This window comes from Phaseolus vulgaris, chromosome 7 (genome assembly GCF_000499845.2).
Source record: "Phaseolus vulgaris cultivar G19833 chromosome 7, P. vulgaris v2.0, whole genome shotgun sequence".
In the NCBI taxonomy this organism is placed as follows: Eukaryota; Viridiplantae; Streptophyta; class Magnoliopsida; order Fabales; family Fabaceae; genus Phaseolus; species Phaseolus vulgaris.
The window spans coordinates 3942935-4057873 of record NC_023753.2 but is presented as its reverse complement, the minus strand read 5'-3'; the positions used below and the strand labels follow the sequence as shown (position 1 = coordinate 4057873).

General features: G+C 32.3%; 13 protein-coding genes and 3 pseudogenes across 18 annotated transcripts; 11 read left to right on the top strand and 5 right to left on the bottom strand.

Moving 5' to 3' along the window:
• Window positions 1-8148: 8148 nt before the first annotated feature.
• LOC137827523 (cysteine-rich receptor-like protein kinase 10) lies at window positions 8149-11388 on the bottom strand. Of its 2 annotated transcripts, XM_068633696.1 has the most exons (7): window positions 10497-11388; window positions 10105-10224; window positions 9820-9956; window positions 9509-9719; window positions 9181-9418; window positions 8765-8915; window positions 8149-8637 (listed from the first exon to the last, which is right to left on the bottom strand). In XM_068633696.1, exons 1-7 carry the CDS (start codon window positions 11296-11298, stop codon window positions 8287-8289), a joined length of 2010 nt encoding a protein of 669 aa, XP_068489797.1. In that variant the 5' UTR covers window positions 11299-11388; the 3' UTR covers window positions 8149-8286. The 2 variants fall into 2 exon arrangements, with proteins under 2 accessions (XP_068489797.1, XP_068489796.1); XM_068633695.1 differs by having other exon boundaries at window positions 9181-9719.
• A 2750-nt stretch (window positions 11389-14138) lies between these two features.
• Window positions 14139-17382, top strand: LOC137827529 (cysteine-rich receptor-like protein kinase 26). Its single transcript, XM_068633708.1, has 7 exons — window positions 14139-15035; window positions 15126-15248; window positions 15548-15684; window positions 15780-15990; window positions 16061-16298; window positions 16565-16715; window positions 16825-17382. Exons 1-7 carry the CDS (start codon window positions 14213-14215, stop codon window positions 17158-17160), a joined length of 2019 nt encoding a protein of 672 aa, XP_068489809.1. The 5' UTR covers window positions 14139-14212; the 3' UTR covers window positions 17161-17382.
• Window positions 17383-20165: 2783 nt separating this feature from the next.
• On the top strand, window positions 20166-21073 carry LOC137827540 (antimicrobial ginkbilobin-2-like protein). Its single transcript, XM_068633727.1, has one exon. The coding sequence runs from the start codon at window positions 20208-20210 to the stop codon at window positions 20988-20990; it is 783 nt and encodes a 260-aa protein (XP_068489828.1). The 5' UTR covers window positions 20166-20207; the 3' UTR covers window positions 20991-21073.
• A 2691-nt stretch (window positions 21074-23764) lies between these two features.
• LOC137827527 (cysteine-rich receptor-like protein kinase 29) lies at window positions 23765-59403 on the top strand. 4 transcript variants are annotated; one of them, XM_068633704.1, is made up of 7 exons: window positions 23765-24689; window positions 43922-44041; window positions 44197-44348; window positions 57761-57971; window positions 58063-58300; window positions 58570-58720; window positions 58841-59403. In XM_068633704.1, the coding sequence occupies exons 1-7, from the start codon at window positions 23882-23884 to the stop codon at window positions 59189-59191; spliced, it is 2031 nt and encodes a 676-aa protein (XP_068489805.1). In that variant the 5' UTR covers window positions 23765-23881; the 3' UTR covers window positions 59192-59403. The 4 variants fall into 4 exon arrangements, with proteins under 4 accessions (XP_068489805.1, XP_068489804.1, XP_068489806.1 ...); XM_068633703.1 differs by lacking the exons at window positions 57761-57971; window positions 58063-58300; window positions 58570-58720; window positions 58841-59403 and adding exons at window positions 44446-44656; window positions 44749-44986; window positions 45257-45407; window positions 45528-46052 and having other exon boundaries at window positions 23790-24689; XM_068633705.1 differs by lacking the exons at window positions 23765-24689; window positions 57761-57971; window positions 58063-58300; window positions 58570-58720; window positions 58841-59403 and adding exons at window positions 42725-43692; window positions 44446-44656; window positions 44749-44986; window positions 45257-45407; window positions 45528-46052.
• On the top strand, window positions 31179-31284 carry LOC137830779 (small nucleolar RNA R71; annotated as a pseudogene).
• Window positions 47772-49177, top strand: LOC137830609 (amino acid transporter AVT1I-like; annotated as a pseudogene).
• On the bottom strand, window positions 51208-54473 carry LOC137827522 (cysteine-rich receptor-like protein kinase 29). 2 transcript variants are annotated; one of them, XM_068633694.1, is made up of 7 exons: window positions 53546-54473; window positions 53185-53301; window positions 52905-53044; window positions 52597-52807; window positions 52269-52506; window positions 51853-52003; window positions 51208-51761 (listed from the first exon to the last, which is right to left on the bottom strand). In XM_068633694.1, exons 1-7 carry the CDS (start codon window positions 54393-54395, stop codon window positions 51411-51413), a joined length of 2058 nt encoding a protein of 685 aa, XP_068489795.1. In that variant the 5' UTR covers window positions 54396-54473; the 3' UTR covers window positions 51208-51410. The 2 variants fall into 2 exon arrangements, with proteins under 2 accessions (XP_068489795.1, XP_068489794.1); XM_068633693.1 differs by having other exon boundaries at window positions 52269-52807; window positions 53546-54454.
• Window positions 59404-62767: 3364 nt separating the features above from the next.
• Window positions 62768-66171, top strand: LOC137827766 (cysteine-rich receptor-like protein kinase 26). The gene is made up of 7 exons (XM_068634072.1): window positions 62768-63690; window positions 63825-63944; window positions 64238-64380; window positions 64489-64699; window positions 64893-65130; window positions 65358-65508; window positions 65632-66171. Exons 1-7 carry the CDS (start codon window positions 62892-62894, stop codon window positions 65980-65982), a joined length of 2013 nt encoding a protein of 670 aa, XP_068490173.1. The 5' UTR covers window positions 62768-62891; the 3' UTR covers window positions 65983-66171.
• A 2093-nt stretch (window positions 66172-68264) lies between these two features.
• On the top strand, window positions 68265-71610 carry LOC137827767 (cysteine-rich receptor-like protein kinase 29). The gene is made up of 7 exons (XM_068634075.1): window positions 68265-69123; window positions 69438-69557; window positions 69802-69947; window positions 70048-70258; window positions 70378-70615; window positions 70742-70892; window positions 71028-71610. The coding sequence occupies exons 1-7, from the start codon at window positions 68340-68342 to the stop codon at window positions 71376-71378; spliced, it is 2001 nt and encodes a 666-aa protein (XP_068490176.1). The 5' UTR covers window positions 68265-68339; the 3' UTR covers window positions 71379-71610.
• A 5920-nt stretch (window positions 71611-77530) lies between these two features.
• Window positions 77531-82180, top strand: LOC137827765 (cysteine-rich receptor-like protein kinase 29). The gene is made up of 7 exons (XM_068634071.1): window positions 77531-78459; window positions 80034-80156; window positions 80448-80599; window positions 80688-80898; window positions 81021-81258; window positions 81381-81531; window positions 81624-82180. Exons 1-7 carry the CDS (start codon window positions 77634-77636, stop codon window positions 81972-81974), a joined length of 2052 nt encoding a protein of 683 aa, XP_068490172.1. The 5' UTR covers window positions 77531-77633; the 3' UTR covers window positions 81975-82180.
• Window positions 82181-86152: 3972 nt separating this feature from the next.
• LOC137827768 (cysteine-rich receptor-like protein kinase 29) lies at window positions 86153-91343 on the top strand. Its single transcript, XM_068634076.1, has 7 exons — window positions 86153-87081; window positions 89175-89297; window positions 89721-89860; window positions 89949-90159; window positions 90280-90517; window positions 90639-90789; window positions 90882-91343. Exons 1-7 carry the CDS (start codon window positions 86277-86279, stop codon window positions 91230-91232), a joined length of 2019 nt encoding a protein of 672 aa, XP_068490177.1. The 5' UTR covers window positions 86153-86276; the 3' UTR covers window positions 91233-91343.
• A 1162-nt stretch (window positions 91344-92505) lies between these two features.
• On the bottom strand, window positions 92506-94764 carry LOC137828599 (uncharacterized). Its single transcript, XM_068635241.1, has 5 exons — window positions 94580-94764; window positions 94391-94495; window positions 93425-93495; window positions 93227-93289; window positions 92506-93113 (listed from the first exon to the last, which is right to left on the bottom strand). Exons 1-5 carry the CDS (start codon window positions 94644-94646, stop codon window positions 92796-92798), a joined length of 624 nt encoding a protein of 207 aa, XP_068491342.1. The 5' UTR covers window positions 94647-94764; the 3' UTR covers window positions 92506-92795.
• A 943-nt stretch (window positions 94765-95707) lies between these two features.
• LOC137827725 (probable xyloglucan endotransglucosylase/hydrolase protein 10) lies at window positions 95708-97340 on the bottom strand. Its single transcript, XM_068634014.1, has 4 exons — window positions 97104-97340; window positions 96913-97013; window positions 96643-96836; window positions 95708-96271 (listed from the first exon to the last, which is right to left on the bottom strand). The coding sequence occupies exons 1-4, from the start codon at window positions 97291-97293 to the stop codon at window positions 95869-95871; spliced, it is 888 nt and encodes a 295-aa protein (XP_068490115.1). The 5' UTR covers window positions 97294-97340; the 3' UTR covers window positions 95708-95868.
• A 2068-nt stretch (window positions 97341-99408) lies between these two features.
• Window positions 99409-103602, top strand: LOC137827724 (uncharacterized). Its single transcript, XM_068634013.1, has 2 exons — window positions 99409-99813; window positions 101701-103602. The coding sequence occupies exon 2, from the start codon at window positions 101759-101761 to the stop codon at window positions 103376-103378; it is 1620 nt and encodes a 539-aa protein (XP_068490114.1). The 5' UTR covers window positions 99409-99813; window positions 101701-101758; the 3' UTR covers window positions 103379-103602.
• A 1630-nt stretch (window positions 103603-105232) lies between these two features.
• LOC137828518 (UDP-glycosyltransferase 90A1-like) lies at window positions 105233-110903 on the top strand (annotated as a pseudogene).
• A 2907-nt stretch (window positions 110904-113810) lies between these two features.
• Window positions 113811-114621, bottom strand: LOC137827983 (agamous-like MADS-box protein AGL62). Its single transcript, XM_068634368.1, has one exon. It carries the CDS (start codon window positions 114619-114621, stop codon window positions 113950-113952), a length of 672 nt encoding a protein of 223 aa, XP_068490469.1. The 3' UTR covers window positions 113811-113949.
• Window positions 114622-114939: the final 318 nt, after the last annotated feature.

Here is a 114939-nt window from a genome sequence, read left to right as displayed (position 1 = left end):
TCCTCAAGGTTGGAAAAATAATCAAAATCAGAATTTTGGATGGAAGCAAGACTATAATTCATCCAACAAGCAAGGGCCTTTCCAACAACAACATCAATCGAATTCTCCATCTATTCCTGACAGGATGAATAAAGTGGAAGATGTTTTGTCAAAGATTGTGAGTACACAGGAAAATAGTATGGCTATGATTAGGAGCATGGAAACTCAGATAGGACAGCTAGCTAAACAAATGTCACAACTCACACAAACTGTAGAAGGGAAAATTGGCCAATTCTCAGCTAACACTACCATCAACCCCAAGGAGCAGTGCAATAACATCACTACTGAAGGTGATGAGAAAACTAGAGAAGAAAATGGTGAGATGGTGAAGGTTGAAAAAGAAAAGGAAAAAAATAAGGAAGAGGGAGAAAATTGTGAAATTGTAGAAATCGCAAAAGAAATATCCCAGAGGAACATAAAAAAAGAAAAGGAAGGATTATTTTCTGACAATTTGCTTCCAAAAAATTATTTTGCAGGATGGCCAGAGAAAAAGACATATTTTGATGAAGTTAGAAGGAAGATATGTTGTTTTAAAAATAAATATGGAGAGAAGGAAGCAGGGAGCAGTTTCTCAAAAACTTTGCCAAAGAAATTCAGGGATCCAGGGAGTTTTACTATTTCTGTGTCAATTGGTAATTTATTTGTGTATAATGCTTTATTGGACTTAGGGTCAAGTGTAAATTTGATGCCATTATCCATGTTAAGACATATAGGTAACTTGGAGGTTAAACCCACCAAGATGCAGTTACAGTTGCCTGACAGAACAGTGAAGTATCCCTATGGTGTGGTTGAAGATGTCCTTATGCAAATAGACAAATTCATATTTCCGGTGGATTTTGTTATCCTGGACATGAAAGAAGATGAGGATGTCCCTTTGATTCTCGGCAGACCTTTAATGAAAACTGCTAAAGTCATAGTTGATGTTGACAAGGGAGAAATTCTTGTAAGGTCTCATGATGAAGAGGTAAAATTTAATCTTTTTAATGATGTAACCAAGTGTACTACAGATGAGACTGGGAAACAAGAGGAAATTCCAAGAAATAGTGAAAAGATGAAGAGTTCAAAGTCAAAGGAGAAAGTTATACGTCATGAAAAGTTAGAGGCAAAAGGAGACAATCAAGGAAAGCTAGTGGAAGGAGAGGAGTATCGTCCAGGACAACCTATCATGCTCAACGCAAGTAGGGGTAGAGGAAGGAAGAAAACAAGAAAATTATGGGTCATCAAGGAATTGAAGAAAGACGGAAAAATTGAAGTTGAAGAGCCATATTCAAGACGGATAAAAGTGATAACAAAAGCACGGGTGGAACAAGATAAATATCCTCCTTGAAATAAACAGGCGTCAAGCTAGATGACGTTAAATGAGCGCTTACTGGGAGGCAACCCAGTCCACATTTTAGTTTTATGTTGTTACCTTTGTTTATTTTATTTTTCAAAAAAAAAAAATCTTGTATGCCTCCTAATCATTTTGCAGGTTATGTATTTTGACCTGAGGACAGGTTCTATTAGTTAAGGGGGCAGATCCAGCAAATGAAGCAAGACTATAGATAAAATTTTTAACAAAAAGCTGGATGACTTCTTAAGAAGAGAGGATTGAGCAAAAATAGAAGAGAGGATTGAGCAAAAATATGGTTCTATCTCTCTAATTCTCTTTTCTTTTCAATTATTTAAATTTTATTTTCTGTTTAGTTTTTATTTATTTTATTTTATTTTTTGGTTATTTTGTTTTTTTTATTTGTTTATTTTTTTAGTTTGTTTTAATTGCTTATTTTGTGTTTTGAATAAATTTGTTGTTTTTGTTAGTTTGTTAGTTTTAGGTTTTGAATTATCGTTCTTGAATAAATTTTCAGTTTAATTTGTTTGCTTTCTAGTTTATTTTTCTCAAATAAAAAAGAACTAGAATATTAATTTTGAATTGTGGAAAAAAGAATTTGTGTTTAGATATTAAACAGTGAGATGAATTAGACACATGTTAGAAAAGAAAATATGATTGAATCCCTATTCAAATGTAGTTAAAATTATGATACATGAAAATTTAACAGGATGATTGATTAGGACAAATAATGACAAGACAAAAAGGAATGAGACCATTTAAACCAAGTGAGTGTGTGAACCTTAAACAGTTTTGAGAGTTTTACTGATGAATTGACAGTTGTGGTTGCTTGATTTTTATTTTTGTTGCATCATAAAAGATCATGAAGATGATTGAGGCATTTGTTTGTGTTAATTAGGAGCCAGGGCCAAAAAGCCAACCTTTATATTAGAATTCCAATTTTTTTTATATCCCCTTTGGGCTAAGAAATTTTTTGTTAATATTGCACCTTAACCTTTATTGATATAATTTTCTACCCTTTAGCATGTCTAAGGAAGGAGAACATAGATGCAATACATATAGAAAAGGGAATGGTTGGTTCTGATTTTGAAAGTTCAAAAAGTTGAAAATAGGAAGAATCTTTTCCTATTATTGAAAAAAAAAACAGAAACAGAAGAAGCAAAAGAAATAAAAAAAAAAGATAGAAAATAATTTCATGAAAATCATGAAAAGAAAGAAAATGAGGAAAAAGGTGACATCGAAAGAAAGTGGTAATTAGATAACATATATGTTCTCTATAATTGAATTGTAGGTATGTTCTTCTTCTTTAAGATGTGCATTTTGTTATCTAAGAAAAACCAATATTTTTTGGAAGCCCAGCCTCATTACAACCCTGTAAAAGACCTCAAGATTCATGTTTCTAAAATGTTTGTGATTTGAAGATGAAATGAAAAGCAACTGTGATTTGTTATGATTCAGTGAAAATAAAGAGAAACACTTACCCGTGAGCATATGAGAAGATATTCCTTGATGAATTTTCATTTATTTGTTTTGATTTTATCCTGGAAATTGATTGTGTCTATAATTTTCTATATTTGAAATTGGAAGCATCATAAGTTTCTAATTTGATTTGTTGTTTAGTGAATTAAGTTGTTTGATATTTAAATTCAAATATATTCATTTACTTTGCTTGAGGACAAGCAAGATTTTAAGTTAGGGAGAGTGATAAGTGTCTAATTTCAGTAATATTTCATATTAAAATATAGGCACTTATGAGGATTTATTGCTAATTTACATATAAAATAATCCCTAATTTATGAATTTATACCTTTTTACATTTTTTATGATCTTTATTTGAATAAGAGTATTTTATTCCCAAATTTGGTGTTAATTGCAGATTTCTGAGGAAGATTGGAGATTTGGATTAAAGATGAATGATTTGAGCCAAAAAGATAAAGATAGAAGGTCCCAGAATGAAAGAAAAAAAGAAAGAAAGAAAGATTGGGCCTTTTTATGTTTTATCATTTAGCCTATTAGCGCGACACAATAAACAACCTAACCCTAGAAAACTAGGATAAATAGAGGGCTAGAGGCTCAACCTTAGTGTGGCAGATTGAGAGGAAAACACCATAGAGTGAATTGTAACCCAATTGGGAGAATGGAAGGTGATAGAAGTATGCGTGGCTAATTCTACCCTTTGGGATTGGGAGTAATCTGCTCAAACTCTTATGTATTGAGGTGATATTTTATATATTAATATTCAGTTCTTGATTGATTATTGGTATTGTTGTTTTACTTTTAATTCTCCGTGACAAATTGAGAATCTTAAATCTGACCGGGAGGTATTTTTAGGGTTTGGACCTAAACAACAATACTTAACATATTTGAGTGCTAGGAATAGACTTGAAATGTTAATTGCTATTAAACGTCTGAGCTTCGTTCTAAGTTGTTCTTATAAGTATGCGAGGGATCGATAGTTAGGGAACATTCTTAAGGATTTTATATGCGAGGAATCGATATAAATGATTTTTATACGGACATCAATTTCAATTAAAGAACTTAATATTAACATGCTAATCAAAATACATGAGAGTGAGAGAGATGAAACTTAATCCCAATTTTTCCAATTGAAGCAACTAATTCTTTGTTTGTTTTCTTATTAATCAGTGCCAACATAATCACTTCAAACTCTTTTTTATTGTTCTGTTGTTATATTTAGCGAATATTTTACTCGATAATTCACTGTTCTTTGTTGGATCGATATCCGTCCTTAGGGACAATTATTACTTCTGACAAACGCGGTGCACTTGCCGTAAAAAGTCATCAACAAGTAGGAGAAGATGGTGGATCGAGTGAATGTTGGACAGAAATGGGTAAGTCAATGTCAATAGCAGACAAAATATCTTGTAATAAAGGTGAGGATTGCGCGTCTGAGACTGTTGCCAAAATGGGAAAACACTTTCATGGAATGTGACATCCCAACTTGTAAATAAAAAGTGTTTGCATCTATATCAAATAATTTGTATCTTTTTTTTATTGAGAGGATAACCAATGAAGTTACATTGTCGAGTGCGCTGATCAAATTTTTGCTTAGGTAAAACAACAGTTGTGTAACAGAGGCAACCAAAAGTTTTTAGTTTTTAGGTGAGAAAGTGAAGGTGGACGATTATATAGCATCTCAAAAGGTGATTTATTTTTTTAGTAAAGGTGATGGCAAGCGATTAATGATATATGTGACGTTTGAAACGCATTCTCCCAAAAATTCTTATGGTAAATGGGATTGAAATAGGAGGACTCATTTTGTGTTTAAAATGCGTTCTACTACTCCATTTTGTTAAGGAGTGTAGACGCAAGTACGTTGACATTCAATACCTTTTTTGAGAAAAAAATTACGCATTGAAATAAATCCAATTCGTTGTCAACACGGATGGTTTTAATAGATGCCTGAAATTGATAATATTGATCAAGCCAATAGACTTTGCAATGGAATAAGATTACAAGTAATTCACTCGGGGAATAATGTTATTGGTGCCAAAGTTATTACTGGAAAAAATATTGGTGATAAAATATTTATTCCTAGAATGAACTTGACTCCTTCTGAATTAGGTCTGCCTTTAAGTTTTATAGAAGACAATTCACAATATCCTTATGCTTTTCTATGACAATAAATAAAACTCAAGGTCAAAGCTTAATAAAGTTGGTATATATCTACCACGTCCAGTGTTTACATATGGACAGTTATATGTTGTTGTTTCCAAAGTGAAATCCAAGAAAGAGTTGAAATATTGATTTTGGATGATAATGGAAATACTAATAATTCAACTAGTTTACAAGAAATATTTAAAAATGTTTGAAACATATTGTTACATCCATACATATCCAGTATGAAAATTCTGTAATCCAAAACTATTCTTATTTTTCATCTCTTTGTTCTAATATATGAAGATGAATTTAACAATTTATATACGTTGTTTTTTGTAATAACATGTTTCTTCTTATTTCTTATAGTAAATCTTTCAGCAAGACTATAATGGATAACCAGAAAAGGTATAAATCTATAAATCTATAACTTTTTAATAATTTAATAATTTTAATTGTCTATAATTTTAGTTTGATAATTTATTTTCTTCTAAATGGTTTTAATACATGAATTTCATTGTACTTAGTAACATAGAAGTGCATATTCACTACAGAAAATAATGAAGTTATTATACTTTACACAAATTCTGTTTTATAATATTTTACACATGTGTTGTTACATAATGTTTCCTAAATAAAGTGATCCGACTTCAAATGCGTTTTTTTGTGTTATGTTTGTTTCATATAACAATACATTGCATATGAACATTCTTTGGATATACTGTTTATATTAGTTAAAGTATTCAAACGTTAAATTATGCATTAAAAGATTAGTTGAATTAAAATAACTAATTGTTGTAGTGCATTCAGACAGGATTTTGGTTGTTTTTGTTTACAAAAACAAGCAACAGTCACCACACAAATGACATGAACAAAAATTAATAGACGTTTTTGTTAATTAAATTTATTGTATTATATTATTTTATCTTATTTTTTCTATAACTATTAACTTGAGTTGTATATTTTCTTTAAACTACTGACACAGAAGCTATGACAGGTACTCAATCATTCTTCATAATTTTAAATATTTCCATGTGTTTATTAACTATCCAAGGTTACATTCAGATTTTTTATTTATTTTTTACTTTTTTCGATAATGCAATTAACGTGTTGTGCTAATTGAGATGTGTTGACATTAAATATAATATTGATCAACACTCATATTATAGCACCTAAAGAAAAGCATCTATTTAACAGTACATCTTATTTTGTAAGTGTTGTTCTGCATATTATTGTACAATTTTTACAGAAAATTGTTACAAAATTGTTGTTTGAATTGAGTGTTAAATAGAGTTGTGAAAAAGTAATTAATTTGCTGCATTATTTCTCTAACAATAATTGTTATAATTCATCATATGCTGCCTTGTGTGACAAGTATTATGTCAAAAGTGTTTATTTAATAATAAGAAGTAAGCATATAATGTTTTCCAAAATCATGCATACATGTACGATTATACATTTTAAGTTCTGACTTGTTGTCTTTAGAACAATGTGTTTACCACTTTTTATGTGGTTAACATGCATAATAAGGCAACCACCAATATATGATTTTTAAATTTTCATTTTTCATTACTACCTCATACGCATATTGTATCTGACAGATATCACATTGTTTATTCTTTCAACTATCAAAAGAATTAAATATAGTCATATCAAAATAAAACTTCATTCAGAGAGCTCATTTTGTTATGAAGAGAAGAGTATTCAAATAAAATGTATATTTAATTAATGTATTTTATTATTTTTGTATTTAATAAATATTATTTAATTACTTTTCTAACATTACATGTCATCATGAAAATAAGATATTCAAATGAGAGACTTACCATCATCCTGAATTGATCAATAATTTTGGTCATAATACCTTTCTTTTTGGTCAATTTTATCTATTCTTAAATTATTTAGTAATAATTGATGTAATTTTGAATGTAATATATCAACATTATTTCTCTTTACTTTTTTAATATTATAATATTATAAATTAAGTATATAATTTTACATATATGATCCTGTTGTTAATTATTGTTATAAAAAATAAATATACCTCATAGTTCATTTCATTTGATTATCTTCTAAGTGTTTTAAATTATTAATTATTGTTAAATTTTTTATATATTGTGTTTTTAATATACCAATCGTATCTATTTTTAATTTATATCATTCTTAATTTATTTAATTTTAAATTATTATAACTAATATTATAATTTAATATATTATATGTAAGAAAACAAATTTAATGTAATATATATAAATATCATATTTTAAAAAAAATCCCGTGCATTGCACGGGTACGGGTCAAGATAATAGTTTCTGCCCAAAAGGAAAGTCTTTCTCCAATTCAAAACAGCTTATTTGTTTGTTAGTGTTTGTTTCCTTTTCTCTCTTTACGCACTTCAGTCGCCGTTGACTCCCACCACCTTCGTTCAAAGTTCGTAATCTTCACTGTGTAATACAAAATCACTTAAATTGAATTAAAAATGCATTATTTGATTGAACCACTGTTTTTTCTTTAAATTATAGAATGTAAATATTAATTCAATAATAGAACATAAAAATTAAAGGCTACCATAGATATAGTATGAAAACAAAAATACAATTAAATTATATGAAATCAAACAAATTATTTTAATAATATAATAATATATATTGATATTTTAAGTTAAAAAGAAAGAAAATTATTTATATTATAAATTAGATTTTAATTCTAATTCAATCTTAGTTATGAGATTTGTATCCTTTTATATACAATAAATTATCTCTTTAGAGAGAACATAGGATATCTAACAACTTAAAATATTATTATTTTAAATTATACATTAAGTTTATTTTATTTTATTTGTCTCTGAGTTATCACCCCTCTATAATAAAACGTATTTTCTTGTCGTAAACTCCGAGAACCGTCCTTTTCCGCATGTGATAAGACAGTGAAAAACTATATAAATATACACTTCTTCCATCCTCCGCAGCTATTATTACAGGAACATTTTATTCTTGTTTATTTGCGTGTTTAAATATTTTCAGACACTAATTTGTCATATTTAAATCATTTAATTATCTCACCACCACATAGTAAATCATTATATAGACTTATTTAGAGACCATCATATCGAACATGGGATATTTCTGGATATTTAGAGACCATTTAATAAATACATCAACAATTTAAAAAGGAAACTGCATATTAACTACAGATATAAATTAATTAGACTACAACAAAATGTGTTTAAACAAGATTTTGCCATAAAGACATTAGATTTTGTTGTAAGAGAAGAAAGATGGATAATGAATGAATCCAACATCTAGCGAGGGTATAGCTCAGTTATTGAAGCTTCGTTTTCTGATTCTTGAGCTGATATAAGTTTCGCTTCACGTGATCCTGTTTCCCTTGAATTATACTCCCATGACTGCGTCTCTGGAAGGCTTCTAGTTCTACTGTTTATATAAAATGCTGGTTCTCCAGGAATTGGGAGACTCAAAGAATAGCTGTTAAGCATCAGCATAATGTTAGCCATGGTTGGTCTATCAACTAAATTTTCTTGAACACAAATTAAACCAATATGGATGCATTTCAGCATTTCATTCCGTGAATTGCTGTTCAGTGATGGATCTACAATATTTATAGCCTTCCCCTCCTTCCAGTTTCTCCAAGCCTGAAAAATTTGTCATCAGATCATGATCATGGATTCACTTCTACATTAATGTTTTGGAGCATGTAATCTTCTAATCCATAATTTTAAATGGTGATGAAGAAATAACAGTGACAAAAGAAAGACTTACGAAGCTCAGTAGATCATCCATATTCTCTCTATTACTAATTCCACCATTTTTCTGGCCGCTTACAATCTCAAGGATCAGTACACCAAAACTAAAGACATCTGATTTCACTGAAAACTGTCCGTGCAATGCATACTCCGGTGCCATATATCCACTACAGACCAATATGAACAGGGTTATTATTTTCGTTCTGTTTCAGTTTCTAATGGCATTGTCAGCTTTAAATCTGAATTAGTGTTAAACGTTTTTACGCTATCACAGCCATACGAAACAGGTTGATTCTAACAACTTCCTGAGATTCAAACTAAACACTTACTAATGCATGATTTGGTAAAAGTTATTGATAAAAGTTCTCTTCGATGATTGATTGAAATTAAATTCTCAACCATCAACAAGCTATAAGATATTGTAATACTTACTAGGTTCCAACAATTCTGTTTGTATTTACTTGAGTTTGATCCATTAAAACCAGTCTTGCCGTGCCAAAATCTGCTATCTTAGGATTCATCTCTTCGTCTAAGAGAATGTTGCCTGCTTTGAGATCTCGATGGATAATTCGTAGCTGAGAATCTTCGTGAAGGTAGAGAAGACCTCGAGCAATACCTGTAATGATTTTGAAGCGCTTTCCCCAATCCAATTGTGCTTTCATGGCTGGATCTGCATATATAGCCGCCAACAGTTTTAACTCTGAATAATTAGGTTTTATTGAGCAAGAAGTGAAATATAGAAGAGCAGTTATAAAGTTACCAAATATGAAGTAATCAAGGCTTTTATTGGGAACAAATTCATAGATAAGTAGTCTTTCTCTTCCTTCCAAGCAGAAACCAAGTAGCCTAACTAAATTTCGGTGCTGAAGCTTGACCACTAAAACCACTTCATTCTTAAATTCCGTATCTCCTTGCCCGGAATTTCTTGACAACCTTTTGACTGCAATCATCTGTCCATTGGAAAGCCTACCCTGAAAATATATATGTTTGAGGTATAGTAAATAATTTGGTAACTGCAGTTATAGCACGTTTTTTTTTATGATGTGCGACTGAATCAACAGGGTTACTTACCCAGTAAACAGCTCCAAATCCACCTTGTCCAAGTTTATTAGAATCAGAAAAGTCCTCGGTAGCAACTCGTATAGTGTCAAAGTTGAATTGCAATGACTCAACAATGTTAATTTTATCCTCATCATCATCTTCTATAACTGCACATGGGAAACGGAATTAAACTAGTCAGTTTTCCGAAACCGCTATTGGTACATCCGGGGGTGTTTGTCTGTTTCTAATTTACTGTGAATATATAGGATTAAATTGGACATAAAAATATAAAAATATATTGATAACTGGACTTGCCTGGAAGATTTTTTCTTGCCTTTAGCCTCCTTAAGTAAAGGAAGAGACAAATGAGGAAAAGAACAACGACAACAGTTGGCACCACTACGGCAATGACAATTATTGTTGTGTTGTCACTTTCTGCAGAAACAAGAATCCTTTGCCCGGTAAGACATTTCAAGGATGAAGGATTGTAAAATACCAAAATGCCTAATAATTACAAGTTAATTACAGAGGAAGTGGGCAGTGTATATAAGCACCAGTAAGATCTGGCAATAATTTAAACTCCATGGGATGAATAAGGAAAACAAAACTCCAGAAAGAAGAAAATGTGTTAAAAGTGGATTATGAAGTGTGGTTTGGGTTAAATGCAATAATTAGGCTATAGGAAAATTGAGAATAAAAAGAAGTACCTTGTGAGGAAGTGGTATTGATGGAGGAAGTGGTATTGGTGGAGGGAGGAGGTGCCTCCGGATCTAATGTAGTTGTATTTCCGTAGAAGCTATAAATTTCGAATCTAATATTACAACTTGGTTTAAGAACTCTACCACCTATCTTGCCACTGCAGCAGTTTGGGATCTCTGATATAGCCACATCTAAACATTGATAACATTCTTGCTGAGACAAATTAGGGGTGCACTGCACAACACCATATATGGTTTGAAAGTTTAAACCAGATATATTTTTCCCCCCAGCACACTTACGACGGGAGTCACCTGATGCAGCTATGTCTCTTAGGCTCGTCATTAAGTTCCCGAGCACTTCATTGAACTGATCCACTTCTGTTACATTTCCTACGTTCCACCAGTAATAAGTAGGAGAAGTTTCCATTTTAAGGAATATTGTGTCGTTAGAGTAGCGCAACATGCAATCACCGGACCACATAATAGCCTTTTTCTGGTTTGGACACCTATGTGATAGATATATTCTGGAATTGTTGAGGCAGCTGCGGCACTCCTCTGGCTCAACATCTCCTTTGCAGAGCCCTATGGCGTATACTGTGTCAGTGTTTTGGCCATATGAAAAGTTGTAGAAACCGTAATGAATTTGTGTGTTGGAAGAGAGAGTGGATAAAAGGGTGTTGAGGTTGGTGCTGTAGATGCTGTTGGCTGTGTAGTTGCCGCTGCGGTTATCACATATGTACTTCTGAGCGCTGCCAAGAGATATAAGAAATGAAAAAGAAAGAAAGAGAATAAGCGTGAAGGAGACCGCCATTCTGATATTTCAGAATCACAGATACAATATTGAAGCTTTGGGGGTGTACGATAATGAATGCCCAAACTTTCCTTTGCTTATATAGATCATAGCTGTCTAAAATATATCTATTATACTTAAAACATTCATATTTTATTATAACTTTTTAATATTTTAACTTAACATATCAACATATATTATTATATTATTAAAATAACTATCAAGTGGATGTAATGTTTTTTAAAATGAAAACTATTAGTGCAATACTTTTGGTATATTTTACAGGTTTTCTCAGAAATACTTCTAAAAAATATAACCTTTTACATAATACATCTATCTTATATAGAGCTTAAAAATCTCTAATTTTAAAAGAAATTGCATAAAATAAAAATATTATTTATACTACATAATACCAAATTCCATTTTGGAAATAAAATCATATAAATTTGAGAGATAAAAAATTAAGATGTTTTATATATTTTTTTAAATCAAAGTTTTCTTATTATTAAGTGTTACTAACATCTATCTCAGTTATACTGATACCGGAAAAATAATCATTTACCATCACTTTAAAAAAAATTATTAATATATATATATAAATAAATAAATAAATATATATGGGAGAACTAAATCAATAGATTACCTTTTTAATGTAAGAACAAGGAGTCAACAGTATTATTTATTTTTTTACCTAGGTTAAATTTAATGATAGGTTTCATAATCTATCCAATTTTTTCTTTTCTAAGTCAACTAATCTAAATTAAAAGAAGAGAGAAAAAGAAAAAAAAATTATTGAAGTTGTTTGAATTGAGAAAAAGAAAAAGAGTGGTAAGTGAGAAAAAAAAGTTTATAATAGGTGTGATTGATGGAATAAAATGAATTTAATTGTATATTAAAATATCTTTTCAAAATTATTTATAAAAAAATTTAATGTCAAAAACGTTTTTAAAAATATAAATTAAAATTAAAATAAAATTCAATTAAAATATTACAAAATTTTAATAAATAAAAATTTATATTTACAATAATATATATTTAAATAAATTACAAAAAATTAATAAAAATTATTTTGATTTTATTTATTTTAATATTTTTATTCTAATTATTCTTTTATTATAATAATAAAATATATTTACAAATAGTTAATTATCATTTATTACATATTAATGTAAAAATATATAATAAAATTGATTGATTAAATGTAATTTTTATTAGATTAATTATTAAATAGTAAAAAAAATATTTTTTAAACATTAAAATTCAAATTATTTATTCATTATAATATTATTATTTATTTAGTATAAGTTTAAAATAAATATAATGAAATATTTTTACATAATCGATTACAATTATATCATAACTGATTTATGTATAAATTTGAAACTTTCTTCATTGGTTTGATGATTTGAGTGAAAAGTTAAAAAAATAAATTCCCATCGAATTTTCTTCATTTTTTTTCCATCTAAATTGGAACCTCGTGTCTTTTCTTGGTTGGGAACAAAGAGGTAGTAGAATAAAGAGAAAGTTTCATTAATGTAATTGAAAATGGATTAAAATGTACAATTGTGTAATTTGACGATTAAATACAATTAAATGGATTTTTTTGTATAACTTTTTATTAATTATGCTTTGGAAAAAGTTTAACGCAATGAAAAGATTCATGTTATTTTGACAGTTTCAAATATTTCTATTGTTTTAATATAATATTTTATTATAAAAACAATTGTCAAATGAATGTAAAGGGAACTATGGTGCCAAAAAATATTTTTCTTTTTACTATTGTGCAACATCCTTCTATAACAATTAAATAGAGGAATAAATTATACTAGAGTAAACATTAATATTATACTGATTAATGAAAAAAAGCATAATATATATAACTGATAAAAATTGTATTTTTTGTAAGAGCATTCAAGATCATATTAGACTGATTAATAAAATAAAAAACATAATATACATACAAAACTGATAAAAATTGTATTTGTTGTAAGAGCGTTCAAAATCTTTGTGCGTTTATTCATAATAAAAGGTATATTTATATTTTTTAATTCATTGTTCTATTAATTTCTAGATTTTAATTAATATTTTCTAATTTTTAAAATTTATATTTTCTTAAATTGATCTTAAATAACAGACATTTTCTTATTTTTGTGATTATTAGGTGTACCGAATTTAGATAAATTAAAGGAAATCAGACAAAATAAAGTTACAGTACTTAAATAATTTTAATTTCTATTAACTTTTTGTTTTTTTTTCATTTATTTTACTTGTGATAAAAAATAATGTTATTGACTCAGTCCTTACATTATTTTATTATTTAACTAAAAAAATATTTTCATTAAACAACCAACTTTAATAACATATATTAAAATTTTAAATTAAAAAATAAATAAATATTTTTATATGTTCAATATATTTTTTTTATTGTTAGTGGTTTAATCACCATTCTTATTTTATTGCAAACCCTTCCTTCCTTCTTCATCCATCTATTTTCTTTCTTTTTTTTTATCTGTTCTTTCTTCTCACAACTTTACGCATACTGCAGTTCTGTCCGCGTCGGCTAATTCATTCGTAACTCTTAGAACTCTGACCATTGAAAATTTTCAACAATTTGCACCTCATTTTTATTATTATTTTACTCTTTAAAAGGTACACCTTCACATCATTGTCGGAGATATAGATAGGTCTGACCATAAAGCCTTCTTTTAAAAAAAATTAAAAAAATATATATATTTGTATATTTGTTTACTCTTCAAGTGTCAATTGATATAAGAGAAGGCAACGTTAAATTATTTGATTATGATTAAAATATATCGAAATCTTACTACTAGTTATAAAATATGTAACATTAAATGACAAGTAGACGAAGGGGCATGATCCTGGAAATGATGGATGGAAATTTTGATTATAAAGTGTCAGAAGGAATCTTTGGGCAATGGCCATTATCATACCTATGGCTGCCATTTCTTGCATCCTTTCTTTGCTTCTCTCTTCTCTAATATCTCAAGTCAGCGCCCAGTTTAACACCGAATACTGTGATAACAACAAAGGGAACTACACAATCAATAGCACCTATCACAACAATCTCAACACCCTTCTATCCACGCTCTCTTCCCACACACAAATTAACTATGGTTTCTACAATTTCTCACATGGTCAAAACAATGACAAAGTAAACGCCATTGGGCTGTGCAGAGGAGATGTTAAGCCAGATGAGTGCCGCAGGTGCCTCAACGATTCTGCACTCACAATCACACAGCTTTGTCCAAACCAGAAAGAGGCACTTCTGTGGTTGAACACTAGCAAATGCCTGTTGCGTTATTCTCACCGCACAATATTCGGGGTCATGGAATCTTCTCCTGGCTTCTACTTGACCAACGTTAATAATGTAACGGAAGCAGATAAGTTCAACCAAGCACTCTCCAACTTAATGAGGAACCTCACAGTCGTGGCTGCATCAGGTGACTCTCGTCTTAAGTATGCTGCGGACAGTGCAATTGCTGCAAATTTTCAAACCGTATATGGTCTTGTGCAATGCACCCCTGATTTGTCTGAGACAGACTGCAATAGATGCTTGGATGGGGCTATCTCAGAAATCCCATCGTGTTGTGGGAACAAGATGGGTGGTAGAGTTCTCAGACCAAGTTGTAATATTAGATTCGAAAGCGCAATCTTCTACGATCAAACGCCTAAATTAGACCCTGATGTAACACCACCATCTCCACCTCCTTCCTCCTTCACTAACACTTCCCCCAAAGGTACTTGTCATTGTTAGACATTTTGATATTTTTTCATCCCTATTGCTTGAAATGCCTCGCTCACCCCGCATAAAATTCTTGTTTATGCAGAAAGCAACAACACAATAACAATTGTCATCGCCGTTGTCGTTTCTATTGTTGTTGTTGCTGTCGTTTCCCTCCTTGGTCTCTGCATATATTTAAGGAGGAAGAAGGCAAGAAAAAGTCCAACAGGCAAGTTTCAAGTGTCTAGTGCATATATGATCCGTCATAACTTCAGAGTATTTTTTCCTATAAATAGTAATTGTTATTGAACTACATAAAATCTATTAAACAGACAAAATATGATTTTTTTAGTTATTGAAAGCATGAGTAAAGTAGCCGCTGAGAATGTAAAAAAGAGGCTTATATACCCTTTATGTTCTGTTTCAGAAATTGTACCACCCGATTTCCCATTCTGACTGCACTATTATTGTGCTTGTGTTGTAACATATTTGAAAAACTCACTAGTTAAATTTTTTTCCCATGTGAAGTTAATCAAGATGATGATGATGACGACATTGAAATTTCTCAGTCATTGCAATTCGACTTCGACACAATACGAGTTGCTACAGAAGACTTCTCTAATTCTAATAAACTTGGACAAGGTGGATTTGGAGCAGTTTACAGGGTAAATAACTCTGACGAATTCAGATGCACATCGTTTTTCAATCAAAACATGCTATACCATACTAAAATATTAACCGGACAGAGATATATTTTCAGGGTAGGCTCCCCAATGGACAGATGATTGCAGTCAAAAGGTTGTCAAGTGGATCCAGCCAAGGAGACACAGAATTTAAGAATGAAGTGCTTTTAATGGCCAAGCTTCAGCACCGAAATTTAGTTAGGCTACTTGGTTTCTGCTTGGAAGGAAGAGAAAGACTACTTATCTATGAATTTGTTCCTAACAAAAGCCTTGATTATTTCATATTTGGTAGGTCTTATTGACTAATACATATATTTATACACACATATATACCACTAATACTCTTGGTTGTATGCAGATCCAGTCAAGAAAGCACAGTTGGATTGGGAAATGCGATACAAAATCATTAGAGGTATTGCCCGAGGGCTTCTCTACCTTCACGAAGATTCTCTTCTGCGTATTATACATCGTGATCTCAAAGCAAGCAATATTCTCTTAGACGAAGAGATGAATCCTAAGATAGCAGATTTTGGCATGGCAAGACTGGTTTTACTGGATGAAACTCATGCAAATACAAATAGAGTTGTGGGAACCTAGTAAGTATTATCACCTAATCATAATCATCATGTACTATTACTAAATTGTTCAGAGTATGACTTTTAAGAAATGGTTGTAGGAATCAAGCCTTTATAATGATATAATAATGTATGTTGAGTGATAATGTAAACTACTTTCACAGTTATAGGAATTCAAATTAGAACTTTGTTATGAATATCATTACTGGCATTAGCAACCGAAGCTGAATGAAAAATTATGATAGTGGAGAGATTGACTAATTCAACCTGTTCATTGTGGTATGTAGTGGATATATGGCACCGGAGTATATAATGCAAGGACAATTTTCGGTGAAATCAGATATCTTTAGTTTTGGTGTATTGCTTCTTGAGATCGTAAGTGGCCAGAAAAACAGTGGCTTTCGTCATGGGGAGAATGTAGAGGATCTACTAAGCTTCGTAAGTGCTACTTTCTCCTCATTATTTCTTTGTCATTAAAAATATGTTTTAGAAAATTACATGGCGAAAACATTGGTGGAACCAGTCACTTAGTAACAAATTTTTGCAGACATGGAGAAACTGGAGGGATGGAACAGCCGTAAACATTGTAGATCCATCATTGGAAAACAATTCACGAAATGAAGTGATGAGATGCATACATATTGGTTTGCTCTGTGTTCAAGAAAATTTAACTGACAGACCAACCATGGCGACCATTATGCTCATGCTCAGTAGCTATTCTCTGGGTCTCCCCATTCCTTCTGAACCTGCATTTTATGCTAACAGTACAGCTCGAAGCCTTCCAGCCACGTCGTCATGGGGGCATAGTTCAAGGGCAACAGCAAACCAATCTGCTCAAGAGTCAGAAAATGAGAATTCAATCACTGAGCCGTATCCTCGCTAGATTTTGGTCACGGAATTCATATTCATTCACCATCAATGCTTTAGTCTTAAACTTAAATACAGTCTTGGAGCTCATGTAATTTTTTCACGCAATGTCTTGTTTGAATAAACCACACTTTCTCTTTGTTTAATCTGAAACCGAAACCTGTGATATGTCTTTCAGCTGCTCCTGAAGTTTATGTTATGGTTATTCTATTAGCGCAGCTTGGTTCTGCTCTTTCTACACTAACGTGTCTCTTTAGTACTATTGATGTTCAAAATCTGGTTCCCAGATTCCCCATGCCTTTCTGTTTATTCAGAACCAACCACTCTCCAAAATAACTGATAATAAATTGTTTTACACCGTGTCGATAGAAAATTAAATATATTACATTTTAAATATTTTTACTTTAAATTGCTCTGACAAGAAAATTTGAATAATTGAATTTCAAGTTCCTTATAATTAAATGGAGTATTTCAATTATTATAAAATAAAAAAAATATTTTAATGTTAAAGAATATTTAATAATGTAAAATACGAGTTGGTGATACTTTTCTATCATTATTAATAAACGTAATTTTTTATTAAAAACGGTTCAAATGTTTCTAATTAATTTTTTTTATTAAAGTCGGTTCAAAATTTTCTAATTGATGTGAGTATAGTTTTTCTCAATAGAAATTAGTTGAAGTTGGTTTGAATTCTTAGTCGAAGTTAGTTTCAATTAACTATATTTTTTTGGATAACATTGATTGAGCTATTTTCTTACATCTTTCGTCAGTCTGTTTAGGCTGAATTGTTTACGAATGTTGACTTTTTCGATCAGCAACAAATGTTGACTTTTTTTGTCAGCAACAAATGTTGACTAAAGTTCTTTTCTAGAAATAATCTTTATCATAATTAGTCAAAGTTTCTCCAGTTCATATTAACAAAATATTGATATTACATAATTCTAAGCAATTAAATTAATAAACCGTTAATTAATGTAACCTGCTTATTGTGCAATCTCCTCGTTAAATTTTGTATCATATTGGTGATATAGCCATTCAGACTAATAAATTTAATTTCTTTAACCAAAATATAATTCTTAGGGAAAATATATTGTTTAAACTAGAATCTGTTGCATCTTCCTTGCTCGTTTGAACCATCCAATTTTTTGGTTAATATAATTTTGGTTCCAATATATAGTCATGATGAGAGTGTAATATACAAATTAATAAAATGTGTCTTAAAAAGCTTATATTAAAATAAACTTTAAAAAATCTTATAAACAATATAATAGGATGAACTTAGATAAAATTGGGAAAAGGGAAATTGAGAGACGGTTAAATAAATGCATTGACCTGAGCTGACTTGAAAATGTAATGCAATCCAGCCATTGGTAGTTGTCATAGACCAGAGCCACCAAGCCTCTCAAAGTTGACTTTCCACCAAACTAAATACCCCACAAATTATTCTATAAATAAATATAATTTATATAACTTATCCTAACTTAAATCTACTTTTGCTGAATGGTTAGGCAAGAAAAGCCCCACCCCAAAAATAATCCTAAAATGCATAAAATAGAATGAAAGAATTTTTAGTTGTGGAGAAATGGAATGGAAGTAAAATAAAATTATAAGATTTTTTGGTTTAAAACGAGTTTGAATAAAAGTATTGGTTGTCCATGCAACATTTTTTTTCTTATTTTTTAAAGGTATTATTATAATTTTGCAAAAATGGTCTATAAACAGTACCCAATTTCGTAATTTAATACATCATAATTGTGCATCTTAATGGATTTTAATTATCCTCATTTCAATTGGCTTGTGTTTTTTTATATGGTTGAACCACTTTCAACATTTATTGATTTTTTATTATCAATGAAAAAAAAAAGCTGATTGCGATGATCATGCAAGCACCACGCTGAAAGTTGATGGCCAGATATGATTATACAATGTACTCTTCCAGTTTCTTTTATTGCAAATTGGATTTGTTTATTAGGTGAATAAGCTTGTGGACACAATTACACATCCATCAAATACCCAATTTTCTTCATCTCTTTCTTCTGATTTCTTCTTTGTTTATCTTCCATTTATTTTTATGACCATTATTTGAATTTGATTTGAAGGAAAAAAAATGAAAGAAAACCCAATTTTTGCTGCTAAAACCTAACACCATATTTTCCATTAATTAGATCATACAAGAAAAAGTTAATTGAATTAAATCATAAACGAAGTCCATGCACTATCATCATAGTGGGTATGGTGTTATTGCACACATGCAATTAGTGGAGGCCAGCTATGAGTAAACATAACATGCTCTTTCTCTGTAGGATTATCAAACTCCATCTTTGTGGAAAAATCTAAGTTAAATATTATGTAAATAAAATTTGGAAGAGTTTATTTATGTAATTTTAAAAAAAAGATCTATTTATAAAAAATGTGAATTACTAAGAAATAAAGGCAAATACTTCTCCGATCTCCACTTCTTCTCCCTGTACTTCTCCATGAATGGTTAAAAGTTCGTTTTAACTTTTTAAAAAAATTTAAATAATCTCAGGAGATCCTGCATTTCATATCTCTTTTTTAGTTGTATATTTTTCTGATGTTTGATACAATAATTTCATCGTTTGAAAGTGAATAAAATAGTTGACAGAAAGATTTATTGTATTTTATATTAAATTTTGTACTTCAATTTTATATCTCACTCACTGATTTTTAATTTGTTTTAGTTTTTTGACTTCATATTACATCAACTATTAATATTTAACAATAATCAAGCAACCACCACCACAAGTGTTTTAAAAATAAAAACAAAAAACATAAGGAATGGAGGTTCAAAGAGAATTTGACTAAATAAAAGTTTAATGAAATGGAATGAGAAAGTATTTTATAAAATAGTTATTTTTTAAAACAAGTGAGTTTTGATTTATTTGTGTGATGAAAATTGCTTTTAGTTTCTTTAAATATGATTTATTTTTATTTATAATATGATAAGATAGTAGTTATGTAATGAGGTTTGAATCCTCAGCTATAAAAGCTTATCGATAGCATCCAATTATCAGTTGTTATTGGAAGAGCACAGGCAGAATGGGTAATTGTTGTTTCTTGATTTGGTTTGTTTGTTTTCTGCTTTTCATAGCTACGATCATATCTGGAGCCAAAGCCGACGTAACTTCACAAGACTTCCACTATTTCTGCGACTCCAACAACGACAGAGGAAACTACACAACCAATGGCCTCTATAGCCACAACCTCAACAACGCTCTCAACATCATCACTTTCCATGCTTCCAAAAACGGTTTCTACAGCGTCTCAAGCGGCCAGGGCAAAAACAGAGCCAACGCGATTGGGCAGTGCAGAGGTGACATCAAGCCAACAGAGTGCACCAAGTGCCTCACCGAAACCAGAGCCAACCTCACCTACGTTTGCCGCAACCGGAAGGAGGCCATTGGATGGTACGAGAACGAGAAGTGCATGCTGCGCTACTCCGACCGCACCATAACGGGCCTCGACGAAATCGGACCTGCTTACTTCGTGTGGAACCTCAACGACGCACCCAACGCCGACCAGTTCAATCGAGTGGTGAAGAAGCTTCTGGATGGCCTCAGAGACACGGCAGCGTCGGTTGCCTGTGGTCGGAAATACGCGGTGTCCACTGCGACGGGCCCAAATGAGGAAGTCATATTTGGGCTTGCGCAGTGCACCCCTGATTTGACTGGGCCTCAGTGCCTTGACTGCTTGGTCCAGTCCATCGCTGAACTCCCGCGGTGCTGTAATAACAGGATAGGAGCTAGAATTATTAGACCTAGCTGTTATGTGAGGTACGAAACCGATTTTCTTTTCTTTGGGCCTCCGGCACCCGCCCCTTGACTCAACCGCGACTGTTTCTTCCTCCACTTCCACTTCCATATCTTCTGACACCTCCATACACAATATGAAAATATATTTTTATTGTTCTGGTGTCATTCCATAGAATAACTTCCGGATTATGTAATCTGAAAACGCATTTAGAAAAAGACTTCCAGATTACATAATCTAGAAGTTAAAAAAGACTTCTGAATTATGTAATCCGTAAAGTAATCATGCATCTAAAAAAAGACTTCTGGATTATATAATCCAAAAGCTAATTACAAATTTAAAAAATAACTTTCGAATTATGTAATCCAGGATATTATAAAAGGGTAGTTTTGAAAATACGAAAATCTATAGATGTAAGAGAAGAAGGTAGGCAGTTGCAGGAAGAAACAGCCCTCAACCGCTATTTCTTTTGTAAGCTTTAAATCTCACTTCAGAAATTAAACTATCGTAGTTTTGTGATTTGTAAATAAAGTAATACTGGGTGGAGATGGAAAAATAAAACTTGTGGATGACTTCCACACTGAGTCTTGCTTTCTTTCTTCCTTGTTGAATTTTATAAGGAAGGGAGACTAGGATGGATGCGGGTGGGGCTGCATAGTTTTTAATTAGCCAGCCACCGATACTTATCTGCTTAGAACTCTTCATTTGCTCGCAAAAATGTTTGGCTATACCTATACGAGTATGATACAGTTCTTGGTCTGTTCTGGATTCTTTATAACTTTTCATTTATGCATGGATTAAGTTTCTCATTAACATTCTGTACTTTATTCGACAAGAAAATGATGCTGAAAATCCCTAATTGTGCCATTTCATTCTCCTAGTTGGATAGGGGTCGGTTTTTTGTTGTAGTAGAGTGAAACTTATACTTTACTTATCTCATAAAGGATTTTTCCCGACAATAAAAGTCAACACTTCACACCTGTGGGACATCCACTTGGAAGTTTATGGAGACAATTTGTCTCCACAAGGTTTTATTTATAATAATATATTTAATAACTTTTTATTTTATTCCATTTAAAAATATTGTTATCTATATAAGACATTTTATAAATAAATATAAAAGTTATAGAAATAAAAAATAAAATACTTATAATTTTATTATTTTATATTTTAATAATATTAATAATGAAAACATTATATAATATTTATAATACATAATTTTTTTTTAATTTTACTTTTATTAATATATTTTATTTGAAATTATGTAAAAATTGAATTGTGAATATTTCCGTTAACTCCCCTCCCCTCCCCTCCCCTCCCCTCCCCTCCCCTCCCTTATGTCTTTATTTAAATTGTATAAGAAACAATTTCTTATGAGAATTGTTTTAGAGGATAAAAAGACAACAACAAAAAGAGATAACACTCTCGCTCGGTTTCCACACTCTCGCTCGATTTCCACACCCAAACTTACATATCAAAGAAATAACTTACATCTTCACTCAATCTCTGCTCATCTTGAGTTGTACCATACCATACGTAGTCCACACCACAAACTTCTTTGAAATTTGGTGAACAAATCCTTTAAGAGGAAGATCGATCGAGATCTCCCTTGCATTGCTCAAAGTTGAATAAATTGAAGAGAAAAACGAGAGAAACTCAATGATAACACGTTTCATCACATCCATTTTTATCAGAGATGGAAGATGATTGAAGTGGTGAGGGATTTAGAGATTAAACTTCAATTTATTGCTATTTCTTTTTATTTGTAGAGTTGTAGTAGTTGAATTACTTCTATATATATTTGATTTTGGTAAACTAGAGCTTTAAAGGGAATCATGTTCTTATAGAAATTTTGTGTGATAGATACAAATAATAATAAAAATAATACATAAAAATTGTATTTTTACTAATTTTTATAATATAAAAATAAATTGAGTAATTATGATGTACAAAGTCTAAGTATTTTTAGATATTTTTAATCATAAAACATTATATAAAACCTTGTTATTTCGCTATTATAGAATATTATAAATTACTTTTTATTTTACTAAATAAAATTTGTGAAAAGCTCCTTCATTACTTATGCTTATATTGGGATATAATTTTACTAAATAAAATTATATTCTTTAAAAATATAATTTTCTTTAAATCCTTGAATGAATAGTTGGACGAAAGAGATATGAAAAACATCAAAAAAATTATGTTTCTTTTAAACACTAAAATTTAACTTTAATTCTATTTTTAGTCTTTAAAATTTGAAAGAAATCTCATTTAAGTTTTTCAATTATTGAAAAAATATTTTAGTCCTTAATTTTAAAAAAAAAAAAATATTTCAACTTTCTGAAAACTAAATTTAAAATTAATTTTATTTAAAAAAAATAAATTTAAAGAACTAAAACATTATATTTTTAAATTTGAGAATTTTTTAAAAATTGGGATCAAAACTATATTCATCCAAATTTGATAAACTAAAACATAATTAAACAAATGTAATAATATTTTTTATTTTTATTGACACTTGCTACAATAGCCAATTACTAATAAAGAAAATAATAGGAATGGGCATTTTAACTGTTGAGTTTATTTTACTATTAATTATATTTGTAATTTCTAAACAAAAGAAAAGTCTTGGTACTCCAATTCAAAACAGCGTATTTGTTAGTTCTTGTTTCCTCTTTTGTCTCTACGCACTCCGGTCGTCTTTGACTCTGGCATCACCTTCCTTCAAATTTCGTAATCTTGACTGCCTAATTAAAAAATGCATTATTTGATCGAACCACAGATTAAATTATAGTAGGTAAACATTTATTCAATAAATAGAGAATAAAAATCAAAGACAGCCATAGATATCGTATGGAAGCAAAATTAGAAATGAATAGTATGTTTTATAAATATGACTGAAGGGAAGTTTGGGCATTGATGATCATACACCCAAAGCTTCAATATTCTCTTTGTGATTCTGAATGGCAGCGCTCTCCTTCATGCTTATTCTCTTTTTTTCTTTTCCATTTCTTATATCTCTTGGCAGCGCTCAGAAGTACATATGTGATAAGGGTGGCAACTACACAGCCAACAGCACCTACAGCACCAACCTCAACACCCTTTTATCCACTCTCTCTTCCAACACACAAATTGAATACGGTTTCTACAACTTTTCATATGGCCAAAACACTGACACAGTATACGCCATAGGGCTCTGCAGAGGAGATCAACAGCCAGGGGAGTGCCGCAGCTGCCTCAACAATTCCAGAGTCGGTATAATGCAGAGTTGTCCAAACCAGAAAAAGGCAATTCTGTGGTCCGATCAATGCATGTTGCGCTACTCTTACGACACAATATTCCATAAAATGGAAACTTCTCCTACTTATTACTGGTGGAACGTAGGAAATGTAACAGAAGTGGATCAGTTCAATGAAGTGCTCGGGAACTTAATGAAGAGCCTAAGAGACATAGCTGCATCAGGTGACTCCCGTCGTAAGTATGCTACAGCGGAAAATGCAACTGGTTTAAATTTTCAAACCATATATGGGCTTGTGCAGTGCACCCCTGATTTGTCTCAGCAAGAATGTTATCACTGTTTAGATGGGGCCATCTCAGAGATCCCAAACTGCTGCAATGGCAAGATAGGTGGTAGAGTTCTCAAACCAAGTTGTAATCTTAGATTCGAAAGTAACAACTTCTACGGAAATACAACTACATTAGACCCAGATCCGGAGGCACCTCCTCCCTCCACCAATAACACTTCCTCCACCAATACCACTTCCTCACAAGGTGATAAAGTATATCCTCTATTTTTATTGGGCCCCTGCATATTTGGGCTTTTTCTGTTTTTAGGCTTTCTGTAGGCTTTTTGTTTTTTTAACCCAATTGGGAGAATAAAAAACTTGACGACTTTTTACGGTAAGTGCACCACTTTGTCAGAAGTAATAATTGTTCCTAAGGACGGATATCGATCCCACAAGGAACAGTGAATTATCAAGTACAATAATCGCTAAATATAGAACAAAACAATTAAAAGTGTACTGAAAGTGGTTGTGTTGGCAATGATCAATAAAAAACAGACAAAGAATTAGTTGTTTCAATTGGAAAAATAGGGATTAGGTTTCATCTCTCTCACTCTCATGTATTTTGATTAGCATGTCAATATTAAGTTCTTTGATTGAAATTGATGCCCGTATAAAAATCATCTATATCGATTCCTCGCATATAAAATCCTTAAGAATGTCCCCTAACTATCGATCCCTCGCATAATTATAAGAACATCTTAGAACGAAGCTCAGACGTTTAATAGCAATTAATATTTTAAGTCTATTCCTAGCATTCAAATATGTTAAGTATTGTTGTTTAGGTCCGAATCCTAAAAATACCTCCCGGTCAGATTTAAGATTCTCAATTTGTCACGGAAAATTAAAAGTAAAACAACAATATATATAAAATATCACCTCAATACATAAGAGTTTGAGCAGATTACTCTCAATCCCAAAGGGTAGAATTAGCCACGCATACTTCTATCACCTTCCATTCTCCCAATTGGGTTTCAATTCACTCTATGGTGTTTTCCTCTCAATCTCGCCCCTAAGGTTGAGCCTCTAGCCCTCTATTTATCCTAGTTTTCTAGGGTTAGGTTGTTTCCTATGTCGCGCTAATGGGCTAAATGATAAAACATAAAAAATGCCCAATCTTTCTTTGCATCTTTTCCATTTTGGGACCTTCTATCTTTATCTTTTTAGCTCAAATCATTCATCTTTAATCCAAATATCCAATCTTCCTTAGAAATCTGCAATTAACACCAAATTTGGGAATAAAATACTCTTATTCAAATAAAGATCATAAAAAATGTAAAAAGGTATAAATTCATAAATTAGGGATTATTTTATATGTAAATTAGCAATAAATCCTCATAAGTGCCTATATTTTAATATGAAATATTACTGAAATTAGACACTTATCATTGGCTTTCTGTTTTTACTCTTTCCAGCACCATATATTCTACGTGTACTGTTATGAGATAGCAAATAATAATATCAGAATTGACTTTCATTCTCTTTTCTTCTTCTATTTTTCACATTGTTGTTCTTCTCTATCTCTGTTCTTTTTCAATACTATATTTGGGTTTCTCTATCACTCGCTTCTTGTTTCTCTCTTGCTAATAAGGGTTTCTTTCTTCGACTCCTTGCTAAGCTTCCGCAGGTTTGCTCTACCGATCCCATAGACTCACGTCAACTCTGTTATGGTATCAAAGCTCTTCCTTTGAAGAGCTCTGCTGCGCGCTCTATTCCTCTTTCGTCTTCTCTTTCTTTATGAATCTTTTATGTACTTACGACCTGTCTCTGGTTTTCTTTTAGCGAAATGGCGGAAGGGCGAACAACTACTCTGGAACCCTCCACAAGCAGTTACCTTTATCTCCATCCTGGTGAGAATCCAGCAGCTTCATTGGTCTCGCCGGTGCTTGACTCGACGAATTACCATTCCTGGAGCAGGTCCATCGTAACAGCGCTGAGTGCGAAGAATAAGGTGGAATTCGTTTTGGGTACTCACCCTTGTCCATCAACGAACGACTCTACATGGTTGTTTCGTGGTTAGTACATTCGGTATCTCTCCCTATTAGACAAAGTATTATATGGATGGATGTAGCAATCGATATCTGGAATGACTTGAAAACTAGATATTCGCAAGGTGATCTTTCTATGATTTCTGATTTGCAATCTGAGGCATCTTGTTTGAGTCAGAACGACTTATCTGTAACTGATTATTTTACAAAACTCAGAATTATTTGGGATGAGCTTGATAATTTCCGACCTAACCCTATATGTGTCTGTCGAGTTAAGTGTACTTGCTCTGTAGCGTCTGATATCATTAAAAGAAAATGCGAGGACCAAGCTATGCAATTTCTACGTGGGCTCAATAATCAATTCAACAACATTCGATCGCACGTTCTCCTTATGGAACCGGTACCACCTATTTCTAAATTTTTTTCTTTGGTGGCACATCAAGAACGTCAATTAGAAAATAACTTTCTGATTCCGAATATTAACCATACTAGTGCCATTCGTAATTCTACTCCTACTTGTTCTTTCTGTGGAAAATTTGGTCACACTGAGAATATTTGTTTCAAAAAGGTGGGGTTCCCCAATCAGGAAAATAAAAATTTTAGGTTCAATAGCAATAGGAAAATTTGTACCCATTGCGGCAAGAATGGTCATACCATTGATACTTATTACAGGAAACATGGTTTCCCTCCGGGTTATAACGCACCTAATAGCAGGATCACTCCTTTACTCAATGCTAATGTGACTGATGATGTTTCTTCTGAAATTTGTCAACAAGAACAGATAAATGGGGACATGCCTTCTGTATTCACAGCAACTTGATGACTTTTTACGGCAAGTGCACCGCGTTTGTCAAAAGTAATAATTGTCCCTAAGGACGGATATCGATCCCACAAGGAACAGTGAATTATCGAGTACAATAATCGCTAAATATAAAAACAGAACAATTAAAAGAGTTTTGAATTAATTGTATTGGCACTGATCAATAAGAAAACAAACAAAGAATTAGTTGTTTCAATTGGAAAAATAAGGATTAGTTTCATCTCTCTCACTCTCAAGTATTTTGATTAGCATGTCAATATTAAGTTCTTCGATTGAAATTGATGCCCGTATAAAAATCATTTATATCGATTCCTCGCATATAAAATCCTTAAGAATGTCCCCTAACTATCGATCCCTCGCATAATTATAAGAACAACTTAGAACGAAGCTTAGACGTTTAATAGCAATTAACATTTTAAGTCTATTCCTAGCACTCAAATATGTTAAGCATTGTTGTTTAGGTCCGAACCCTAAAAATACCTCCCGGTCAGATTTAAGATTCTCAATTTGTCACGGAGAATTAAAAGTAAAACAACAATACCAATAATCAATCAAGAACTGAATATTAATATATAAAATATCACCTCAATACATAAGAGTTTGAGCAGATTACTCCCAATCCCAAAGGGTAGAATTAGCCACGCATACTTCTATCACCTTCCATTCTCCCAATTGGGTTACAATTCACTCTATGGTGTTTTCCTCTCAATCTGGCGCACTAAGGTTGAGCCTCTAGCCCTCTATTTATCCTAGTTTTCTAGGGTTAGGTTGTTTATTGTGTCGCGCTAATGGGCTAAATGATAAAACATAAAAAAAAGGCACAATCTTCCTTTGCATCTTTTTCCATTCTGGGACCTTCTATCTTTATCTTTTTAGCTCAAATCATTCATCTTTAATCCAAATCTCCAATCTTCCTTAGAAATCTGCAATTAACACCAAATTTGGGAATAAAATACTCTTATTCAAATAAAGATCATAAAAAATGTAAAAAGGTATAAATTCATAAATTAGGGATTATTTTATATGTAAATTAGCAATAAATCCTCATAAGTGCCTATATTTTAATATGAAATATTACTGAAATTAGACACTTATCACTCTCCCCAACTTAGAATCTTGCTTGTCCTCAAGCAAAGTAAATGAATATATTTGAATTTAAATATCAAATAGCTTAATTCACTAAAGAACAGATCAAATTAGAAACTTATGATGCTTCCAAATTCAAATATAGAAAATTATAGACACAATCAATTTCCAGAATCAAATCAAAACAAATAAATGACAATTCATCAAGGAATATCTTCTCATATGCTCACGGGTAAGTGTTTGTTTCTCTCTATTTTCACTGAATCATAACAAATCACAGTTGCTTTTCATTTCATCTTCAAATCACAAACATATTAGAAACATGAATCTTGAGGTCTTTTCCAGGGTTGTAATGAGGTTGGGCTTCCAAAAAATATTGGTTTTTCTTAGATAACAAAATGCACATATTAAAGAAGAAGAACATATCTACAATTCAATTATAGAGAACATATATGTTATCTAATTACCACTTTCTTTCGATGTCACATTTTCCCTTATTTTCTTTCTGACTTTTCATGATTTTCATGAAATTTTTCTATCTTTCTTTTCTATTTATTTTTATTCTTCTGTTCCTTTTTTTCTTTTCAATAATAGGAAAAGATTCTTCCTATTTTCAACTTTTTGACTTTCACAATCAGAACCAACCATTCCCTTTTCTATATGTATTGCATCTATGTTCTCCTTCCTTAAACATGCTAAAGGGTAGGAAATTATATCAATAAAGGTTAAGGTGCAATATTAACAAAAAAATTCTTGGCCCAAAGGGGATAAAAAAAATGGAATTCTAATATAAAGGTTGGCTTTTTGGCCCTGGCTCCTAATTAACACAAACAAATGCCTCAATCATCTTCATGCTCTTTTATGATGCAACAAAAATAAAAATTAAGCAACCACAACTGTCAAATCATCAGTAAAACTCTCAAAACTGTTTAAGGTTCACACACTCACTTGGTTTCAATGGTCTCATTCCTTTTTGTCTTGTCATTATCTGTCCTAATCAATCATCCTGTTAAATTTTCATGTATCATAATTTTAACTACATTTGAATAGGGATTCAATCATATTTTCTTTTCTAACCTGTGTCTAATTCATCTCACTACTTAATATTTAAACACAAATTCTTTTTTCCACAATTCAAAATTAATATTCTAGTTCTTTTTAATTTGAAAAGAAAAAAAAAACTAGAAAACAAACAAATTAAAACTGAAATTTAGTCAAGAAAGATAATTCAAGACTTAAATTACCAAACTACCAAACCAGAAAATTTATTTAAAATAAGCAATAAAAACAAACTAAACAAATAAGCAAATAAACAGAAAACAAAATAACTGAAAAATAAAATAAATAAAATAAGACAAAATTCAAATAATTTGAAAAGAAAAGAGAATTAGAAAGATAAAACCATATTTTTGCTCAATCCTCTCTTCTTAAGAAGTCATCCAGCTTTTTGTTAAAATCTTTATCTACAGTCTTGCTTCATTTACTGGATCTGCCCCCCTGAATAATAGAACCTGTCCTCAGGTCAAAATACATAACCTGCAAAATGATTAGGAGGCATACAAGATTGATTTTTTTATATTTTTATTTTTTGAAAAATAAAATAAACAAAGGTAACAACATAAAACTAAAATGTGGACTGGGTTGCCTCCCAGTAAGCGCTCGTTTAACGTCATCTAGCTTGACGCCTGTTTATTTCAAGATGGACAACTCTCTTTGTTGCATCATGTTGTATGCATTCTTCCTCGTTACAAGAACATCTTCAACCACACCATAAGGATCTTTGATGGATCTTTTTGCCAACTGCATCTTGGTGGGTTGAACCTCCAAATCGCCTAAATACAGTGCAGCCTTGTCCACAGATAAAGCACCTATAGACACGGGAAGATTAAAACCTCTCAAGTTCTTAGAATTTTGAAGCAAGTTCCTTTGAGTCATGACACTGCATCTAGCCTCCAACTCTTTATTTCTCTCTTCAATATAGCTCCTATTCTTTAGAAATCTCTCAAATGTTGAATCTTGCTTCAGATTTCCTGCAAAATAATTCCTAGGGAGCAATTTGTCAAAGAATTTTCTGTCCTTCTCTATTTTTGAAGGAGGATGAGGATATGATAAATCTTTTTCAAGAACACTTCTCTCATTATTTTTAATTTTTTCTTCCTCACTTCTTTTCATTTCTCTCTCTAACTCCTCAGTCTCATCTTCTTTTTCAGCTATTACCTTATTGCAATGCTCTTTTGGGTTGGTTTGGTTGTCAACTAAAAACTGACCACTTTGTATTTCTTCAAATTGTTTGGCCACTTTTCCCATTTGGATCTCTATATTCCTGATTGTTGCCATGCTATTTTCTTCCATTATCACAAGCTTTGTTAGGGCTTCTTCAACTTTACTCATTCTTTCAAGCATGAATGGATCCTCAACTTCAGGTGAATTGTTCAGATAAGAACAGTGTCCATTAGGATGATCACCTCCACAAAAATCACACATGATTGAGTGACTCTGGCTTTGAGATGAATGCACAACATATAACTGTTGGGACAATTTAGCCATTTGTGCGGTTAGTTGCTCAATCTGTTGTGTCAGAATTTTATTTTGAGCCAAGAGTGCATCTTCTAACGAACCTTCCTTCTGAGTATTTTGTTTATCATGTTGGGATTGATAATCAGTTGACGCCAATGCAGCAATAATCCTTGTCGCTTGTTCTACATCAAGAGTCATCGTTGTGCCGCCAGCTGCAGCATCTAGGAGCATCTTTGTGTCAGATCTGAGACCGGAGAGAAATATGCTCAGTTGAGCAATATCTTCAAACCCATGATTTGGGCATTTTCTAAGTAACATTTTAAATCTTTCCCATGTCTCACAGAATGATTCATCTACTCCTTGTCTGAACACAGAAATTTCAGACTTTGCTTTGATGTAGCGAGAAATTGGAAAAAATCTTTGCAGGAATTTTTCCTCTACCTCCTTCCAACTAGTGAGACTCTGATTTGGAAATGATCTGAGCCAATCCTTAGCCTTTCCTGCCAATGACAAAGAAAACAAACGCATATAAGCATTTTCAAGATCACTTGATTGAAAGCCCATTGTTCCCACCAATTCATAAAATGTAGACAAATGTGAACATGGATCCTCATGATCCATTGCTTTGAATTGATGAGTAATGATGATAGTGAGAAAATTAGGATTTATTTTCAAGGCCTTAGCGGTAGCAGGTATTGCGATACTAGAATAATGCCTTGGTCCTTGGTACATGACATAATCTCCAAGTGTCCTCTTAGGAGGTGGTGCTTGCTCTTCTGCCATGTTGCTTTCTTCCTAAAACATATTAGTGAGAAAAAAAAAAACAGAGTATTTTTTTTTAAAAAAAAATAAAAAAAATAAAAAAAAATAAAAATAAAATCTGCAAAATAAAATAAAAATAAAACACTAAAATGACGTTAAGAGAAAAATAACAAAAATATTAAAAACAATATATACAGATAAAACCAAAACTAAAAACAGAATAAAAGAAAACATAAAAACAAGAAATAACGTACATAAAAATAAAAAATAAATACTAGGAATAAAATAATAAATAAAATAAAGCTAAACAAGAATAAAACTGAAAAATATAATTGTAAACAACTAACAAAATTTCTAACTAGCTTACGTAAAAATAAAACTTAAGACTAGTAAAAAATAATAATTAAAACAAATAAATAAAAATAAAACTACGTAAACTAATCCTAAAAAAAACTAAAATAAAATATAATAAAACAAAATCAAAATCAAAACAAAATAAAATAAAAATAAACTAAATTAAATAACGTAAAGAAAAGAAAAGAAAATAATATAAAATCAACAACTTTCTTTTTTTTAAAACAGCAAATCTATAATAAAATAAAATCAAATCTAATTTTAATAAAATAAACAAAATCAAAACAAACAAAAAAATAAAAATAAAAATAAAATATTTACAATATTTAGGAAATTATACTCAACAAATCAAATCTGTTCCCCGGCAACGGCGCCAAAAACTTGATGACTTTTTACGGCAAGTGCACCGCGTTTGTCAAAAGTAATAATTGTCCCTAAGGACGGATATCGATCCCACAAGGAACAGTGAATTATCGAGTACAATAATCGCTAAATATAAAAACAGAACAATTAAAAGAGTTTTGAATTAATTGTATTGGCACTGATCAATAAGAAAACAAACAAAGAATTAGTTGTTTCAATTGGAAAAATAAGGATTAGTTTCATCTCTCTCACTCTCAAGTATTTTGATTAGCATGTCAATATTAAGTTCTTCGATTGAAATTGATGCCCGTATAAAAATCATTTATATCGATTCCTCGCATATAAAATCCTTAAGAATGTCCCCTAACTATCGATCCCTCGCATAATTATAAGAACAACTTAGAACGAAGCTTAGACGTTTAATAGCAATTAACATTTTAAGTCTATTCCTAGCACTCAAATATGTTAAGCATTGTTGTTTAGGTCCGAACCCTAAAAATACCTCCCGGTCAGATTTAAGATTCTCAATTTGTCACGGAGAATTAAAAGTAAAACAACAATACCAATAATCAATCAAGAACTGAATATTAATATATAAAATATCACCTCAATACATAAGAGTTTGAGCAGATTACTCCCAATCCCAAAGGGTAGAATTAGCCACGCATACTTCTATCACCTTCCATTCTCCCAATTGGGTTACAATTCACTCTATGGTGTTTTCCTCTCAATCTGGCGCACTAAGGTTGAGCCTCTAGCCCTCTATTTATCCTAGTTTTCTAGGGTTAGGTTGTTTATTGTGTCGCGCTAATGGGCTAAATGATAAAACATAAAAAAAAGGCACAATCTTCCTTTGCATCTTTTTCCATTCTGGGACCTTCTATCTTTATCTTTTTAGCTCAAATCATTCATCTTTAATCCAAATCTCCAATCTTCCTTAGAAATCTGCAATTAACACCAAATTTGGGAATAAAATACTCTTATTCAAATAAAGATCATAAAAAATGTAAAAAGGTATAAATTCATAAATTAGGGATTATTTTATATGTAAATTAGCAATAAATCCTCATAAGTGCCTATATTTTAATATGAAATATTACTGAAATTAGACACTTATCACCCAACAATATCAAGTTTTATCAGCGCTGATCAAACAAAACTCCATCAATAGTGTTGCGAACCAGCCCCCTGTACAGTTGAATCAAGTGGGCTCTTTCGCTGTCAATAAAGATCAAAAGGGTTCTTCAACGGGTAATGCCATTTTCTCTAATCTCTATACTACTGTTAAAGGTTCTTGGATACTAGATTCAGGAGCAACTGATCATGTTTGTACTTGCTTATCTGACTTTACATCATATAAAATTATAAAACCTGTCCTGATTAGTTTGCCGAATGGTCATCAGTTTTATACTAGTTGTTCTGGAATAGTGACTTTTAGTAATAAACTTTACCTTACTGATGTTCTATATGTGCTTGAGTTTACCTTCAATCTTGTTTTTGCATCCAAACTTGCTTTAAATTTGAACTGTCATTTGATTTTCTCATCTAAGGATTGTGTGATACAGGACAATTTAACGAAAGAGAAGATTGGTATAGTTGAGGCCAAAAATGGCTTGTATATTTTTCATCCTTCTATCTTTCAAAGAAATCTGACAAACAGATACATTCCTTCTATTCATTGTGTTTCTAAGAATGTTAATGTGTGGCACAATAGACTGGGACATCTTTCTAATGAAAGACTGCATGTTTTGAGATCTATATACCCTTGTATTTCTGTTCAAAAACCTTATTTGTGTGATACTTGCCATAGAGCAAAGCAAAGAAAACTCTCTTTCCCTTTAAGTCATTCCAATACTTCTAATATCTTTGATCTTTTACATATGGATAATTGGGGCCCTTGTTCTATTACTTCCATGCATGGTTTTCGATATTTTTTAACTATTGTGGACGATTTTTCTTGTTATACTTGGGTAATCCCTATGTGCACAAAATCTGAAGTTAGAACACACATAATTAGTTTTTTTATCTTATGTTGAAAACCATTTTAACACCACTGTAAGAACTATACGCTCTGATAATGGTGTTGAGTTTGCCATGACTAATTTGTTTTCTTCTAAAGGCATAATACATCAAAAAACTTGTGTTGAGACACCGGAACAAAACGGTATTGCCGAACATAAACACCAGCATATTCTTAATGTTACACGTGCTTTGCTTTTTCAAGCCCATTTACCCCCCATATTTTGGCAATTTTCTGTTTTGCATGCTGTTTTACTCATTAATTGTATTCCAACCCCTTTATTGCAAAACATGACTCCTTATGAAAAGTTACATGGCTCTCTTTATGATATTTCTTCTTTGCGTGTTTTCGGTTGTCTTTGTTACTCTAGCACCATTACTTCTCATAGAAAGAAATTTGATGACAGATCCGTGTCAGGTATTTTTTTAGGTTTTCAACCTCATACTAAAGGTTACCTTTTTCTTAATCTTAGAAATCATAACATTGAGATCTCAAGACATATTGTCTTTTATGAAAATATCTTTCCATACAATTTGAAAGATGATAAAAATGATAGTCCCAACAATTTGTCTCTGCCTCTTCCACAGTCTTATAATTCAAACTATGATTTTTTTTCCTGATAATTGCAATACTGCTACTGAGCTCATTATACCCACTGGAAATATGAATACTACTCCACCAAGGAGATCATCCAGGGTCAAGAGACCTCCAGCTTACCTTCAGGATTTCAATACTGATCTGCCATCTACAAACAGTGTAAGTTCTAAATATCCCATTAACAACTTTGTGTCATATTCTGATTTATCTCCTAATTTTAAAAGTCTTATTGCTTCCTTTTCCTCTTTTACTGAACCAAAAACTACGAGGATGCTTCCAAACATGACTGCTGGAAAAAGGCTATGACGGACGAATTGGAAGCTCTCTCGACCAATCATACATGGATTCTTATGCCTCTGCCATCGGGAAAGAAAGCAATTGGATGTCGATGGATTTACAAACTAAAACACAAATCTGATGGCACGATTGATCGTTACAAAGCACGCCTCGTTGCCAAGGGTTACGCACAACTTGAAGGTCTCGACTTCCTTGACACATTTGCCCCTGTAGCAAAGTTGACCACCCTGCGCTTGTTACTTGCACTAGCTGCATCTTATAACTGGAATCTCAAACAGCTAGATGTTAACAACACTTTTCTTCATGGAGAGTTACTTGAAGAGGTCTACATGAAGCCACCACCTGGAATTGCTGTTCCTAATTCAAATTTTGTCTGCAAACTGCAACTCTCCCTCTATGGTCTACGTCAGGCTGACAGACAATGGTACGCAAAATTATCCAGTTTTTTACTTAATAATGGCTATATTATATCTGTTGCTGATAACTCATTATTCTTAAAAACTACTGATCATCACATACACTACAAGAAAATCATGAAATAGAAACCAATTTTTAGAGACCAAAATAATTAGTTACAATAATAACTAAATTAGAGACCATTTTAGAAACTAAAACAAAAATTGGTTTCTAAATTAGTTTCTATTATTGTCAAATAGTTTCTAAATTAGTATCTAATTACCAACCAAGGTTTTAACTACTAATTATTTAGTTTCTAATTTTGGTTTCTAAAACCGTGGTTGCTAATTAGATACCAATTTAGAAACTATTTAACAATAATAGAAACTAATTTAGAAACCAATTTTTGTTTTAGTTTCTAAAATGGTCTTTAATTTAGTTACTATTGCAACTAATTATTTTGGTCTCTAAAAATTGGTTTCTATTTCATGATTTTCTTGTAGTGATAACTGCTCTTCTTGTGTATGTTGATGACATTGTTCTCACCGGGAATAATACTGAGGAAATCACCCACATCACCAATCTGCTGCATCAACAGTTTAAAATACAGAATTTGTGCGATCTCACTTTCTTCCTTGGTCTGGAAGTTGCCAGAAACAGCACTGGAATTCATCTTTCACAACGCAAATATACCATGGACCTTCTTCATGAAACAGGAATGCTTGGATGTGCACCTGTTCCAACACCCATGGTTCATTCTTCACCTCCATCTAGCACTCAAGGTGTTCCTCTTGATGCTGCAGAGTCTTCCTCTTACCGAAGATTGCTAGGACGCCTTATCTATTTGACAAACACAAGGCCTGACATTGCCTTTAGTGTGAACAAGCTCAGTCAATTTGTTTCTGCACCCACCACAGTTCATCATCAAGCAGTTTTTCCTATTCTTAGATACCTCAAGAATGCACCTGGTAATGGGATTTTTCTTTCAGCAGCAAGCACAACCCAGCTCAAGGCTTACAGTGATTCCGACTGGGCAGCTTGTACTGAGACCAGAAAATCAGTTACTGGTTTCTCTATTTACCTTGGTGACTCTCTCATTTCCTGGAAATCGAAAAAGCAACAGACTGTATCCAAAAGTTCATCTGAAGCTGAGTATATAACTCTCGCAGCAACCACTTGCGAGATACAATGGTTATTCTATCTGCTCAATGATCTCCACATTCCTCTTATTCAACCCGCCACACTTTACTGTGATAACTAGTCAGCCATACAAATTGCTTCCAATCAAGTATTCCACGAACGAACCAAGCACATAGAAATCGACTGCCATCTTGTTAGGGAAAAACTAAAAGCTGGCCTGATCAGACTACTCCCCATCCCTTCCTCCATGCAAACAGCAGATATCTTCACCAAGCCTTTACCTCCTTCCACCTTCAACGTGCTTCAATCCAAGCTGGGAATGAGGAACTTATACTCCCAGCTTGAGGGGGGGTGATAAAGTATATGCTCTGTTTTTATTGGGCCCATGCATATTTGGGCTTTTTCTGTTTTTAGGCTTTCTGTAGGCTTTCTGTTTTTACTCTTTCCAGCACCATATATTCTACGTGTACTGTTATGAGATATCAGATAATAATATCAGAATTGACTTTCATTCTCTTTTCTTCTTCTATTTTTCACACTGTTGCCCTTCTCTATCTCTGTTCTTTTCAATACTACATTAGGGTTTCTCTATCACTCGCTTCTTGTTTCTCTCTTGCTAATTAGGGTTTCTTTCTTCGACTCCTTGCTAAGCTTCAGCAGGTTTGCTCTACCGATCCCATAGACTCACGTCAACTCTGTTACAAGGTACTTCTTTTTCTTCTCAATTTTCCTTTAGCCTTATTATTGCATTTCACCTACCATGACTAACATTATGTTGATGCTTAACAGTTATTCTCTGAGTCTCCCGATTCCTACAGAACCAGCATTTTATATGAACAGTAGAACTAGAATCCTTCCATAGATGCAGTCATGGGAGTATAATTCACGGGAAGCATGATCAAGTGAACCGATACTTAAATTGGCTCAAGAATCAGAAAATGAAGCTTCAATTACTGAGCTATACCCTCATTAGATGATATTCATCATTCATGTTTCTTCTCTTACACCAAAATACAATATCTTATAGTGACAAATCTTGTTTAAATACATTATTTTTGCCTACCTTAGATTGGAACCTGATATATGACCATCTTTAATTAATATGCAATTTTTTTTTTATTATTTATTGATGTATTTAGGAAATGCTCTCTAAAATATCTAGAAAGAACAAGGATCAACTTGTTTTAGTCTAGGATGAGTACAATGCTTGTTTTAGGTATAGAACTTTGCCATGTACAAGTTCTAAGCTTTGTCCATAATTTTGTTGTAGTCTTCTCTTTCGAGATTTATCTCAACACCTTATCATTAAGGCTAAGAACAATTCCATTGTGACTTCTCTCTAACAATGTTATCTTGTCTTTCTCCGCCATGGATACAACAAACATATATTCACCTTCCAAAACTTTAAAGAGACCTTGTTAAACTGGAAAAGTTTGCATGTTCAACCGCCACAATCCGAAATCATTTAGAGTGATGAATTTCTCAACAAAATCACGATGACCGAAGTTTCACGCTCACCAAAGCAGTTTATAAGGAAATAGTTCAATAAAATTCGATGCAAAATGTTTGCCATGCAAATAGAAACAATAAGAGAGAAATCATAAAACTAGACTATTAAAGTTAAACAATAATTGAGGAAGAAGAGAAGAAAAAGTTAACGTAGTTCGATTATAGTATTAACGAACTTCAATCAACATCCACAGGGGAATGAAAATTACAACTTAGCGGTTTCTCTCTTAGCCAACCCTCACTCAAGTTAAACTCAGAAGTTGACTTCTATTGAAGGTACAAGGTCTTATTTTTAATGCAAATATTGTTATAACACACACATGACAAGTGCCAATGTGTAGTATTTATAATTGAGAAAATAGAATACTTTGGAACTTAATTGTTGCTTAATGTCAGAAAATTACTTTAATCTGAGAATTATTGAACCCAATTATATATTTTGAACCGGGAAACAAATGAAGAAATTTAATCTCAATTTTTGTGTAAATTTCATATGAATATGAAGCATTAAAAGGAAGAAAGCAAAGACTTAAATGGATCACAAGAAGGAGTAAAGAAGGAAAATTTAAAGGAAACATCTCGCTCAAGCTAGAAGATTTAACTCAGGCTAAAATTATCCAGATTAAATTAATGGTGGAGTATTAATCTAGCTCAGGCTAGAATTGCTCGTCCAAGCTAAAATAGCACTGAATGATCTAGCCTAAACTAGATTGGCTCGCTTGAGCTAAATTTCATTAAATAAATTATGGAACAGAGTTAAAGCAAAGGCGATGGAAAAGAAGATGAAAGAGATTGGAAGAAATTAGTGAGAGAAGAAGAAGAAGAAGAAGAAAACTCTCTTCTTAGGAGAAGAACTTGCTCAGATTAGCCCTTCTTATGCAATCCAGATCAAGAATGAAGATTGAAGGAGCTATCATGAGCGGCTAAGTGCTTTCAAACTTGAGATTGAATGTAATCTACTCTGGTCAAATGTATTCTTGGTGATATATATATATATATATAATATTCTCTTTTCTACTTGTTCTTGGTATTTTCGTTTCATGCTTATTGTTGGATTCTATTTGATAAATGGAGTCTTGATTTTGATCCTTAAATTTAACTGGAAAGTATTTTTAAGGATCTGAAATAGACGAAAATATTTGATAACTTGTAATGCTAGGAATAAATTTCAGGTTATTAATTGCATCATAATTTTTTTTCATAAAGCAAGATGATTTGTTAGATATCTGAGGAATCAATATTTGAGAAATTATCTTCTGAATTTCATCGGTGAGGAATCAAGGTGAATGAATTTAAATTAAGCATAAAGAATAAGTATTTTTTTAGTATTATATATTGTATTATTCCAAGATACCGATGATTGAGATAGACGCAATTCAATCCCAAGTATTTTTTATCTATATTTGATAAGTTAGTTTCGTTACTTGTTGAATCACATCTTAAACTTTGAGTTATTTATGGTAAAAGTGTTAATTTGGTTATGAAAAAGTTCTCAAAGTCATTTTCTATACTTGATGAGTTTTATAACAGAACATCTTAATTAAAATTGTTCCCTGTGATTTCGACATTCGTACTTTAAGTAATACTATATTACAATTGATTCAGTATACTTGTCGGGATAAATCAACAAGTTTTTGGCACCATTGTCGAGGAACAATTTCTTTTAAGAATTTCTAAAGTATAAGTATTGTGAATAGTTTGTTTTCTTTGTGAATAGACACTTGTGTAGATCTTATTCTTTTATCCTGTGCTAATCCTTGCTTGAGTTGTCTTAGATATATGCTATTACGAGGATAGGTTCCTGAAGTTCAATTGGAATTTGACCCATAAATTGAGAAGACAGTTAGAAGAAGTTAGAGTAAGAAGAGAAAGAAAAGAAGAAGGAAGGACAAGCAAAAGGAGGAATTTTCTAACACTTTCAACTCACACAATCAAACAAAGTTACAAATGACTGATAATAGACAAAATCCACCTAGAAGAACATTGAGAGACTAAGCCATGCAACAAGGACCGAGGCATTTCTGCAGCATAGCCATGCCTTCTGCCACCAAATCATTAGAAATGAAGCAAACTTTTCTTAGCTTAATCAACACTCAAAAATTCACTGTAATGGATCATGAAGACCCTTATACTCATCTTTCCACATTCTATGAGTTGGTTAAGACCATGGGCTTTGAGGAAAATGATATTGAATTTTTTTATTTGCGTCTATTTCCTTTCTCACTGGCAGACAAAGCAAAAGAATAGTTAAAGTCTCATCCAAACCAGAGTTTAAGTAGCTGGAACGATGTAGAAGAGAAATTCCTATATAGGTTCTTCCCACTTTCTCGATATATCAAAGTTAAGTATGATATCTCCACATTCAAGCAAGGGTCAGATGAACCTTTTTGTGAAGCTTGGGAACGTTTTAAAGTGATGTTAAGAAGGTGTCCTAACACTACAAGAAATTTGTTATTTACATATCGATTATTACATACGGATTCAGATTCGCATGTAAAGTGAGCATTACATATGAATTTTTACATACAGATTTGGATCCGTATGTAAAATGAGCGTTACATACAGATTTTTACATACGGATTCAGATCCGTATATAAAGTGAACATTACATACGGATCCAGATCCGTACGTAAAGTAAGTGTTACATACCGATTTACAGATCCAGATCTGTATGTAAAGTGAGCATTATATACGGATTTTTACATACAAATTTGGATTCGTATAGTTCTTGATGGGAATTAAAAGCAATGAAAAAAAATGAAAATATAAAAGAAGGTTATAGGGAATTGAAATAATTTTAAGATTTATTACGTTGTTAGAATTAAATTGGAAAAGTAATTTGAGTTTAATTATTTTTTTAATTTAATTAAAGAAAAAATTATAATATTAAAATAAATAAATAAATTATAAAATGAAAAAAATATGAATATTAATATCAATAATAAGAAGAAGACAACAACAGTAAAAAGAGAGAGCACATTCTCGTTCGGTTACCACACCCAAAACTTACATATCAAAGAAATAATTTTCATATTCACTCACTCTTGTCTGCTCCATTCCACTCCAATAGAATTTAAAACAATGAGTTGTACCATATGTAGTCCACACCACAAATCTCTTTGAACCTGGGTGAACAAATCTTTTAAGAGAAAGATCGATCGAGATCTCTATTGCGTTGCTCACAGTTGAATAAATTGAAGAGGAGAGGAGAATGAGAGAAACTCAACGATACCACATATTTTAGCACATCCATTGTTTTTTGGATCAGAGATGGAAGAAGATTGAAGTGGTGAGGGATTTAAGGATTAAACTTCAATTCATTGCTATTTCTCTTTATTCGTGGAGTTGGAGTAGTTGAATTACTTATATATGTTTGATTTTGGTAAATTAGAATTTTGAAAGGAGATCGTGTTTCTTATAGAATTTTTGTGTGAAAGATATGAATAATAATAAGAATGCGGATACACAAATGTAAGAATTCTGTTTCTACTATTTTTTTATAATGTAAAAATAAATTGAGTAATTATAATTTACAAAGTATATGTATTTTTGGATATTTTTTAATCATAAAACAATATATGCATTTTGTAAAACCTAGTTATATCGTTAGTGTAGAATATTATAAATTACTTTTTATTTTACTAAATAAAATTTGTGAAAAGCTCCTTCATTTTGATGCTTCAATATTATATAATTTTACTAATAAAATTATATTTTTAAAAAATATAAATTTCTTTAAATCCTTGAACGAATAGTTGGACAAAAGAGATATTAAAAACATCAAAAGAATTATGTTTTCTTTTAAACACTAAAATTTAACTTTAATTATATTTTTAGTCTTTAAAATTTGAAATAAATCTCATTTAAGTTTTTTAATTTTTGAAAAAATATTTTAGTCCTTAAATTTTTTTTTTAAAAATATTTCAAGTTTCTGAAAACTAAATTTAAAATTTAAAATTAATTTTATTTTTAAATAATAAATTTAAAGAACTAAAACACTATATTTTTATATTTGAGAATTTTTTAAAAAATTGGGATCAAAACTATATTCATCAAAATTTGATAAAGTAAAACATAATTAAAAAAATATAATAATATTTTTTATTTTTAGTGACACTTGTTACCATAGCGAATTACTAATAAAGAAAATAATAGGAATGGGCTTTTTAAATGTTGAGTTTATTTTACTATTAATTTATATTTCTAATTTCTAAACAGAAGAAAAGTATTTATTTGTTCCTGTTTCCTCTTTTGTCTCTACGCACTTCGGTCGCCGTTGACTCTGGCATCACCTTCCTTCAAATTTCGTAATCTTGACGGCCTAATTAAAAAATGCATTAATTGATCGAACCACTGATTAAATTATAGTATGTAAACATTTATTCAATAAATAGAGAATAAAAATCAAAGACAGCCATAGATATCGTATGGAAGCAAAATTAGAAATGAATAGTATGTTTTATAAATATGACTGAAGGGAAGTTTGGGCATTGATGATCATACACCCAAAGCTTCAATATTCTCTTTGTGATTCTGAATCTGATTACCCACACAAATATCAGAATGGCAGCCGTCTCCTACATGCTTATTCTCTTTCTTTCTTTTCCATTTCTTAAATTTATATCTCTAGGCAGCGCCCAGAAAATTTTATGTGACGACGGCCACGGCAACTACACAGCCAACAGCACCTACAGCACCAACCTCAACACCCTCTTGTCCACTCTCTCTTCCAACACACAAATTGAATACGGTTTTTACAACTTTTCATATGGCCAAAACACTGACACAGTATACGCCATAGGGCTCTGTAGAGGAGATCAACAGCCAGAGGAGTGCCGCAGCTGCCTCAACAATTCCAGAGTCGATCTAACAGAGAGGTGTCCAAACCAGAAGAAGGCAATCATGTGGTCCGATCAATGCATGTTGCGCTACTCTAACTACACAATATTCCATCAAATGGAAACTTCTCCTCGTTATTACATGTGGAACACAGCAAATGCAACAGACGCGACTCAGTTCAATGAAGTGCTCGGGAACTTAATGAAGAGCCTAAAAGACACAGCTGCATCAGGTGACTCCCGTCGTAAGTATGCTACAGCGGAAAATGCAACTGGTTTAAATTTTCAAACCATATATGGGCTTGTGCAGTGCACCCCTGATTTGTCTCAGCAGGAGTGTACTCAATGCTTAGATGGGGTTATCTCAGAGATCCCAACCTGCTGCAATGGAAAGGTAGGTGGTAGAGTTCTTAGACCAAGTTGTAATATTAGATTCGAAACTTATAGCTTCTACGGAGCTACAACTACATTAGACCCAGATCCGGAGGCACCTCCTCCCTCCACCAATACCACTTCCTCACAAGGTACTTCTTTTTCTTCTCAATTTTCCTATAGCCTAATTATTGCATTTCGCCCAAACCTCACTTCATAATCCACTTTTAACACATTTTCTTCTTTCTGGAGTTTTGTTTTCCTTATTCATCCCGCTGCCCACTTCCTCTGTAATTAACTTGCAATTATTAGGCATTTTGGTATTTTACAATTCTTCATCCTTGAAATGTCTTACCGGGCAAAGGATTATTGTTTCTGCAGAAAGTGACAACACAACAATAATTGTCATTGCCGTAGTGGTGCCAACTGTTGTCGTTGTTCTTTTCCTCATTTGTCTCTTCCTTTACTTAAGGAGGCTAAAGGCAAGAAAAAATCTTCCAGGCAAGTCCAGTTATCAATATATTTTTATGTCCAATTTAATCCTATATAGTCAAAGTAAATTAGAAGCAGACAAACACCCCCGAATGCACCACCGACAGCGGTATTGTTCTTCTATTCGAAAAACTAACTAGTTTAAATCTGTTTCCCACGTGAAGTTAAAGAAGAAGAGGAAGATGCCGATGAAGATGAAGGTGAAATTAAAATTGTTGAGTCATTGCAATTCAATTTTGACACAATACGAGTTGCTACAGCAGACTTCTCTGATTCTAATAAACTTGGACAAGGTGGATTTGGAGCTGTTTACCGGGTAAGTAACGCTGTTCAATTCAGACACACATCATCAAAACATGCTATAACAGCAGTTAGCAAATTATTTACTATACCTGAGAAAGAGATATTTTCAGGGTAAACTTCCCAATGGAGAGATAATTGCAGTCAAAAGGCTGTCAAGAAATTCCGGGCAAGGAGATACGGAATTTAAGAATGAAGTGGTTTTAGTGGTCAAGCTTCAGCACCGAAATTTAGTTAGGCTACTTGGTTTCTGCTTGGAAGGAAGAGAAAGACTACTTGTCTACGAATTTGTTCCCAATAAAAGCCTTGATTATTTCATATTTGGTACCTTCTATGACTGCTGTTCTATATTTCACATCTTGCTAAACACACACCTAATTATTCATAACGTTAAAACTGTTGGCGGCTATATGCAGATCCAGCCATGAAAGCACAATTAGATTGGGAAAAGCGTTACAAAATCATTAGAGGTATTGCTCGAGGTCTTCTCTACCTTCACGAAGATTCTCAGCTACGAATTATCCATCGAGATCTCAAAGCAAGCAACATTCTCTTAGACCAAGAGATGAATCCTAAGATAGCAGATTTTGGCATGGCAAGACTGGTTTTAATGGATCAAACTCAAGCAAATACAAGTAGAATTGTTGGAACCTAGTAAGTATTACAATATGTTATAACTTGTTGATGGTTGAGAGTTTAATTTCAATCAACCATTGAAGAGAACTTTTATCATTAATTTTCACCCAATCATGAATTAGTAACTTTTTCAAGAGTTTGAATCTCAGGTAGTTGTTAGAATCAATCTGTTTTGTATGGCTGTAATAGTGTAATTTTTTTTTAATACTAATTCAGATTTAAAGCTGTCAATGGCATTTGTAACTGAAATAGAACGAAAATATTAATCCTGTCAGTATTGGTCTGTAGTGGATATATGGCACCGGAGTATGCAATGCAAGGACATTTTTCAGTGAAATCAGACGTCTTCAGTTTTGGTGTACTGATTCTTGAGATTGTAAGCGGCCAGAAAAACAGTGGAATTAATAATGGAGAGAATATGGAAGATCTACTAAGCTTCGTAAGTCTTTCTTTTGTCACTGTTATTTCTTCATCACCATTATATCTAGGGATTAGAAGATTACATGCACCAAAACATCAATGTTGAAGTGAATCCATAATCTGATGACAAATTTTGCAGGCTTGGAGAAACTGGAAGGAGGGGAAGGCTATAAATATTGTAGATCCGTCACTGAACAGCAATTCACGGAATGAAATGCTGAGATGCATCCATATTGGTTTACTCTGTGTTCAAGAAAATTTAGTTGACAGACCAAACATGACTAACATTATGCTGATGCTTAACAGCTATTCTCTGAGTCTCCCTATTCCGGCAGAACCAGCATTTTATATGAACAGTAGAACTAGAAGCCTTCCAGAGATGCAGTCATGGGATTATAATTCACGGGAAACAGGATCAAGTGAACCGATACTTAAATCGGCTCAAGAATCGGAAAATGAAGCTTCAATTACTGAGCTATACCCTCGCTAGATGATATTCATCGTTCATGTTTCTTCTCTTACACCAAAATACAATGTCGTATACTTTTTTTTTTCCTACCTTAGATCGGAACCTGATATATGACCATCATTTAGCTTATTAATGATTTTCTTGTCGTCAAATTAATTTATATCTTTAATTAATATACAATTTTATTTTTATTAATGATTGATGTATTTAGTAAATGTTCTCTAAAATATCTAGAAATAACAAGTAATCAACTTGTTGAAATCATGATGATGTTCTATAATAACTTCTTCGCAACTTATCTTATATGAATGAATAGGAGGCTTGTTTTAGGTATAGAATATTCACCAATAACTTTCCCATGCAGAAGTTTTCAATTTTTGTCTATAATTTTGTTGTAGTCTTTTCTTTCAAGACTTGTCTCTCTCTAACAATGTTATCTTGTCCTTCCCCGCCATGGATACAACAAACCTAGATTCATCATCCAAAACTTTAAAGAGACCTTGTTAAACTAGAAAAGTTTCATCTTCAACCGGCACAATCCAAAATCATTTAGAATGGTGAATTTCTTGACAAAGTTACAATGATTAAAATTTCATGCTCACTAAACCATTTATAAGAAAATAACTCAATCAAATTCAATACAAAACGTTTGTCACACAAATAGAAACAATAACAGAAAAATCACAAAACTAGATTGTTGAAGTTAAACAGTAAGCGAGGAAGAAGAGAGAATCATAAAAAAAAAAGTTAACATGGTTCGGTTGTAATATTATTTAACTTTAATCCACGTCTACAGATAAATTTACTATACCATAAAAATTACAACTTAATGATTCCTCTCTTAACCAATTCTCACTAAGGTTAAACTCAAAAGTTAACTTCTATTGAAGGTATAAGGTTTCATTAAATTCTATTGAAGTATCCCTCTTAATTTTATTTATTTATTGCTGATCAAAAAAAAAAAAAAAATAAGGTTTCATTTTTAATGCAAATATTGTTATAACACACACGAAACACATCTAAATTAACGAGAAAGACATGTAAACAATGTTTTTCACTACAAGGCAAACTCTACAGAGTTTTACAAAATAATTCATAACTCAACAAACATTAAGAGATTAGACGGTCTAATGAAACCATCCATCAAACATGGTAGGAATTATATAACAGATTAGATAGTCTAGCACATTTAGATATATTTATGCTTTTAAATATGTTGTACTTATTTTTTTATAAAGCGGGTATAATTTTTATACACTTAATATAAAAAAATTACACTAGTCGTATTTTTATTTTTATAATAAAAAGGAAAAAAAACATTATTTTTCCATCACATATTAAATATAAATACATGCTATCTGTAAGCTAGTAAAACTTGTGTTGTTTGGTTCTGTTTTTGGCTATTGGTTCTGTTAAAGGAGGTATATAGTGTTTGCTCATGAGTATTTTGTTACTCGTTGGTTCTGATCTCGGTGAATACAAATACAATTTAGCCTTAGTGTATGTTTAATTTTATCTTTTCGGGGTGTTATCAGCTAAATCATTGCTAGATTACATGGTTAATTTCAACCTTATATTAATCATATTGTTGGAAGTATGAAATATACTTAAATATATGATGTTTATTTTATTTAAAATTTGATTGAAGGGAATATTTTAAAATATAACTTAAGATGAATAGTAAATTACATAACATAAAAAATGATTGAAACTAAAACATTTAATAAAAGAAATTGGTTTGAATTTTTTTTAAAATTTAAAATTAATACATCAATTTCTATCATTTATATTTGTCAACTAATAACTTGATAAATAATCTTATAAAATATTTATGATATAATAAACTAATTTAACAGCTTTTTCACTACGAATTAATTTTTCATTTTCGAGATAATTTGATTAAACATAGCGATAATGAGGCTAATACATGGAGAAATTAATGGTAATAATTTTTTCATTTGGTTATCTTTAGATGGATGGCAAAAATGTGATATTGTGCATGAGCACGCGCATGAAAGTTTGACATTTTCTAATATTTCTAAGCGGTGAGGAGCAGGTAGAAATACCAAAACAAGAGGATGGTCTCTTTTGTGTTTAAACTGTAAAACATTAATTGCAAAGTGTATACTTTCTTTCAAATCTGCGTTAATTCTCACCCACTCCGCAGAAGGAGATGACAAATTCAAAAAACAAGTGATTATATTCAAAGGGGTCAAGTTTCAACACCTAATTACTTGGTTTTTTTCGAAGCAACATACAAGGCACTTCATTTGTATATGGTTCATTCCGTTTACATTTGTAAACAAAGCAACATACTTTGAAATAAATTTTCATCTAAATCAATTCAAAATATAGAAAAATAATGAGTTTTTGTTTAACAAAATCCACTCTATAAATTCTACATACAAGGTGACGTTTATTCCCTTCCAATGACTGAAAGAAGACACTTTACATTAAACAACAGAAAAAACAGTCAAACTCAAAAAATAGGCAATTTTGCTTTCAGTATTTAACTTTTTTTATTACATGAAAATAAACTTAAGGAACTATAGGTGGCTTAGCAATTGGTGGGAAGCAATTCTTTGTGATAATGGTTGCCCTTATCATCTTGCCCACAGTTTGGTTGGATAACTTGAGTCTACTCTCTTATTTATCTGCAAGTGGAGTCTTTGCTTCTGCTGTCATCATCCTTTCAATAATATGGACTGCAACAGTTGATGGAGTTGGTTTTCAGCAGAAAGGAACTCTCGTGAATTGGAATGTTCTCCCCACAGCTGTTAGCTTGTATGCATTTTGTTACTGTGCACATCCTCTGTTTCCCACATTGTACAATTCTATGACAAACAAACATCAGTTCTCTAACGTCCTGCTTGTATGTTTTATCATAACCACTGTGGGTTATGCATCCATGGCTATAATTGGTTATTTAATGTTTGGTGATAAGGTTGAATGACAAGTAACATTAAACCTGCCTCTCTGGACAAAGTTAGCTCAAAATTAGCAATATACACTACCTTGGTTAATCCCATATCCAAGTTTGCTTTGATGGCAACGCCTATTACAAATGCTTTGAAAGATTTGCTTCCAAGGACGCACAAGAATAGGGTGACGAGCATCTTAGTAAGAACAGTCTTGTTTATGCGGGTACAACATAATCAAATTGCAGGGATGCAGGGTACTACACGCTGAAATGCTGGTGCGACTAGTTCACTCAGTGGTTGCTGCTGTTATAGATAAACTTGATGGCAGCTGAGGTAGTTCCAAGGTGAAATCAAGAATTTAGCAGGATTAAAGTAGTGATTATGACATGAAGTACGAAGTAAGAGGCTATGGAATCTATCTAGCAGTAGAGGCTGGGGTCTCCTTCTTGCCATTTTATGATGCTTTAAGATGCAGCTGGCTCTGTCAAGATGAAAAGGGATGGGAGGGATTTCTTATTTCGCGTCTTTCCAGTAACTGCTAATTACAGTGGTCTGTTTTTCTGCTGGTTTATGTGCAGATCAAGTTCTTTGGATTGAGATTCCTCTTTAGTTTAACCCCTTTAGTGTTAAGTGCTTTAAACCTTAACTCTTTTATGTTATTGTTGTTTGTTTTAACTAGAACTTGTTATGTATAAAATTTGGGACACTTTTTAATATTTAAGTATCTCATTTTATTTTATTAATTTTTTGCAGATAAAAAAATTACAGGAAAAACGGTAAACCAAAAGAAAATTAAAGAAAAATTATCAAAATAAATTATTTACATTAAGATATGTCTTTTTTTTTATAATTAAGATAAAATTACACTACAATAAAATTATGAAATAAAAATCAATATAAAAATCAGTAGAGATTAAAATAATTAGTTGCAATAGTAATTAAATTAGAAATCATTTTAGAAACTTAAAAAAAATATTTATAAATTAGTTTTTATAATTGTTAGATTGTTTATAAATTGGTATCTAATTAGCAACCAAGATTTTTGCTACCAAATTTAGAAACTAAATAATTGATAGTTAAAACCTTGATTGCTAATTAGATACCAATTTAAAAACTATTTAACAATATTATAAACTAATTTAGAAACTATTTTTTTAGTTTCTAAAATAGTCTTCTATTGCAACTAATTATTTAGGTTTCTAAAAATTGGTTTCTATTTCATGATGTTCTTGTAGTGTTAATTTAAAGTAAAATTCATTAAGATTACATTACTATTAAAGTAAAAGTTATATATAAAAATAAAATTATGGATGACATTTAGTGTAGACTTTTTCAAAAATCCTTGAATGAATAGTTGGACGAAGGAGATATGAAAAACATAAAAAAAGTTCGATGCACTTTTTTTAAACATTAAAATTTAACTTTACTTATATTTTTAGTCTTTAAATTTTGAAATAAATCTGATTTAAGTTTTTCAATTTTTTAAAAAACTATTTCATTGTTTAAATTTTCTAAAAAATATTTCAAGTTTCTAAACAATAAATTTAAAGAACTAAAACAGTAAATTTTTAAATTTGAGATTTTTAAAAACAGTTGGTATCAAAACCATATTCATATTCATCCAAATTTGATCAACTTAAACATAATTAAGACAAATATAATAATATTTTTAGTAAGACATGTCACAATAGCCAATTACTAATAAAGAAAATAATAAAATGGGCTTTTCAAATGTTAAGTTTATTTTACCATTAATTTATATTTGTAATTTCTAGACAAAAGAAAAAGTCTTGGTTCTCCCATTCAAAACAGCTTATTTTTTTGGTAGTGTTTGTTTCCTTTTCTGTCTTTACTCACTTCAGTCGCCGTTGACTCCCACCACCTTCGTTCAAAGTTCGTAATCTTGACTGCATAATACAAAATCACTTAAATTGAATTAAAAAATGCATTATTTGATTGAACCACTGTTTTTCCTTTAAATTATAGAATGTAAATATTAATTCAGTAAATAAAACATAAAAATTAAAGGCTTCCATAGATATAGTATGAAATCGAAATTAAAAATAAATAATACGAAATCAAAGAAATTATTGACCACTATTGTTAATGATATAATAATATATATTGATATTTTAAATTAAAAAATAAATTTATTTAAAATTGTACATTAAAAATATTCTATTTTATTTTATTGGTGTCGAGTTATTTTAAAACGTATTTTCTTGTCGTAAACTCCGAGAACCGTCCTTTTTCGCATGTGATAAGTCAGTGAAAAACTAAATAAATATACACTTCTTCCATCCCTATGCAGCAGGAATATTTTATTCTTGATTATTGTTGTGTTTAAATATTTTCAGACATTAATTTGTCATATTTAAATCATTTAATTATCTGACCACCACATAGTAAATCATTATACGGACATATCATAATATCGAACATGGGATATTTCTGGATATTTAGAGACCATTTAATAAATACATCAATAATTAATAAAAATGAAACTGCATATTAACTAAAGATATAAATTAATTAGACTACAAGAAAATGTATTTAAACTAGATCTTGCCATCTACAAGACATTGTATTTTGTTGTAAGAGAAGAAAGAAGGATGATGAATGAATCCAACATCTAGCGAGGGTATAGCTCAGTAATTGAAGCTTCATTTTCCGATTCTTGAGCCGATTTAAGTATCGCTTCACTTGATCCTGTTTCCCGTGAATTATAATCCCATGACTGCATCTCTGGAAGGCTTCTAGTTCTACTGTTCATATAAAATGCTGGTTCTGCCGGAATAGGGAGACTCAGAGAATAGCTGTTAAGCATCAGCATAATGTTAGTCATGTTTGGTCTGTCAACTAAATTTTCTTGAACACAGAGTAAACCAATATGGATGCATCTCAGCATTTCATTCCGTGAATTGCTGTTCAGTGACGGATCTACAATATTTATAGCCTTCCCCTCCTTCCAGTTTCTCCAAGCCTGAAAAATTTGTCATCACATCATGATCATGGATTCACTTCATAGTTTTAAATGGCGATGAAGAAATAACAGTGACAAAAGAAAGACTTACGAAGCTCAGTAGATCATCCATATTCTCTCTATTACTAATTCCACCATTTTTCTGCCCGCTTACAATCTCAAGGATCAGTACACCAAAACTGAAGACATCTGATTTCACTGAAAACTGTCCGTGCAATGCATACTCCGGTGCCATATATCCACTACAGACCAATATGAACAGGGTTATTATTTTCGTTCTGTTTCAGTTTCTAATGGCATTGTCAGCTTTAAATCTGAATTAGTGTTAAACGTTTTTACGCTATCACAGCCATACGAAACAGGTTGATTCTAACAACTTCCTGAGATTCAAACTAAACACTTACTAATGCATGATTTGGTAAAAGTTATTGATAAAAGTTCTCTTCGATGATTGATTGAAATTAAATTCTCAACCATCAACAAGCTATAAGATATTGTAATACTTACTAGGTTCCAACAATTCTGTTTGTATTTACTTGAGTTTGATCCATTAAAACCAGTCTTGCCGTGCCAAAATCTGCTATCTTAGGATTCATCTCTTCGTCTAAGAGAATGTTGCCTGCTTTGAGATCTCGATGGATAATTCGTAGCTGAGAATCTTCGTGAAGGTAGAGAAGACCTCGAGCAATACCTGTAATGATTTTGAAGCGCTTTCCCCAATCCAATTGTGCTTTCATGGCTGGATCTGCATATATAGCCGCCAACAGTTTTAACTCTGAATAATTAGGTTTTATTGAGCAAGAAGTGAAATATAGAAGAGCAGTTATAAAGTTACCAAATATGAAGTAATCAAGGCTTTTATTGGGAACAAATTCATAGATAAGTAGTCTTTCTCTTCCTTCCAAGCAGAAACCAAGTAGCCTAACTAAATTTCGGTGCTGAAGCTTGACCACTAAAACCACTTCATTCTTAAATTCCGTATCTCCTTGCCCGGAATTTCTTGACAACCTTTTGACTGCAATTATCTGTCCATTGGAGAGCCTACCCTGAAAATATCTCTCTCTCAGGTATAGTAAATAATTTGCTAACTGCTGTTATAGCATATTTTTTATGACGTGTGTCTGAATCAATAGGATTACTTACCCAGTAAACAGCTCCAAATCCACCTTGTCCAAGTTTATTAGAATCAGAGAAGTCCTCGGTAGCAACTCGTATTGTGTCAAAGTTGAATTGCAATGACTCAACAATGTTAATTTCATCCTCATCTTCATCATCTTCTATAACTACACATGGGAAACAGATTTAAACTAGTCAGTTTTTCGAAACCGCTACTGGTGCATTCGGGGGTGTCTGTCTGTTTCTAATTTACTATGAATATATAGGATTAAATTGGACATAAAAATATATTGATAACTGGACTTGCCTGGAAGATTTTTTCTTGCCTTTAGCCTCCTTAAGTAAAGGAAGAGACAGATGAGGAAAAGAACAACAACAGTTGGCACAACTACGGCAATGACAATTATTGTTGTGTTGTCACTTTCTGCAGCAACAAGAATCCTTTGACCGGTAAGAAATTTCAAGGATGAAAAATTGTAAAATACCAAAATTCCTAATTACAAGTTAGTTACAGAGGAAGTGGGCAGTGGCAATAATTTAAACTCCATGGGATGAATAAGGAAAACAACTCCAGAAAGAAGAAAATGTGTTAAAAGTGGATTATGAAGTGAGGTTTGGGTGAAATGCAATAATAAGGCTAAAGGAAAATTGAGAAGAAAAAGAAGTACCTTGTGAGGAAGTGGTATTGGTGGAGGAAGTGTTATTGGTGGAAGAAGTGTTATTGGTGGAGGAAGTGGTATTGGTGGAGGGAGGAGGTGCCTCCGGATCTGGGTCTAATGTAGTTGTATTTTCGTAGAAGCTGTTACTTTCGAATCTAAGATTACAACTTGGTTTAAGAACTCTACCACCTATCTTGCCATTGCAGCAGTTTGGGATCTCCGAGATGGCCCCATCTAAACATTGATAACAATCTTGCTGAGACAAATCAGGGGTGCACTGCACAACACCATATATGTTTTGAAAGTTTAAACCAGTTGTATTTTTTCCCGCAGCATACTTACGACGGGAGTCACCTGATGCAGCTATGTCTCTTAGGCTCTTCATTAAGTTCCCTAGCACTTCATTGAACTGATCCACATCCACTTCTCTTACCTTTGCTGTGTTCCACCAGTAATAACGAGGAAAAGTTTCCTTTTGATTGAATATTGTGTCGTTAGAGTAGCGCAACATGCATTCACTGGACCACATAATTGCCTTTTTCTGGTTTGGACACCTCTGTGTTAGATCGACTCTGGAATTGTTGAGGCAGCTGCGGCACTGCTCTGGCTGTTGATCTCCTCTACAGAGCCCTATGGCGTATACTGTGTCAGTGTTTTGGCCATATGAAAAGTTGTAGAAACCGTATTCAATTTGTGTGTTGGAAGAGAGTGTGGATAAAAGGGTGTTGAGGTTGGTGCTGTAGGTGCTGTTGGCTGTGTAGTTGCCGCCCTTATCACATACGTACTTCTGAGCGCTGCCAAGAGATACAAGAAATGGAAAAGAAAAAAAGAGAATAAGCATGAAGGAGAGCGCTGCCATTCAGAATCACAAACAGAATATCGAAGCTTTGGGTGTATGATCATCAATGCCCAAACTTCCCTTTGCTCGTATAGGCCTAAAATATATCAATTAAAATATCAATATATATTATTATATTATTAAAATAATTATCAAGTGGATGTAATGTTTTTTTATAATGAAAACTATTAGTGCGATACTTTTGGTATATTCTACAGGTTTTCTCAGAAATACTCTTAAAAAATGATAACCTTTTACGCAATACACCTATCTTATATATAGAGCTTATAAATCTCTAATTTTAAAAGAAATTACATAAAATAAAAAATTTATTTATACGACATAATACTCCAAATTCGACTTTGGAAATAAAATCATATAAATGTGAGAGATTAAAAATTAAGATGTTTTATATAAATACTTATAATTAATTATGTTAATTTTTTCTCTTTATAATTAACATAATATATTCACCAACATATTTTGTAGATTACTTTTTTAATATCAGATGAAGTAGTCAACAGTATTATTTATTTTTTTACCTAGGTTGAATTTAATGATAGGTTTCATAATCCATCCATTTTTTCTTTTCTAACTCAACTAATCTAAATTAAAAGAAGAGAGAAAAAGAAAAAAAAGACAAAATTGAAATTGTTTGAATTGAGAAAAAAAAAAGTGAGAAAAAAAGTTTATAATAAGTTTGATTGATGGAATAAAATAAATTTAATTGTATATTAATATATTTTAAAAAATATTTATAAAACAATTTAATGTCAAAAAAGTTTTTTAAAAATATAAATATAAATTAAAATAAAATTTAATTAAAATGGAAAATTATTAAAAAAATTAATAAATAAAAAATTATATTTACAATAAATATATATTAAAATAAATTACAAAATGTATAAAAATTATTTTTATTTTATTTATTATTTTAATTATTCTTTTATTATAATAATAAAATATATTTAAAAATAGTTAATTATCATTTATTATATATTAATATAAAAATATATAATAAAATTAATTGATTAAATGTAATTTTTATTAGATTAATTATTAAATAGTATAATAATTTATTTTTCAAACATTAAAATTCAAACATTCTTATTTTATTGCAAACTAGGTGCTTCCCTCCTTCTTCATCCATCTATCTTTCTTTGTTTTTCTCTCAACTTTACCCATATTGCTTTTCTGTCCGCGTCGGCTAATTCATTCATAACTCTACAACTCTGACCATTGAAAATTTTCAACAATTTGCGCCTCATTATTATTATTATTTTACTCTTTAAAAGGTACACCTTCACAGGTCTGACCATAAAGCCTTCTTTTAAAAAAAATAAAAAATATTTGTATATTTGTTTACTCTTCAAGTGTCAATTGATATAAGAGAAGGCAACGTTAAATTATTTGATTATGATTAAAATATATCGAAATCTTACTACTAGTTATAAAATATGTAACATTAAATGACAAGTAGACGAAGGGGCATGATCCTGGAAATGATGGATGGAAATTTTGATTATAAAGTGTCAGAAGGAATCTTTGGGCAATGGACATTATCATACCTATGGCTGCCATTTCTTGCATCTTTTCTTGGTACTCCGACTCAAAACAGTGTATTAGTTTATTCGTGTTTCCTCCTCTCTCTTTACGTACTTCGGTCGCTGTTGACTCTGTTATTACCTTCCTTCAAATGTCGTAATACAAAATCACTTAGATTGAATTAAGAATGCATTATTTGATTGAACCACTTATTAAATTATAGTATGTAAACATTTATTCAATAAATAGAGCATAAAAATCAAAGAATGCCATAGATATAGTATGGAATCAAAATTAGAAATGAATAGTATATGACCCAAAGCTTCAATATTCTCTTTGTTAATCTGAATCTGATTACCCACACAAATATCAGAATGGCAGCACTCTCCTTCATGCTTATTCTTTTTCTTTCTTTTACATTTCTAAAATTTATATCCCTAGGCAGCGCCCAGAACGTTATATGTGACGACGGCCACGGCAACTACACAGCCAACAGCACCTACAGCACCAACCTCAACACGCTTTTATCCACACTCTCTTCCAACACACAAATTGAATACGGTTTCTACAACTTTTCATATGGCCAAAACACTGACACAGTATACGCCATAGGGCTCTGCAGAGGAGACCAACAGCCAGAGGAGTGCCGCAGCTGCCTCAACAATTCCAGAGTCGATATAACAGAGAGGTGTCCAAACCAGAAAAAGGCAATTCTGTGGTCCGATCAATGCATGTTGCGCTACTCTAACGACACAATATTCAATCAAATGGAAATTTCTCCTACTTATTACATGTGGAACCAACCAAATGCAACAGACGCGAATCAGTTCAATGAAGTGCTCGGGAACTTAATGAAGAGCCTAATAGACACAGCTGCATCAGGTGACTCCCGTCGTAAGTATGCTACAGCGGAAAATGCAACTGGTTTAAATTTTCAAACCATATATGGGCTTGTGCAGTGCACCCCTGATTTATCTCAGCAAAGGTGTACTCAATGCTTAGATACGGCTATCTCAGAGATCCCAAACTGCTGCAATGGCAAGATAGGTGGTAGAGTTCTTAGACCAAGTTGTAATATTAGATTCCAAACTAACAGCTTCTACGGAAATCCAACTACATTAGACACAGATCCGGAGGCACCTCCTCCCTCCACCAATACCACTTCCTCACAAGGTACTTACTTTTCTTCTCAATTTTCCTTATAGCCTATTTACACTGCCCACTTCCTCTGTAACTAACTTGTAATTAGGCATTTTGGTATTTTTCAATTCTTCATCCTTGAAATTTCTTACCCGGCAAAGGATTCTTGTTTCTGCAGAAAGTGACAACACAACAATAATTGCCATTGCGGTAGTTGTGCCTACTGTTGTTGTTGTTCTTTTCCTCATTTCTCTCTTCCTATACTTAAGGAGGTTGAAGGCAAGAAAAAATCTTGCAGGCAAGTCCAGTTATCAATTTATTGTGATATTTTATGTTTAATTTACTCCTATATTGTTACAATAAGTTATAAGCAGACGAACATCCCCCGAATGCACCACCCACAGCGGTATTGTTCTTCGAACGTATAAGAAAAACTAACTTGTTTAAATCGTTTCCCTCGTGAAGTTAAAGAAGAAGATGACGTTGAAGATGAGGATGAAATTAAAATGGCTGAATCATTGCAATTCAACTTTGACACAATACGAGTTGCTACCGAGGACTTTTCTGATTCTAATAAACTTGGACAAGGTGGATTTGGAGCAGTTTACTGGGTAAGTAACCCTGTTGATTCCGACACACATCATCAAAACATGCTATAACAGCACTTAGCAAATTATTTACTAAGAGAGACATATTTTCAGGGTAGACTCCCCAATGGACAGATAATTGCAGTCAAAAGGCTGTCAAGAGATTCCGGGCAAGGACATACGGAATTTAAGAATGAAGTGGTTTTAGTGGTCAAGCTTCAGCACCGAAATTTAGTTAGGCTACTTGGTTTCTGCTTGGAAGGAAGAGAAAGACTACTTGTCTACGAATTTGTTCCCAATAAAAGCCTTGATTATTTCATATTTGGTAACTTTATAATTGCTCTTCTATATTTCCCTTCTTGCTCAACACACACCTAATTATTCATAACGTTAAAACTGTTGGCGGCTATATGCAGATCCAACAATGAAAGCACAATTAGATTGGGAAAAGCGTTACAAAATCATTACAGGTATTGCTCGAGGTGTTCTCTACCTTCACGAAGATTCTCAGCTACGAATTATCCATCGAGATCTCAAAGCAAGCAACATTCTCTTAGACCAAGAGATGAATCCCAAGATAGCAGATTTTGGCATGGCTAGACTGGTTTTAATGGATCAAACTCAAGCAAATACAAGTAGAATTGTTGGAACCTAGTAAGTATTACAATATGTTATAGCTTGTTGATGGTTGAGACTTTAATTTCAATCAACAATTGAAGAGAACTTTTATCATTAATTTTCAACAAATCATGAATTAGTAACTTTTTAAAGAGTTTGAATCTCAGGTAGTTGTTAGAATCAATCTGTTTCGTATGGCTGTGATAGCGTAAATTTTTTTAATACTAATTCAGATTCAAAGCTGCCAATGGCATTAGTAACTGAAACAGAACGAAAATAACAATCCTGTCATGATTGGTCTGTAGTGGATATATGGCACCGGAGTATGCAATGCACGGACATTTTTCAGTGAAATCAGACGTCTTCAGTTTTGGTGTACTGATTCTTGAGATTGTAAGCGGCCAGAAAAACAGTGGAATTAATAATGGAGAGAATGTGGAAGATCTACTAAGCTTCGTAAGTCTTTCTTTTGTAACTGTTATTTCTTCATCACCATTATAATTACGGATTAGAAGATTAAATGCACCAAAACATAAATGTTGAAGTGAATCCATAATCTGATGACAAATTTTGCAGGCTTGGAGAAACTGGAAGGAGGGGAAGGCTATATATATTGTAGATCCGTCACTGAACAGCAATTCACGGAATGAAATGCTGAGATGCATCCATATTGGTTTACTCTGTGTTCAAGAAAATTTAGTTGACAGACCAACCATGGCTAACATTGTGCTGATGCTTAACAGCTATTCTCTGAGTCTCCCTATTCCTGCAGAACCAGCATTTTATATGAACAGTATAACTAGAAGCCTTCCAGAGATGCAGTCATGGGATTATAATTCACGGGAAACAAGATCAAGTGAATCAATACGTAAATCGGCTCAAGAATCAGAAAATGAAGCTTCAATTACTGAGCTATACCCTCGCTAGGTGATATTCATCATCCATGTTTCTTCTCTTACACCAAAATACAATGTCTTATAGAGTGACAAATCTTGTTTAAATACATTTTTTTTTACTACCTTAGATTGGAACCTGATATATGACCATCACATGCAATTTTATTTTTATTAATTATTGATGTATTTAGGAAATGCTCTCTAAAATTTCTAGAAATAACAAGGATCAACTTGTTGAAATCATCATGTTGTTCTATAATAACCTCTTCACAACTCATCTTATATTAGTACAGGGCTCGTTTTAGTATATGATGAGTACAAGGCTTATTTTAGGTATAGACTCTTCACCAAGAACTTTGCCATGTAGAAGTTCTCAAGCTTTGTACATAATTTTGTTGTAGTCTTTTCTTAAACACCTTATCATCAAGGCTAACAACAATTCCATTGTGATTCTCTCAAACAATATTATCTTGTCCTTCTCCGCCATGAATACCACAAACTTAGATTCATCTTTCAAAACTTTAAAGAGACCTTGTTAAAGTGGAAAAGTTCGCATATTCAACCCTCACGAACCGAAATCATTTAGAGTGATGGATTTCTCAACAAAATCACGATGATTGAAATTTTACGGTCACCAAACCAGTTTATAAAGAAATAGCTCAATCAAATTCAATGCAAAATGTTTGTCACAAATAGAAATAATTAGAGAGAAATCACAAAACTAGACTATTGAAGTTAAACAATAATTGAGGAAGAAGAGAAAATCACAAAAAAAAAAAAATTAGCGTTATAGTATTAACAAATTTTAATCCACGTCCACATAGGAATAGAACTTACAACTTAGCTGTTTCTCTCTTAGTCAACTCTCACTCAAGTTAAACTTAGAAGTTGACTTCTATTGAATATTTTTAATGTAAATATTATTATAACACACACGAAACACATCAAGTCTAACGAGAAAAATATGCAAACAATGTTTCTCATTACAAAGCAAATTCTAGACAATTTTACAAAACAATCCAGAACTCAACAAACATTAAGAGACTAGTCTAATGAAACCATTTATCAAATATGATATAAATTATATAGCACATTAGATAGTCAAGCACATTTAGATATATTTATGCTTTTAAATATGTTCTACTTATGTTTTTATAAAACGGGTATAATTTTTATACACTCAATATAAAAAGAATTACACTAGTCGTATTTTTATTTTTATTTTATAGTACAAAGGAAAAAAAAACATGATTTTTCCATCACATACTAAATATAAATACATGCTATCAGTAAGCTAATAAAACTATCGTTGTTTGGTTTTGTTTTTCGCTATTAGTTCTGTTAAAGGAGGTATGTAGTGTTTGCTCATAGAGTATTTTGTTACTCGTTGGTTCTGATCTCGGTGAATACAAATACAATTTGGCCTTAGTGTATGTTTTATCGTTTGGGAGTGTTATCAGCTAAATGATTGCTGGATTATATGGTTCATTTCAACCTTATTAGCAGAAGACTTGTTTAAGCTTATTAGTAGTTCAATTAATAAATAAATATTTTTCAATAGCTAGTGTACTATTGGATGGCCAAGTGGCCGAATGATCGACAAGTCGAATGAACCTAAGAATAGATAATAAATTCATAATTAGCTGTAATTAAACCAGTTTAATTATAATCTATGATTAAGATACAATTGAGCCCTCATCTGAATCCAAGTGCAGGTCCATAACAGATGAAGTTCATCCCAAAGTTATAAGGCAAATGCTCCCTGCACCCAACACTTTTGAACCTGCACCCAACATAATTTCAAAAATTCCAAAAATACCCTTTATTCTGGAAATAAAAATCCGGAATTGAAAATAATGCATTCCGGAAAAATAATTCTGGAAGAAATTTTTGTGTTCTGGATATAAAAATCTGGAAAAAAAAATCAAAATCTCATTCCGGATAAAAAAGTCCAGAACTAAAAATAATACATTCCGGAAATAATTATCCGGAAGAGATTATTGTGTTCCGGAAAAAGGGGTCCGAAATGTAATTTTATATGTACCTCATTTTTTTAAGGGTATTTTTGATTTTTCCCCTATGATTGGGTGCAGTGATATGGTGCAGGAAGCAATTGCCAAGTTATAAATATAAGAGGAGACCCAACATCAAAGGTAATCATTCACTCTTAACTCACCTGCATATTGTACTCAGACTAACTTGAGCGTCGGAGCACATTCGCAGGTACCTCACTCTATTCATCTTGAAGAAGGAAGTACAAATCGAAAATCATTAAGCCTAGAAGCCGGGAGGACAAGAAGACGAAAATAGAAGTAGTCACTATGAGAGGAAGCCGACCTTGTAACTACGGTTTGAAACCTACTTGAAAGTAACATTTTTAAAAAATATTAGTTTCTAACTTTTTTTTATATTTTATTTTACATTCTTAAATTATTCATTATCTTTTTTATAACTTATATTTTTATTATATTATATTATATTATATATATATATATATATATTCTTTCGTTGTATGATAAATTTTATTTTTTATAAATTATACCTTTTTTTTTTTACTTTTACCTTCTATTACATCAGAAACTCATAATAATAAATATATAAATATATAAATAGTTTTTATATTTTTATATTTAAATATTTATTTTAAATATTATACTATTTTTAATATTTATTTATTATTTTAACATTAAACTTGAATATATTGGTATTGATAGATGACAGTTTTTTATATTATACTTTTCTAACCATTATATTAATCATATTGTTGGAAGTATGATATATACTTAAATATATGATATTTATTTTATTTAAAATTTAATTGAAGAGAATATTTTAAAATATAACTTAAGATGAATAGTAAATTACATAACATAAAAAATGATTGAAACTAAAACATTTAATAAAAGAAATTGGTTTGACTTTTTTTAAATTTTAAAATTAATACATCAATTTCTATCATTTATATTTGTCAACTAATAACTTGATAAATAATCTTATAAAATATTTATGATATAATAAACTAATTTAACAGCTTTTGCACTACGAATTAATTTTTCATTTTCGAGATAATTTTATCAAACATAGCGATAATGAGGCTAATACATGGAGAAATTAATGGTAATAATTTTTTCATTTGATTATCTTTAGATTGGTGGCAAAAATGTGATATTTGTACATGAGCACGCGCTTGAAAGTTTGACATTTTCTAATATTTATAAGCGGTGAGGAGCAGGTAGAAATACCAAAACAAGAGGATGGTCTCTTTTGTGTTTAAACTGTAAAACATTAATTGCAAAGTGTATACTTTCATTCAAATCTGCGTTAATTCTCACCCACTCTGCAGAAGGAGATGACGAATTCAAAAAACAAGTGATTATATTCAAAGGGGTCAAGTTTCAACACCTAAATTACTTGGTTTTTTTCGAAGCAACTTACAAGGCAATTCATTTGTATATGGTTTATTCAGTTTACATTTGTGAACAAAGCAAAATACTTTGTAATAAATTTTCATCTATCAATTCAAAATATAGAAAAATAATGAGTTCTTGTTGAACAAAATCCACTCTATAAATTCTACATACAAGGTGACGTTTATTCCCTTCTAATGACTGAAAGAAGACTTAGGTGGTATTCAATCAGACACTTCACATCAAACAACAGAAGAAACAGTCAAACTCAAAAAACTTATGTAAGGGTTGGATCAGAATTCAGAACAGAAGAAGGCAACTACAATGGCCTCTGTGTCTTTCACCCTCTTTTCCTTTCTCCGTTGTCTCTGTGTCATCGTAATCTTAGCACAAAGCAGTGCCCAAACACCCTGTGACAACACCAAAGGCAACTACACAATAAACAGCACCTATCACAACAACCTCAACACCCTTTTATCCAGTTTCTCTTCCTACACACAAATCAACTACGGTTTCTACAATTTCTCATATGGCCAAGGTGAAGACAAAGTATACGCCATTGGGCTCTGCAGAGGCGATCTTAAGCCCGATGAGTGCCTTAAATCCCTCAATGATTCGAGAGTGTCTCTGGCAGAGCGTTGTCCAAACCAGAAGGAGGCCATTTGGTGGACGGTAGAGTGCATGTTGCGCTACACTAACCGCTCCATATTTGGCGTTATGGAAAACCAACCCACGAATAATAACTATTACAATTTGAATGTTACGGGTTCGGTGGAACAATTCAATACAGCGCTGGAGAGCTTGATGAGGAATCTAACACGCATAGCTGCATCAGGTGACTCTCGCCGTAAGTATGCTACTGCCAGTGCTTATGGTTCAGATTTTCAAACCATATACGGTCAAGCACAGTGTACTCCTGATTTGTCATCCGAAGATTGCACTAAGTGCTTGGATGAAGCTATCTCAATTATCCCACAGTGTTGTAGTGGCAAGGCCGGAGGCAATGTTGTAAAACCCAGTTGTAGAATTAGGTTTGACCCCTACTCCTTCTATGGCCCTACGCTGAATATAGACCTCGATGCGCCACCGTCACCGTCCACCAACAACACTTCTTCTTCACAAGGTATTTCTTATGTTTTACTCAAATTGCTTACGTCTTAATGATCACAACTTTTTTTAGTGCTTTTGAATTTGCGGTGACCTTAACTTTGTACTTATTAATCTTAATCCATGGACTGAGGATTCTGATTGGTGCAGGAAAGAGTAACACATCACGGACTATCATCGCCATAGTAGTTTCAGTTGCTTGTGTTGTTTTGGTGCTCACTCTTCTCTGCATCTATTTAAGACTGAGGAAGCAAAGAAAAAAAATTGAATGTGAGTCTAACTTGGATTTTCCATCCTTTGTTATAAAAATTAGTCTTAGAATTTAATGGAGCAGTAATCTAACATACATCATAACTGATGAACTCTTTCTGAGGGAGCTTAGATTCTATGACATGAAAATCCATTGATGCGATAGAGTATCATACCATAGAGATATGGAAATCAACCTGGCCATTTGCTTCTGGTTATCAATTGTGAAATTATAACTCTCGATGTTTTTTTACTGCATTTAATTGTCTCATTTGAATAACTCAAATTTCACTCGAGTCTGTATGCTTATGAAGTTGAAAGAGAAGAAGAAAGTGATGAAGATGAAATTTCATTTACTGAGCCATTGCAAAATAACTTCAACACCATACGTATTGCTACCAATGGATTCGCCGATTCTAATAAACTTGGACAAGGCGGGTTTGGAGCTGTTTACAAAGTAAGATTTCACTTTTCATTCAGAAAAATAACACCTCTTCATCATAATATGGTATATCCTGTAACTTGGCCTAGAAAGATTTACTATCCTTGAATCGTCTATTTTCAGGGTCAGCTTTCTAATGGACAAGAGATTGCTGTCAAAAGACTTTCAAGGGATTCTGGGCAAGGGGATTTGGAATTTAAGAATGAAGTGGTTTTATTGGCCAAGCTTCAGCATCGAAATTTGGTTAGGTTACTTGGCTTCGGCCTGGAAGGAAGAGAAAGGCTACTTGTCTATGAATTTGTTCCTAATAAAAGTCTTGATTACTTAATATTTGGTAAGTTCAACATCTGCATAATTTGATTATTACACTTACCGTGGTACTGGTTCAAGATATAATAAAAGCCTTCTATTCATATTTGGTAGGTTTCAATGACTGCATAATTATAATGTTTCTCTATATTTCAGTTCTGGTCTGAGACAATGCCTAGTTATTGATATAGCGTTAAAACTGGTGAATGTATATGCAGATCCAACCATGAAACCACAATTGAACTGGGAAAAGCGCTACAAAATCATTAGAGGTATTGCTCGAGGCATTCTCTACCTTCACGAAGATTCTCGACTTCGGATAATACATCGTGATCTGAAAGCAAGTAATATTCTCTTGGACCATGAGATGAATCCTAAGATAGCAGATTTTGGTATGGCAAGACTAGTTTTAATGGATCAAACTCAAGCAAATACGAGTAGAATTGTTGGAACTTAGTAAGTATTACAAACATAGCTTATGTAAGACTTTAATTTCCATAAACTATCAATCAGAAGTTTTAACATTACTTTTCAATCGTTCAACTTTGTATGATTGAGTGTTAGTATAAAATACTTTTATAGCAATTTTGAATTCAGAAATTAAAGCTTTGTTAAGAAAACCACTGGCATTAGGAACTGAAATTTATGAGGTATGACTAAAATTCTACCTTATGGGAATACAGTGGATATATGGCACCAGAGTATGTAATGCATGGACAGTTTTCAGTGAAATCAGACGTCTTCAGTTTTGGTGTACTGATTCTTGAGATTGTAAGCGGCCAGAAAAACAGTGGAATTAATAATGGAGAGAATATGGAGGATCTACTAAGCTTCGTAAGTCTTTCTTTTGTCACTGTTGTTTCTTCTTGGCCACTTAAAATAATTATGTATTACAAGATTAATGCTCCAAAACAAGAATGTAGAAGTGAATCCATGATCTGATAACAAATTTTGCAGGCTTGGAGAAGCTGGAAGGAGGGAAAGGCTATAAATGTTGTAGACCCATCACTGAACAACAATTCACGGAATGAAATGCTGAGATGCATCCATATTGGTTTACTCTGTGTTCAAGAAAATTTAGTTGACAGACCAACCATGGCTAACATTGTACTGATGCTTAACAGTTATTCTCTGAGTCTCCCAATTCCTGCAGAACCAGCATTCTATATGAACAGTAGAACTAGAAGCCTTCCAGAGACGCAGTCATGGGAGTATAATTCAAGGGAAACAGGATCAAGTGAAGCGATACTTAAATCAGCTCAAGAATCAGAAAATGAAGCTTCAATTACTGAGTTATACCCTCGCTAGATGTTGGATTCATTCATCATGTGATATCACCATCTTCTTTTTTAATTAATGATTTTCTTGTACTTTAATTAGTTTATATTTTTAATTAATATGCAATTTTATTTTTATTAATTATTGATGTATTTACGAAATGTTCTCTCAAATATCCAGAAATATCCCTTAATTAGTTTTTGATAGTTTGCTACTTAAGTTAGACTCTTTGGTACTTTATACTCGGAGGAAGAGAAAGGCTACTTATGAATTTCTTTAATAGGAATATGTACATAAAATTAATATTTTCTATATTATTTCTTAACTTTATGTTACGAGTTATTTTAAATCTAACCATATTCTATTACAAGAGTCAAATTAAATCATATAAGATGCTATGTAGTTTAATATTTTTTTTCATTGTTATTTTTTTCTTTAAAAGTCATCTTTGAGTTGAAAGATCTTTTCATGAAATATTTTATTAATTTAAAATAATTTAATATCTCATTTATATTAATCAAATCTATATATAACATATATTAAAATATGAATAATTTGATCACCTTAAAATTGTTATTTAATTTTAATTAAATTAATTATTAATAGATACAATTTATAAATAAAATTGATTTTTTATACAAAATCATTAACAGTCTAATATGTAATAAAAGTTGTATTAGATGTAATTTTTTACCTTTTATAAATTAATTACATTTAATTATTAAATTTTTTAAATATATTCAAAGAAACTATAATTTAAAAAAACATTGGTATTACTATAATATTTAATGTTTTAAAAAATCAGGAGAATCGATATACCAAATTGAAGAATATTTATTAATTCCATCGCATTTGGATTGCAATCAAACAAATAATAATAATCATAATTAAATAGTATAAAAACAATATTGAACAAAAATAAAATCATAGCTTTATAACACTAAAATATAAATAAAACATAACTTTATAAGTTCTTAATATGAAAAGTATTAGTAAAAATTCAAATAAATATAGCAAGTTAAATTTTAATAAGAGACAATATAGTGTATATTAACAATAAAATGTTTGAATCCAAAATAGAAAAAAGTGAAATATTAATATCATAAATAATAAGGTATACAAATTGAATAATAATATAAATGATATGGTTTAAAAAAAATTAATGGTAGTTATTATGTATACATAGTTGTGTTTATTTTTCTTTAAACTGGTTTCATATTAAAAATGATATTTTAATTAGAAGTTAAAAGTAATTTTGTGGTTGGTATTTTACGTGTTTTGGACCTATTGACGCGGTAGCAGACTGACTTAATCAACGCCGCAAGCTGACGGGTTTTTTCAACGCTGCATTTTATTTCAACGCAAGTAATTGAAGCAAAACAACTCTTCTAAAGTGTTTTAAAAAGTTGCTTATAAAATTTTAAAAATTGTTAATCAATTTAGAAAAATAATGTATAAATAGATATAAAATGTAATTGTTTTTAATAACTGAAGTTGAATTGTATGATTAGAATAAAGATTAGAGGATAATTTTAAATGTTATTTATAACCAATGGACACTCTAAGAAAATTAGGCAAGTTTGTGGGACAAGAGAGATGTCATTAAGTTTAGGAAAACTTTTCTTTGACACTACAAATAAAAAAAAAAGACACACTTTATAACTTCTTATAATAATATTATTTCTTATAATAATATAATAATGTTTAATCTATCCGAATCCGTGAGGTTATTATTGTCTTGTAGAATGAAAATAACAGAAGAGCAAAAAAAAGTACCGATAATGAAAATAATATAAAATTATTTACTTAAATGAAAATAGATAAAATCAGATTTAGTGGTATTTTATACTTTTGATAAAAATGCTTTTATTTTCCATTTTACTTATTTTCAATCCTCCTTATATTTTTCATCTGCATTATTATTTGGACCGTGATTAGTTGATATCTTATAATTTTTTCACTCCAGTTCTAATTTTATATTCAACAATTTAATTTATATTTTAATTAAAGAACTTAATTTAATGTATTATTATTATTTATTGTTGTTTTGAGGATGTAAAAAACTGAATGGTTTGAAAATATTTTTTCTCTTATTTTCCATTTTACTTAACAAGTAGTGATATGTTATATTCATTAAGTAAAAGATATTTACTTGATAATTTAAAATAATAATATTTTAATTAAATTTGTATTATTTTTTATTTGATAATTTAAAAATAATAATAGTATTGGAAGTTATAATTTATAAAAAAAAAAAAAAATGGGTTTTCAGTGTCTCCATTCTCTACGGAATATTGAGGTGTGCCTGGTCAAACCTCTCACTGTCTGAAACAAAAGCTCCTTATATGTAAGCATGGATCCTCCTTCTTCCTTGCGCCTGAATCACAATGACTGCAATTTTCTTTCTCTTTTGTCTCTGTGTCACCATAATCATATCGCAAGGCACAGCATTCTGTGATAACAGCAAAGGCAACTACACAGTCAACAGCACGTACTACAACAACCTCAACACTCTCTTATCCAGTTTCTCTACCCACGACCAAATCAACTACGGTTTCTACAATTTCTCACATGGCCAAGGCACAGACAAAGCATACGCCATAGGGGTCTGTAGAGGCGACCGTACACGGGATCAATGCCTCAAATGCCTCAACGATTCCAGAGCGGCTCTCTCAAAGGAGTGTCCAAACCAGAAAGAGGCAATTGACTGGGGTGGTGAATGCTCCTTGCGCTACTCTAACCGCTCCATATTTGGCCTCATGGAGAATCAACCTACGTTGGAACTCTTGTACACGTTGGAAGTAAGGGGTTCGGTTGAGCAATTCAACGCAGCGCTTCAAAGCCTGATGAGGAATCTAATACAAACAGCTGCGTCTGGTGACTCTCGTCGTAAGTATGCTACAGGCAGTGCATCTGCTCCAGATTTTCAAACCATATTCGGTTACACGCAGTGCACGCCTGATTTGTCATCCGAAGATTGTTCTAAGTGTCTGAATGAAGCTATCTCAAAAATTCCGGAATGCTGCAATGGCAAGGCTGGAGGCAATGTTTTGAAGCCCAGTTGCAGAATTAGATTTGACCCTTACATCTTCTATGGACCTACACTCAAGTTGGACCCAGATGCACCACCACCCTCTCGCTTAACCAACAACACTTCTTTACATTTGCAAGGTATTTCTTCTTCTCTACCTGTTTACATTCACAACCTATTCCTCATTCCAAGTTAATTTAAAGGGGTGTCACCAAAAGCATATGCATAAACATTTGTACCAAAAATAAATCAACTTTTTTATAAGACTTACTTTTTTATTCAATTTTTAATCTATGGAGAAGTTTTCTTCCACCAATACTTTTCCTCTGTCTGAGCTGTTGTTTTACTTATTCATCTGCTGAAGGGAAAGTAATTGTTCGTGTTCAAAATTAGTCTGCGTTTTTAGGACTTTTGTTATTCTTAATGCGTGCCCTGAGGGTTCTGGTTTCCGCAGGAAAGAGCAAGACGTCACGAACTATCATCCTCATAGCAGTGCCAGTTGCTAGTGCTATTTTAGCGCTCAGCCTTTTCTGCATATATCTGATAGTGAGGAAGCCAAGAAAAAAAATTGAAAGTAAGTCTCTAAGGCTCTAAACATGGATTTGCCTTCATATGTAGTAAAGGAAAATATAAATGATTCCTTTGTTCTAAGCGTGTTTTGCTCAAATTACTTCTGGCCAGGTAACAGGGGAAATAAATTTAGCCATTTCCTTCTGATTTTTATTATTGAGAAATAGACCTCTCTGTTATTTTGTTTCTTGCATTCACTATCATATTCAAATACTCACTAATATTACCCTGTCCTCATGCATGTGAAGTTACAAGAGAAAAAGATAGTGATGATGAAGATGAAGTCACATTTGCCGAGTCATTGCAATTTAATTTTGAAACCATCCGAGTTGCTACAAATGAATTTGCTGATTCTAATAAAGTTGGACAAGGCGGGTTTGGAGCTGTCTACAGAGTAAGACCATAATTTCATTCAGTTAAAACCTTCATCCAAACATGATACATCATGTAATTTGTCTCAAGAGATTTACTATCCTTGACTGATATATTTTCAGGGTCGGCTTTCCAATGGACAAGCAATTGCTGTCAAAAGGTTGTCAAGTGATTCTGGGCAAGGAGATACGGAATTCAAGAATGAAGTGCTTTTATTGGCTAAGCTTCAACACCGAAATTTAGTTAGGCTAATTGGTTTCTGCTTGGAAAGAAGAGAAAGGCTGCTTATCTATGAATTTGTTCCTAATAAAAGTCTTGATTACTTCATATTTGGTAAAGTCGAATATCTGCATAATTAAACTGTTACTCTATTACTTTTGGTTTTGATTCAAGACACACACTCAACTAAAATTGCTTTATAATGTTCGTATGGTTTCGGTATGTATATACAGATCCAATAAAGAAAACACGGTTGGATTGGCAAATGCGCTACCAAACAATTAGAGGTATTGCAAGAGGCATTCTCTATCTCCACGAGGATTCTCAATTGCGAATTATTCATCGAGATCTTAAAGCAAGCAACATTCTCTTGGATGAAAACATGTATCCTAAGATATCAGATTTTGGGATGGCAAGATTGGTTCAAGTAGATCAGACTCAAGCAAATACACACAGAATTGTTGGAACCTAGTAAGTGAGAGAATATAATATAATTGTTCTAGAAGCTTAATTTGAATCAACTGTCAAGTAAAATATTGTACACTGAAGTTTCATAAATTTTATGAGTAACTAAACGTGCATGTGGTTGGCACGCAGTGGATATATGGCACCTGAGTATGCTATATATGGTCAGTTTTCAACAAAATCAGATGTTTTTAGTTATGGTGTACTCGTTCTTGAGATTGTAAGTGGCAGAAAAAGCATTGGTTCTCGTCACGGGGAGAGAGTGGAGGATCTATTGAGCATTGTAAGTCTTTCTTTTCTTGTCACTGTATCTTCCCTCTCCTTTGTCAGAATAATAGGATTAGAAAATTATTTGTTCCTTCACATAATAACTGTATGAATGAAATCTGACGAACATGCATTTGAGCAATTCATACAGACATGGCGAAACTGGAAGGATGGAACAATTGCAAATATTGTAGACCCCACATTAATCAAGGGTTCCCAAAATGAAATAATGAGATGCATCCACATTGGGTTACTATGTGTTCAAGAAAACATGGATGCCAGACCAACCATGACTAGTGTTATGCTCATGCTTAACAGCTATTCTCTCACTCTCCCCGTACCTTCAGAACCTGCATTTGTTGTGGACAGTAGAACAAGAAGCTTTCCAAACATGTTGTCATTGGAACATAATTCAAGGGAAACAGGATCGAGTGAATCCACAAACAAATCAAGTCAATATTCGGTGGATGAGGCTTCAATTACTGAGACATATCCTCGTTAGAATTTGATATAATAGTGATAATTTGAAGCTGAAGTTACATGCTTATTGTAGTTTTTTTATTTTGTTCGATGCTTCGATTGTTATGTCCCTGGTTAAGCCTACCTACAAAGTGTGTTAATATGAAGCTTAAGTTTACATGCTGTTAAGGTACCATGTGTAACTCTGTGTATAAATTACTTCTTTATCAACACATTGTAATACACATCAGTTAATATGATAATCTTTCCTTTCCTCTCTTTGAGTCACAGTAACATGGTATCATGAGCTATAGAGTTTTTTTTTCCGCTTTTCTTTCATGACTTCCGCTCCTTCTTCTTCCTCTTCTTCTACATCATCATCTTCGTCCACCCAGGTTCTCCCCACCAAGAGTTCCTCCTCCGTCTCCCTACATCACCTTACCACTCCTATTCCGCTCAAACTGGATGACGAAAATTTTCTGTTGTGGAAACAACAGGTTCTAGCCACTGTTGATGGGTTGCTGCTCTCCTCGTTTCTTGACGGAACTAACGTTCCTCCACGCTGTCTTTCTGCGGCCGATGGAACCCTCAGCCCCAATCTTTCCTTCATCTCTTACAAGCAACAAGATAATTTGTTGGTTGCGTGGCTTTTGGCGTCCATGACCACTCCGATTTTAACCCAAATGGTGGGTCTTACCTCTGCTGCACAGATTTGGCAGACGCTAAACACGTATTTTTCTTCTCATACTCGAGCCCAGATCAAGAAATTGAAACTCCTTTTAAAGAATCCAAAGAAAGATCGTTCTATCTTCGCATATGTTTTGGATATCAAACGCGCGGTGGATGCGCTGGCTGCCGTTGGTGCCCCAATATCTGTTGAAGATCACATTGAAACCATTCTTGATGGTCTTCCTCCTGATTTTGATCCCTTTGTTGCTTCCATTTTGTCTAGAACTGATCCTTACAAAGTTGCATAGATTGAAGCTCTGCTTCTATTACAAGAAGAACATCTTGAACGCCATCATCAACTCGATCCTCTCAGTTTTCCTGCCACTGCCGCTCTCTCAACTTGGACGCCTTCGAATCCCACCAATGACAAAGCCAATCTCAAGTTCCATAGCAATCGTGGTGGTCGTGGGTTTTCTCGCTCCCAAAATTTTGCACGTGGTTCTCGCTTCTCCCGTTCTCAAGCCCGTGGTTCTTGGACCTCTTCCAAACCAACGTGTCAAGTTTGTGGCAAATATGGTCATGCTGCTCTCCAGTGCTGGCAATGGTATGACCACAAACCCAATCCACCTCCTCGTGCTAATTTTTCTCAGTTTTCGATCTCAGACCCTGAACCCAGCCATGCGTCTCTTCTGGGTATTCATTCCACCACTGAGGATCCACTTTGGTACCCTGACAGTGGTGCTACACATCATGTAACGAAAGATCCCACTGTCTACTCAACCAAGCAACCTTACAACGACACTGAAACTGTTAAAATGGGTAATGGCTCAGGTTTCTTTATTGCTAATACTAGGTCTGCAATTTTTCGTTCTTCTCTCACGGATAAACCCTTATTATTGCGCAATCTATTACATGTTCCGCTGATAACCAAGAACTTACTTAGTGTTTCTCAGTTTGCTCGTGACAATCATGTGTATTTTCAATTCCATGCTAACCATTGTTGTGTTGTTGATCAGGCTACAAACAAAGTTCTTCTTCGCGAAATTCTTAAGGATGGTCTCTACACCTTTCCAACCATGCACACTCCTCATATGTCCTCTGTTTTTCATACTTCATTTGTAGATAATAAACTCACAACCAATATCTAGCATGAAAGTTTTGGTCACTGTCATTCTGGCACATTAAAACAAATTTTACAACATTGTAATATACGTTGTTCTTCTGATATCAAATTTTGCTCTGCTTGTATGCTTGGTAAAAATAAACAACTTCCTTTTACTTCTTCTATTACCATTTACTCTCGTCCTTTGGAACTTGTGTTTGCTGATGTTTGGGGTCCTGCTCCTATACCTGCTTCCAATGGTGCAAGGTATTACATCTCTTTTCTAGATGCTTACACCAAATATACATGGATATACGTTCTTCATACTAAATCTCAGGTTTCCTCTGTGTTTAAAAAATTCAAAAGTTTTGCTGAAAACCAAACAAATTCTAAACTTTGCTCTATTCAAACTGATAATGCCAAAGAATTTCTTTGTCTTAAACCTTTCCTTGAACATTATGGCATTCACCATAGACTTACATGTCCCTACACCCATGAACAAAATGAATATGTAGAACGAAAGCACATGCATATTGTTTGATATGGGCCTAACGCTTCTTGCCACTGCTTCATTGCCTCGTCGTTTCTGGGCAGAAGCCTTCATCACTTCCACCCACATTATCAATGATCTTCCCACCCCTGTGTTGAATGGTGATAACCCTTATGCTATGTTGTTTAAACGCAAACCTGATTATAATGTTTTCAAAGTGTTTGGTTGTGCTTGTTATCCCAATTTACGCCCCTATAATAATAATAAGTTTGATTTTAGATCACAATGTTCTCTCTTTCTTGGATATAGTCCAACTAATAGAGGCTATATATGTCTCATGCCCACTGGTAAGACTAATGTTTCTCGTCATGTTCCTTTTGGTGAAACTACTTTTCCATATAATAAAGACTCAAATAGTTTTGTTATGCTTATTGTTTCTCATAAGCACACACATGATATTTCACCCACCTTGACTGTTGTTCATACAAATACTAACTCTGTTAATGAGCATGTTGTTTCTGATAGCAATTCTACTACTGACATTGGTGCTTCTGCAACTGGTACCATTGGCAATTCTATTACTGACATTGGTGCTTCTGCAACTGGTAATATTGAATGTCTTCCTTCTATTCCTCCTCCTACTAACACTCATCCCATGACCACTCGTGCCAAGGTAGGCATCATTAAACCCAAAATTTATACTGTTGTTTCTACTATTCCTTCTCCTATATGGTCCCAAGCAATGACTAATGAGTATCAAGCTCTCCTCAAAAACAAAACGTGGACTCTCACTGCTCTCTCATCCAATGCCTCTCTGGTAGGTTGTAAATGGATTTTTAAAACCAAATTGCATGCAGATGGCTCCTTTCAACGTTGCAAGGCACGCCTTGTTGTCAAAGGCTTCAATCAAATTGAGGGACTTGACTACAGTGAGACCTTCAGTCCTGTAGTCAAACCCACCACGATTCGTATTGTTCTTTCACATGTTGTTACAAATAACTGGGCTATTCGTCAAGTGGACATTGATAATGCTTTCCTCCATGGTGATCTAAATGAACGTGTGTATATGCAGCAACCACCAGGTTTTATCTCCTTTGATCCCACTCTTGTATGTCAATTACACAAGGCTATCTATGGCCTCAAGCAAGCACCTAGGTCCTGGTTTTCCTCTCTCTGAGTCACAGTAACACATGCTTCTAAGTTCACTGAAAAATCTCGAACTCTTCTACAAACCGTGACAGTCACAACCCTTGTCCTTCATTCAAGCACCTTCCTTTATGTTTCTATCCATATTATTTTATGATGCCTTTTATGGAGAAAATAAATAAAAGAAAGGAAAAAGAAAAAAATTGTGATCAATAAATGCATAAAATATATTATTTAATTAGAAAAATAAATATAAAAATTTATTTTTAATTACTAATAATTTATTTATTCTTAATAATATGATCTTTTTCAATTATTTATTATTGTTATAATAAAAAATACATCATAATTATGAATGTGCCGTTTTATAACTATTCTTAATTGATTATATTAATAAAAAAACACTTCAATCTGTTTTTTATTTTATTATATTAATAAAAAAACACTTCAATCTGTTTTTTTTTTAATAATATAAAACCAATTATAAAGTTGTTATAAACTATTACTTTTACGTTTTCTTCAAGCGACTTTCTTATTGACTTTGGGCAGAAAATTTATATTTCTTTATATTTTGGAGCATCAATAATAAAAATAACTCATATATATTGTTAATAAAAATTCATCTTTAACATTAATTTAATAAAAAAATTAAAAGAGTAAAAAATTTAATTCATAATCTAGTAGAAAAATAAAATAAAGTAACAAATAGTGGGAATCCACATAAATTAAAAATAAATAAATCCCCATATTTAAATACATATAATTAATATATGAAGGTTTAGAAAGTTTAATTTTATATAATTATATTTTACAATAAGATTACTTTAATAATATATATTTTAGTTATAGAAAAATAAAAATTCAGACACGTTATGAAGTAGGTCGTTGTGTCAATCCGCCACTAATTTAAGGGATGAATTTCATACTTTTAATTCATCAATATGCATTGACATCTTCGGTCTATTATTTTTTAATTAAAAATAAAAATAATTTAATAATTTATTTAATATTTGAAAGATACTACAAATTAAATAATTAATATTTATAAATTAAATTTTAATTATTAATTATAATAAAATCATTTTCAATATATTTATTTAATTATTAATTAATTAAAAACTTAAAAATATTTATAAATAAAGTATACTTTTAACATATATATTTTTTAAATACAAATAATAAATTTATACAACTAAAAGAATTAACACGGTAACTCCTACGACAAGATGGACCCAAACTTTCAATCCCTCTTTAGTGAAGGAATTGCTTCCTGTACTAATATTACTGCACCCAATTACCGTCGGAAAAATGAAAATAATATTTTTTTCGGAATACAATAATGTCTTTCTGATAATTTTTTTTAAAATGTATTATTTTTAATTCCAATTCTGAATTTTCATTTCAATAAAGAATATTTTTGGAATTTTTTAAATTGTGTTGGGATTCAAAAGTGTTGGGTGGAGGGAGCAATTGCCGTGAATGAATGATGAACTGAATTAAAACGGGACACCTAAAATAGTGTTTGGATTTGTTATTAATATTATTAAATTAGACAGCGTAATTTTTTATAATTTTAAAATTAAAATAATTAAAGAAGCAATTATAAAGCATTTTTGAAATAACTTTGAAATATAAAGTGAAATGTTAGAGAAATTGATTAAAGGAACCTAAATAACACAGATGCTCTGGTTTTCTTGTAGATTTCGTGGATAAAATTGATGTTTTCTCTTGCGCGTTCCCTTTGTTTCCTTCCTTTTCTATCTGTTCAATCGGCTGACTTTTCATCTTGCTTTCTTCATTGTCACTCATTCTTTGCATACTTTTTCTTCACCCACCCACACAACACTGACCATATTCATATTAAGACACTATAAACATCTTTAATAAATAAATACAATTTTATTAAAATTATTATTCTCATCAAAAAATTTTATCTGGACATACCTACTTGCATACTTACTTGGAGTTTATATTTAAAATGATCTCTTCATCTTAGTTCATCCTGATATTTATTAAGGCAATTTTTTGTTGTTGTTTTTTTCTCATAATAATTTAACAATAAAATAGGTTCATAAAAATATAAAATTATCAAAACTTTTAATGGAATTGAGTCATCCACCACACATAACTCCCTATCGATCCAAGGAAGAAACATCACAGAAACAAAGTTGGACCATCCCATAGTTCACGATGAGTCCAGGGAAATGCTACACTTTTCACATGGCAGAATAATATGAACACAGACCCATTCTTTCTGACAACTCAGTGCACATTAGAAACACTAGTATTTTTCATTATAAATTTTTTAAACAGAAAGGCTTTCTGAGAAAGGAGATTACTCATTTTTAATAGAATTACGCTGTTAAATAAATAATACTTTATATTTGATATTTAAAATGATTTCAATAAATTATTTTTTAATTACATTTTTATGATTTTTGTATAATATTTTAGTTGTATATATAAATATTATTCTTATAAAACAATTTTATTTAAATACGTGAAACTCACCTTTTATGAAACAATTTTAATTAAGAAAATGACACTCATCTCTTTTGTTACATTTAAATAAAATTCGGAAAAATAAGTGTAATTTTCTAAAATTAAAAAGTGTAAAATAAAATTAATATGGGTGTAATATTGTTGATGATATAAGATGTTTGTAGAATTTCTTTGTTACGATTTACTCCCTCTGTTTTTTTAAGTGGAGTTTTAATGATATTTTTGTTGAAATTTCATGGAAAGTGTTGCATTTGTGAAATGATACATGAACAAGGTAGCCACTATAAAAGTTTGATTGAGCTAATCACTAAGCTTATTCTATCTAAAAGAGGCTCCTGTTATCCCATTTTTTCCTTACTTCTTATTCCTCACATCACAAAACAATCAACATGCCTCTGCTTTTGCCAAGGCTGCTTTTCTTTCTCTGGTGTCTTCCGATAACATTTTTTATATCTCAAGTTAGTGCAGTTAACAATACACAAAACTTCCACTACTTCTGTGATGATACCAACGATCAAGGAAACTACACCACCAACAGCACCTACCACACCAACCTCAACACCCTTTTGTCCACTCTCATTTCCAATACAGAAATCGATTACGGTTTCTACAATTTCACAAACGGTGAAAGCACTGATAAAGTGTACGCCATTGGGCTGTGTAGAGGAGACATCAAGCCAAATGAATGTCGCAGATGCCTTAACGGTTCCAGGGCCAATCTCACTGAACTTTGTCCAAACCGAAAGGAAGTTATTGGTTGGTACGAGGATGAGAGGTGCATGTTGCGCTACTCAGACCGCTCAATATTCGGCCTTATGGAAACTGGAAAACCTGCGTATTTTGCGTGGAATTTAGGTAATGCAACGCAAGCGGAGGAGTTCAATAAAGTGCTAAGGGATTTGCTTGATGGGATGAGAAGCAGAGCTGCATCAGGAGACTCTCAGAGTAAATATGCTACAGCAAATGCAACCGGACCAGATGACAAAACCATTTTCGGGCTTGCACAGTGTACGCCTGATTTGTCTGAACAAGATTGCAATAACTGCTTGATTCAGTCCATGGAAGAATTCGGAAATTGTTGTGATAGTAAAATAGGAGCTAGAGTTGTTCGACCCAGTTGCAATCTGAGATATGAAACTTCCTTTCCATTCTATGGGGCACCAGCATATACACCCTCGCCATCACTTTCGCCACCTTCTAACACTTCCTCAGAAGGTACGCACTTGTCAAATTATGCTTAGACTATCTTAATTAATTCAGTTGCTCCTGCTGAACTAAATTTCTTCATGTAAAGTTTTTACTTGTGTTACACAATTTAAATATTTTATTCTTCCACCTTTAATATTTATATCTATATGTTGACAGAGTTGTTCAAATATACATCACCCAAAATGGCACTCAACAAAGAAAGCTTTTAAATAGGAAAATGACAACCTTACTCCATATATAACTCTCTTTCTTTACCTAAAATTTCAATTTTTGTATGAAATGACAAAAATACCCTTTTTTATATCATAAAAGAAGAATTGTATAGTGGAGCAAGTTGTCCATATATCATTGTTCTTGGTGACACCATAGAGTAAAACACATCCATTTCACATATCAATAAATTATTATTTCAATTATATTTATTTTATTTTTTAATTAAAAATATTATTAGATTATTATAATTGGGTATTAAAAATATGTTATTTACTGTTTCTCAATAAGTTCTATCCTTGAAACTGTTTAAGGGGCCGTCACCGTGTCAATTACGATGTAAGAATCCAAAATAAAAGGACCTACAAAAAGTTTGATCATTCTGTATTGAAAAAGTTTTGTGCAAACAGTAAAAATACACTATTCTAAAATACAGTTAAGAATGTATTTCTACTTAGGGATGAATTTCTCTGTCCACCTGCATAAGATTTTAAAAATTCAATGAAAATATTTTTTATTTTTTCTCTTGAAAAATTATCAAACATTAATATTATTTTTCATTTCAAACATTCTTAAATATCAATAATTCAATTAAGATAAAAATCAAATATTAATATTCTTCCATTTCAAAAATATTAAAAATAATTAATTTAAAAACATTAAACATAAATACTACTGCAATAAACATACTTATCCCAATATAAATAAAAAAGTTTTTTTTTTTTCAGTTCAACTTGCTTTCTTATTGTTAAGTCAACAAACAAACTTTGTTTTTACGGATCAGTCCACCCGTCCCGTTGTTGACCCGTGCGGACTTTGAATTATGCAAGACGAGATAAAACAGATCAATAGGTTGAAAAAAATGAAACGATGTCACAATTTTTGTTAGCGGGCTGCGGGTAAACCCTTATGGTCCACCCACTTTGTCATTACTAATTTTACTGTATGTAGTGTTAAGGTATCAGGTCTTTCTGTATTGGTGGAAACCAATCATGTGTATAAGAAACAATAAATGTTCCCAGTTTTCACAATACTTATGTAGGGTTTGAAAAAAAGAATAGGAAAATTGGACGTCAATGAATCATTCCATATAAAAAAACCAAAACAACATTGTAAACCCAAACTTTTAAGAAAACATATTTCGTCTTCTTTTTTATATAATGTTGTTCGAACTTATTTCTAGTCTGATCAAACTCGCACCTGAATACCAAATAATTTAAAGTTTAGTTTTTCTTTAGGAATTAGGATCTATAAAGTAATAAGTTTTAGCAAACCGTGTTTAGATGGCTTTAATAATTAGTTATTGGACTTGTTGATATTTAATGGTCTTAATCTGTGCAATGTCCCACTGAGGATTCTGATTTGTGCAGGAAAGAGTAACACAATTATCATCGCCATAGCAACAGCAGTGCCAGTTGTTGTAATTGTTTCCGCGGTGCTTATTTTTATCTACATTCGTTTAAAAGCGAGGAAGTCGGGGAAGAAGTTTGAAAGTAAGTGGAAGTACTGGTTTACCGTGACATGTTTTCTATTTAATGGTGTTGTATTATTGCAACTATTTGAGTAGAGTACAACTCAACCTAAGATCATAACTTTGATCTAAATATTTTTTTATAGACACGTAATGTTTGTTAAAGAGTAATTCCTTCCATTAAATGGTGAGACAAAGAGCCCAGTTTGCAAAAATAAATAAATTCAATAACTAATTCAAAACATGCTTTACTCAATTGCTCTAGCATCTCATATGAAAAACTTACTATTTCAAAACCGTTCCCTGTGTGAAGCTAAACAAGAAGAACTATATGATGATGATGATGATGATGGAATTGACGCTTCTGAGTCATTGCAAATCAGATTTAGTATCATACGAGAGGCTACAGATGACTTTTCTGATTCTAATAAACTCGGACAGGGTGGATTTGGGGCTGTTTACAGAGTAAGATAATTGTTGAGCATAACTTGTTCAAACTATGGTATACATAACAGTACTTGCAGAGAACTTACCATTCCATATATGTTTTCAGGGTACGCTTCCCAATGGACAAGAGATTGCCGTCAAAAGGTTGTCAGCTAATTCTGGACAAGGAGATACAGAATTCAAGAATGAGGTTCTTCTATTGGCCAAACTTCAGCACCGAAATTTAGTTAGACTACTTCATTTCTGTATGGAAGGAAGAGAAAAGCTACTGGTCTATGAATTTGTTCCAAATAAAAGCCTTGATTACTTCATATTTGGTAGGTTTAATTTGAATGTTTGTCTGGTTAATTGGACCATACCCTGCTATTTCAGTTATGGCTTGACACTTAGCTTAATCATAGTCATAAGATTCATGTATGTCTTGTTTGTGTATATGCAGATGAAACCAAGAGAGCACAATTAGATTGGTATACGCGCTTCAAAATCATTGCAGGTACTGCTCGAGGTATTCTCTACCTCCATCAAGATTCTCGATTGCGCATTATCCATCGTGATCTCAAAGCAGGTAACATTCTCTTAGACGAAGACATGAACCCTAAGATAGCCGATTTTGGCTTGGCAAGGTTATTTGTTGTGGACCAGACTCATGAAGATACACAGAGAGTTGTTGGGACATAGTAAGTACTCAAACTTGGCTTGTTAATGTTTAGGTTTAGCAATTGAAAACTGCGGAATATTCGAAGATGATTGTGAAATGGTTTTGTTTAACTAAGTTTGTTCATACTCCACTATGATGCAGTGGATATATGGCACCTGAGTATGCATTGCATGGACACTTCTCAGAGAAGTCAGATGTTTTTAGTTTTGGTGTACTTGTTCTTGAGATTGTAAGTGGCAAGAAAATCAGTAGCATTCAACATGGAGAGGAATCGGGCGATCTACGCCATATTGTAAGTGAGAATTTTGTTTCCTTTTATGTTCTTCGGCGTTGGAAGTGTGAAATTAAAGAAGCTTAAGTAGGTGTAAAAATTGATGCATGCAGGCATGGCGAAGTTGGAGGGAAGGAAGAGCTACAGATATTGTAGATCCGACATTAAACAATGGTTCGGAAAGTGAAATAATGAGATGCATGCATATTGGGTTACTGTGCGTTCAAGACAGTGTAGCTGCGAGACCCACCATGGCTTCCGTTGTACCCATGTTGAATAGCCATTCTTTCAGTCTGCAAGTACCTTTGGCACCTGCATTTTATGGGGATGCTATGTCTGGAATCTTTGAGGACATGAAGTTATGGGAGATTAATTCAGGGACAACAAGATCAATCGAATCCACCAATAGAAATGATCAAGATTCGCTCAATGAGGCTTCAATTACCGATCCATATCCTCGCTAGATTTTCATCACCCCTTTAGTTTATATCTTGAGATTATAAAGAATCTCAAACCAATGTTACTAATTACAACATCTGTTTGATTCCCTATGCATGTTCGTGTTGTATAAGCTGCTGTTTAAATTTTTATTTTTTTTAAGTTTGGAAGGAGAAATGTTATTGAATAATAAATATTAATTACAGAATTTGTAAAATTAAATTAAACTAAACACTTCCCTCTACCATCTTAGGAACCTTTTTTTATAAATGTTCAAATTTATGTGAGATTGTAATGATGTTAAAAATTTACTAATACATAAATGATAAAATTACTAATTTAAAATAAATTACTTTAGATTTACAAGTAAAAAAGAATTAATTTAAATTTACAATTTTGAAATAAGTTTTCAAATAAATAACTGAGGGATGATGAAAAATATGAGAGGAGCAGTAGTCCACTACACTATGAAAGAGGACCACAGTTTTTCATAGGTAGATGTGAAGTAAGGAATGGAAGACTAAGACCTTTTAACAAGTCAATGCATTATTTGACTAATTTTAGAGTCTATTCTTTTATTTAATTTACTTTACACCACAAAAAAACAAGACAACTAAAACTCTGCAGTGTAGGTCACGGAATTGGACCCACTTAATCAATGCCTGCGTTTAATTTCAACTTTTCTATTTTCACGTCAACCACTTCCCCACATTCCAGCACCTTTATCCTTTTATATTTCGTAAACGTGTGAACGATGAACGATGACCAGGAAAAGAAAAAGGAAATAAAAAGAAACGAAAATTATTTCTTTTAACAATATAGCAATCAACTATGGTAAATTGATTGATTTAAAAAATATTAACCATGAATATATAGTAATCTCTAATAAATAATGTTTTCAAAATATTTTGTTGTCTAGTTCTCTTTTAATGTTGTAGTGACTAAATTAGTTGTTATAATAATTAAATTAAAAATCATTTTAGATACTAAAAAAATTATTAATTTAATTATTATAGTAACAATATTTTTTTCTTTAAAATTAATTTTTAATTTTCTTGTATTGTTAAAGATGACTCATATCTTAATGAAAATACAGAAACCAACTAATCCACAATTTTTTTAAACTGTTTTTTAATATCTATATATTGTGAAAAAATAGAAGGACTTAATAAGAGAGAAGATAAGATGAAATTCTTATTCTCATATGTGACTAGTTCAATGACATTAATGACGTTGAGAGAGAAATTCATCATATAGTAGTGAATATTTAGAAATACAATTGAATGGGAAGATTGTGTATGAAACATAACATATCCTCTATTTTCCCCACTATCAACCTGCATTTGTTGTGGACAGTAGAACAAGAAGCTTTCCAAACATGTTGCATCGGAGCATAATTCAAGGGAAAAGGATCGAGTGAATCCACAAACAAGTCAATATTCAGTGGATGAGGCTTTAATTACTGAGACATATCCTCGTAAGAATTTGATACAATAGTGATAATTTGAAGCTTAAGTTACACGCTTATCAATGTTTGGATTGTTATGTCCCTGGTTAAGCCTACCTACAAAGTGTGTTAATATGAAGCTTAAGTTTACATGCTTTGCTTCTATGTTCACTGAAAAATCTCCAAATCTTTGTGGCACAACCCTTGTCTTTCATTCAAGCACCTTCCTTTATGTTTCTATCCATATTCTTTTATGATGATTTTATGGAGAAAATAAATAAAAGAAAGGAAAAAGAAAAAAATTGTGATCAATAAATGAATACAATATATTATTAAATTATAAAAAATAAATATAAAAAATTATTTTTAATAATATGATATTTGTCAATTATTTATTATTGTTATAATAAAAAATACATCATAATTAATTATGAATGTTCCGTTTTATAACTATTCTTAATTGATTATATTAATAAAAAAACACTTCTATCTGTTTTTTTATTTTATTTTAATAATATTAAATCAATTATAAAGTTGTTATAAACTATTACTTTTACTTTTTCTTCAAGCGACTTTCTTATTGACTTTGGGCAGATTTTTTTTTTATAATTTGGAGCATCAATAGTAAAAATAACTCATATAAATTGTTAATAAAAATTCATCTTTAACTTTAATTTAATAAAAAAATTAAAAAGTAAAATTTTTAATTCATAATCTAGTAGAAAAATAAAATAAAGTAACAAATAGTGGGAATCCACATAAATTAAAAATAAATAAATCCCCATATTTAAATACATATAATTAATATATGAAGGTTTAGAAAGTTTAATTTTAAAGAATTAATTTTAACAATAAGATTACTTTAATAATATATATATATATATTAGTTATAAAAAAAATAAAAATTCAGACACGTTATGAAGTAGGTCGTTGTGTCAATCCGCCACTAATTTAAGGGGATGAGTTTTATACCTTTAATTCATCAACATGTAATAACATCTTCTGTCTATTATTTTTTAATTAAAAATAAAAATAATTTAAAATTTTAATAATTTATTTAATATTTGAAAGATACTAAAAATTAAATAATTAATATTTATAAATTAAATTTTAATTATTAATTATAATAAAATCATTTTCAATATATTTATTTAATTATTAATTAGATATATTGATTAATTAATTAAAGACTTAAAAATATTTATAAATAAAGTATACTTTTAACATATATAATTTTTAAATAAAAATAATAAATTTATACAATTAAAAGAATTAATACGGTAACTCCTATGACGAGATGGACCCAAACTTTCAATCCCTCTTTAGTGAGTGAATGAATGATGAACTGAATTAAAACGGGACACCTAAAATAGTGTTTGGATTTTTTTATTAATATTTATTAAAATAGACCGTGTAATTTTTTATAATTTTAAAATTAAAATAACTGAACAAGCAATTAAAGTATTTTTAAAATAACTTTGAAATATATAAAGTGAAATATTAGAGAAATTAATTAAAGGAACCTAAATAACACAGATGCTCTGGTTTTCTGGTAGATTTTGTGGATAAAATTTATCTTTTTCCTTTGTTTTTCCTCGTTTTCCATCTGTTCAAACGGCTGACTTTTCATCTTTCTTTCTTTCATATTTAAGACACTTTAAGACACATGTCATTTTCCTTCACCCACCAACACCAAATAACAATATTCATTTTAAGACACTATAAATATCTTTAATAAATAAATACAATTTTATTAAAATTATTATTCACATCAATTTTTTTTTTATCTGGACTGGACATACCTACTTGCATACTTACTTGGAGTTTATATTTAAAATAATTTCTTCATCTTAGTTTATCTATTAAGGCAAAAAAAATGTGTTTATTGTTTTCTTTCTCATAATAATTTAACAAAAAATAGGTTCATAAAAATATAAAATTATCAAAACTTGTAATGGATATGAGTCCACGTAACTCCCTATCGATCCGAGGAAGAAACATCACAGAAACGAAGGTGGACCAGGCCATAGTTCTTGACGAGTGCAGGGAAATACTACACTTTTCATATGGCAGAATAATGAACACAGACCCATTCTTTCTCACAACTCACTTCAAATTAGAGACACTTTTAGTTTTTTTCATCATAAATTTTTTTATTACTCATTTTTAGTAGAATTACGCTGTTAAATAACTATTTTATATTTTATATTTAAAATTATTTCAATAAATTATTTTTTAATTACATTTTTATGGTTTTTCTATAATTTTTTAGTTGTATATATGAATATTATTCTTATAAAACAATTTTATTTAAATACGTGAAACTCACCGTTTATGAAACAATTTTATTTAAGATCAGGAAAATAAGTGTAATTTTCTAAAATTAAAGAGTGTAAAATCAAATTAATATTTAATGGGTATAATATTGTTGATGGCTTAAGATGTTTGTATAATTTCGTTGTTACGACTTACTCCCTCTGTTTTTTGAAGTGTAGTTTTAATGATATTTTTAGGAGACCTAAGAAAACTAATATATTTTATTTTAAATTAATACATTGTTTATAAGAAAAAAAAAATTATTCTTATTTTTTACATTATAATGCATTTATGTAATTTAAGTACAAAAATAAGGATATAAATGAAAAAAAATAATTAATGTAGCTCAAACGTACACTCTTCTAATTAATCAATTGTTGAAATTTCATGGAAAGTGTTGCATCTGACTAAATGGAAGGGAAAGTGAAATTGAAAACGTCAATGATAGTTGAAGCAACTATGAAAGTTCGATTGAGCTAATCACTAAGCTTATTCTATCTAAAAGAGACTCCTGTTATCCCATTTTTTCCTTACTTCTTATTCCTCACATCACAAAACAATCAACATGCCTCTGCTTTTGCCAAGGCTGCTTTTCTTTCTCTGGTGTCTTCCGATAACATTTTTTATATCTCAAGTTAGTGCAGTTAACAATACACAAAACTTCCACTACTTCTGTGATGATACCAACGATCAAGGAAACTACACCACCAACAGCACCTACCACACCAACCTCAACACCCTTTTGTCCACTCTCATTTCCAATACAGAAATCGATTACGGTTTCTACAATTTCACAAACGGTGAAAACACCGATAAAGTGTACGCCATTGGGCTGTGTAGAGGAGACATCAAGCCAGATGAATGTCGCAGATGCCTTAACGATTCCAGGGCCAATCTCACTGAACTTTGTCCAAACAGAAAGGAAGTAATTGGTTGGTACGAGGATGAGAAGTGCATGTTGCGCTACTCAAACCGCTCAATATTCGGCCTTATGGAAACTGGAAAACCTGCGTATTTTGTGTGGAATTCAGATCATGCAACGCAAGCGGAGGAGTTCAATAAAGTGCTAAGGGATTTGCTTGATGGGATGAGAAGCAGAGCTGCATCAGGAGACTCTCAAAGTAAATATGCTACAGCAAAGGCAACCGGACCAGATGACAAAACCATTTTCGGGCTTGCGCAGTGCACGCCTGATTTGTCTGAACAAGATTGCAATAACTGCTTGATTCAGTCCATGGAAGAATTCGGAAATTGTTGTGATAGTAAAATAGGAGCTAGAGTTGTTCGACCCAGTTGCAATCTGAGATATGAAACTTCCCTTCAGTTTTATGGGGCTGCAGCATATACACCCTCTAACACTTCCTCAGAAGGTACGCACTTGTCAAATTATGCTTAGACTATCTTAATTAATTCAGTTGCTCCTGCTGAACTAAATTTCTTCATGTAAAGTTTTTACTTTATTACACAATTTAAATATTTTATTCTTCCACCTTTAGCGTAGCAGTTTGGTTAAATGTGGTTTTCGGGGCTGGTTTTAATATAAAAAATGTTTATTTGACTTTATACTTCACTCTACACCTCAATAAATATTAATATTTTAATTATTTATAAAAATTTATAATCTTTTTAATTTTGAAACATTTTATATTTATTAGTATTTTTATTAAGGAGTTATTTTTTTATAAAAAAAAATTATTATAAATATTAATATTTATTATGGGTGTAGGGTGAAACATAGATTATAATATTTTGATACCTTACTTCACTCTATATTTACAACAAAATATTAATATTTATAAAAAAAAAAAAATTGTCCTTAACAAAAATATAGGCAAAATACAAAATATTAAAATAAATTTTAAAAATTAAAAAAATTAAAAAATTAAAAAAATAATATTTAGTGGAATGTGAAGCGAAGTAATGGTGTCAAAAAATCATTTTCAGTGCAACATACCATAACCCAATATGTATATGTTGATAGAGTTGTTCAAACAACATGTATATATTTATCACCCAAAATGGCACTCAACAAAGAAAGCTTTTATATAAGGGTGCTGACACCATAGAGTAAAACACATCCATTTCACATACCAATAAATTATTATTTCAATTATATTTAATTTATTTTTTAATTAAAAATGTTATTAGATTTTTATAATTGGGTATTAAAGATATGTTATTTACTGTTTTTCAACAAGTTCTATCCTTGAAACTGTTTGGCCCTCACCGTGTCAATTATGATGTAAGAATCCAAAATAACAGGACCCAACAAAAGTGAGTATACAATATCTAATTAATATAAAAAAAAAAATTTGTCATTTCATACTATAAAGTTAAAATTTTAGATAAAAAAAATGGTTGCATATTATAACAAGATTATCAATCTATATTTTTCTTCTGTATTATTGAAAAAGTTTTGTTAACACTGCAAACACTAAAAACACACTATTCTACAACCCTTTATAATAATATTATAATATTTTAAATTAAAATTAAAATAGTTAAAATATTAATGAATTTGTTTGTTAAGAATGTATTTTTACTTAGGATGAATTTCTTTGTTCCATCCTACATAAGGTTTTAAAATTCAATAAAAATATTTTTTATTTTTTCTCTTGTAAAATTGTAAAATTAAACTTATATTTATTATTATCAAACATCAATATTTTTTTTCATTTTAAACATTGTCAAACATTAATAATTTAATTAAGATAAAAATCAAATATCAATATTCTTCTATTCATTTCAAAAATATAAAATAGTTAATTTAAAAATATTAAACATAAATACCACTACAATAAACATAAAAATAGATAAATATGAATGAGAAAAGAATTTTTTTTTTTTTTTTCAAACTTGTTTTGTTATTGGTAAGTTAACACACAAAATCTTTTTTACGGACAGTCCACCCCATTCTGTTTTTAAGTTTATGCGGACTGTGAATTATAGAAGACAACCTAAAATGGATCAATAAAATGACACCGCACACAATTTTTACTAGCAGGCCGGCAATCCTCGCATGGCGCGCTCGCTTTATCATCCTTATTTTTATATTTTACTTATCAGGTCCTTCTTTATTGGAGGAAACCAATCATGTGTATAAGAAACGGTAAATGTTTCCAGTTTTCACAATATTTAGGATTGAAAAAAACTTTAGGAAAATTGGACGCCAATATCATTCTATATAAGAAAACCAAAACAACATGAAACCCAAACTTTTTAAGAAAACATATTTTGTCTTCTTTTTTATATAATGTTGTTCGAACTTATTTCTAGTCTAATCAAACTCACACCTGAATACCAAATAATTTAAAGTTTAGTTTTTCTTTAGGAATTAGGATCTACAAAGTAATAAGTTTTAGCAAACCGTGTTTAGATGACCTTAATAATTAGTTATTGGACTTGTTGATATTTAATGGTCTTAATCTGTGCAATGTCCCACTGAGGATTCTGATTTGTGCAGGAAAAAGCAACACAGTTATCATCGCCATAGCAACAGCAGTGCCAGCTATTGTAATTGTTTCCGCGGTGGTTATTTTTATCTACATTCGTTTAATAGCGAGGAAGTCGTGGAAGAAGTTTGAAAGTAAGTGGAAGTACTGGTTTACGTGACATGTTTTCTACTTAATGGTGCTGTATTATTGCAACGATTTAAGTAGAGTACAACTCAACCTAACATCATAACTTTTATCTAAATATTTTTTTATAGATACGTAATGTTTGTTAAATAGTAATTCCTTCCATTAAATGGTGAGACAAAGAGCCCAGTTTGCAAAAAAAAAAAAATCAATAACTAATTCTAAACATGCTTACTCAATTGCTGCAAGTAATAGTCAACCACAGAGGAAGTAGTAACCATTAAAAATCATATCAAGTAACATTAGTTTAATTTTAGACCGCATTTGTAAGTTCACATGGGAGAAAACTTATTTTAATATTGCTCTAGCATCTCATATGAAAAACTTACTATTTCAAAACCGTTCCCTGTGTGAAGCTAAACAAGAAGAAGAAGAACTATATGATGATGATGATGATGGAATTGACGCTTCTGAGTCATTGCAAATCAGATTTAGTATCATACGAGAGGCTACAGATGACTTTTCTGATTCTAATAAACTCGGACAGGGTGGATTTGGGGCTGTTTACAGAGTAAGATAATTGTTGACCATAACTTGTTCAAACTATGGTATACATAACACTACTTGCAGAGAACTTACCATTCCATATATGTTTTCAGGGTACGCTTCCCGATGGACAAGAGATTGGCGTCAAAAGGTTGTCAGCTAATTCTAGACAAGGAAATACAGAATTCAAGAATGAGGTTCTTTTATTGGCCAAACTTCAGCACCGAAATTTAGTTAGACTACTTGGTTTCTGTATGGAAGGAAGAGAAAAGCTACTTGTCTACGAATTTGTTCCAAATAAAAGCCTTGATTACTTCATATTTGGTAGGTTTAGTTTGAATGTCTGCTTAATTGGACCATACCTCTGCTATTTCAGCATGGCTTGACACTTAGCTTAATTACGTAGTCCTAAGATTCATGTATGCCTTGTTTGTGTATATGCAGATAAAACCAAGAGAGCACAATTAGATTGGTATACGCGCTTCAAAATCATTGCAGGTACTGCTCGAGGTATTCTCTACCTCCATCAAGATTCTCGACTGCGCATTATCCATCGTGATCTCAAAGCAGGTAACATTCTCTTAGACGAAGGGATGAACCCTAAGATAGCAGATTTTGGCTTGGCAAGGTTATTTGTTGTGGATCAGACTCATGAAGATACACAGAGAGTTGTTGGGACATTGTAAGTACTCAAACTTTGCTTACTAATGTTTAGGTTTAGCAATTGAAAACTGCGAAATATTCGAAGATGATTGTAAATGGTTTTGTTTAACTAAGTTTGTTCATACTCCAATATGATACAGTGGATATATGGCACCTGAGTATGCATTGCATGGACAGTTTTCAGAGAAGTCAGATGTTTTTAGTTTTGGTGTACTTGTTCTTGAGATTGTAAGTGGCCAGAAAATCAGTAGCATTCAACATGGAGAGGAAACGGGCGATCTACGCCATATTGTAAGTGAGAATTTTGTTTCCTTTTATGTTCTTCGGCGTTGGAAGTATGAAATTAAAGAAGCTAAAGTAGGTGTAAAAATTGATGCATGCAGGCATGGCGAAGTTGGAGGGAAGGAAGAGCTACAGATATTGTAGATCAGACATTAAACGATGGTTCGGAAAGTGAAATAATGAGATGCATCCATATTGGGTTACTGTGCGTTCAAGATAATGTAGCTGCGAGACCCACCATGGCTTCCGTTGTATCCATGTTGAATAGCCCTTCTTTGAGTCTGCAAGTACCTATGGCACCTGCGTTTTATGGGAATGCTATGTCTGGAATCTTTGAAGACATGCAGTTACGGGAGATTAATTCAGGGACAACAAGATCAAACGAATCCACCAATAGAAAAGATCAAGATTCGCTCAGTGAAGCTTCAATTACCGAGCCATATCCTCGCTAGATTTTCCTCACCCCTTTAGTTTATATCTTGACATTAAAAAGAATCTCAAATCAATGTTACTATTTACAACATTTGTTTAATTGCTTATACATGTTCGTTGCTTGTTGTTAAGCTGCTGTTTAATGTTCTTTTTCTAAGTTTGGAAGGAGAAATGTTATTGAATGCATGTTTTAAATATTAATTATAGAATTTGTAAAATTAAATTAAAGTAAACACTTCCCTCTACCATCTTATCATTGAAGGAGCCTTTTATATAAATGTTCAAATTTATGTGAGATTGTAATGATGTTGAAAATTTACTAGTACATAAATGATAAAATTACTAATTTTAAATAAATTTCTTTAAATTTACAATTTTGAAATAAGTTTTCAAATAAATAATTGAGGGATGATGAAAAATATGAGAGGAGCAGTAGTCCACTACACTATGAAAAAGGACCACAGTTTCCATAGGAAGATGTGAAGTAAGGAATGGAAGACTAAGACCTTTTAACAAGTCAATGCATTATTTCACGAATTTTAGAGTCTATTATTTCAAGAAAATGTAGCTGCAAGACCCACCATGGAATTGAACCTTTCTTTGGTTAATAGCCATTCTATCACTCTCCAAGTGCCTCTGGAACCTACATTTTCTACGGATTGACCTCTAGATCTTGAAGACATGCAATTAATGGACTGTAATTCAAGGATGATCAAGTGCACAAACAACTAGATCATCTGAAGAATAGATCGATAAGACTTCAGTTACTGACCCATACCTTTGCTAGATTTTCACAATAAATAAAGTCAAATCTTCAACCAAAGTGCAGGGTAGCGGAACACGTGGAAGTTGTTCTTTCCTAGTCTTGTATAGACACACTAAACGTTCCTTTGTTCAAAGTGAGAGAGAAACTTGCAATGTGTGACCCTCAGTTTGTTATAATTATAAAACGTATGCTGTGGGAGTTCTGCTAGTAGCTATGCTTGGCTTATATTCTGTGTCCGCTGAATTCATCGGGACAAAAAAATTCCCAGAATCTCCATTTTCAACAGGATGATATTGTGCAACTAAGTAAAGTTTTCAACAGATGGACAAAAAAGTTTCAACTAAATCACTGACAAAACTTATTTTTAATACTGCTATTTCCTACAATATTTGTTTTTTTTTTATCACAGCTCGTGTGGTGACATGTGCTTTGTCTATTCTGTTTTTTTTTTTCAGCAAATTTGCCTATTCTGTATTATCTTCTTTTCTCATTCGCTGAGAGGAAGAAAAATTAAAAAGGACGGTAACTTAAACAATGTACGTACGCAATAATTTAAAAATAGAGAACTGTACAATGAAGACATGCAAGCAAGCATTGTCCCTTTACCAGTTGCCCCGCCCGTAGAGGCCGTAGATACATTTCGAAGAATGAAATTTTTTCCCACAGCATCATCTCAAGCGTGTGTGTGGGCTGCTATGTTATATTCCAATTCAGCACAAGTCAAACACACCAGATGTATGAATATAACATGACTGGTCGAAATAATTTCAGTAAATTGTTTTAACACGAGACTCTACTCCTCAAAAACCCGTCAGGCTCATGAGAGCTCAACTATCCTCGAACGTTTTTTGGATTGCCCAGTTCCCTTTTGTTTTTCCTGAATATTATCCTCACCAGAAATAGATTCTTTAATTACTGACCCATTTCCATTTTCACCATTGATTCCATCCTTACAGTAATTATCACTGCTTTCATTTTCATCATCCTCACTGTCATCATCAGCACCACTATCCTCGGAATCTGTTTCACTACCATCAGCAGCCAATGGAATCACAGGCTGACAAGTGGAAATTGCAGATTCAGCAGCAGCCACTGCCTCCGGTGTTTTAAGATCAGCGACACCAAGCATCAAATCCTGCAAGAATTGAAAATGAAAGAAAAAATAATAATTTCATTCACTATTTGCAAATCAGTAATATATAAACAGCTAGATATACAAAGATAGAAAATAGAGCGACTGACACTGACCATTTCAATAACTTCGGATTCATTTCCAGTTAGCTCTTCAATATCATAATTCTCTGGATTGTCCTACAGATAATAATATATTTATAAATGTGTGTCTATGTATATATTTAGAGCTATGAAATACAGAAAAAAAGTAGAGAGACAAAACAGTTGAAAAGTAGTGAAAAAAATGGATTCGATCAGAAACCCAGATTTAACCTTTGCATCAAGTTCCAGCCGCTTATTTGCTTCTGACATTACTCCCAGGAAGTCTTTAACCTTCCCTAAAACTGCATCACCAAACAAAATTTCAAAACTTCGTCTTCTTAAGAGTTGTGCTACATTCTGAAAGTAACTAGACCAATGCTTATAAGCAAAATATAAATGGGAAGTGTAATTAATATAAACCCAATTGAAGAGTGGAATATTATTCAGGTAAAAGGCAACATTATCTTTTTTCTGTCTGTCACCTTCCTTCAAACCAAAAGTTTACCAATTAAGTGATGAAAATTTCTCGAGAGACCAATAATATACAAAATAGTTGTAAGACAATTACAAAAACCCACATGAACAGACAGAAAAAAACCCAACTGAGACCATCATGCACAGACCAAGAGACTGAAAATGTTTCACATTAGCCTGCATAAGGTGTTCTATTTCTCTAATCTTAGCCACCTCTTAACTTGGCTTTCACTAACATAAGCCTTAGAATCCTTGCAATTGGCCTCCCGTTATCGTACCCAACAAGAAGACCACTTAAAGAGCATCAAACCCGTAGCATCTAACTTGAAGGCTCAAATCAAGAGACTCTCCTCGGAGGTACATGATCATTACCTTGAGCTAGTCCGGAACCAAAAAATGAAATCTAATAGTTCTAAGGGTAATTCTAGAAAAATTATACAAATCGTTAACAAATATAATACTATTAATTAAATCTATTGATTCCGAAGTAGTTGAAAGGGTATTGTGCACAGCACGAGAGGTATCGTAATGGTTGACACTAGGCATAGAGAGGTATTTCAGTCATCAGTTAACTTACTAAAATTACGGAAAAGAAACATTAGCAGGTTGAATAACTAGCATGCACAAGCAACTTTAACTTTGGAGGGATTAACCAATATATGAGGCATGCCTTGAAAAAAACATGTAAAATTTAAAAGACTTGGGATGAATTTGAAACAGTACGTTGGCTTGGGGGAAGTGGAGCAGTGAGGGGCGTGCCATGAGAGGGCAAGCTCCTAGTTTGAGTGTCTGCTTCTCTTTTATTGCCACTTAGAAGAAGAGCAGATTCTGCACAAACAAAGACAACTTCATCATGAGTTCCCAAGAAAAAGAAAAACAAGAAAACAAATTCCATTGAAGAAAGACACAGACCTAAGGAAGAAAGGGGCGTGCCCTTATGCTCCAACTGCAGAAGCTCTTTGCTTCTTCTCTCTGCCATGTCTTGTGGTCACCCTTCTCAATGCTCCTCACGGTTACGGACAGCGTTGAAGGAAGCGAGCCAATGTAGACGTTGTATCAGGAACTGCACACTTAGGTTAGGCGAAATATAATTAGTTGGAAAAGAAATGGCATAACGACATATATTTCTCCTCTGGAACTTTGTTGTGGGCTTGGATGTCCAATTAGGGCCAATTGTTTAATTGGGCTCTATCTTGGGCCTGGCCTTGAGCTATTTCTGCGTGGCACAAATAACTATAGGCAATGGTTATTGACGCATTCTATATTTACTAATATATTTTTATTGAATTTAAATATGATTTTACTTTAACTTTTTAATATTATTTTTTTAAAATTAAAAATAACTAGTTTTGATCTTTTACAACAAGTAAAGGTTTTATATAATGTTAACATCTGACATATAAAAATAATAATTTGAAATTTTAAAAAGATGAAATAAAATCAAAATTTTCATATTATAAAAACGACAAACAACTTTTTCAAATTTTATAAAGAAAAAGTATAAAAATTAAAATCAAAATTTAGAGGTTCGTCCTGTGGGTGATTAACTCGTTCAGAGATATGCCCACGATTAAAATATATCTTTTTAAATTATTGGGGGTTAAAGCTTGGGTTTTTCACAATGTTTTTTTTTTGGTTTTGTTTTAGTATCTTTTTAAAACTTAAATATATTTATTATTATTATTACTAGTATATTTTATTAACTCAATTCCTTTAATATTAATATAAGGATTTATATTCAAATCAAATTTAGCTAAAATTATGAATATATTTATTATTTTTAAAGAGAGTTATCAACTCATCTATTTTGCTACTTTTAGTATAAATTGATAAAGCATTTTAAAAATCTTTCAAATTCTTAGTATATAAATTTGTTAAAATTCAAATAATAACATCTTAATTGTAAGTTAATTTAAAATTTTAATAAATCATAATAACATTCTTAATTAGTGTTTTAAACGGTTTTTTGTACAATAGAATAGTCTTTTAAAATCTCAATATCTTCTCACTTTTCTTTAACATAGAAATAAAAAATTGATGTTTCACAATTCTAATATAGTCTTTTAAAAACAGTGGGCAAATGAATCCAGATTTTAACAAATTGGCATTAAACTGAAGAGAACGGTAGCAACACATCTGAAGCTAAAAGCGAAAGGAAAAAGAGAAAAAAGAGAGAGCGAAGCAATGATCCTCCTTTGTGATCAGTATTTGGGAAGAGAACATTCCCTTGGAAGATTGTTTTGGAACCTCTGATTGTCTTGGCAGTAATCATAAATCATGTGGTATTTCCTGACCCATTTGAACCATCTTCTTTGTGTGGATGTGAGTGTGCTAGAGCTGTATTGGTTCCACCAATTCGCAGGGGTAGCTGCTCTGCAAAACCTTGGGTTTCCTTTCCACACACAACCATCAATCTTGTAATTTCTGAATGAAGCTATGAAGGGACCCTTCGTCCAATCAATCTTATCTTGCCCACCTCGTGTAGCCCAGCTATCACCATTCCACAGAGTGGCTTTCAGACTCATTGGCTGCCATCTAGGAAATGCTACACCCTTCTCCGCATGGTTTCTGTACACTCTTACAGGAATCGTATCCACCATTAACCTGCAAAATCCAAAGTAACCTTTTCGAAACACAGTACTTTTTAAGCTTACATGCTATAGAAACTGATATAAAAAGTTAAACATGTTCAACTTTTTTGCTCAAGTGTATCCTTCACAGAGGGTAAAAGACCAATCTGTAGAGATCAGTTTAATAGAAACAGATATTTCTAAGTACGTATATGACTAACCCTGACCATATTCACCTTCAAAAACTTAGGCATATAAAACTTAATCATGTATGTTAGTGCAGTTATGCATATAAAACTGAAGTAATTTACTGGTGTGACTTCCTCTGCCAACCGAGTATAAAGGATTGAGGAGCAATAGAATTAGGCTATAGAAAGATTTCATTGATTGTAGAAGATGGCATACACAATCTGGTGCATATTCCACAACACCGAGTACGTATGAAAGTCCTTTGTTGGATCAAACCACAGATAAATTCTCTCCTCTCGGTTGTCTGTTCCATCTGCGAAAATATTTGTTTGTAGAATATATGGCTGCCCGGAGACATTGCCAAGAAACTCAAAGTCTATCTCATCTCGATTAGGTTGATCAGAGGTAAGCTGTAATAGTTTATTGAGAAGCTTAAATTAGTGTACTTTTATGATTTGATAAAAAGAAGGGTAAAGGGTTGCTTACATAATAGGCCAGGACAGTGCCTGCAGAATCACCTGGCACTAGTTTGATTTGCATGTCAATTTGCCCAAATAAAAACATCTGGTTTGAAGCAAAACCAGCTCCTGCAACAATAATTAACCCGAATTCATAACTAAGAAAGGATATTTGGTTTTGATATTGCAGCTAGTTAAATGAAACTTTATAGTTAGTACCAGATTCTTGGTCCAGTTTCAAGCTCCTTGTCTGTCCATCAGCAGATGTGTTCACATGGGTGGGAGACCATATCACAAAGAAGTCCTTATTGAAGTCTCCTGTTGAAACAACAGATGCAACTGAATCTTGAAACAGACTGGAGGAAACAAACCCGATGAAGAAGATAAGTGCTGTGTGGAAGTTTTTCATGGTTCCTGTGAATGAATATGGCTGAGGGCTCTAACTTGTAAATGATAATTGATGACCCATATGTAGATATTGCATGGGAATGACAATGACAGTTCTGTTAAATTAAGAATATCTTTAGAAGGAAGTAAAGGGAATTTTAGCTGTCCCAATCTTCCTTGACGAGAGTACCTCGATTCGTTAAGTTAAGAGTTCACATTACAACAAACGTTGAGGTAGTGATGACTGCTGTAACCTCCATTTTGAATTTCTCATGTCATTTACGTAAGTTCTTTTTACATGTTTGATAGAATCTCTTCGTTGTTGCCTCAAGTGTTATGAACCAAACATGTTTATTCAGTTGCGTGCTAAAAATCCATATCGAACGGTAAGGAAACTTATTTTGATCGCATTGATGAGAAGAAGGATAATAAAATATGTATCAGTCTTTGGACACACACTTGTGCTTGCTCAGCAGAAAGTTTACGAAATGAGAAGCTGACGACACATTTGCTTTCTTGCCTCCTTAGATTTTCTCCTAAGATAACTTATTTTTAAAGCTTCTATTTTTTCCAAGGGCTTCAAAAGATCTATTCCTTCCCTTCCCTTGCAGGGGACGTTATTGTGTTATTTATACTACAACTCATATCTACATTTTTTATTCCTTGCCTGTTAATAAGCATTCACAAAGAATTTCCTCAAAAAGCAAAAAGTTTATATTCACACAAAAGTAAACTATAGCTTATGTAAAAGTTTATTTAATTTAATTTTTTATATTGTTTAAAATTTTCTTTGGTAGATGTATTTTTTTTATCTTTTAAACTAAATAAAATAACCGTTAAGAAAAAATATTTTTAAATAAATACTACTATTTTGAAATGTTAACCATAAATGGTTTGAGTGAATAAATTAAAACAAAAAGTCTAGAGAAGATAAGGAATTCTTAAAATTTTCATTTGTTTACAATGTTGTCTCCTTAGCAAATCAATTATGTATTTCAATAAGTATTCATTAAAGAAAAGATATAAAACTAAAGTTAAGTTTTTTTTATAGTAAAACTAAAATTAAGTTATGCATATCAGTTTTTTGAAATTAAATGAAAGAATTTATAGAAAGGCGCATAAGTGAACTTAATTTAATTTATTGGAAGAAATTAAATTAGTCCATTAAATTAATGCATATTGGGTGGCAAGCCTTTCAATTTGAGAGTGCATTTAAATAATGTAGGATGAAGCTTGGTCATTTGTTTTCTGTATGAAAAATATGAACCACTTACAATTTTTAATACAATTCTTTTTTATCAGCAATAAAAAAATAAAAAATCACTTGGTCCACAATTTTTAATACAATAATATTACAACTCTCAATATTATTATTTTAATATTTTTATATTATTTTATTTTAAATTTACCTTTTATATATATATATATATATATATATTTTTTTAATATATAAAATTCTAAGGATTTTCAAAATATATATTTACTGAAAGAAAACACGTCGATGAATATTAAAATGTGGGATGCAACTGTCAACCCCACTGTCTATAAATTCTTGAAAATTGTTTGCCTCTTGTTGACAAGAAATAATGTCCTTTTGGGGTTAGTAGGGACGAGAAAAGCTATGTATATTTACATTCTTGCACCAAATTATACTTCAAACTTCACAAGAATAAAATTATTTAATTGTGCAGGTTATTGTCCAAAATAAAAATTGTGCTTCTCTTCTAATAGTTTTCAAATACGAAAATAAATCGTGGAAAGCATTTCTGTAATAAACAAATTTAAATGCGACAACCCACCCAAATATCATTCCAATAGTTGAATGCAATAAAAAAGAAAATGCAAGATAATATATATGCAGCAATATAAACTTGTTTATATTTTATAAACCTTGCACCAATAATAAATATATTTTTAGTTTCTGAAAGTATATTTTTTATCTTTAAGAAGGATTCTCAATTCTTACTTCATGCAAAATCCTTTTTCTATTGTTTTAGTCTTTTTAATTTTTAGCTCATGTCTTATAGATATAATTTATTTTAGTTTAATTATTATATAGACTAAAATAAAAAAATACTTAAAAAGATAATAAGAATAAAAAAGATAGTTTTAGTGTAAGTGAAAATAATATTAACCTGTGAAAGTAAGTCTAGAATAACTAAAGATTTCTTGATGCTGAGTGCTTGCTTGATTTTGTGAAACATTTACAAATATGTTTAGCTTCTCACTGAACAGATGGAGAAGAGGGCAAATTTATAATTTGTGCATCCAAGAATGAAGAAAAGGACAATGGTTTTTATGGTGAGCCTGGTGAGTGTGGGTTAAGGGTACGGTTAAGACTCAGAAGGAGGTCAAAGGGCAAGGCAAGTTCCTTGTTTTAGATCCCTGTGTTGCTCACTACCACTCATGCTTCTCATGAAACCCCTTTGACATCTAAATCCTTAAATCACACCACTTTCGTCTTGGTCTCACCTTCTCAACTCCCTCTCACACACCCTTTCTTTCTCCTTCTGCTTCTGCTTCCTTCTCTGTGCTCATTCAGGTAATTTTTTATCCCTTATCTAATTTTCTTTCCTTTTCCATTCTGGAAGATGGATTCGTGTGCTGAACTCATTTTAGAACGGGAGAAGGCTGAATCTCTATTCAAAATTCAATTTTTTTAAGGAACTTATATCTGTTTGCCCCTTTCACATTTTTTGCTTTGGAATGGTTACAACCCTTGAAGCTTGCTCTTGACGAAAATGGGGTTTTACTGGGAAGGGGAAAAAAAAATCTGAGGATGTGCTTATATTCGGATTAATCTGTCTTGAACTTCTCTTGTCTTGAGATTCTCGGTGATTGTTGAGTGTGGGATATTTTTTTTGCTTGTGGGGGGAGGGGGGTTTTGTGGATTTCGTGTGGTTTCTTATCTATGCCTTCTTTGCATTTTGTTCCTTTGGGTGATTGTTTTCCTGAAACCCCATGGTACTGGTTTTTCTCTTGTCTTGCAAATTATTGATTTTTTTTTTGTGGTGGAAGTGCATAGCATAATACTGAAATTAACTATTACGCTATAGAGTTGATTTACCTAGTAACATAATTGAGGATGTCACTTGCCGTGGAAGTTGAGAATGAAAATTCGACCCTATTAATGTGTAGTTTAAAATGGTTTTGCTGAACATGGTTTTCTGGAATTGGAAAATCTCTTGGGGAAAAGTACCTTAATTGGAATGTGTCTCAGAGGCATGGGTACTCCTAAAACCATGCTGTATCCGAACCAGGTTTATACTCATATCCTACTCATTGGGTACTAATAGCTACGCATCAGAAATATTTTACAAAAAGAATGGATACTTGGACCTGTACCCAAGTCATTCAAATAAAAGAGAATATCTTGGCCAATTTGATTCCTTGCAGGCTAGATGGAACTTGAAACCAAAAGAATGGTGGGTCATGTATAGTGTTGCAATTTCTAGGCTTCAATAAATTGCATTGAAACTCTTTTACAGTCATCACTGTCTTCTTGTTGAGAGGAACTAAAACATATCCATTTATTCATTCTATGAAAAGAAATAGGTTTAATCCGAAAGGAACTAAAGATTTAGTTTTTCTATATAGAAATATTTGTCTCCCCCAATAAAAGAGTAATAATCATAAAGAGGGTAAAAACTAAATATGGGAAATTGATGGAGATGAATGAGATCCACACACTTGAAGGTGCTGAAGCTTTTGGCATATACTAGTCTTTCTGGTGATGAACTAGATTTGAAAGAATGTTTTTTCAAAGATGTTGGAGAAGAAAATGATGAGATTAACACTGCTAAAGTGTGATATCATAGTTATGTTTAGGTCTTGTATCTTTTTTAAAAATTACATTTTTTTAGTTTTTTATTATGAGATATGTTTTGGTCGTCTTGATTTCATGTTATATTGTAAATTATGTTTTTTCATGTTTTTACTATTTATAGAATGTGATCATATTTATAATTAGTTATATTCTTTATATATGTGTGTGTGTGTGTATATATATATATATATATATATATATATTAATGGACCGTACCCCAATTTGTTTGAAAATGTCATATTAGGTGCTGGTATCGCACCCGGATCCATGCAACATAGGAATGTGTTAGATCTGCATTTTTAGAAAATTTCTTTTGGTATAATCTGCCTTTTGTGAGTGAACCATAATTGTTTACAGCTTTTTCTCCACAGTTGTACCAACAGAAAAAATGTTTTGAAATGGAGCAAAATTTGTGTTTTCCCTTTAATTCCTTTTTCTTTCTACATTTCTTTGTTGGGTCAATGAAGGCTCTGAAGTGTTTGATAGATACAAACACTTGGGATACTTTAAGCTTATTATATGTGTTTCCTTTGTAATTATATCTTTACTATAATGAGCATAGCTTACACTGATCCTTAATATTGCTTTTCCTGTCCGAAGCAGATTGCCTGTCCTTGCCATTTTGGAGAAGACAAATCAGGGGTTTCCAAATAAGTTAAACATGATAAAACGATTTCCAACTAGGAATCATAGGTCCAAAGGCATCAAGGTAAAACATGTTCTGCAAATTCTCCTGTTGCTTGGCGTTTGCTTCTGGTTGATCTACCAGGTTAAGCACAATCATGATAAGAAGAAGGAATTTGACAAGAAGGATACAAAACTTTCTGTCAGTACCCAGGGAGATCCGATCCTGAAACTTGGTAGAAGAGACCTTCTTCCAGGTAAGCATGACGAAAGTCAGAATGAAAAACATGAGGAAGATGAGGAAGATGAACATGTTGAAGAGGATGAAGAAAATAAACATGACCACGAAGAACAGGAAGATGGAAGCAAGCATGAAACTGAAGAACACAATGATAACAATCATGAAGGCGAAGAACACGGGGAAGAAAAAAATAAACATGGAGCAGAAGAGCAGGAGGAGGACGAAAACAAAAATGAAGATGTTGAAGATGAAGGAAGAGGGGTAGGAGATGATGAGATTGATGAAAATGATCAAGAGAAATCAGAGGTGGATACTACTGATCGTGAAGATGAATTCTTGGACGAAGAGAAAGAGAAAGAAGAGTCTGATGAGAAGGAGAACGGAAATGGGGATGAGGAAAAAGGGGGTTTAGTTGAAAACCACAACAATCATGAGGCGCGGGAGGAAAATTACAAGGGGGATGATGCTTCTAGTGCTGTGGCTCATGATACTCATGCAACTAGCACTGAAATTGAGACAGTTAGCTTGGAAAACTCTGATGTAAACTCAGAAATGAATATCACAAAATCTGAAAACGAGACAACTTACTCAGATGAAAATATCAGGAATCAAAATGATTCAGATTTGAGGGCTTCAGAAGGTGATGTAATAGATGGGATTTCTTCAAATGAAACTTCTGTTAAAGTGACTGAAAATAATACTTTGTCCTACCCTGTGGATGATAGCTCGTATCTAAACAAAACAACCTCAACAAACTCTGACAGCCACTTGGAATCAAGCAGTAATCTGACAGTAGTGACCACAGGAGTGAACAATAACTTTACTGGAACTGGTAATGACAGTACGATTTCATCTGAACAAAATAAAACAGTGATACTAGTTGAATCTGACCAAGCTCAGAGCACCACGAACAACACAACAAACACTGAAGATGTCAAAATTGTGCAAACAGAGGGATTAGAGCAGAGTGGCAGTGGAAATTCTGAAGAAAAGCTGCATAATACTGATTCTGCTGACTCTGTTAAAACTGCAAATGGAGATGCAGCTGCAGGAGAATCATCTAATCTAGCAGCTTCAAATGCAACTGAGAACCCTTACAGAAATGAGAGGTCTGAATCTGATAGTTCTGAAAGTGACAAGTCCGAAGGCAACAATGAAACGAGTGAAACTCAGAATGCTGATGCCATGAAGGATGAAACGTCCGAAGGAAACACTCAAACAGGTGAAACTGATGAAACATCAGACTCTTCCTCTGCCAATGAAACTTTGGATCCAGCTGAAATAGATCCCATCGATTCTTCTGATTCTTCTGATAATCGTATCCATGAGGATGCGGCCAAAGCTCAAACTGATCTTGATACATTGCCAGATATCAGAAATGAAGTAGATGACAGTGATGAAACTGCCGCAGAGTGAAGTGGAAAGAAGGTCATAGGGTTCTTGAAAAGAACTCTTTCAGTTTTTCTTCTGACCCAGTTGTTAGAACCTGTTTGCTTGACACAAAATTGTGTCAAGACAAGAACTTTTAAGACGCAAACACAGTTTAGAGGATATTTTTTATGATTGTATCAAGGTCTGGGTGTGTGTAATTTATTGCTACATTCCACTGTACTACTTTTGTTCCACTTATTTTTGCGCCATTTTCTCGTTCTTTCTATTCTTTCCCTAGGCCATTTTTTTATTACATTAGTTCTCACTGGATAAACTTTTATACGAGTTACTAATAGAAGAAAAAAATAAAATATAAGTCGATTTTAACTTCCGCATTACTGCATGTTTTTACTGTTTATGGCTTTAACTCAACGTTTATTTTTTGAAGGAATGAATAAATATTCTCTTTATAACATGATATTACCAACACTTCCACCAATAAGCTCTCTAATCTCAACCAAACATTATCCATAATGAAAAAGGTTGAAATGAACTAGATCTCACATTATTTTTATTTTTATTTTTCAATTTTCTTTTCTTTTCTTTTTTTTTTTAATTCATTTGATGAAATCCTCGTGATTCATTTCCCCCTGTCCTTTTAATATGTGTAAAGTGTCGAAGCACAATATGTGAGATTTCCTTTTAATACAACTTTTCGTGAGATGGAGTAATATTGTATCACCTAATGTAGAGCTTGTGGTCTATCAAAGTTTGGTGCCAACTACTAGTAGTAATGTCGAATGTTTGATTTCAACAATTTATTGTTGTAATAAAGTTTATATTAAGAACATCGTAATTATGTACGAAACTTATATGAGTGTTTTTCTACTTCAAATAAATTTCCCCATGTTATATTATATGAGATTTTATTTTACCAGTTTTTGGTTCAATAACAAAGTCTTGTATCTATTTTTGTAACTTTTTGCTCAAAAATCAATTTTGTATTGGTGTTGATATTGAAATATCGTTTTATATTATTAAGACTAAGGTATTGTGTATGAAAATGTGTTCTCAATTTTTAAAGCTATATTGTATCGTATCCACCTATTATAATAAGAGCTTTTTTTACAAAAGTAAATTTTAAATTTTATAAATATATCATATAAAATTGATTCTAATAACCCATTTTTCTACCTCAATTCAGACCATCATGTATTACCAAACCAAACATAGAACAGATTGGTTAATTCAGACCATTATGTACGATTTCTATTATAAATACGATTTATAAAAGTCTCCGCAACCAAACATTACTTCTATATAAATATTTTACAAAACTTTTTTTTCCATTTCAATAGAAGTCTATCTGTACATGACGACAAAATTGCACCATTTCCTTAAAATTTCCCATAAACAACATATCCTACAGACTATGCAGATAAGGTCAGAATCCGACAAACAATAGATACGTTAAGATTTTTTATTATTATAAAAGTCAACAGTTTGACTGCAGACATGATTTGAGTCGTTAATTGGATGAAAACTAATTAACGGGTTAAGTGATGAAGGAAAAAAAAACGGCCACCATAAAGTTAAATTAAAATAATATGAAAATTAATACGAATGTTGATGACTAATATAAAAATAAAAATTATGTTAATGTAACATATATATTTAACACAGTAGAAACAGAAAAAAAAAATTAATGAAAAAGAGGATAGAAAGGCGTGAGATGACATCCAGTGGTTTAAATAAAAGAAATGTGTGGAACAGAACCCAAATCACTAAAATTACTACAGCTAAAGTTAACAGTAATTTCTCATCCATGAATGTTGAGGACGAACCATGTTAATTCACTGGTTCAGCAACACACAGAAGGCTAGCCTCAAAGACAAGGAAATGGAGTCTCAGTCTGAAGGGTCCTCTTCCACGCTCCACGCTGTCATATTTTCATTTATGTCCATAGGCCACACCTTACCCCTTCTCAACTTCGCCCGCCTCCTCCTCCGTCGTAACGTGGCGGTCACCGTCTTTACCACCCACGCAAATTGCCTCTTCATCTCTCATAACCTCTGTTGGAGATCCCATATCGACTATAGATTAGAGTCTTTCATAGTATATAAGTGGGTGCAAACCTCATCCCATTTAACCGATTTTATGGGGTTGAGTTAGGCTTAAAGTCCACTTCGTAATATGGTATCAGAGCTCTTCGAATGAAGAGTTCTGCTGCGCTTCTCTCTTATTTTTATTTCCCTCTTTGCTGTTCTTGGTTTTTTTTCCTGTTCTCTTTCAAAATCTTGATTGGTTTTAAAAATCTTTTAGGCAATGTTTAATGAAAACCCTAAGCTTCATAGTCTTAATAGTAGTCACACTATTACATGCAATTTTTGTGGTAAATATGGTCATACTGAGGCTGTTTGTTTTCGCAAAGTGGGTTTTCCTTCTGGTAATGTTAAAACCTCAAAGTTTTCTTTTACTAGAAAAGTCTGCAGTTTTTGTAATCGTCTTGGCCACACTGTTGACACCTGTTATAAAAAGCATGAGTTCCCTCCTGGCTACAAATTCACCAATTGGACATCCCAAGCCAATAATATGATTACTACTGACACTTTTTCTGAGCTTTTTCCTAAAGAACAGGATGTAAAGGGGATTCAACTTACATCACAACAGTGCCAATTCCTTACCAACATTTTGCGTCAGCAAAACCTTGAGGATCCTGCCCCTCACACTCAAATTAATCAAGTCGGCACCATCTCTACGGATGAAATCCCCAATACTGAGCATTCTTCAACATGTAAGTTTCTCTCTTCACTATGTTCTATAAAAGAATCTTGGATTATTGATTCTGGTGCCACTGATCATGTTTGTCACAATTTCAACGTTTTTACTACTTATACTAAAATTAAACCTGTCTTAATTAGTCTTCCAAATGGCCAAATTGTTTATGCCACATATTCTGGTTTAGTACGTTTTTCTGATCAGTTTTATTTGTCTGATGTGTTATACGTGCCTCATTTTCAATTAAACTTAATATCTGTTTCTAAACTCACACACCAACTTAAATGCACTTTAACTTTCACTTCAACCCACTGCATTATACAAGACAATCTCACTCAAGAGACGATTGGTACAGTTAAAGCCACCGCTGGCTTATACCTTGTCACTACCTTGCCTGCTTCTAGTCATTCTAAACCGCATTGTATTGCTCCTTTTATTAATTGCAATATCATAGACAAAACACTATGGCATTATAGACTAGGACACCCTTCACATGAAAGATTACATGTCTTAAGCAAACAATACTCTTTTATTACTGTTGATACTCATCATGTATGTGACACTTGTAGTCGTGCAAAACAGAGAAAACTTCCTTTCACTTTAAGTAATATTGTTACCTCTGCTATTTTTTATCTTGTACACTTTGATATTTGGGGACCATGTTCCATAATTTCTATGCAAGGTTTTCATTATTTCTTGACTATTGTTGATGATTACTCACGTTATACTTGGGTTATTCTGCTGCATAACAAATCTGAAGTGCGTCAACACATCATTAACTTCACTGTTTTCGTTCAAAATCATTTCAAAACTAATATCAAAACGATTCATACTGACAATGGTGTTGAGTTTGCTATGTCAAATTTTTATGCTTCAAAGGGAATTATACATAAAAAATCTTGTGTTGAAACACCACAACAAAATGGCATTGTAGAACGTAAACATCAACACATACTAAATGTAACCCGGGCTTTACTTTTTCAAGCAAATCTTCCTCCTATTTTTTGGGAATTTGCTGTAAATCATGTTGTTTTCTTAATAAATGTTATTCCTACTCCATTACTTGATAACATCACTCCTCATGAAAAGTTGTTTGGAAAACCATATGACATTTCCTTTCTAAAAGTGTTTGGTTGTCTCTGTTATGCTAGTAAAAAATTAGATGATAGATCTATCAAAGGTATTTTTCTTGGCTTCCCGCAAAATACAAAAGGTTATATTATCTTAAATTTAAAGTTTCATAGCATAGAGATATCAAGACATGTAATCTTTCATGAAAACCACTTTCCATATAAATTGGACAGTGGCTTGCCTAAGGACCCTAACACTTTTTCTCTCCCTATTTCTAATGCATATAATTCTGCTTTTGATTTTTTTTCTGATACTGCACCTCCTGTCGAGCCATGTGCCTCTACTCCTGCACCCAATACTGTTCCTCTACCAGCCTCATTATCCTATGATCTTCCAACAAACAGTGCCTCTGCTCCTGCATCCAACATTGCACCTCCATCAGAATTATCACCGCTTGCATCTCCAGGAAGCATTTCACCTCAATTTCCAAGAAGATCAGCTCGTCCTCACCGACAACTTGCCTATCTTGCAGATTTCCACACTGCAACCAACACTGTAAGTAGTAGATATCCTATTCATAATTACTTGTCTTACAATTCCTTATCTTCCAATTTTAGAAATGTTATTTCCTCTATCAATTCTCATCCTGAACCTCGGACATATAACGAAGTCTCCAAACATGCTTCTTGGCAATCTGCCATGCAAGATGAGCTTCAAGCTCTTGCTGCTAACCATACTTGGCAACTTACCCCTCTCCCTTCAGGAAAGAAAACTATTGGTTGTAAATGGGTATAAAAAATCAAATACCATTCTGATGGCACTGTTGAGCGCCACAAAGCTAGAGTTGTTGCCAAAGGGTTTACCCAACTTGAAGGACTTGATTTCTTAGACACTTTTGCACCTGTTGCTAAACTCACTACCCTCCGCCTTCTACTTGCTATTGCCACTACCAAAAAGTGGATTTTAAAACAACTTGATGTCAATAATGCATTTCTTCATGGTGATCTCCATGAAGAGATATACATGACCCCCCACCTGGCCTCTCTCTTCCTTCTCCCCAGCATGTTTGCAAGCTTCAACGGTCTTTGTATGGCCTTCGTCAAGCTGGTCGTCAATGGTACGCCAAACTTTCTACTTTTCTTTTATCAAATAATTACTCTATTTTTGTTGCTGATCACTCTCTTTTTCTTAAATATAATAATGATAAACTCACTGTTATTCTTATTTATGTTGATGACTTGCTCTTAACTGGTGATGACACGGAGGAAATCAATACAATTACTGCATCCCTTCACCATCACTTCAAGATAAAAAAATTTAGGTAATCTCACTTACTTTTTGGGACTGGAAATTGCTCGCAACAGTACTGGTCTTCATTTAAGTCAACGCAAGTATACTCTTGATCTCCTTCAAGAAACTGGCATGCTTGACTCTGCACCTGTGGCCACTCCTATGACTCACACCTCCCGTCTCTCTCCCGACCAAGGCACACCTCTCGATGTTGATGCCACTTCTCAATACAAAAGACTCCTTGGACGTCTAATTTACTTAACCAACACGCGACCAGACATCGCCTTCGCTGTCCACAATTTAAGCCAATTGATATATGCACCCACAACTCATCATCAGCAAGCTGTCTCACGTCTTTTGCGTTACCTCAAGGGCACCCCTGGTGAAGGACTATATTTTTCTCACACTAGTTCACTTCACCTTTGTGGTTTTAGTGACTCTGACTGGGCAACATGTCCTACCACACGCAAATCTGTCACTGGATATTCCATCGGAGACTCCCTAATATCATGGAAATCAAAGAAGCAGTCAACTATCTCCCGCAGCTCCTCTGAAGCCGAGTATAGAGCCCTTGCCACCACCACATGTGAGTTACAATGGTTGTCTTACCTCCTTCAGGATCTACATCTTCCTCTCTCCCAGTCTGCAACCCTGTACTGTGACAACAAATCTGCCCTTCAAATAGCTTCCAATCAAGTTTTTCATGAAAGGAACCAAACATATCGAAATTGATTGCCACCTAGTTCGTGAAAAACTTAACTCGGGTCTCCTCAAACTACTACCCATTACTTCTGCAATGCAAGTTGCTGACATATTCATCAAGTCCCTTGCTTCCGCACAATTCTCTACTCCCAAATCCAAGCTGGGCCTAACAAATATCTACTCCCCAGCTTGAGGGGTGTTAATATATTTAATTTTCTATTTTAAGTTATTGGGCTTTGTTTGTTTGACCCAACTTTCCTTTTCTGTTTCCGCTAGGTCTTAATCTTTTTCATATATATATACACCATGTATTTTACTCTCTAATATACAACTGAATAAAAGTTTCTTTTATATTTATTTTTCTCTACTCATCAAAACCTCTCTTTCTTCATTACGATTACGTGCGATTACGTACGCTACATTAGCATCACATCAGACAAGGAATATTCATCTTTCATTTACTGTAATAACCTCAAAGATACCGCAGCAGCAGTCATCGACCTCCCTTTCCCCAGCAGCGTGCCGGAAATCCCCGTCGGCGTTGAGAGCACTGACAAGCTTCCCTCCACGTCCCTCTTCCACGCCTTCGCCACCTCCACGTCCCTCATCAAGCCACACTTCGAACTCGCGCTCCAACTCCTTCCGCCTGTCTCCTTCATGGTCTCTGACATCTTCCTCTGGTGGACCCTTGACTCCGCTTCCAAGTTCGGCTTCCACAGGTTCGTCTTCGACGGCATGTCCAATTACTCCCATGCCCTTATCCAAGAAGCCTTTCGGATTGGACTCCTGAGTGGACCCCTCCACCCGGAGGAGTTGGTACCGCTGACTCGGTTCCCTGGTATTAGAGTCAGCAAGAACGATTTCGACCCAGCGTTTCAAGACAAAGATCCTCACAGCTTGTTCAATGTGTTCTTAAACAAAGTGCATACGGCAATGTTAAATAGTTACGGCAATTATTTTGAACAGCTTCTACGAGCTTGAGCCTGTCTTTGTAGATTACATGAACGCAGAAATTCCTTTACGGTCATGGTGTGTTGGGCCTCTTTGTCTGGCTTGTCCAGAAAAGAAAACTCCCGAAAAATCGGTTTGGGTGCAGTGGCTGGACCACAGGCTTGAAGAGAAACGTTCAGTTCTGTACGTGGCGTTTGGGTCTCAGGCTGAGGTTTCGTCTGAGCAGTTGGTGGAGATAGCGAAGGGGTTGGAGCAGTCGACGGTGAATTTCATGTGGGTGTTGAAAGGGGATGAGCAAGAGTTACCGAGTGGGTTCGAGGAGAGAGTGAAAGGGAGGGGGATGTTGGTGAGGGAGTGGGTGGATCAGAGAGAGATACTGATGCATGAGAGTGTGGAGGGGTTTGTAAGCCATTGTGGGTGGAAGTCGGTGTTGGAGAGCGTGTGTGCTGGTGTTCCTATTTTGGCGTGGCCCTTGTGTGCAGAGCAGTTTGAAAACGCGAGAATGGTGGAGGAGGAGATTAAGGTGGGTTTGAGGGTGGAAACGAGTGATGGGTCGGTGAGAGGGTTTGTGAAAGGGGAAGCATTGAGGAAGACGGTGAGGGCGGTTATGGAAGGAGAAGAGGGGAAGGAAGTAAGAAGGAAGGTGATGAAGCTTGGTGAGATGGCACATAAGGCCTTGGAAGAGGGTGGTTCATCGCAGTCCTCTTTAGACTTCCCTGCTTCATGAGGCATGCAAGCTTCACCAGAAACTAACAGAGCCTGAATGGAAAGAAAGAAACGATATGATTGGAAACAAAACACGAAGGAAAACAGAAGACAGTTGAATTTAATGTATTATTGAAAAATAGTTTGAGTTAGCATTTAAATAGAGCATCATGGATTGCATCACTCGTGGTTCAATTATTTGTAATCCAATATGTTAGTTAGTGTTTAAACTCCAATGCCATTCAATATTTCTTTACCAAAATCACAAACTAATTTTTTTAAAACAACTAAACTGTTTCTTATTTTATATTTTGATTTATTTCTTATTTAATTATAATTTCTATAATTATAAAAATATTAAAATTTATTAAAATATGATTTAGAGGCGTATCATTTATACAATAATAAAATACCTTAACATTATTTCAATTTATTGTCATCAATTTATATGATTTTTATTGCCTTATAAATGTTGTGTAGTAGTCTACACATTTTTTTTCTTCATATTTTTATCTATTTTTCTATCTTTCATATGTAGTAATTTTATTTAGGAATAATTGTATTTCTTGTACTCTATGGGCTAGTGTGCTGGTGAAATGAACCAGGATCTATCTTGGTGCAACTTATAGGGAAAAGTTTCTTTTTGACACTCAAAAATAATATAACATGCATTTGAAAACCAAATATAATAATAATATTTTAAATTAAAAAATAAAATAAATATGATTAAAATAATAGTTTATTAGGTTGTGACGTGAATGTGTTTTAATGTGTAGGTATCAAAGTAACATCACCCCAACTCTTACCTTCAATTTTTGTTATCTTGCAATTGTGTTAGAGAACGTTATATTATTAATCCTTCCCAAATTTATATACCTTATTTATGTTGTAAAATACTTAGTTTCTTTATGTTATTTATTATTTCATTTGTAGAACAAGCAAAATTTTCAAATGCATATACAAGATAAAGAATGGTGATTATATATTATGAATCTTAATGAAAACATTGATAATAGAGAGAGGTAATTTTTTTTTTCCATTTTATAAAGAATTAAAAATTTTAATTTTAATTCATTGTGTTGCTAGCTGTCTGTTTATTCTTACAGCAATAAACTTCAAAATGACCTTTCTTTCTCTATCCAGATGTTAACACAGACTTATGTTTCCATGATTGACAATTTTCTCCAAACTCCTAATATAGGACGATTTTCTACTTCATTAAATGATCTCATATGAAATTTGATTTGATAGATAGAAATAACAATAATAATTTTCAATAAAACTTATTTTATTTATAATGTGCCTATTGGTTAGTTTATTACGATAATTGAGATTGATACATATATGAGGTTGGTACCATACTTAAAGCTGAAGAATGAAGAAGTTAGGTCCAAATTTTATGTGAAAATTAAAATAGAGAGATAGAATTTGGAACCAATTCTAGAAAGATATACAATGTAGCATGTGTGTAACTAAACTATTTCGTGAGGTGATGTTTTTTTAATTCAAATACATTAAATTATTTCATTATAATAGTTTTGTTTTTCTTAATTTTGGTATGATAAAAAATATTGTTATTTTTTTAGTTCAGTTAGCTTTTAGTTTAGTTCGAAATAGTTTTTTAAAACTTAATATGGTGTGATAAACTAAAGGAAAGTATGGTTAGTTTCTTTTGCCCATTATTTTTACTTTTATTTAATTCATATCTCTTTACATTTCTTTCCCCCTTTCTCCTAGCCCAAGAAACAGCCATATTTATTCCTTCTACAGAAGAACATTCTATATTTTAATCACTTTATTCATATTCCTCAATATTATACCTCATATTTTATTAAAACCTTAAAGTTCACCGTTTATATGTTAAGATTCTATGGATATGGATTACTATAAACTCATATAATGAAATAGATTTCAAATGAATTCGTATAAATTTATACATGAATTATAAATGGGTGAAATTTGGTATCATTGATTCGAATCTCATGATTCAATGATATTTTTTTTTGTTTCTATAATTTATTTTACCAATTCTTTTAAGAGAAATTGAAAGTTTCATAAATGTAAAATATTATAAATAAAAAGTAATCAAAAGACCAAATTTATAAGAGTTTATTTGTAACCAACCCTTGAACACATTTTATTTGGATATTTAAATTGCATTTTTTTCATTATTTTAAAACAGGTAACAAAAGTTAGATGAAACTGATGCTTTTTGATTTGAGATTCAGAGTTAACTTAAATTTAACCATTTATAATCTGATATGTTGATATTTTTATATATCATCTACAAGATATGGTGTCCTTCATCAAACTTCATGATTTAAATCTTGTTATTTAAAGGATGAATTTTAGGTCTTTACTATCATTTTAAGTCAATTCAATCTAATTCCTGTTGTTACTTTTGAATCTGAAGAATATTTGGTTTTAAAAGGAAAATAGTTAATAAACTAAAATGGTTGCTTCGAATATAAGCACACTTTAGTTAATATGTATAATTCAAATATAAGTTAAACAAAAATTAAATAAATTATATTTTCAGGGTTAAATTTGATTTGATTAGTTTAAAATTAACTCTCTATTAAGCAACCTTTTCTTTGAGAGTTTCTTAGATTGAGAGAACAAAAAGTTTACAGAACGAACTCCACTCATAAGCTCAAAGAATCAGTCACCACCCGTCTTCTTTTGCATCTATCTCCATCTTTTCTTCTTCAAGAGTAGTACTTATACACGTTTAATCTTCTCATTCAATGAATATTCGCAATAAAAAATGGTATTTTGTGTTGTTGAAAAAAAAGCTCTTGAAAGGGAAAAACTCACCTTACTCAAGAAGAAAGAGACTAGTGAACAAGCAAGGGCAAGCGAGTAAGATCAACGAAGAATCATTTAATTATTTTTAAATGTAGTGACAAATATCTTGAATAATGAAATCTGTATATATCTAAAGAACAACAAAATGAAAAGGTGAAGTTTTATTCCCTTGTCCAGAGCCCCTGATTAATTAGATATAAAGGACATTATTTTCAACAGTGTTTTTTTTTTTGTATCAGCAAAGCCTTATCAGTGTTTCTGATTCACCCCTCTGAATCCAAAAGCAGTAATCCGAAAAGAATGGAACAAGATCAAAGATACCCAGTTCGAAAGGAGAGATAATGGGCATTAGGAAGTGCAATCCCAACATCAGGTTTGTTATCAAAGGCATCATACCGTTCAAGTGCACCAAATCCATGATTAGGTCCAAGAATTGACGAAGAAGAAGATATAGCAGAAGAGTGGTCAATCATGAATTTGGTGGCATGTTTTTCTATGTTCTTCTTGAGCTCTTCAATGGAGGCCTTTAGCTGGAGCAGCTCATGCAATCCAAGCTCATCAACAGGGCCCTCCCACCAAAACTGCCTCTGCCTAGCTTTGCTGACATGGTCCAGATCATCCCCTCGCTTCTTTTCAACCTCCAAGAGGTTAAAAACCTGAGTGAGTTGCATGTTGAGATCACGAACATTCGCATTTCGATGAGCCTCAACGAGGTGGTGCGCACTGGAGTCTTGTGGAGGGTTCCGTGTGGTGTAGCGATCGATGAGGGACTCAACTTCTGGATGCCCAAAAGAGAAGGCCTTATCAGCAGGAGAGAAAACCACGATTGCGATCTCTACTCCACAAAGGGTGCAAAGTTCACTCGCTTTCTTGAACACTCCTGAACGACGTTTAGAGAACGTAACTTGCAAATGACTCTTCTTAGGTATTTTCTCTATTGGGATCTTTTGACGACCCAAACTAGACTTTTTAATCTTCGACATGCTCCAACAGACACACACACAATACCTCCTTTTCGCATTGCTCTGTTTTATATCACTAAATCTTTGTTTTCCACCTGTCCCAATTAATTTTCCTTTTTATGTCTTTTATTTCTTTTTATTATTACTCCTAAACGAGGAAGTTATATAATCTTTGCTCTTAATATGTGATTATGGTACCAGACCAAATTAGAAGATATCAAAATTTTCAGTAAGTGATCTACATATAAAAAGCTGCATTAACTTTCTCTTCATTACGTTGACAAATTATATACGAAACGAAGGTGTCCAAAATCATGAATATGTACACTCATAGGTATA

Excerpts from the sequence above, each read along its gene's own strand:
- LOC137827523 (XM_068633695.1), bottom strand. The coding sequence starts at position 11,298 with ATGGCGGTCTCCTTCACGCTTATTCTCTTTCTTTCTTTTTCATTTCTT. Across the intron at positions 9,720-9,819 it reads GATTTGGAGCTGTTTACTGG|GGTAGGCTTTCCAATGGACA; the intron begins GTAAGTAACCCT and ends ATATATTTTCAG. Across the intron at positions 8,916-9,180 it reads AACAGAATTGTTGGAACCTA|TGGATATATGGCACCGGAGT; the intron begins GTAAGTATTACA and ends ATTGGTCTGTAG.
- LOC137827529 (XM_068633708.1), top strand. The coding sequence starts at position 14,213 with ATGGCCATTATCATACCTATGGCTGCCATTTCTTGCATCCTTTCTTTG. Across the intron at positions 15,249-15,547 it reads GGCAAGAAAAAGTCCAACAG|TTAATCAAGATGATGATGAT; the intron begins GCAAGTTTCAAG and ends TCCCATGTGAAG. Across the intron at positions 15,991-16,060 it reads CCTTGATTATTTCATATTTG|ATCCAGTCAAGAAAGCACAG; the intron begins GTAGGTCTTATT and ends GGTTGTATGCAG.
- LOC137827540 (XM_068633727.1), top strand. The coding sequence starts at position 20,208 with ATGGGTAATTGTTGTTTCTTGATTTGGTTTGTTTGTTTTCTGCTTTTC.
- LOC137827522 (XM_068633693.1), bottom strand. The coding sequence starts at position 54,395 with ATGGCAGCGCTCTCCTTCATGCTTATTCTCTTTTTTTCTTTTCCATTT. Across the intron at positions 53,302-53,545 it reads CAATACCACTTCCTCACAAG|AAAGTGACAACACAACAATA; the intron begins GTACTTCTTTTT and ends TTGTTGCTGCAG. Across the intron at positions 52,004-52,268 it reads AACAGAATTGTTGGAACCTA|TGGATATATGGCACCGGAGT; the intron begins GTAAGTATTACA and ends ATTGGTCTGTAG.
- LOC137827527 (XM_068633702.1), top strand. The coding sequence starts at position 56,231 with ATGACCCAAAGCTTCAATATTCTCTTTGTTAATCTGAATCTGATTACC. Across the intron at positions 57,671-57,760 it reads GATTTGGAGCAGTTTACTGG|GGTAGACTCCCCAATGGACA; the intron begins GTAAGTAACCCT and ends ACATATTTTCAG. Across the intron at positions 58,721-58,840 it reads TGGAAGATCTACTAAGCTTC|GCTTGGAGAAACTGGAAGGA; the intron begins GTAAGTCTTTCT and ends CAAATTTTGCAG.
- LOC137827766 (XM_068634072.1), top strand. The coding sequence starts at position 62,892 with ATGGCCTCTGTGTCTTTCACCCTCTTTTCCTTTCTCCGTTGTCTCTGT. Across the intron at positions 63,945-64,237 it reads GCAAAGAAAAAAAATTGAAT|TTGAAAGAGAAGAAGAAAGT; the intron begins GTGAGTCTAACT and ends ATGCTTATGAAG. Across the intron at positions 64,700-64,892 it reads TCTTGATTACTTAATATTTG|ATCCAACCATGAAACCACAA; the intron begins GTAAGTTCAACA and ends ATGTATATGCAG.
- LOC137827767 (XM_068634075.1), top strand. The coding sequence starts at position 68,340 with ATGACTGCAATTTTCTTTCTCTTTTGTCTCTGTGTCACCATAATCATA. Across the intron at positions 69,124-69,437 it reads CACTTCTTTACATTTGCAAG|GAAAGAGCAAGACGTCACGA; the intron begins GTATTTCTTCTT and ends TGGTTTCCGCAG. Across the intron at positions 70,259-70,377 it reads TCTTGATTACTTCATATTTG|ATCCAATAAAGAAAACACGG; the intron begins GTAAAGTCGAAT and ends ATGTATATACAG.
- LOC137827765 (XM_068634071.1), top strand. The coding sequence starts at position 77,634 with ATGCCTCTGCTTTTGCCAAGGCTGCTTTTCTTTCTCTGGTGTCTTCCG. Across the intron at positions 80,899-81,020 it reads CCTTGATTACTTCATATTTG|ATGAAACCAAGAGAGCACAA; the intron begins GTAGGTTTAATT and ends GTGTATATGCAG. Across the intron at positions 81,532-81,623 it reads CGGGCGATCTACGCCATATT|GCATGGCGAAGTTGGAGGGA; the intron begins GTAAGTGAGAAT and ends TGATGCATGCAG.
- LOC137827768 (XM_068634076.1), top strand. The coding sequence starts at position 86,277 with ATGCCTCTGCTTTTGCCAAGGCTGCTTTTCTTTCTCTGGTGTCTTCCG. Across the intron at positions 90,518-90,638 it reads CAGAGAGTTGTTGGGACATT|TGGATATATGGCACCTGAGT; the intron begins GTAAGTACTCAA and ends AATATGATACAG. Across the intron at positions 90,790-90,881 it reads CGGGCGATCTACGCCATATT|GCATGGCGAAGTTGGAGGGA; the intron begins GTAAGTGAGAAT and ends TGATGCATGCAG.
- LOC137828599 (XM_068635241.1), bottom strand. The coding sequence starts at position 94,646 with ATGGCAGAGAGAAGAAGCAAAGAGCTTCTGCAGTTGGAGCATAAGGGC. Across the intron at positions 94,496-94,579 it reads CACGCCCCTTTCTTCCTTAG|AATCTGCTCTTCTTCTAAGT; the intron begins GTCTGTGTCTTT and ends TTGTTTGTGCAG. Across the intron at positions 93,290-93,424 it reads GGCTGGAACTTGATGCAAAG|GACAATCCAGAGAATTATGA; the intron begins GTTAAATCTGGG and ends TATTATCTGTAG.
- LOC137827725 (XM_068634014.1), bottom strand. The coding sequence starts at position 97,293 with ATGAAAAACTTCCACACAGCACTTATCTTCTTCATCGGGTTTGTTTCC. Across the intron at positions 97,014-97,103 it reads GAAACTGGACCAAGAATCTG|GAGCTGGTTTTGCTTCAAAC; the intron begins GTACTAACTATA and ends TTATTGTTGCAG. Across the intron at positions 96,272-96,642 it reads TGGAATATGCACCAGATTGT|GTTAATGGTGGATACGATTC; the intron begins GTATGCCATCTT and ends TGGATTTTGCAG.
- LOC137827724 (XM_068634013.1), top strand. The coding sequence starts at position 101,759 with ATGATAAAACGATTTCCAACTAGGAATCATAGGTCCAAAGGCATCAAG.
- LOC137827983 (XM_068634368.1), bottom strand. The coding sequence starts at position 114,621 with ATGTCGAAGATTAAAAAGTCTAGTTTGGGTCGTCAAAAGATCCCAATA.